A 136,007-nucleotide genomic window follows, 5' to 3' on the forward strand; every position below is an offset into this window, starting at 1 on the left:
CAAAGTCACAAGGTGGATAAATACTCAAGAGGCTCCCAACTCCTGACCCAATGCTGTCCTCAGAGCATCTCTTAAGGGCAGTCACATCTCAGCTCCAGCCCACTGTGCTGTGGCATGTGGGTTCAGTGTGGCCAGACCTTGAAAATTCTGAGGACAAACCAGAAACTGAGCTTTTTTTTAAATGAAATTTATTGTCAGATTGGTTTCCATACAATACCCAGTGCTCATCCCAACAGGTGCCATCACCCACTTTCCCCTCCCTCCCACACCCCCATCAACCCTCAGTTTGTTCTTAGTATTTAAGAGTCTCTTATGGTTTGCCTCCTGCTCTCTCTGTAACTTTTTCCCCCTCCCCCCACTCCCTGTTCTTCTGTTGAGGAAACCGAGCTTTTTATGTAAGATATCCAGGTTTTTAAAAGATCATGTGGAAACCCAAAAGCATAATGCTAACTGAAATAGCCAGACACAAATAGACAAATACTGTATAAATCCACTTACAAGAAGTACTTTGAGTAGTCAATTTCATACAGACATGGAATAGAGGATACAGGGGGTTAGAGGAAGAAGGGGAATGGAGTTATTGTTTAATAGATACCATGTTTCTGTTTTGGAAGACGAAAAAGTTCTGGAAACGGGTGCACAGCATTGTGACTATTCTCACTGCCTCTTAATTGCACACATAAACATGGTTAAAATGGTGAATTCTATGTTACGTATATTTTGCTACAGTAAAAATAAATTATATTAGAAGAGAAGAGAGAGAGGAAAAAAAATTGAGTGAAGTCAGAGCACCAGATTTGGCCAATTTGGAACGCCTGGTTGAGGTATCCCTATTTGGAAAGCTAATTCTAGCCCATTTTCCCTCCATCTGCCCAAATTCTGCTCATCCTTCAAGGACACCCCTTGGTGTCCTTTGGCCCAAAGGTCACCCCTTTTCATTCCCCAAGGGTGACGGTCCAGGAACATTGAGCCTGCTCTGCTGCATAGCTGAGCTAGCCTCTTGAGAAACACATTCTCCAAGTCGCCATAGACTCTACCCCTTTTTCTTGTCTTTTGGTCCACTTCACCCCTTTGTATTACCTCCCTGGCCATGTAGGCATCTGAGATTTCAATCAGGATCTATTTTCTCGTGTTCTTATACAATTCAGTGTTGCAGCATTATTGACTGATTCCTCCCTGCCAGACCTGCGGCCAAAGGCCAGGCTACAGAGAGGGGAGACCTGTCTACGGCCATACCATCCTGAACGCGCCCGATCTCGTCTGATCTCGGAAGCTAAGCAGGGTCGGGCCTGGTTAGTACTTGGATGGGAGAGAGGGGAGACCTAACGTGCCCATCTCCCTTCATCAAGGATGAGACTTCGTTGTTTGTTGCTTTAATCCTGGGTGTCTCAGCCTGCTCACCACTGACATTTTGACCTTTGTGGTGGAGGCTGTCCTATGGACCCCTGGCTTCCACCTGCTAGATGCCAGTAGCACTTCCCTGGTTGTAACAACCAAAAATATTTCCAGATCTTTCCAAATGTCCTCTGGGGATCAAAACAATCCCCAGTTGAGAACTGGTTTAATTCATCGATTGATTTACCCGGTAAGTGCTTCCTTAAAATGAAAATCCAAATCGGGTGGAGCGAGTAGTGGAAATCATAGGCAGGTTGAAAGCTAGATACGTTTTTTAAAAATCAACAACATACTTTGGCAATGGTTACCCAGAATTCTAAGTAGTCTTCCTCCCAGTGTCACAAATCCCAGCTCAAATCTGCAAGTCTGAGTACTCTACAGGTTTTTGAAAAGGGACGGACTTCGCTTACTGGGTGTTTGCTGCCACCTGGTGGTAATTTTGTTCATTGCAAGCTTGAGGAAGTTTCACTGTTACTAGTCGAACAACCAGCCCATCAAAAAGTTAAGACAATTCGACTTGCTTTCCTTAGATGCTAGAAAGCAGTTCTAAGTTCACAGCTAAGACAGACCAGCCCTTCGGAAAGTAGTTTGGAGATATCAGGAGCTGGTATAAGCGGCGACCTGCCGGTTTCCTAAGGTCTTAGTTTGAATTTTTGCCCCTACTTTTCCTACTACTAAAGGTCCTTTTTGGAGTGTATTTAAAATTTGTGACCAAGTGCATTTGAATTCATTTTGTGAAGATGTTTTTGAGAATTTGGTAGTACGCTTGGCGATAATTAGACATATTTAGGATGTCATAAAATGGGGGCTTCTTGTATGAAAGCAGTGTTTTCCAAACCCGTCTGAAATTAGAAACTAACTAGGCCTAAGGTAGGGCCTTACTGAATGTTAGCAGTTAACAGCGACTGTTACATTACAGCAAGCAGGTCTGGAAACCTCAGTCAGTGTTTGGGGTTTCAGAACTGTCACTATGATGCTCAGTCTCCTGTCTGACCTTGAGGATGGTGGGATACCCCTGAGATTCAGTTTGGGCAGAAGCCAAGCTCCACAACTATTAATACGGGTGATATTTAATAGCAGAAACAGCAAAGTTTCAAGAGACTCTGAGAGAATTCAAGAGAGCGAGCCTTTGGTCTGTCATCCACACAGTGGCCAGACTCATTCTGGTAGAACATGTCACTTCTCTCTCCAACACCCCCCCCCCCGCCGCAGTGATTCACTATTTTCTCTCTGAGTAAAAGCCAAAGTCCTCACATTGGCTCACAAGGCCCTAGGTGACTCTCTCCCATCAACCCATGAGCTACATTTGCTCAGTCTTGTCCTTCATGAGCATAAAGCACGTTCTGTCTTGGGGCCTTTGCACATCCTGTTCCTCCCATCCGCCCCCACCCACGCCTGGGACGCTCTCTTGGACCTGCTTCCACCCCCCATCCTTTCCAAGTCTTCACTCAGCCCCCTCCCCCTCTGAAACCCACCCCATCCCCCCTTCCCAGCTTTATTTTTGAGCAACTGTCGTCTAATCTCCCATATATTTTGACACTTTGTCTATCTCCTCATCACAGAATGCATGCTCCGTGAAAGCAGGGACTTCTTTCAATGGAAAAATTCTTGCTTACTGCAGACATTTATTGACAGGGTGTATACATAAGCAATAAGGCAGACACGGCAGCCTTCCAAATTAAAGATCTCTCTCTTTAGAAACAAGTACATTATTTGAAGGAAACCATTTATAAGCCATCATATAGTTATCGTAAAGGGTGTCTTAAAATTATGGTAAAAATGGTCAATCTTTTTCTGCTTAGTCCTTGAAGCAATATTATAAACTAGCATCTCGGTTTTATAGGCTCCGATGAGATCTGACCTGTATTTCCCCTGCTTGGTACCTTGAAGGTTTATTCTGCCAAGGAAGACATGGGAACTACGAAAGGCAGCTGTGGGGTAGCAGCCCCGGACTTGAGAATAACCCACATTGGAGAACGAGTGCCAAGAAATGAGCTGTGCTTGCTTGGGTGGTTCTAACAAAAGCGAGTTTAATCACCGATGTTTCTAGGGCCTGAGGTTCTGGGCTCAGCGTTGGATGTGGTCTCTGAAGGCCTGGTGCCGAGCTCTGTCTCTGTCACTCGTAGGCACGTCACCGTGGGCCAATCCAGTGCCCCAAATCGTGCCCAGCACGTAGTAGGTGCTCAGTGAGAAGGCAGCCGGAGATGGCAATGCACTCTTGGAGGTACTGGGGGTGAGGGGAACCAGGAGTCGCAGGTGAGGAGGAAAAGGTAAACACTGCTTTTCCTCTCTTTTGAAGGACTCTGAACAACGTGTGTTCTACCAGATGTTTGTCCATGCCCAGGGCCAGGGCCAAGGTGTGGCGTGGGAGGAGCCTGCAGGGAGGTCAGAGGCCAGCACAGAGGGCCCGCCCTGGAGAAGTTCATAGCCTAGCACAGGTGATAGACGCCTCACCATCCACCTAACATGGACCGATGTCATCTGTGCCACTGAGGGGCTCAGAGATCACCAAGGAGGGAGCAACCTGTTCTGGGAAGGAGGGGCTGGAAACCAGGAAGTCTTGATGGGGCCTGAGCGAATGAACTCGATACAACCAGGAAGAGAAGGTGGGGGGAGGGGGAAGCATATCTGGGGGCCAATAATGATGTTTTAGTTTCCTTTTTCTCCTTTCCTTCCTCCCCTCCCCCTGATTGCTGAAGTCATGTACTTCCTACTGGTAGAATATTGATAAAATATAGAACTAAGAAAATCTCACACCCAGAGATGGTCCTCGCTCACATTTTAGTGTCTATCCATGTAGTCTATTTTTGACATTGTTAATTTTTAATCATGCATAATACACGGATATATTCTTCTCGTAAAAAATTAAGACATTATAGATAGGTCTTGGGTCCCCTTAGACAGTCAGCCCCACTCCTGGTCCCTTCCCTCCAGCCCTTGCCTCCCAGATGACCACTCCATCAGGGTAATAAATATCATTTCAGACTGTTCTCTATATACCTGGAGATGTAGAGTAGAGACCTATTTTTAGTTGGAATTATATTTTATACTGCAAATTCAGCATTGTGGCTGCCTTTTTTTTTTTCACCTCACGCGTGAGTACTTTTTAAAATATATTTATACACATAACTTAAAATATATTGTTTTGTAGTTTTTAAATTTGTGTGAACTGTGTTGCTCATACTGATGTGCAACTTGTGTGACTTAATGATTTAGGGCAAAGGGTTGAGAGTGGAGGCTCTGGAAGCTGATTACATAAATTCGAATCCTGTTTCTATCACCTCCTAGCTGTGTGAGCCTGGGTGGGCTACTTAACCTCTCTGTGCGTCAACTGCCTCCTTTGTGAAAGAAAGCTGTTAGTAGTTAGTATCTCACTTTCTCAAGAGTTGTTGTGAGGGCAAATGAGATAATGCGTATCCACTATTAAAAGCAGTCCCTGCCATGAGGGGTGCTATGAACCAATGTGAGAGTTGATCAATTTGTTAATGCTTATGGGACCAACTCATTCTTAAGGGGTGAAATAGCATAGTGGCTAAGAGCATGGACTGTTCAGCGGGGCTGACTGCCAGGTGGGTTCAAACCCCAGGACCACCCCTGGGCCAATGAACTTTGGGCAAGTTTCTTAATTTTCCTGTGCCTTATCTATAAAAACTTAGAGTATGAACATTATAGGATGAGCTCATTATGCCTAAGTATTTAGAAGGTATGTGCCCTTAAGTGTCAGAGTCATTTTCTCTCTGTCTGCTACCTAATATTTCAAAGATTTATTATAGTCATTTAAAAAGCCATTTGTCTATTAATAGACACTTAGGCCATTTACCCATCTCCTTCCTTGTGCTTGTTTCTCTACCCAGGAGTGGAATTGCTTGGTCACTGGGTATGCACATTTCAATTTCTTAATATTTAAAAAATGCTGGGGCGCCTGGTTGGCTCAGTCGGTTAAGCATCCGGCTTTGGCCCAGGTCATGATCTCGGGGTTTGTGAGTTTGAGCCCCGCATTGGGCTGTCTCCCATCAGCACAGAGCCTGCTTTGGATCCTCTGTCTCCCTCTCTCTCTCTGCCCCTCCCCCACTCACGTGTGTGCCTGCTCTCTCTCTCTCTCTCGAAAATAAATAAACATTAAAAAAATTTTTTAATTAAAATAATAAAAATTGCACATATAGATTTACTCTTTTAGGTAGTTGGATTAGTAGTATCAGTTTTTCCACTTAACTATACAGCGTGAGTAATATTCGAATAATATTCAAATATCAAATATTCAAATATCCAAATGTGGATTAAACTGGAAGCATTTTCTTCATCCATCATTTTATAACCATTACGGAAAATTGCACACATCTACAAAAGTAGAGAGAATAATAAAATGAACCTCTATATACCCATCCCCCACCCCCAACTCCATTAATGTCAACACTTTGCCATGCTCTGTAGAGCACTGCAAATAATGGCTCAATATGCATCAGAAGCTTGTGCTGTAATTTATTGAACCTTTTCCCTATTGCTGGAAAATCAAGACTTTATTTTTTCATGCTGATAATAGGATTTCAATGTCTCACGTTTAGTGACAGAGTACAGGAATGTCTTGCCATTGTGTTTTAGGTATTGCCCTGCTCCCTGCTTGGCCTAGTGCGGATCCTCTTCTGCCCTTAGGTTTCTCAGATGCAGAGCTGGAGGCAAGGATTCTGTGCACGTGACTTCCTGAAGGACAGAGGGAAGCAGAACAGGGAAGGGAAGAGCTGAGCAAGGATGTGTGGCCAGGGACTCTCTAGCCTGACCTTTCCCACCAGGGTGTTCTGGAGTGAAACTCATACCACTGACTTGTCCAGGTATGGGCCGGACTGTGAGCTTTCGCTCCCTCACATCTGTTAGACCCTGGCTGCCCTGGGAATGGGACATAACCTGCCAGGCATCTTAAGGGGAGGCAGAGGCCTCAGTGTCAGGTACAAGAGAGTGACGGTGTGGAACGCCCAAACACCCACATCCTGCATCCCGAGACCTTTATTGACACTTATTGATGGGTGAGGTTTCATAAGAACTGTCTGTGAGGTTAAAGCAAATCTTCTGAGCTCTTGGATTAAACTGGAAGATTTGGGGCTGGAGAGGCGGGAGGCAGGAAATGAATCTCTCCTCTTTTCATATCTGGCTGCAAAGCCCACGAACGCCCAAGCTCAGGCTGCAGCTAGATATGGAACGAGATGAAAGATTGGGCCACATGATGGCTCAAATGGAATTTGAGACATAAACAAAAAAATCAGTCAGAGAGCTTCAGGAGGCTGCAGGGGATGGGGGGAGGGCAAAGGGGCAGGCAGAGGGAAGATGATCCTGAGCTTTGGCAGATTTATGGGCCTTTGGAAAAGGCTGGTGGGGGGTAAAGGAGGGCCTGAGGTGGGTGGAGACTGAGATTCCGGGATGGAGCTATGGTTTGTCAGGGAGATAGGTGCACACAGACAGGAGGGTGGCGCGGGACTCTCTTGGCTGCCTCGCAAAGTTCAGGTTCAATAGGCAGGTTAGGGTGGGCTCTTAAGGGATTAAATAACCTCATCCTTAGAAGGCTGAGCCCTGATTTTCTGATGGACACGGAAGTGCTGTCCACCCTGCTGCAAGAGACCCAGGTCGGAGAAGGGAGCAGACTTTGCAGCTCACACTCCTGAGTGGCATCATACACACACGTGTTTCCTTTGGCTGGGAAGTGGACTCTAAGAATCAAAATCTTTAAAAATCTGGGGCTCCAGGAGCATTGGACCACTGTTCCCGCATGGCTTCAATGGGACTGTCTCAGTAACAGTAACAGTGCCCCCTTTAAAGTGTGCATGCCGCAATCCCCACTACTCCCTAGTGCCTCACACCTGCCTGCCTCACTCATTCACCTGGCCGGCCCTGCAGGGGTTGGGGGGGGGGGTATGTGACTTCCCACTCACAAAGTCTTCGAGAAATCTAACCTCCATCATCTTTTTTCTTCTCAATCATCTTTTGAGGCTCCACTCCCCGCCTCTGGCTGTAGCAATTTGTGTGATGTCCAGGAGAGCAATGAGGAATGGAAGCAGTGGACGGGCCAGACCAGCATAGAGGGTAAAGATATGAATCCTGGAACCAGACTTTCTGGGTTCAAATCCTGGCTCCAGTACTAGCTGTGTGAGCTTGGGAAGTTGCTAAACCCCCCTCCTCCACACCGGGGTCTCAGTTTTCTTATCTATAAAATGGGAACAGTGAAATGAATAAATATGTGTAAAGCTCTTAGCAGTGACAAAATGTTCCACAAATGTTAGGTATTATTGTGATCGCTAGCCCTGGACACTGATGTCACTGTGCTTCCCGCTGTGCAAGGCCACTCCAGGGTTGTGCTTCCCCTGGCCATCTGCTACAGCGGCTCTGGCCTGGCCACCAAGATGCTCTCCCAGCCGTGCTCAGCAGTCACCACAGGCCTCCTGTGATGGGGCCCTACCCACTCCCCCAAAGTCCCAGCAGTAGGTACCAGACCCCCAGGCATTCTTGGATGCATTCTTGGATGCCAGCCTCCATCCAAGGAACCCCTTCCAGGGATCAGTGTGCAGTGGGCCCAGGCCCACCTTGTTGTCCTTTGGATCTCAGGAAGCCATTCCCTTCTGAGCCACATGACCTCCATACCTCCTCTGGTTTCCCTGAGGAAGGGAAATTATACAAATGCCAATTCCTGGGTCACAAAATGCCAACTCCCTGAATTCCATGAATCAGAATCTCTGAGGTCAGGGATGGCGAGTGACATGCACACACACACACACACAGACACACACACACACACACACACACACACACACACCCTCAGTTTTTCAGATAAAATTACGTTCATGTTGGGGCACCTGGGTGGCTCAGCCGGTTAAGCATCCGACTCCTGATTTCGGCTCAGGTCATGATCTCACGGTTCATGGGTTCAAGCCCTCCGTCGGGCTCTGTGCTGATAGCGCAGAGCCTGCTTGGGATTTTCTCTCACCTTCTCTCTCTCCCCCTCCCTCTCTCAAAGATAAATAAACTTAAAAAATTATATTTGTGTTCTGCAAAATACACAAATCTCAACTGTGCAGCTTGATGAGTTTGGGCAAATGCACACCCCCACCCCATGTATCCCACACCTCGGTCAAGGTGGAACATGGCCATCCTCCAGAACTTTCTTTCTTTGCCCTTGGGACACACTGCCCTCTCCCACCCAGCAAGCGCTGTTCTGATTTCTATCCCACATTGGTTGTGTCTGTTTATGAACTTCAAATACATGGAATCATGTACTATGCACTTCTTCTGGCTTCTTTTGCTCAGCGCTGTGTTTGAAATTCATCCATATTGTTGCATGTATCAGTAGTTTGTTCATTTATATTTCTGAGTATTATTCCACCATAGGCATGTGCCACGATTGACTTGTCTCTTCTTTGATAGACATTTGTTTCCAGTTCGGGGCTGTTATGAGGAAAGCTGCTATGAGCATTCTTGTATAAGACGTTGTGTGGACATATGCTCGCCTCTCTCCTGGGTGGAAACCCAGCAGTGGGATTGCTGGGCCTTTATTCCAGGCTGCCAAACTGTTTTCCAAAGCGGTTGTAGCATTTTGCACCCTTACCAGCCAAATAGGAGAGCTCCAGTTCCTTCACGTTCTTGTCAGCACTGGGTGTTGTCAGGCTTTGAAACTGTAGCCATTCTAGGGGTGCCTGGGTGGCTCCGTTGGTTAAGTGGCAGACTGCAGCTCAGGTCATGATCTCACAGTGCATGGGCTCCAGCCCCGTGTCGGGCTCTGTGCTGACAGCTCAGAGCCTGGAGCCTGCTTCGGATTCTGTATCCCCCCCCCCCCCCCTCTTTCTGCTCCTCCCCCCTTCCCCTGTTCCAGAGGCTCTGTCTCTGTCTCTCAAAAATGAATAAACATTAAAAAAATGAAAGTGTGTTTATTAGTATTTCATAAAGTGCCTATTTAAGTCTTTTGACCATTAAAAAATTAGCTTAGCTTTTTATGATTAACTCTCAGAAGTCCTTTATGTATTCTGGATACATATCCTTTGCCATACACATGTATTAGGAAAATTTCCTTTCAGTCTGTGGCTTGGCTTTTCATTTTCTTAATGGTATCTTTTGATGATCAGAATTGTTAATTGTTGATGAAAAGCAGTTGGCTGTCTTTGTTCCTTTTGATTAGGGCTAGTTTTCTAAGAATCTTTGCCTATTAGCCATATCTTTACCAGATAATGGTGAATTATTGCGTATATTCCCCCACTGGCCACATTCTTCTTAACACATGTGAACACACACACACACACACACACACACACACACGCGCGCGCGCGCGTCACATGGAACAAGGAACCCAGAACTTAAGAATCCATGACATGAGGGGTTAGAGACAATGGGTTTTCACCAAATCTCCATACCACCTCCTCCCCTTTTTTGTGATAAGGACTCAATTATCTGGGACATGTACCTCCAGTTAAGACATTTCCCAACCTACCTTGCAACTGGGGGGAGCCAACGTGACTAAGTTTTGTCTAATAACTAGTGAATGGAAGTGGAAATAAAACTTTAAAAATGTATCCTTAAAAGGGATGAGGTGCTCCTTCAGGTTTCTGTCCTCCTCCCTGCTGGCTGGAACTTGGGCATAAGAGCTGGAGCTTAAGCAGCCATTTTGAGCTGTGAGGCAGGCTGCTAATGGAGCAAGAATGTAGAAGGAGCTTGAGTCCTTGATGACTTGAGAGCCACCACCTCATTTGAATGGCCTCTCTCTTCAGACTTCTCATATATGACAGAGAAAGGATGTCTTATCTTGCTCAAGCCAATAGGTGTTCGTGTTGTTATCATTATTGTTTTTGGTTTGTTTTATGCAGTTGAATCAAATACAAATTCTTGGCTGCTTTCTTGGTTAGGGAGAGGAGGAAAGTCAACTTTCCATTCTTTGGTTAATGGATGTAACCAAAAACAAAAACAAAAACATCAAACCAAACCAAAACCCAAACCAGCCAGCCCAGCTACCAAGGAATTTCTCAAGAAGTTACCCTGTCACACCTTACTTGGAAAGGAGCTTAGGAATCTGGAACTTTCCTATAGCCTTTGCATGTCTCTTTATGCGGCCTCATTGTACCCTGCCAGTTGGATCTGGATGAGCATTACTGACTCCCTCTGATGCATGATGGACTGAGATTCAGAAGGCAAATGTCTTGCCTCCTGTCCCAAACAGGCCACAGACAGAATTCAGATCCCCTGACTTTTCCCCCCAAAGTATCATGGGAATACCTGGGAACCACAACGGTACTGGAAATGAAATGGAAAGGGGATAAAGGTAAAATCCTGTTCCTCCATTCACAGTGGGGTGTGACAGAGCCAGGACTGGGGAAATGCAGGGAGATGCCACTGTTGTGTGCTGTCTCTGCACTGGCATGATGCACCCCCCTCCCGCCCCCCCCACCCTTACCTCTCTAGTCTCACCACCTGAGACCCTGCTGTAGGTTGTGTTGCTCAACTCCTCTCTAAACAGCAGAACCTCATTCCCCAAAATCAGTTCTGAAAAGAAAATGGCAAGACCCAGGGCTGCAGCCTTATACCAGCCTGGGTACAAATCCTTTTTCTTTCTTTCTTCTTCTTCTTCTTTTTTTTTTTTTTTTTTTTTTTTTTGTTCCTTAGCTATGTGACCTTGGGCAACTTCTTCCACTCAGCCTGCTTTCCTCTTCTGAAACACGGGATGCTTTGAAAGAGTTCTTGGCAGGATTAAATTAAACAGCATAAATAAAGTTTTTGGCATATGGAGTTCCTTCCCCCTAACTTTCCCTTTATTATAATAGGGTTCTCCAGTGTTCCTTGTCCCTGAGAAGTGAGAAACTGTTAATTCAATATATTCTAATTATGCACCCTTCTGGGTGTAAAGTATGGTGCTAAGATTATTCACTAGCTAGAGAGAAAGCAACCCTGATCCAGCAATCCAGGAAGGAGCAGCGCTCTGGTTGTTCAAACACCCATGCACCCGGCTTGCTGAATGGAAGGCAGGGAGCAAAGAGCCCTTTTTGCCAAAATAAATGGCAATAGATCCTCCCTAAATGTTGCTGGCTGGCGAAATGCACCAATGAGCTAAGTCAAACCCGTTCACACTCACAACACTGAAGTTATTTCTGTTCTCAGGTTTTCTTTCTTTCATTCATTTGACACATTGATTAAGTGCTTGTTCTATACAAGGCCTTGCATTGAAATGAACATATTTTAATTTTTTTTGCAGTAATATGTTTCGGGGAAAAAAAACCCAACAACCAGGACAGTTGCTTCTTGACAGGATAGATGTTACAAAAACACCAAAGAAACTGATTATTGTAAAAATCGGCAGGGTGCCTGGCTGACTCACTTGGTTAAGCTTCCGACTCTTGATCTCGGCTCAGGTCATGATTTCACAGTTCATGAGATCGAGCACCACATGGGGCTCCATGTTGATAGCATGGAGCCTGTTTGGGATTCTCTCTCTCCCTCTCTCTCCCCTCCCCTGCTCGTGCTCTCTCTCTCAAAATAAATAAACATTTAAAAAATCAGTACTATATTGGATAAAAACTCCTCCTTTCAGATTTTCCAGTTTAAGCTGAACCATGAAACTAAAGATCAGATTTCTCATACTACAAAATCAAATGCATCATAAAAATGAAAATTCTGTGAAGACGCTTAAAGATAAAAAAAGCAAACATATTTTTCCAGTAAAAAATTATCAGCCAGATGGAGAAATAAAGTTTTGTTTTCACCTGAGCGCCCTCTGTCTTGACTTTCTAAGGATGGTTTTTTCTTTCTTTCTTTTTTATTTTAAATGTTTATTTATTTTTGAGACACAGAACATGGGCAGGGACAGAGAGACACAAAATCGGAAGCAGGCTCCAGGCTCTGAGCTGTCAGCACAGAGCCTAATGAAGGGCTCGAACTCATGGAGTGCGAAATCATGACCTGGGCTGAAGTCGGATGCTCAACCGACTGAGTCACCCAGGCACCCCTAAAGTGAGACATCTAAGGTAGCCATCGGCCATGGGCTACCGCCTGGTGGATGTGTGTGAGTGGTTTTCATAAAGGTAAACTCTGGCATTTACCTGGGTGGTAAACCTGAGCTCTTACCTGCGCTCTGCCGGGTGGCCAGCATTTAGCAATCTTTTCCCTCAAGGCAAGACAAAGTCTGGCCACACCACAGTTTCAGGAAATGCCTCTGGCGTCCAGGAAATACCTGACTACCAGGACCACACATATACTAGCTGGCCCAGCAGCGCCATGCCACACACGCCACGGTCAGAGCACATTTGGGTCAAATGCTGGGGGTGCCAAGTCTATTTGAGAAATTCAGGTTCTGCTTTGGAGCATAGTCGATAATTTGGGGGGCTGGAGTCTCCATTCTGAGGTCCCCTGGCAGGTAAGGTCAAGTGGGATTTTTCTCAATTAACATTATTCACCGAGCGCCCCCTGGTGGACACAAAGCTACAAATGCCCTGCCACTGCCTTCCAGGGCTTCAAATCCGGGTGAAAAATTTTGGATAATTGCAATGTCATGCTATGCTGGGGATGGGTAGGTATGCAGCTTTCCCCTGATGGGTCAGGGAAGCCTGTATTCAATTCTAGAGTATTGTGGCAACAGGCCTCGCCAGAAATAAAAACAGTTAACACTTACTGAGCACCTACTATATGCAAGACTCTGCTCTAAGCCTTAAACGCTTATTAACTACTTTAATTAATCCTTAAAACAACACTTCCTGGTAGATTATTCTTCTCCCTGCAAGAATACCCACGATGTGAAACAGGTAATCTCCTCCCAAAGTAAACTTCGGTATTCTTGGGTATAGTTACTAAAGAAGGGAGAATGAATGGTGGAAAGCCCCAAAGCCACCCACGTCCACTATTGTTCCCCATACTTATTTGCTGATTCTTGATTTTTCCGGAGTTTGCAGCAAAGGATTAGGTCTTCTGCTTTCTAAGAGTGGTAATAGCTAGAAGTCTGCTTCGGTTTCCTACTTTCATTCTTGGAGACACACTTTTCTTTTGTGATTTAAGTCTCCCCCGCCCCCGCCCCTCCAGCTGCAAACACATTTAATAATCAACCACAACAGAGCCCCTGACAGATGGGCCTTGAAACAGATGGCTCCATTGAAAGGCAGCAATTGAAAATGGAACGTAATTTGAACCAATCAAGAAGATGGGGTCTCTTGGAGGCAAAGTTTCTACAGAAACTGAAACCGTACCCCTACAGCTCCTTTGGTATATTTCCACATCACCCCTCCCCCCCACTGCAGATGAGCCTTCCAGGGGGTGGATCCAACTTTTTTTTTTTTTTTTTTTTAAAACATCTGGAATGTTGAAAAGGAAGAGAGAGAACCCTCAGGGCCTTGTCAATCAATTTCACTTTTCTTTTGGCAAATGTAGCATCCAGTGACAAATTGCACAATTTGACATAAACAAAGTTGATAGATGTCGGCAAAGCTGTTTTAAAACAGCAGCAATGCAGAGATGTGTAGGATGGGGTTTTTTCACTCAACAGTCAGTATGTTTAATAACAAATAAAACAACCAGATGTTTAATAAATCCTACCACCTTCACAATGTCATCTGATAGTAGCTGCTATTGGTTAATGAGACTATGGTATTGGGGCCCCTGGGTGGCTCAGTCGGTTAAGCATTCAAATCTCGGTTTTGGCTCAGTCACGATCTCACAGTTTTGTGAGTTCAAGCCCTGCATCGGGCTTTGTACTGGCAGTGCGGAGCCTGCTTGGGATTCTCTCTCTTTCCCTCTCTCTGTCCCTCCCTTGCTCACGTGCTCTCTGTCTCTCTCAAAATAAATAAATAAACTTAAAAAAAAAAAAAGAATGTGGTATTTGTTCCAATCCCAATTCAGGAAGTTGGTAGTAAAGTCCATTTAAGGACTTCACTGGATAGCTCTTATTGTTATAGGAGTTTCTTTTTTCAGTTTTTAAAAAAATGTTTATTTATTTGAGAAAGAGAGAGAGAATCCCGGGCAGACTCTGTATCGTCAGCACAGAGCCCGATGCAGGGCTCAAACCCATGAACCGTGAGATCATGACCTGAACCAAAATCAAGAGCCCGAAGCTTAACCAACCAAGTCACCCAGGTGCCCCTATTGTAGGAACTTCTAAGCTCACCTCTGAGAGTTTCTTGGACTAGGAAATATTGGCCTTGACATCCTGAGACTAGAGAGTATAGTCCCTGGTGTGCCACTGTCCCTATGTAACCTTGGGTGAGTCATTTAATCCTCCTGGAGTTTAGGTTCCCCACAGAATACGTGATGATGATCAGCCCTGCCCTGCTTAACCCTGGGTTGTTGCAAAGTTCAAGCACAATATTAGATGAGAATCACTTTTTCTTTAATTTGGAGTGTATTGATTTTTTTTATTGAGAAATAATTTCATCTAGTAAAGCGCACAAATCTTGAAAACTCATCTGAAGTGCACAGGGAGAAGCTTCTCTTTTAAGCTTTTAATGACTTGTAAAGAATATTACTGATCATTCAGCCACGGTTTGAGAAGCTTTATGTAATTCGCCACCACCCACTAGGAAGCCATCTCTGGCAGTGCAGTTCAGGATAGGGGGCAATCGTGGCATTGGATTTTGTCTGTCATTTAAGAAATATTTCTTGCTTTCCTTCACAGTACCACACGCTTGGGATTGTGGGCAAGTCTAAAGACATAAAACAAGGTTCCAAACTGCAAACAGTCGGGGGAGGGGAAGTGCTATGAATTCTGGATAGCAAAACATGTAACATTCCACAGTATAGAGAATATTTCACTTATTTTTTACTTTTTTATTGTAGTGTAATGAATAATATATGTGCGGTAAAGTGCACAAATCTTAAATATGCAGCTCGATGAATTTTTAAAAAGTGAATACATCCATGCACTCAGCACCCAGATTAAGAAACAGAACATTAACAGACCTCAGAAGCTTCTCTCATTTCCCTTCCCAGTCAACAGCCCTTCCGCCCTTCAAAATCACCACTATTCTGATATCTGTCACCATAGGTTAGTTTTGCCTGATTTGAACTTTAAAGAAATGGAGTCCTACTTTTGGGTCTGGTTCTTTTTTACCATTATGCCTGTGAGATTCATTCATGTTCACTCTCTTAGTTACTGCAGTATTTTGTTATGTATCTGCGCCATAATTTATTTATCCATTCTTCTGTTAATGGACATTTTGGCTGTTTCCACTTTTGGGTTAGGGTGCTATCAACTTTGTTGTGTATGGCGTTTGGTAAAAATATGTACACATTTATGCTGGAAATAGAAAGATGGATCCCACGAACATACATATATACACATGTAAAATTGTTGGGTCCTGGAGGACGTGTGTATTTAGCTTTCATATATTTGGTGAGTTTTCCAAAGTGGTTGTCCCTGTTTCCAACCCTTCAGTAATATATGATGGTCCCAGGTGCTCCACAGCCTTTCAAAAATTTTTATTCTCGTGTTAAAGACGCGTAACATAAAAAATATACTGTCTTAACCATTTTCAAGTGTACAGTTGAGGGATATTAAATATTTTCATAATGTGCAACCGTCACTACCATCCATCTCCATAACTCTTCACTTTGTAAAACTGAAACTGTACTCATGAAACAAGAACCCACTATTTTCCTCCCCTTCCATCCAGTGCCTGGCAACCACCCTATCCTTCCTTCTCTCTATAATTTTGGCTACTCTAAGTACTATAAGTATAAATAGAATCATAGCATTACTCTTTTTGCAATTGGCTTGTATCAATTAGTGTGTCCTCAAATTTTATCTATGTTGTAGAATATGTCAGAATTTTCATCCTTTTTAAGGCTGAATAATATTTCATTGTATGTATATACCTCATTTGATTATTCATCTGTCGCTGGACACTTGAGTTGCTTCCATGTTTTTGTTTGTTGTAAATAATGCTGGCTGCTATGAATACGGGTGTACATATACCTCTTTGAGACCTTCAGTTCTTTTGGGAATGTACCCAAAGGTGGACCTGATGGATTCTATGGAAATTCTATTTTTAATTTTTTAGGAACTTCCATACTCTTTTTCCAAAGGGGCTGTACCATTTTACATTCCTATTCTTCACACATCAAGCTTGTTCACCCATGGAGCTTTCACTCTTGTTCGTCTGCTTGGAGTGCTCTGCAGCCAAGACTTTGCAAGACTAGCCCTTCCTCGTCATTGTGTTTCAGCTCGGACAGCACCTCTTCAGAGAGGCCTTGGGACGGAACAGGCATTCTCATTCTCATTACCCTGCTTTTTTTTGGTCATAGCCCTCCTTACAAACTGGCAGGTATTTATTGTACTTTTGTTTCTCCCACCAGCTCGACAACTCCATTAGAGCAAGGATCTTGTCTGTCGTGGTCACCACTGTGCTCCCAGCGCCACTGTGCCCCCAGTACCTGGCACTAGGATGGTGCTCAATAAACGGTTAGAAACCCGCGCTAGAGATTGTGCATTCGCTCTCAGCCAACTCTAACCAGGAGGGAAGACTGAGGGCCAAGGCCACGGGCTAGGGGGGCGTGGCAGCTCAGCCGGAGGCCCCGGCCACAGCCCCGCCCGTGTCCTTGTTCTCCTCCGCGGGTCTCCATAAAGTTTATTTGGCGGCGCGCCGCGCGAGGGCTTCTGGGAGGGCCGACTTCGGCCAATCAGGTAGCGCGGGCGAGCGGCGCGAGAAGCGGCGGCCGCGTTTTCCAGCCGGGACCTGAGCTGCTGAGACTGCTGCAGTGTCAGGTAAGGGTGTCGGTGTCTATGTCCTTCCCACTCGGGGCTTGTCCTTGAACCAACCCGGGGCCCCGAAGCTGGGCGGAGTCCGGTCCGCACGCTCGGAGCCACGTTGCTCTCACTTCCCGTTCGCCGTCTGGCAGCCGAGCACGCTTGACGCCGGCGACTCATCTCCCTGTCGAACCGTCCCCATTATAGTGTCTGGCAGCGCCCTGGGAGTGCCTTCTATCCGCTCTCTTTTTGAACACGGAGCTTTGGCCTCCTGACTCCCCTCCTCCCTTACTGCGGCGCTCTGCCGCGGCGCGTCACGCCCACACCCGCACCCCCACCCCCACCCTGTGCACAGCGAACCCACTCTGGGTTGGGGCGGCGCCCCTCTCCGCCACAGCACTCCGCCTGCGTGCTCGCCCCTGGGGATGTACCCTGTCCTCCCTCCAAGGGCGGGGTGTCGACCCTGTTAGCCTTTCCCCACCCTTGGCCTGTCTGCTGTACCCGCATCCAGGGGAATGCTGCTCCGCACGTAGGGACACGCAAGAGATTAGAACCTGGAGATGGCCTGCACTTTCTTGGCCCTCACTGCAATGCCTGAGTTTACTGGGTTTCTTTAAAAAATTGCGGGACGGACCCCAGGGATCTTCGGTCAGAGTTTGGACCACCCTTTCACAGATCCGATGGTTTGCCCTTGTCAAGTGAGAAGGAGATTTGGGTTTTTTGTTGTTGTTTGTTTTGGCCAAATTGCTTTTCAGCATGAGCAAGGATCACCTTTTGTATTCTGTCTGCGGAACCTCAGAGGGTGTCCTTGGGCATCATAGCTTTTCTTTCTTTCAGCTGTTCTTCGTGCATTTGTATTTGGGACATTTGAGTTTCCATTCATGATGAATTTCTGTTCAAGGCTCATAGTTTTAAATACTTATGTTTTAGGCTAACAGATCCTCTGTTTGTATCTCCAATGGGGGCTTCTCCCTCGACATCTACCCAGCTACCTATTTTCTATCCCTACCGAGATGGATGTTAGGGAACTCAGACTGAACCTGTCAAGAGAGGCCTAGCAAGCTTCCCATCATCTCCCCTCCCAAACTGCTCTTCTTTTTGTTTTTGTTTTTGTTTTTGTTTTCTATCTCGGTAATATAAAAGATCTAGACAATAACCTTTGAGTCACCCTTGACTGCTCTTTTTCTTTCTCATTCCACATCCAGTGCTTACCACCCTGGGCCAAGTCACCACCACCTCTCACCTGGATTATTGAAATAGTCTCCCAGCTGGTCTCCCTGCTTCTGCCCTTGCATTCATGCCCTATTTTTCAGCACAGCAGCTAGAAGGATCCTTTTGAAACGCAGGTCAGATCATATCACTCCTTTACACAAAAACCCTCCAGTGAGTTTCCGTCTTATTTAAAGACAAATGCCTCCTAGTGAGCCATAAGGCTTTACATAATCTGACCCACTGTTACTTTCCCACTCTCACTTTCTGCTGTTCTCCCTTTCCAGATGTCAGACATGCTTTGACCTCAGGACCTTTCTGCTAGGGGTTCAATATCCATGTGGTTTGCTCCCTCACTTTTTTCAGGTTTTTATTCAGGGATCATGTAGTGAGGCTTTCCCCAGTTTCTGTCTTCATTTCTGCTTCACTTGTTCTTCTTAGCAATTATATTTTAGTTATTTACCTTGTGTATTGTCTTTCCCTTCCAGAATGTGAAGGGCAGAGTGTTTTTATCTGTTTTGTTCCCTGATAATCTTCAGCACCTAGATCTGGCACGCAGTAGGTGCTCAATAAATGCCAAATAAACGAATGTTCCTGACGCCTTTAGAGACTTGGAAATACAGTGATGAATTAAACAGTCCTGCCCTCGTTGGAGTGATGTTCCTGTAGAGGATACCGCCAGCAATAAACAAACAAATATAGAGAGTAGTATCAGACTATTTTTAAAAGGAGGACAAGGATTTCTGAACAGAGTGAAATGAGAGAGCAAGTGATGGGAATATCTGGGGTGAGAGCATTCCTGGAAGGGGAATACCAAGTTGCCAAGACCCTGAGGTGGGAACAGTTGCAGAAGTGGTGAGCTTGAGTGTCTGAATCTGTTTCTTGATGGACTGAAGTAGAAAATAAGGTAGAAATACAGATGTTCCAAAGAGGGGGAGAGGTCAGCAGAGACCCAGAGGTGAGGGTCCAAGGGGGTATTCAGGGAACAAGCCACTTTAATTCATCAAACATGTATTTGGTACCTATTTAATGCTAAACTTGGTTGCTGAGGGTTCAGAGTTGAGCAGTCTGCCTTACAGGAATTTGCCATGTAGAGGAGACAAACATGGGAAGAAATAATTACAACTATTTCACCAGAGAAGAACAGTAACAGAAGGTTCAGAATATTGTGGGAGGGGTGTGGGATGGGGAGGACTGCCCTAGCTGACTTTGCAGGATACATAGGAGTTCCCCATGTGACAGTGTAGGCTTGGGATGTGTTATAGCAGAATATGCAGCTGCATATGCAGGAGTACGAAGGGAGGAAACCGCGAGAATCGCCCCCAAGAGTAGAGACTTATTAGGGTATCTTTGGGGGAAGGGGAGTGAGAGATGTGGATGGTAAAAGTGACAGTGTCAGAATGCATGCATTTCCTCCTGGAGAGGACGGAAGGTGTCCCTGGTGAGATTAAGGCAGGGGAGCACTTCAGAAAGACTTCTTGCTAAGGGGAGGGTGAGTTAGAGGAACGAGGTAGTCAGGAGAAAAGCTTGAGGGTCAGACCGGGGGCGAGAGAGATGAGGATTGCCTTTCGCAAAAGGTTTGAGAGGTAGACCTGGATATTGGCTGGATGTTCAGGAGCAGAGGAAGGCGACCCTCATGTGATTCCCAGGTGGTTTCTGGCTGACTTGCTGGATGCTAATAGTTTTACCGAGAGACTGGGAGCCCAGGAGGAGAAATTGGTGGTGTTGGTAGCTAAGAGGAGAGAGAAGTGATGAGTTTGGTTTGGGACATGTGTAGTTTGAGGCACCCATGGGTCATCCAGGTGCAGATGTCGGGTGGACAGTTGGAGGTACTAGTTCAGGGGAGAGAGCTGGCCTGGACGTAGAATAATTTCTACCAAACCCTTGTTTTGATAAATTAGGGTTCTTATCTGGGCCCAGATAGTCCTCAGGGGTCTTTGGGTGACCTTTTGGAGGAGGGGTCCTATGAGCCTCCTGCCATTGTATCTTCAAGAGTGTGTGCGTGGTTCTGTTATGTGCACATGTGTACATGAACATTAGACTCACAGATGTCTGTGGCCATTCGAAATATTAATAATCACTGGTAGGGGTTCTAGTTGAAGCCATGGCCAAAGGTGGATCTTATCCAGAGAAATACACAGTGTGGGAAGAGGAGGTCCAAGGATAGAAGCTTGGCATTTAAGGGATGGATAGATGTAGAAGCCACAGCAGAGGAGGCTGAGGGAGGGAAAAGCTGGGAGAGCAGGAGGCGAACCAGGGAAAGGTGGCATCTTCAAGTCAAGGGAGGAGAGTGTTTCAGGAAGAAAGGAATGGTCAGGGTGTCAGAGGCTGAGAGGAAGGGTTGAAAGTCCATTGGACTTAGCAGTTAGGTCAGTGGTGGCTGCAGAGAAATGGGGAAAATAGTGAGGCAAGCAGAAGTTAGGTTGCAGCGGGTGATGTGTGGATGAGGCATGACAGAGGATGGCCATCTTTTTTTGAAGAGAGAGTGAGAGCTGGAGGAACGTGTGGGATTGAGGATTTGTTTGTTGCTATGTTTGTTTATTTTTTGAGAGAGAGAGCAAGAGCGCTTGTGCACACGCATGAGCAGGGGAGGGGCAGAGAGAGAGAGAGGGAGACACAGAATCCGAAGCAGGCTCTAGGCCCTGAGCTGTCAGCACAGAGCCCAGTGCAGGGCTCGAACACATGGACCACAAGATCATGACCTGAGCTGAAGTCGGATGCTTAACTGACTGAGTCACGCAGGCACCCCAAGGAATTGTTTTTAATCTTTTAATTTTAGAATAATTTTAGATTTACAGAAAATATGTAAGATCAGTACAGAGTTCTCTGTACTCCTCACCCAGTTTCCCCTACTGCTGAGGAATTATCTTAGGAGAGGAGACACCTGAACTCTAGGAGAAGCCGCCAAAGACAGCCATCATTTCCTGAGCTCTGGCTGTGTGCAAGTCCCCGCCACGGGCTTTGCCTGCATAATCTAACGTCATCCTCACAACAGCTCTCTGATGTCTAAATCTGTTCCCTTCCTGGTCTTTCTCATTTCAGTAAGTGGCACATTCATGCTCCCGAGTTACTTACTTAGGCCTAAAACCTCGGCATCGTGTTCGACTTCTTTTCTCTCACGCTCTACATAAGTGATTCATATTTACGCGAAATCTATTCTTAAAATGTATACGTGAGTCAGTCTCTTCCGCCACTACCATCCTGGTCCATACCACTCTCCTGTAGCACATCTGGGTAGTAAGAGCAGCCTCCTGACTGGTCTCCCTGTTTTTACTTTGTGCCCTTCCTCCCTGCAGTCTGTTCTCCGTGCAGAAGTGGGAATGAGCCTTTGAAAAGGCTTAACCCTTTGGTAGTTCCCATCACACACAGACGAAAATCAGACGTTCTTATTACCATGTGCTGTGAAACCTACACCACGTAGCCCCTGCCGTAACCCCTCTCCCACCACTTTTCCCTGTCATGTTGCGCTTCAGTCATGTGGCCTCCTGTTCTTCTTCACATACGCTAAATTTGCTTTTGCCTTGGAGCTTTTGCAATCGCCGTTTCCTTTGCAAGAACATTCTTTCAGATATCAGTATAGCTCACTCCTTTATTTCATTTAGGTCTTTGTTCAAGTCCTTTTTTTGTAAATGTTTATTTATTTACTTTGAGAGAGAGAGAGAGAGAGGAGAGTGCAGGTGAGGGAGGGAGGGGCAGAGAGGATGAGAGAGATTCCCAAGCAGGCTCAGCAGCTGTCTGCGCAGAGCCCAATACGAGGCTCGAACTCACGAACCATGAGATCATGACCTGAGCCAAAACCAAGAGTCGGACGCTTAACCGACTGATTGACCTAGGCCCCCACGAAGGTTTCCTTTTTAAAGAAGCTTTGCAGAACACCCCAGCTAAAGCAGTCCCACTGTTCATTCTGCCACATTTCCCTGTTTTATCTCCTTGTGAGCACTTATCAATACCTGGCATCATTTGTCTATTTGTTTATTTTAATTGTCTGTCTCCTAACAGACACAAGTGTTTTGAGTCCCAGAACCTTGTCTAGTTTTTCCACAGCTCTGTCCCCAGTGCCTTGAACAGATAGTACCTAGTGCATGGGAGATGCTTAATAAATATTTGTTAAATGAAGGAAGATGGGGCTGTGACTTTGGTGGACCCAACAGGGTCAGCATAGGAATTTAAACAATAGGAGTCAGGCTGGCTGGGTCCAGGGACCCAGAGGAGGTCCCACAGGACCAGCCAAGAGGATTCTTGTCTTTCCATCAGATAGAAATCAAACATGAGCCGAGAGGAAGTGAGAGCAGAGTTTCCTGAAGACGCAGAGTGCAGATACAAACGGAGCATCTGGGAGACTCAGAAAGGAAAGACGAGGGAGTGTCATCTATGCTGGGGGGCTGGGGTTCTTACTGAGGATTGTGATCTGTTCGTTGTAAGTGCTTCTTTAGGCATCTGGGAACTGGTTAAAATGGACAAGTATTTAGGTGTCCTCTATAAGCCGCTTATGCCCTGGGGCCAAGGGTCTTGGTAAGTCAGTGGTCTGGAAAACATACATAACAGCCTCGCTGGTCACTCCTTAGATGGTGTCTCTTGTGCTGGAAGACTCCAAAGAAATCATTAACTCAAGAATCATTAAATCAAGAAATCATTCACAAGGAGGACGTGCACTGTCTGTACTATAAGACGTGTGTAAGGCGGGGGGGGCTCAGGCCTTAGCAAGAATGAAGGCAGCAAAAAAGCAGTCTTTCATGGGGTCCCTTCTGTTTCCCTAATCTCAGTTAGATATTCTTGGCAAAGTTTGTGGAAGTTTATTCTGGCAGTCAGTGACTGTGTTGGGGAATCTAGCTGCTGTTCAAGGACATTGTCGGAGTTAAGAAAAGTAAAGCTACAGAATGCTTTAAACTTTAGGCTTTTTGGAAGACATGGAGAGTCTTGATATAAATAGACAATAATATAAAACAAATGAAGGAGAGTGATATTAGCACAATGGCAAGCTAAGAGGTCCTGATGCCTGTCTCTACATAAAAACAACAGAACAACTAACAAAAACCACATATGGACAAAAATAGGTCTGTGAGAGCTCCACAGTGACACAAGGCAGCTGCAGACACCCTGTGGAGCACCAAAACTGAGGATTGGCTACATGGAAATCTGTAAGGCAGATAAATGAACAGAATTTAGGTGAGAGGAGATGTTTGTGGGATGGATGTTTAGGAAAACCATTTGGTAGGTAGGACTTGAATTTGTGGTAAAAATAATAGCTGAGGATTATTGCGTGGTTATTATGTGGCCTGTGAAGAAGATATAGCTCTTTTTCCATTTCACAGATGGGGCCTAGCAAGAGTAATTAACTTGCCCAAAGGCGCCTCACCGGAGAGTGGAGGGGCTGGCTGGAGCTCAGGGGTACAGTGGAAGGTGGGGAAAATGGCATGAGCAGGGCGTACGTAAGGATGGTTAGGAGCAGAGTAAATCGGGTAACTGGTACATAGGGTTTAATCAAAAGCAGTGCCTCATCTGCATCCCTGTGAGTGGAAGGCATTGAGGCTTTGAGCAGGAGCAACATAGGGAAAGTGATGGTGGAAAGATTGAGGCAGCCACAGCAAGCAGAGTGACGTGGGAGTGGAGTGGGAGGGGCTCGAAGACATCCTGGTGTCTCTCAAGAGCTTGGATTTAAAAGGATGGAAGTCCTGCCTCTTGTAATGGTGAAGAAGATAGAAGCAGCAGTTAGACTAACTTCATTGTGGTCGTCATCTCCCAATATGGGCAGAGATACGCATGTTACGTTGTAGATCTTAAACTTACCCGTTGTTCTGTATCAATTCTATCTGAATAAAGCTGGGGGAGGAAGGCAAGTACCTTTTGCTATCTAAATCTGTTAAGTAATGAGAGTTGGGATAGCACATTTGGAGAGTGAAGGCTATCTTGTCATCTGAATCTAAAGTATTTGGTTTCCTGAGTTTTTGTTAGGGAGGAACAGTGGTTTGGATAGTGAGAAATACCTGTCTGCTTTCTCTCAAAAAATATATCTGCATCTCTTTGGTTTCTGAGTCTGGAAGGCAGAGAGTACCTGTATATAAACCATCTGAAGTCATGCGCAGATGTAAAGGAGAAGGGCGAGTTAAAACCAGAGAGAGAGGGAGTGAGAGCGAGAGAGAAGCCAGGGGACAGAGTGAAGGAGATGAGGAGGGCAGGTCTTGGGCGGGGGGAGCTGGGGGGGGGGGGCGGTTACTGCATTTTGAGATGTGCCAGATGTGACAGTGAGGTGCTTGAGTGGAAATGCGTAGGCAGTGCCTGGAAACTCTGGGTTGCAGTGTGAGTGCAGGGCGCAGAGTGGGAGTGTGGATTTGATAGTCATTGCCATCGAGGATTCAGGGCCACTGGTGAGACAGACACTCCGAAGTAGGGGATGTAGAGCAGTGTAGAAATGAACAAGTTGTTGGGGCACCTGGGTGGCTCAGTGAGTTAAGCGGTTAAGTGTCTTACTTGATCTCAAGGCTCGTGGGTTCGAGCTCTGTGCCCACAGCTCAGAGCCTGGAGCCAGCTTTGGATTCTTGTCTCCCTCTCTCTCTCTCTGCCCCTCCTCCACTTACACTCTGTCTCTCTCTCTCTCTCAAAAAGAAATAAACATTAAAAATTAAAAAAAAAATTAACAAGTTGTTTGAAGTTAGACAAGGTCACATACAGCCATGGAAAAGAATTCAGACTGACAGAGGTATAAGATGGAAAATCCCAACTCTTCCCTTTGCTTTCTGGAGGTAATGCTAAGGTACGTTTCTCGCTATGTAATGTTTCTTTACTGTGAATTATCTGTGAATTATCTTAAGTGTGTAGCTCAGTGAATTTTTACATATTTATCCAATCATGTGACCACTAACCATATTGAGATATGGAACATTTACAACGTGAGCTGCCATAATAAAATACCATAAACTGGGTGGCTTAAATAGCAGAAGTTTATTTTGTCACAGTTCTGGAGGCTGGGAGTCTGAGATCAGAGTGCCAGCGTGGTTGGGTCCTGGCGAAGACCTGCTTCCTGGTTGTTAGATGGCTGCTATCTCACTGTGTGCTCACATGTTCTTTCCTGGTTGAATGTGGTGGGGGTGGGGGGGTGGGTAGGAAGCAAGCTCCCTGGTGTCCTTTAGTAAGACACCAATCCCTTCATAAGGGCCCCATCTTCATGACCTCATCTGAACCTAATTCCCTTCCAAAGGTCCCTTCTCCAAATACCATCACATTGGGTCTTTTTTTTTTTTTTTTTTTTTTTTTTTTTTAACGTTTATTTTTGAGACAGAGAGAGACAGAGCGTGAACGGGGGAGGGTCACAGAGAGAGGGAGACACAGAATCTGAAACCGGCTCCAGGCTCTGAGCTGTCAGCACAGAGCCCGATGCGGGGCTCGAACCCACGGACCGTGAGATCATGACCTGAGCCGAAGTCAGACGCTTAACCGACCGAGCCACCCAGGCGCCCCCATCACATTGGGTCTTAAGGCTTCAACATGGGAATTTTGGAGGGGCACTTTCTAGTCGATAGCACCCGGAAAGTTTTGTTCTCCTTTCTAGTCGGTTACTCCCGTGCCCCCACCCTAGAAGAACCAGTGTTCTGATTTCTACCACCATAGATTTAGTTTTTTCTGTTCTTAAAATCCATTTAAATGCAATCTTGCAGTATGTGTTTTTTCTTTAAAATAAATCTGGCTGCTTTAGTTAACCACTGTGTCGGCAAAATTTATCCATATTCCACATAGCTATAGTTCAGTCTTTCCCATTGCTGTGTGGTATACCAGGGTATGAATATGCTGCCATAAAAAATCTCAAATGCGATAATTCTGTCTATACAGTGGTGTTTTTTGTTGTTCGTTTGTTTGTTTTGTGTGTGTTTTGTTTTTTTAAAGTGACATAGCATTTATTCAACTTGATTTTATTTATTTATTTTTTTATATATAATTTATTGTCAAATTGGTTTCCATACAACACCCAGTGCTCATCCCAACAGGTGCCCTCCTCTATGTTTTCAGATTATTTGGTGGTGGTGGAGGGCTCAGACTTTTATTAGAATCTGATAAAAGCTGTAGTGCTTTTCTTATATTAAGAAAAACAGAATACATGTATTTCCAGGGGTTCCTAGTGACTTTGATGTCGGTGTCATGGCCTTCAGGACAATAAGCTTTCCTTGGTTTACAGCAGGGTTTCTCAGCCTCGGCATTATATTTGAGCCACGTAATTCTTTGTTGTGGAGGCTGTGCTAGGCATTGTGGTATGTTTAGCTCCACCCTCGACCTGTACCCTCTAGATGTCCGTGGTATGTGGCCTGTCTCCCTGAATTGTGACAACCAGAAATGTCTCTAGATATTGCCAGTGACCTCTGGGGAGGCAAAGTTGCCCTCAGTTGAGAAACATTGGTTTAGAGAAAAAAAGCCAGAGCCAAAGACCTTTTAGAGGCTGATTTGGTGATCTTCCCTGCTCATGCCAGTTTAAGATGTGGCCGGTGTCATTAATTTCCATCACCACTCAAATGAGGCTGCTCCTTCTAAGGACACATTAAGTGAGTTTAGAGACTGACTAAAGGGGCGCCTGGGTGGCTCAGTCGGTTAAGCATCTGACTTCAACTAAGGTCATGATCTCACGGTTCCTGAGTTTGAGCCCTGCATCAGGCTCTGTGGTGACAGGGTGGAGCCTGCTTGGGATCTTTTATCTCCCTCTCTCTCACTGCCTCTCCCCTGCTTGTGTGCTTTCTCTCTCTCTCAAAAATAAACATTAAAAAAAAAAAAAAAAAAAAGACTCACTTAAAATCTCTACATTTGTAGGAGCAGTCTCTTAGGAATTACCTGAGCCAACCCCATCACCTCAGTGGTGATGAGACTGCAATCCAGAGAGGGGGAAGGGTCAGCCCCAGGGCCAGAGGCTGATGTGGGGCAGAGCCAATGCGCAGTTCTTCCATTCCAGGCCCAGCTTCTACTCTGCTATTGCACTGGACAGCCCACTGGACTGCTGAGAGTTTATCAGAAACTTCCCTGGGGGATACTTGATGTTTTTATATGATGCCAGATTGCTCCTCTTTGCTCTCTGGATATGAAACAATACAAGGGGCATTTTATGTATCAGGAAAGCTGATACTGTGCCTTCTTTACTGCAAACACTGAGTCACCCAGGCCAGTGCTAGTCCCGAATCACCCAGCTCTTTCATTTCACTCTGTCTAGGGTAATTTGTTTTAGCTCTTTGTTTTCTCCAGAAGTCTACCTTCTGAGTAATGATCAGATCCAAGTCTCTTTTACTTAGTCTCATGGGACTAGAAAGAATTATCCAACAACAGATTTTTTTCATCCTTTTCCTAAAGGCATCTGAAACAATAGTATCTGTTAAGATGCAGTTTTTCTCTTTGGTTGTTGTTGTAATTGACAGCTGACAGATACAGCAAAAAATGGAATGATAACCAAGGTTTACATTTTCAAAAGAAGAGAGGAGAGCAGCACCAGTCTTAAACTTTTGATACCTCGGGTGAGGCTTTACTCATTAATCTTTGGTGCTGAATATTGAACACACTTCTCTTTCGTTTTAATCCTATTAAGCCCAATTAATAAGATGGTTTGAGGGCAAGATTTCTTCTTGAAATTAAATGCTAGATTTCTTTTGAATCACACCTTCATTGTGGAAACTTGAAGTTCTAATAAAAACCACATTTGATAGTGGGTAATATACATTTAAAAATTATAACTGTCTATCAGAAGTTCTTACTGAATGATAATGAAGTTGTGCTTAAGTAAGTTATAATTTAGTATCAAATATTTACTAGAAGATTTTTTTGAAGCAGAGATGTTTATAATTAAATGACAAAATGTTGCCAAATTGGCAACTTTGGAATAAAAGCTAAAATAACATTTTACAATGATGTAAATCAGTAGAGTTTATAAAATCCTTTCTGTGTATCATCAACCCCTTGAAGTAGTTAGGGATTATCATCCTCTTTTTATAGATGAGGAAATTGAGAGGAAAGATTTGGATTTTATCCCAGGGGTAAATCGACCTACTTTAAGCCAGTAAGTGAACGTTGTAGAGTCAAACGAGGTGCTTCAGAGTCCAGTCTTCTCCTGTCTACCCATTCTGTTTTAAATATGTATATGTATGTTTTTACTTATTTTACTGTCACGTTAAAACTTTTAAAAATAATTTTCAAAAAGGAGTAACATTGTTAATTGTATATTTTGAAGAGAAGAAAAGAGGTGGAAGTAGCACCAATTATTTCCTCTGAAGTATACAAAAAATCCTCCCCCCCGCCAAAAGCATCTGCAAACTATAGCAGGCTAAAAGTGCATTTTTTAGATTCCAAGATCTTTGTAGTTGAAAGAGATAATATTTGGGTGTGTGGTAAGATTAGAATTTCACAGTGAGTACTTAGAAGTCCTGCTTGAGTGTATTGACATTCTGCAGGGAAAATCGTTGGTGTCATTTCCCTGTGCAGTCACCGAACTGAGAGAGATTCCTTTAAGACTGAAGGAAAGACAGAGGCCCTTGCTTTATCTTTTCATCTCTTTGTTACCCCCTTCATATTCCTTGGATAACTGTTCTGTTTGGATTGTGGGTGATAAGGAAAAGGGAAAATGCACATGGGTTTGATATGTTGCCCTGTCCTTGAAAAGGGCAGGGAGTTCCCTCTAGCATTCTGTGCGTTAGGTCAGAAGAACACTTTCTGGATAGATTTCATCATTTACAAAACGGATTTCTTCCCCCAAATCTGCTGTCTAAATAAACACCTTACAGAGGGAAGGGGAATGACAACAGGCCTGTTGTGTTAATCTTTACACGGTAGTGTTTTCACTGCTAGTGAGGGAGCTGTGCCAGGGGCATATAGCCAGTAAGCGTTGAACCTGGATTTACTTACCAAGTCTAGCTCAGATTTACCTAGGCAAAATAGGGGTTGGCAAACTATAACGTGTAGGCCTGAGAAGCTAAAAAGGGTTTTTACATCTTTAAATTGTGGGGAAAAAAATCCAAAGAAGAATATTTTATGACAAGTGAAAATTATATGAAATTCATATCTGAGTGGTCATGATTAAAATTTTATCGGAGCACAGCCATGCTCATTTGTTTACCTATCATCCAGTTTCAAGCCCAGCTGTGCAGGTGCAACAGAGAATGGCCCACAAAGCCTAAAATAATTTGCTGTCTGGCCCATTACAGAAGAAGCTTGCTGACCCTTGCCCTAGCATACCGGTCTCAAAGACTAGAAACTGGAAAAGAGTTTGGTAGACAGGATGGATGGCTGTGAGGCTCTTTCACTCTTTTCTTTGTTTTCGGTCAGCTTTGAGGTACTGGAGGTGCTCGTTTATGGAAATATATCCTGTAAGTATCATGGGTTCACAGCCACCTCTGAGATGACCCAGTAGTTTTTAAACCGTGGTTCCCCAGCTTGGGAGTCCACAAAGCCCTGGGAAAGTGGGAAGGCACATTCTACTGGTGGCTGATGCTTTAGAAGAAAAGACACTAATGAACTAATAATTAATACCAGAAAACAGATGTGTAGACATTTTAATACAATAAGCATGAATACTGTAAGAAACTGAGAATCAGACCATCTGCAAAATCCTGAAGGGGCCACTCTGAGAATACTGATTTAAAATGGTCTAGAAGTGTTGAGCAGTTTGCATATTTAATTATCCATTTGGAAGGGAAAAATACCCTTCGTGTGTTTCCTTCACTGTCACACTACTCTACTTCACCACCACAGCGCTTCACTTTTGACACCCAGTGTGTGGGTTTTCCACACATCAGGCAATTTTCAGATTGCCTGCGCACCAGCTGGCTGTTACAGTTTAACTCACTTCTGGCACCGTGTACCTGGAGATAGCGGCAGATCCCACCAGTTAAGGGTCCAGTCCCACAGAACCGTGCCCACCCCCCACCCCCCTCTTTCGGAAGCCAGTCGCGAAGCCAGGTTGCTACATGTGCTTCTGACCTACCGGCTCTAGATCTGGGGTTCCCGCAACCCTCTCCTCAGGTTCGACTAATTTGCCAGAGGGGCTCACAGAGCTCAGAGAAACATTTACTTACGTGTTTACGAGTTTGTCATAAAGGATACGGATGGACACCCTGATAGATACTTAGGGTGGGGTCTGGAAGGGCCCCCGAGCACAGGAGCTTCTGTCCCTATGGAACTGGCAGGCACCACCCTCCAAGCATGTGGTCACCAACCCAGAAGCTCGGCAGATCTCATCGTTCAAGAGTTGTTGTAGAGTGGCCGGGGCTGAGAGTTCCAGCCCTCTAATCGTTTGGTCTTTCTGGTGACTGACCCCATCCCAAGGCTGTCCAAGATGCCCCATCCCCAAGTCACCTCATTAACATAAGCTCAAGTGTGTTCAGGTGGAGCTCCTTGTGAGTTGCAAAAGACTCCCCATCTCAGGATATTCCAAGGGTTTTAGGAGCTTTGTGCCAGGAACTGAGACAAAGACCAAATAAATTTTTTATTATACTACACTACTCTTTTCTGGCTTGATTAAATATTTAACATGGTTATATTGCGATTGTAAAAATCACCATATTTTTCATAATTAAGACACATCTTAGTAGCAAATAAACTGAAATTATTTGATGCATTTTTGCTCTGCCTTTTTATTTAGTTCATCTCATCCTGTAAGCAATTTGGGGATTTTTTTTTTCTCTCTTGCTAAAGGATGTGTATGTGTCCAGAAGGGGGCAGTTTTTGGGCAGCGAGCGACAGGTGAGTGCTGACTAATTTGAGGAGATGGAAGTCCACTCAGCCCTTGATTTCACCTGTAGGGAAGAGCTGTCTATAAAGCTGTGGGCTCTAATTTTTTCCTCTGCTTAATTTTCTCAGCATCCTCTAGGTGTGGTGAAGAGATCTGGATTACAGGGACTTTGCACTAAGAGCATTCTTCTAATATAGTGGGGTGCCCTACTGTGGCCTCTGAAAAACCTTGGGTTTTGTCTTTCATTTTGGGAGTAACTTTTTTATTGAAGTATGATACACAGTCTGAAAAGTACACGAATCATGAGTCCAGCTCAGTGAATTTTCTCAAAGTGAACACACTGTTAAGCAGCACTCAGCTTAAAAAAACCAGAAAATTAGCCCCTCAGAAGCCTCCCTTCTGTCATTCCCCCCCGCCCCCCCCCCCCCCCCCCCCCGCCCCAAGAGTAACCAGTCTTGCTTTCTAATAGCAGTGATAAGGTAGCCTTTCATTTTAAAGCTTTTGGTTGCCAGTGTCTGAGGAGGTCTGTGGAGGCTCAGGAAGACTTCTGCTATGTAGCATGGGAGAGGTTTGATGCTCAGGGCCCTGGTATCCTGTGATGCTTTCTGAAGCACCTGTCAGTGTTTCCAAAGTCCTCTCCTGATCAGGCTCAGTCGTTGCTGACAGAGGAGCCCTGGTGTTGCGGCTTTGTCCTTGCTGGCCGTTGCCCATCCAGCCCCAATTTTGCTGCCTTGACTGTTCGACGTTCCACTTCCGTGGGTCCTCTGTGTGGCATTTTCCTGTCTCCCTCCTCCATACCTTGCCAAGGATACAACTGGCATCCAGTCTCTGCATGTGTCTTGGCCAGATTTTCCAACATAAAGCTTAGACTTTGCCCCTTCCTACCCCCAGTTCTCTCTTGGACAAGGTTAGTAAGGTTATTTGCTTGATCATCGTTCAGTATCTTGAGTCAAAATGGATATTTGGTTGGTTTAACCCACTTATTTTATGGCTAACTTGATATTTACTTTGTGGAAGAGATAAAGTTTTTCTTATATTTATGATATTAATTGTAAATTAAAAAATTTTAATGAAATGGGATGGGATGATGACTACATCGCAGTATAGATTTGGAAGCCCTCATAACGTTTTTATCAATTAATATCCACTGGTTGAGTTATAATGCAGGATAGATCCAGTTTTTCCCAAATATGGCATTAAATATATAGGTCTTTTCTCTCAGACAGACGTGGAACAAGCTTATTTTCAACTCTGAAGTTGAATAATGATATTTTTTCTATATATTTATTCGTCTGGTTTGGAATTCTGTTCACCTGAAAACTGAGCTGTTTCTTCTAAAATTCCACTGGTTTTTGTCTGGGTATTTAGAGGGAAAGTACCAGTCTGGACCAAGTGTGATCTGAATTCCTGGCATTTATACTGTCACTGCCTTATGCTGTGCAGCCTCAGAAATGTTAAGTATCAGTTGGTAGTCGGAAGGGAATGTTTTTGCTCTGGTCTTTGCTTGCCAGTGGGTGCTGATTTGGCAGGAGAGTGCAGGAAGCCTTCAAGAAGAACAGACTCTCCACAAATGGAAGAATAAAACTATTCATTCCACAAATGAGCACCTACTGTGTGCCAGGTGCTGTTCTAGAAGCTCGAGATCCATTAGAGAACAAAACACACAGAATCCCTGTCCTTGTGCAGCTTACGTTCTAGCAGGGGTGACAGTCAGATGGGGGTGTGCTAGGGACAGTTGCAGCTTGCGCTCCTAAATATTTTGTTCCAGGTTGGCATCAAAGGCCAGGTGACAGTTGAGCTGAAACAGAGAGACAGGGAGTCAGTCAGGAGTGAATCTGGGAGAGAAGCATTCTAGATAGAGGAAACAAGGGGTAGAAAGGCTCTAGGGCAGGAATGTGCTTGACCCGTTGGGGGAGTAGCACAGGGGCCCCAGGGGGACTGGAGCCCAGGAAAGGAAAGGGGGTCAGGGCTGGAGATAAGTCTGGAAGGTAAGAGGAAAGGAGGCTGCTTCTGTAGGGCTTCACTTTGTACAAAAGGTTTAAGCAAAGGAAGGATGTGGCCTGACTTTGAAAGGATCAACTAGACTGGAGGAGGCAAGGGCTGAAGCAGGGAGGCCAGGGAAGAGGTGATAGTGACTTGAATGGGTGCAGGTGGTGGGATGAGGTAGATTCTGGGTGCATTTTGTGGGTAGACTTGAAAGGCTTTGTTGGCCTGGAGGAGTCATGGAGGCCTTCAAAGATTTTGGCCCAAGCAGCTGAGTAGTGGTGGCTCCACACAGAGAAGGCTAAGGAGCACGTTTTGTTGACAAGAGATTAGAGCTCAGCTTTAGACATATTAAGTTTAAGATGGTGTTTTTAGAGATTCAGCTTTTAGTTTATCGTGGTCAAATAATTCTATTAACTTTTAAAAGTCTTATTTTGGGGGCCATATTAAAGTAAAATGTGACTTTTATTTTGCATTTATTATTTACACTCATATCCATCATTCCACGTCTTTGTAGGGGCACGTCATTTGAGAAGTTGAGCGTTTCCTTTGCCTGAATTTGTCCGACGTGGATGCAAAATGTTAGATGTATTTTTCCCGTTTTTTTCCTTTTTTATTCGTTTCTTTAAAAATATTTATTCATTTTCTGAGAGAGAGAGAGAGAGAGAGAGAGAGAGAGAGCGAACACAAGCAGAGGAGGGAGAGAGAGAAAGAGAGGCAGACACAGAATCTGAAGCAGGCTCCAGGCTCTGGGCTGTCAGTATAGAGCCTGACTGCAAGATCATGACCTGAGCTGAAATAGGACACTTAACCAGCTGAGCCACCCAGGTACCCCTTTTCCTTCTGTTTTAAACTTAGAAAAGTTTGTTTCATTCAGTTCTTTATTAAAGGAGCTACAAGATTTTCCTTATGAAAGAAAAAAAGTATTTCCTACTCCTTGGCTCTGTTAGACGAATTATTTTTATCTTAGAGTAAAAAGGGGTGGGGGGAATTGGCGGCATATTACTTTTCTTTTCCCTTTCTGGTGAGCGACCATGTTTCTGCTAGTTAGTAGAATGTCATTGGCCCTGTTGGTTTCTGAGGAAAAACATTTCTCTATCAGACAGGAGCCGTTGTTTAAAAATACTCGTTTCAGGGGCACCTGGGTGGCTCAGTCGATTAAGTGCCTGACTCTTGATTTCAGCTCAGGTCATGATCTCAACGATTCGTGAAATTGAGCCCCAGCATAGGCTCTGTGCTGACAGTGCGGAGCCTGCTTGGGATTCTCTCTCCCTCTGTCTGCCCCTCTCTCTCTCTCTCAAAATAAATAAATATATATTTAAAAAAAAACACTCTTGTTTCTTTCTTCTGTCCCCGAGAACAGAAGAAAGTTCTGCCATCCCCTTGTTCTGCCATCCCCATTTTCCCACAGGTAGAGATGGCCAATTACAGCCTCACTTCATTGGTTCAAAACAAAACAATGGTTATCTAGAAACTTTAGGAAAAAGAGTTAGCATGTATATGACTTTTTGCCTAAAGATTAAAGAATACCGAAGTGTTTTTATGTTTACCCCAACTGAGCCATATTATTTGTTTTTACCTTGTGCCTTTGCCTATAAATTTAGTATCCTTGAATGTCCATTTAAGAAAGAAATCCTCATTTTCCTCCTGTGGATTTATGGTGATAACCATGCCTTTTTAACATTAGCCTGTGCTTCATAGCTTAGATATAATTATATATTACGTTACCGTTGTAACTACCATTCTAGACTAGTGGCATTTCAAAGGTGCAGTGAAAGCCATGGGTTTAAAACAAAGAAGAAAAGTATGATCAACAAGGGCTACTGTTTAAAGATTGAAAAAAAAATTTTTTTTAACGTTTATTCATTTTTGAGAGACAGAGACAGAGCATGAGTGGGGGAGGAGCAGAGAGAGAGGGAGACACAGAATCTGAAGCAGGCTGTAGGCTCCGAGCTATCAGTGCAGAGCCCATGTGGGGCTCAAACTCACGGACTGCGAGACCATGACCTGAGCTGAAGTTGGATGCCCAACCGACTGAGCCCCCCCAGGCGCCCCTAAAGATATTTTCTAATAAATAATTTTGTCAGTCCTTTAGCAGTGTAAGTTTTTTTTTAATGATAGTGATACTGTTTATGTTCTGTTGATACAAATAGTGGTAGGAGTTAAAAACATGCTCTTGTTCAAGAATCTTACGCAAGGGATGTACAGTATGTATAAGATTCATAAAGGTGTAATATCCATTAAATAGTAACGCTGTTCATAGGACTTTTTCTCTGTCAACTGCTGGACAAACAGGTGGTCTTGTTAATAATATTTGTGATCTCGAAGCCAGCTGCTATTTATATTAACACAATTATTAGTAACAGTGGCATTTCTAAAAGTAGTAGGTACTGTAACAATGGAGTCTAATATCCTGAATATCATCTATCACCAGCAGACATGGATCTCTGCTCTCAGTAACCTCGTAAGTGAAAGAATGTGTGAATGGACTCTTGAACATGAATTTTAAGACTGTCTTTTAGGTTAGTGGAGGAACAGGTGTGTGAGAATGACACGGGATTAGTCAGGAGACCTGTGTTCCTGTGTTCGTCCAGCCACACTGCAGCTGAGAGTGCTCGGGGCACCGAACTGAGCTCTGTGTGGACTGGCCTTGCTTCTCCTGTCTACTCAGGAGCCTCGTAGAGTTGCTGAGAACCATATGATATAAGGGCCTCATAAATTGCCCTGCCGTCTGTGGATGGTGGGGTTTTTCTAAGACAGGTGGAGGAATAGGAGGTGCCAGGGTGATTGTTCTTTAGCCTTCCCAGCGGGGGCCACCGTGGTTCCATTTCCTTGTTGGCTTTGAGTCTGTGGAAGGAGGCAGGAATTCTGTTCTGTAGCTCGGTATCTTTGCATTTGTTCTCGTGGCAGAAATCAATCTTGGGGCTGTCAATATGCACAGAAATGATCTATTTCTTCACAGTCTGACTCATTTTCTCTGTCAGGCCTGTTCTTGGGCTCTGTTCAGGAACAAATCCTGCTTGTTGATGAGCTGTCTCCTTGTCTGTTTACAAAAAGTCCTCGTGTTCCGTTTAGCTTGTAACAGACTCAGGCAGCATTCGAAGCTTGTCTTTCCCTTGATTTAGGTCTCTTTCCTCCCCCATCTAGGATCTGCATCTCCAATGGATACTGAGGGGTTTGGTGAGCTCCTTCAGCAAGCTGAACAGCTTGCCGCGGAGACTGAGGGCATCTCAGAGCTTCCCCATGTGGAACGGAACCTCCAGGAGATCCAGCAGGCGGGCGAGCGCCTGCGTTCCCGCACCCTCACACGCACGTCCCAGGAGACAGCAGATGTCAAGGCGTGAGTACTGGTGGGGAGGCAGCACAGCTACTGGGTGGCTCAGGGGCAGGATCCGATTCTTTCCTTCCTTGAATTAGGATGCAGTCTGTAAATGACAGACACAAGCCAGATTCTTGGGAATTCAAGAGGTTTTGTAAACAAGTCAGCAGCCTTGTTCTGTCTCCCTGCTCCAGGTTTTCCAGCCTGTCTGCCTGACCAAGCCATGGTCCCGTATCACAGGCAGAGATGATTAGGATGGGAAAAGGTGAAGAGTTTTATCACACAGAAACTCGTTACAGTAGTTCCTGATTGGGTTTGCTGACCACGGGGTCATATTTATGACCGGCTCCCGTAGCTGTATTAGTAAATGCCGTTACACAGATAAGTGTTCCCTTCAAAGCCAGGGAGCACTCCGAGATGAGCAGACTTTTTAAGAGCACTCGGAAGAAATTGATGGGCTGTCAGTGACAAAAAGCCATTCAAGTGAGGGGTGATTCTTTCTGGTCATTGTTGGCAACCCCAACAGCTGCTTCTGCAAGGCCTTGCACGTGCAGTGCCTGCCAGTTGCCCATAGAACAGGAAAGTAGGTGGGCCCAAGAGAGTGCAGCTGAAGAAAAGTGCTGACTGGCTGTCCAGCCAGTGGCTCCTGCTGCCACACGGCATCCGCCAGGCTGTTGATTGCACAGTGGGGGTTGGGGCACCACTAGCCAGTCCTGGGCCACTTCTGGCGCTACAGCCATGAATTACATGTGGTTCTTGCCCTCAAGGAGCTTGTAATTTTGGGAGACAGGAAAAACAAAACAAAACAAAACTTTGCTGCTTTCCATGAGAACTGTGATTTACTGATTACTTGTGTCAGAAATTTTACTTAATCCTCTCAACGAATATTAGGGCTCTTGTCCCCTCATTACAGTTGAGCAGCTAGGGCTCAGAGAGGGCAGGTAACTGTCAGTTCACAGACCTGGTGAGTGTTGAGCCAGGATTCAAATCCAGTAAGGCTGACTCCAGAGCCTTGATGGAAGGGCCATGGGGGGATGGAGGGGTGCTATTACTTGTGACCTTGCTGGGTCTGGAAAATCACTGAGATTCTGTGTGGGCGATGTGGGAAATCGTTAATCGTCTGTTCAGTCTTCATTGTTTGAACTTGAGAAAGACCCAAGTACCGATGTTTCCATGAGGATGTTATTTTGGGTTTGTAACAAATGTCACAAGAGTGAGTATAAGTGCTACATTCTTCTCCCAACTAATCTTGAAAGCTGAGTGCTTTGGCTGCTCCGCTGAGTTAGTAAGGACTTTGTGGAGATTCTGTAGGTCTCCCCAGAATTTTTATTTAAAATGCTGGTTAGTTTTGATTCCACTGGTTTTGGTAAAGGCAAGTCAGAAGAACTCTGGCAGGAATATTTTACCATCCAGCCAGGTGCTCTTCTGCATTGTTTGCCAACACCCCCGCCAGCCTTGAGACAGATCTGCTTACTTGCCCTCCTTGCAGGCTCCTTACTGTTGCTGCCGATCGCCTGCCGTTACCCTCAGTCTTGAGCACGCAGGCTCTGTGCTTGTGTGCAGGGATGCTGCGGGAGCGAAAAGACCGTGATGCCAGCTGAGTTGCTATAGTTATAATTTAATTGCATCAGCTTTACAGCCTATTAAGAGCAAAAAGGGAAAATGTTTTCTTGGTAACAATTATCAGTCATGCTCTCTTTCTTGTAAATTTCCATTCTTCCTCATCTCTTTCTACCTTAAATTCATTATTTTAGGGAGGAGGAAGTTGGAACATTGAAAGAATGGGTATAGGGTGGGGCAGGTGCTTAAAAAGAAACCAAAGGGCTGATGACTGTATTTTTCCACCTTGATAGGCAGACATAAAGTGTGATATGAATATTTTAGTACAGGGTGAAGGCAGAGAAGAGAACTGAGTAGGAAACATTTTCTTACATGAAATAAATTTTGAAAGAAAATGTGTCTTTAAGATTTTAGTTAAGATTAAATTGTAGATTTAAGATTGAATTGTTCTGTGCTGAATTCATTTGTTTAAATATACTTTGTTGGATTTTTCATTTCAGGGAACAGATTTGAAAGCTCTTTTGCATGTGTGTTTGATATTTTTAAATTGTTAAATTTCTTCACACATAAAGAATATGCATAACATACATAAAGGTGTGAATCAGGGGTTGTCAGCCTGTGACCCATGAGCCAGATCCAGCCCGCTGCCTGTTAGAGTCTTATTGGAACATGGCCACACTTATTTATGTATTGTCTGTGCTGCTTTTGTGCTACAATAGCAGAGTTGAGTGGTTATGACAGAGACCGTATGGCCTGCAGAGCCTGAAATATTTACTGTCTGCCTTTTACAGGATAAGTTTGCTGACTCCTCGTGTAAATAATAATAAAATGAATTGCACGTTGCACAGTGAAGACACAGATATCGTCAGTATCTGTGAAGCCCTCCCTGGGTACCCATTTTCAATCTCATCCCCCCTCCTTTCCCATCAGAGATGCCTCACTGGATTTTTCCAGTCAGATTCAGAAGCCAAACAACTTAGAGTTGTACAAAGAGAAAGCCAGCAGTCACTCTCTGTCCTTAACTTTATCCCCAGAGTAACCAGGGTTATTAATTTGCTTATTCTTTCACACTTCTCTCCATGTTCATGCAAAGCATAGATGCACATTTATGTGCCCACAGTTTCTCAGTAAATTATAAATTTACTTGAGGTAATACCACTAAGCAACCTTTTTGAGCACTTGCTCTTTGTCAGGCATTGTGCCAACCACTTTACATGCGTTATATAATTTCTTCTTAAAATAGCCCTGTGAAATAAGTGTTTATTATCTCTGTTTTATAATTGAGAAACGTCAGATAGCAAGGGCCAAGCCAGAATTCAAATGCAGCTTGGTCAGTACGAATCTCTCCCATTCCTGTGGCACTTCTCAGTTCCCAAAGAATTGTCATAGGCGTTCTCCTGGCTGATGGTCACGAGCCTGAGAGGTGAGAGAGGCAGAGATTTGTTTTGACATTTGACAGGAAGAAAATGAAGCTTGGAAAACTGATGTGTCTAAGATTTTCAGGCAGTAGTGACAGGTAAAACTTGAACCCAGGCCTCCTGACTTTGTTTCTATTCCCCGTGTGCTCCTAGAACACCTTTTGCCCTCCTCTTCTGGGACTAGAGTGTTTGACTCCAGCCTCTGTGGTTCTTTGCTCAGGAGAAGCTGCCTGGTTTGCGGAAATTGGGGCAGGTAGAAGACAGGGAGCCTTTGGATTTTCTAACCTTACAAGCTAGAAGTTTCTGGTACAGCCTTTATTTGTAAAGCCACCTGTTACCCTAGATTCCCTGCTCCTTTCCTCAGTTTTCAGTCTGACTCCCTTTCCCCGTCAAGGCTTCTGCCTGTGACTGGACAGTTCCTGTGGGTGCTACCCCCCCCCCCCCCCCCCCCAGATGGGACCTTTCTCTTTGGACTATTCTAATAGCTAGGTTTTCCATGTCAAGGCTGTCAACCCTTGTACACCTTAAAACTGCCTAGGCATTGGGCACATTCCCACATACCACGGGTGGAGATATGGCACTTGTGGGACAGAATTTGGCAGTCCCTCTTCCAGGGTCCCTCTTCCAGCAGTCCCCCTTCCAGGGTCCATCCCAAAGATACACTGACAAAACTGTGAAAGACGTGTGCCCAGCAATATTCATTGTGGCATTATTTGTGATAGCAAAAATTGGAAATGACTGAAGCATCCGTCCATAGGGAGCTGGTTGGATAGATGTGGTATGTCTTTGTAATGGAGTACTTTTCAGTAGTACAGAAGGATGAGAATGTACACTACTATGGAATGACTCCAGGAGATATTGTCAAGTAAAATAGAAAATCAGGTGGAGAAATATGTACAGTACTCTTCCTTATTTAAGAAAGCAGGTAAAAGACACCCAGTGTTCATGAATTGGAAGACTTAATATTATTAAGATGTTAATACTTTCAAAATTGATCTGCAGATTCAGTGCAGTCCTTATCAGAATCCCAGCTGGCTTTTTTTGCAGAAATTGACAAGTTGATCCTGTAATCCATGTGGAAATACAAGAGACCTAGAGTGGCCAGATTTTTAAAAGGCAGAAGAAAGTTGGAAGGCTTATAGTTTCAATTTTGTAACTTCAGACAAAACTACCGTAATCGACGCCATGTGGTACTGGCATTAAGGACAGACAGTTGAATAGAATTATGAATCCAGAAATAAACCCATGTGTCTATGATCAGCTGATTTTCAACAAGAGTGCCAAGAGCATCTAGTGTTTTTGTCAACAAATAATGTTGGAACAACTGAATATCTATATATAAAAGAATGAAGTTGGACACCTTAACTCTAAATGGAATACAGACCTAAATGTAAAGAGCTAAAGCTTTAAAACTCTTAGAGGGAAACATAGGTCTAAATCTTTCTGACCCTAGGTTAGGCAGAACCTTGTTAGGTAGGAAACCAAAAGCACAAGCGACAGATTAAAAAATAGGTAAATTGAACTTCATCAAAATTAAAAAATTTTGTACTTCAAAGGACACAAGAAAGAAAACCCACAGAATGGGAGAAAATATTTGCAAATTATTTATCTGACAAGGGACTTGTATCCAGAATATTGTTAAAAACTTACAACACAATAAAAACACAACCCAATTTAAACATGAACAGAAGATCTGAATAGCTGTATCTCCAGAGACGATGTACAGTCAACAAGCAAATGAAGATATGTTCAACATCACCAGCCATCAGGGAAACGCGAATCAAAACCACAACATACTGGGGCGCCTGGGTGGCTCCGTCGGTTAAGCGTCTGACTTCAGCTCAGGTCATGTTCTCGCGGTTTGTGAGTTCAAGCCCCACGTTGGGCTCTGTGCTGACAGCTTGGAGCCTGGAGCCTGCTTCGGATTCTGTGTCTCCCTCTCTCTCTGCTCTTCCCCCGCTCATGCTCTCTCTCCTTGAAAAATAAATAAACATTAAAAAAAAAAAACAACACAACATACCACTTCACACACACATTAGGATGGCTATCATTCAAAGACAGACCATAGTACGTGTTGAGCATGTGGAAAAAGTTGAAACTGCCCTATACTGTTGGTGGGATGATTAGTGGCCCAGTAGAGGTGGTGAGGTATTGACTCTGGACTCATTAGTTCACGTTTGAAATTTGCGCTCATGGTCTCTTAGAATTTGCTAACCTTGGGAGGGGCCGTCCTTCCGATGTCAGCAAGGCCCCAGTTGTGAAAGCATCAGATACAGAAAATAAAAAGGCACGATTAATACAAAAAGTAAACAAACAAAAGGTTACTTACTGGAAAGGGAGGGACTAAAGTAGAGAAAACAGGGACTTTTTTTTTTTTTTTAAATAAATTTGACTTGGGAATTGTGTAAATATTTTACATTATTATAAGACAAAATTAAATTTCAAAAAAGGAGTTCCTAAAAAAGGAAAGTAAATGCTTAATCCAGTTGGTGACATAACCACACATAAAGGAACAGTTCCAAGTGATATCATAATCTGTCTTCAGTCATCATGTCGGAGGTGTTGTTACTGCTGTTTTGGGACTGTTGTGTGTATAGTATAGGATAAAGCAAATAAGTAGGTAGGGTGGTGATGTTGAGAACTGGAACTTTTAGTGTGGGAGATGCAGATAGAAAATCTGTGAAGTTAACCCCAAACTTTGTGTTTTAAATTTTAAATTGGAAGCATCAGTATAAACTCATGATGTAATCTATCTTAAGAAAATTGAAACAGAAGTAAAAACTTCATGTCTAGCTCTGCTTATGGAAAAGGCCTAGAAAGAGTGTAGCAGTGAGCAGGCCTAGTGCCTCAATAGTGCCTCTGAAATCTATTTTTTGTTTGTTTGTTTATTTGTTTATTTTGAGAGAAACCAAGCATGAGCAGGGGAGGGCCAGAGAGACAGGAGAAGGAGAATGCCAAGCAGGCTCCACACGGTCAGTGTGCAGAGCCCGACTTGGTGCTCAAGCCCATGAAACTGTGAGATTATGATGTGAGCTGAAATCAAGAGTCGGACGGATGCTTAACTGACTGAGCCACTCAGGTGCCCGTAAAATCCATTTTTTAATAAAAGCAGCTGGGGCTCTTTGGAGAGTTAGCTGACTCCAGGTCTGGGGCAGGTCTGTGTAAGATGAACATGAGACACCTCGTCATATCAAACAGAGGGAAGTTATGAAGGGCTACTTGAGTCGTGTCAAAAGAACTCAGGAACCATCTTCAGAAGGTCTCTACCGGCTGAAGAGACAATTTGAGCATCATAAGGGTAGTAACTACAATGGATTGAAACACATTAATAAGTGTTTAATATATCCCAGTTCATATATCTATGAATGTTTAAATTTATGAGTTCATAATGACATTAAAACGAAACTCATCAGTCACTTTGAGGGTGCTGGAGAACGATCTCCTAATTCAGAGTAACCATAGTGGATGAAGAGAGTTTCTCTGAAAGGAAATATTCTAGCTGATGAAAATAGAATACCACCATTTTGCAACCCCTTGGGAATTAATGACTCTCAGCAGTGATCACCACTATCTGCCTACATTCCAAAAGAAATAACCAGACATTGCAGACTTCTTGGTCAAAATCTCAAGTAATCTAAGCAAAAAATAATGCCACCCAAATCCAATCAGACCTTTAGAGCTTATTTTCAATTTAAAGGAAACACAGAGGCTGGAGGAACATGTTAAACGGCATGTGGGGTTGCAGTCAGTAAAACCTGTTACGGGAGAAACTACGCCCTTGCTACTTGTAGTGTAGTCCCATAGGTAAACAGGATTGCGAGCTTTTTAGAAATGGAGAATCTCACGCCCCATCCCGGACCTACCAAGTCAGAGTCTACGTTTTAATGTGCTTTGCAGGTGATTCACATGTACAGTTCAAGTCTGAGTTGTACTGCTCTACAGGGCAAATAATCCAGAGTCTCCAATAAAGAAATTGTAAGGAAAAAAAATGAGATGGGGGAGCAACCCATAGATTAAAAAGGATTTAGGAGGCATATCGTCATTCACAAACAGAGACCCTTATTTGTATCCCATTCCAAAAAAGCCACAAATTTTTAAATTGTGAAATAATTGGGGGAGTATTTTAGATCTACTTCAGAATAATCTGGGTGGTGGAAAGAGGAAGGTAGGTAGGGATTCACATGAAACGGAGTAGGCTATGACATGTTAATTGTTGAAGCTGGATAATAGGTACAAGGAAGTTTACTATTTTAATTTTGTATTTAAAATTGTTTTTCTATAGGTTAAAAAAAATTTTTAACATTTATTTATTTTTGAGAGACAGAAAGTACGAGTAGTGGAGGGGAAGAGAGAGAGGGAGACTCAGAATCTGAAGCAGGCTTCAGGCTCTGAGTTGTTAGCAGAACCTGACGCAGGGCTCGAACCCACGAACTGTGAGATCATGACCTGAGCCGAAGTTGGACACTTAACCAACTAAGCCACCCAGGCGCCCCGTGTTTTTCTATAAGCGTTTAAAAAGGAGGGCCCACTAAGATGACTGTATTCAAAAAGGTAATAAATATTGGTGAGGTTGTACAAAAAATTGGAACCCTTGTACATCGCTGATGGGAATATGAAATGGTATAACTGCTTTGGAAAACCATCTGGCAGTTCTTCAGAAGGTTAAACAGAGAATTATTGTATGATCTAGCAATTCTACTTCAAGGTATATATATCCAAGAAAAATGAAAACATATATTCACACAGAAACTTGTACTTGAATGTTCATGGCAGCATTTTTCATGATAGCCCCAAATTGGAAACAGCCCAAATGTCTTCTCAACTGATGAATGGATACATACATAAATATAAAATGTGATGTATCCATATAATGGAATACTGTTCAATTATAAGAAGAAATAAAGTGCTGATACAGGTTACAACATGGATGAATCTTGAAAAAGTGTTATGCTAAATGAAAGAAGCTAGTCGCAAAAGGGATGTATTGTATGATTTCATTTATATGAAATGTCCAGAATAGGCAGATCTGTAGAGACAGAAAATAGATGAACGGTTGCCAAGTGTTGTGGGTAGTTTGGGAAGGGACATGAGGAATGACTGCTGGTGGCTAGGGTTAGGGTTAGGGTTAGGGAGGGTGATGAAAATGTTCTAAAATTGCGGTGATGGTTGTACAACTCTATGAATACACTAAAACCAATTGAATTGTATGGTATGTGAATTATATCTGAGTAAAGCTATTATAAAAGGAAGGAGGGTGTTACCCTGATAGCCATGCTCCAGGCTTCACCCAGCACTACTCAGAATCATTGGGAGGAAAGTTGCCTGGGTGATTCTAATGTGTAGCCAGGGCTGAGAACTGCTGTATTAGAAAGTTAGCTGTTACGGATTATTAGAAGAGAGCTAAGATTGCCTATCTGACATGGTAGCCTGGAGGAGAAACCTCAGAGATGGCATTCCAGTTAACCCCTCTAACATGGAAGAGACAAAAATCTACAGTGGGGAGCCCTCTGGGTGCACACCATCTATTTCTGTAGTACTTAGAAGAATAGAAATAAACACGAAGTCCTTTCTCTTCTCCAGTAAGTCTGTTAGTTCAGGACTGGAAATCTTAGGTGTCACCCCTATAAGTGTTAGGGTTATTTGTGCCGCCAAGGGGTCTAGCTTCTTCTCAGTTACTCAGAAGGGGCATCAACTTTGTCGGTGGGATTTTGGGTACCAAATCATCATCCAGGAGAAACAGTCTAAGCATCCAATTCTAAGTTTCTTTCTTCCAGAGAGTGTTCTAGATATTAGTAAGACTGTGATTTATATAAAAAAACAAACAACAAACAACTCTTCCATTGTTACATTGCCCCAGGTGAGTGGAAGTGAAACTAGCCATATTTTTCCCATCTCTCTTCAAAAGCATTTATTCAGTCACAGGCTCCTGTATTATTGGACTGGGCAACAGAGAGGGAGCTTGAAGATGTGATAGATATGACGTTTGGCATTTATTTATATAATACTTATTTTTTTTTTTTTTTTTTTTTTTTTAAATTTTTTCCCAACGTTTTTTATTTATTTTTGGGACAGAGAGAGACAGAGCATGAACGGGGGAGAGGCAGAGAGAGAGGGAGACACAGAATCGGAAACAGGCTCCAGGCTCCGAGCCATCAGCCCAGAGCCTGACGCGGGGCTCGAACTCACGGACCGCGAGATCGTGACCTGGCTGAAGTCGGACGCTTAACCGACTGCGCCACCCAGGCGCCCCTATAATACTTATTTTGAGAGAGAGTGTGTGCTCGCACCTGCACAGGAATAGGAAAGGAGCAAAGAGGGAATCCCAAGCAGGCTCCGTGCCGTCAGCACAGAACCTGATGTGGGGCTCTGTCCCACGAAGCATGAGATCACGACCTGAGCCAAAATCAAGAGTCGACTGTTCAACCGACTGAGCCTCCCAGGTGTCCCTAGTGTTTGGCTTTTAAAGAGAAGCCATGGGGAACCAGCCTTGGATTTGGGTTTGACTGCACTTTGCAAATCATTGATGGCCCCAGACTTCGTTTTCTCAGCTGATGAATAGTTTCTACTGGGTTATTCCTGAAGCTTCTAAAGTTTGTGGTTCACTATAATCTGTCTTTACAGATGCTGTGAATACAAGATGGTGGTAAGAGTTTGTGCTCTGGAGCCTGATGACCTGGCTCTGCCGTTTCCTGGCTCTGTGACTTTGGATGAGTCAGTCAACCTCTTTGCACTTTAGTTCCCCCATCTGTATGTAAAGTGGGGATTGAGAATAGCATTTACCTCATGATTTACTTTGCTGTAAAATGTTTGTAGTAGTCTAGCCTATCATTTTATTGATATTCTATCATTTTATTTAGGCAAGTTCTTCAGTGTAATTCAGGCATGATCAGAACTATCACTTATTACCAGATATAGCACCGTGTCTATTATTCCATGTGATAGATCTTTATGGAAAGGCATAAAAAAACCATATAAAAGTGTCTGGGCTGTACATAGGAGGTTCTGAATAAAAAAATTACTCTCTAATATTTTATGAAGCATATTAGATGTCCTAATCCTGCTTTTTTCTCCCTGCCCTGTATGCTCATGTAGGTCAGTTCTCCTCGGGTCTCGGGGACTTGACATATCCCACATCTCCCAGCGTTTGGAGAGTCTCAGTGCAGCCACCACCTTTGAGCCTCTTGAGCCTGTGAAGGATACAGACATTCAGGTAAGACCTGCCAGGTGCCAGGTCTGGTGCAGGTGGAACCCTAGCATGCAAACCTGGCTGAAGGCCCTGGACCTTTGTTGTCCAGAGGATGTAGGAATTCTAGATTTCTTTGTTAATTCTCTTCCCTAGAGATTAAGAGAATGGGAGACTCTGCTTTGGAGATATGGTGGGGAACATCGGTTACTTTCACAGTGCTCTGAGAGGCTGAATTTAGGAAAGCAATTCTGACCTGCGCTTTTTAGATTATTGTAATTATGAGAACAGATTTTCCTTCCTTCCTTGGGCTTAATCCAGGGCACAGAGACATTAGTTATAAGTTTCTCTTGCTTTCTGTGCTGGATCTCAAATAATTTTACTCTTTGTCTTCCACATTTCTTTTCTACATCTTACTTGTATTGGTTGGCAAAGAGCTGGGGAAAACTTAGAGTACTGTTTACTGAAATGTACTCATCGATTTCTAGGAAGTATTTGGCTGCATTAGAGGCACCAGGAAATGGTCTAATAGAGCACTCCAGTCTCATTTAACCTAACATGCCACTGGCATAATTGATTGCTGTTTTAATCTAATCAGAAACTGGTATGTGCGTGTGTGTGCACGCACACACACAGATTGTTAAGGAAAACCTTGTGATTCATTTAGTTTTGAGGAATTGGGAGGCTGCATTCACGTTAGAGTGAAGGGACAGTGAACTGTCATTTTAATCATTGATTCACATTTGAAATGAAAGGATGCGGGTTCTACAAAGGCAAACCATTGTACAGATGGGTACTAATTGTGTTATTATTTGGGCTCAGTTTGAATTAATACTCTCTACCCACTATCCTTCCCAAGAACTATTTTTATCCATCTAATGGCCACCGTTCTACTGCAGTTATTCCATTTCAGTAACTGAAAACCCTGTGTTTGTGTTGAGTTAAATAACTATAGATGTTATTTTTCCTGTTATTGATATGTTCCCATAGTCTTCAGTTTTTTTAAATCTTGTGTACTAAATCATATTTGCTTGTCACCTTATAGATGCCTGCTCATTTCCATGTAATCTTTTTAAATTTTTTAATGTTTTATTTATTTTTGAGAGAGAGAGGGAGAGAAAGTGCGTGCGCTTGAGAGTGGAGGGGGCGGGGGCGGCAGAGAGAGAGGGAGACACAATCTGAAACAGGCTCCAGGCTCCGAGCTGTCAGCACCGAGCCCTACGTGGGGCTCAAATTCACGAACTGGAAGATCATGACTGAGCTGAAGTTGGACGTTTAACCAACTGAGCCACCCAGGCGCCCCTCCATGTAATCTTAAAATGGCATGTGTGTGTAACTGTTGTTTCTGTTTTATTTTTAGCTGTACCTTTTTGTCCCTTCTCTTTTACTGCTTGATGCTCTATAAACCGATACTTACAACAAGGATGAGGTGGGCAAAAGGGATAGAGCTCAAATTAATTTGAATAATCATATATTTTGAAGAGAATCCCTAATAGTGTGGAAGAAGTGGCACTCGCTATAAGGTTGTGTGTGTGTGTTTTTAATATTTAAAATTCCAAAGAAGTTTTTTTTTTTTTTTTTAACCACCAGCTTTTAAATGTTCTTTAACATATCTGTAATACATATTTGGAGTACTCGGCACATTTAGTAATGCACTTCATGAATTCCCTCTGATGTGGTACTCCATTTTTTTGATTTGAGATATTAATGACAGGTTTATAAATGTATCGAGTCATGATGGTCTTCTAACCTTCTGTTTAATGCATGAACACTCTGCTTCAGCACCCCCATTAGATGGTTTCCCAGCAGTGGATGCTCGGTCACATCAAAGAGAGTTTCTTAATTTGGAATGAGCATGGCTAAGAGTTTTGGTCCTGCACCACTGGGAAATCTTTGAACTTTGAGAGGAAGCGTGCTTCCATTTCAGAATTTTACCTCAAGCCTTTTCCAGAATAGCTCCAAAAATGCAAAATGGTCAATCCAAGATAACTTTTGATGAATTGGGAATTGATCATCTAGACCTAAAGATTTAAGACTTACTATTTTCAAAATATTCTGTTGATTTCATCTTCTTGCCAACAAAGGCAAAGGAGAACTCAATTTAAGTTTTAAAGGGCTGAGGCCTTGGCTCTATCTGAGATGGTTCTAGTATTGATAGGGGTTAGAAGTTTTGTATTGTGGGACTCACCCCGCCTATACTTAAGCCTCCTGTGCATACAGTATCTTCTTGTTTAGTACAAGAAGTACACTTCTTGTTTAGTAGTTAGATGTAAGTGCCAAATCAGCTTTCACCCTGAACATGGAGCATTCTTTCTTTTAATCCTTCTCATTGCATTGTTGGTGTTCCAAGAAGAGTCAACTTGGTCATTTTCAGTTTTTTGCTTTTACAAAAGCCAGATGTACTTTTTGACAGACTTTTTTTCTCATTTATTTTAACAGCTTTATTTATTTTATCTTTTTAAATGTTGATTTATATTCTAGAGAGAGAGTGTGCACGGGCATGAGGGAGGGGCAGAAAGAGAGAGGGAGACGGAGAATCCAAAGCTGGGCTCTGAGCTGTCAGTGCAGAGCCCACCTTGGGGCTCAAACTCATGAAATGAGATCATGACCTAGGCTGAGGTTGGACACTTAACCGACTAAGCCACCCCGGCTCCCCTTAACATACTGAGATGCAGTCCACATACCATAAACCTAATGGACTTTTGTGTATAAATTTTTCCAACCAGTGCCGTTTTTGCGATGCGAATGCATCTTAATCCCACATGCCGAGTATCAGTCAGAGTGAATTTATTATGTCAGTTTATAAATTTGTAGAGGGAAATGCTGAAGGATCCTTTGATGGATGCTGTCCGAGACTTTGTACCACCCATTGTTTCTATTACTTAGAAGCCTGAAAAGGCATTTCCCCATGTGTAGATATACATATAGATACGTGTGTAGTCCTTTTCTGTTTGATGAACATTGATTCTGTTTCCTTCTGTTTCTCATGGAAAGCATGAAATTAATAGAGGATTTTCACTGTTGCTGTTTGGTTGTTTGTCACGACTGATGATGTTGGCATGCACTGAAAATGCAATTTTAAAAGACTGTAGTGGCCAGCAAAAGTAACCTATTAAAAAAATTTACTTAAATCTATATGTATGGCTAACGCTAGGAGAATTTTTTAAAATATGTATTGGTTTTCTTTTTTGGAAATGGTTATAAAGAACGCCTGCATGTTTGTGTAATAGAGGTGAAGAGCAATGGCTGTTAACAGAGCAGGGCACCGCGATGACTGTACTGCTCTGTCCTAAGTTACTTCGTGGTGCTTGCAAGCACAGGCCTTCTCACAGAGATCCACGTGCTCACTTCTGTCTTTGGAAGAAAAATATCAAGGGCAGGTTGCACATCTTTACTATGATCTGAACGGACCTAATGTACCACGGATGATATGTATTATATAGTAATAAGGTGCGAATTTACACAGTTTGGTTATATTGTGGGCTTTTCACTAAATTACATGTATATTTCAAGAAGGCTGTGCGGAAATTGCCTGAGTTGGCCATAAAAATGGGAGCTGCAGTTTCTCTGCATTAGGCTCTATTACTTCCAAATGGCATGGGACCAAAATATAATAATGTTATTGCTAAACTTTATTGTATTCGATTCCTAGGGCGGTCACAACAAGTTTCCACAAACTTAGTGGCCTAAAACGTTAGCAATTTGTCCTCTCACAGTTCTGGACTCTAGAACTTTGAAATCAAGGTGTTGGCAACACCATGCTCCCTCTGAAGGCTGTAGGGGAGAATCTTTCCTTTTGTAACTTTTGGTGGCACCGAGCTGTTTCTTAACTCCGGTGTCTTCCTCCATCTCCACAAGGTTTTCCTCCTCTGTGTCCAGTCTCCCTCTCCTTTCTCTCATAAAGACACCAGTCATTGGGTGTAGGGCCCATCCTATATCCAGGATGATCTCATCTTGGGATCCTTATCTTAATCACATATGCAAAGATCATATTTCCAAATAAGGTCATATGCACAGGGACTAGGAGTTAGGATTTACACATGTCTTTTTGGTGGGGGGACACAGGTCAATCCACTACACGTACAGTGCCAGAAATTTTAAGACTAAATTAACTGTAATTAATGAAACATCATCAAATCTAATTCTTTCATAGCTGTATGGAGTATTGGGCTAAGACATCTATTGCTAGTTGTTCCAGTGATTGCAGACCTCAACCAGATATCTGATCTCGCCCTCATCATTCTCTTTGGGGCCTTTGGGAAGACCCCTATCTGACTTCAGAGTTTAATAGTAGTTACTCTTTCCAAACAGACTAACGCTCCAATGTGTTTAACATCTTCCGTTTTCTTTCTTTTTTTTTTAAGTTTATTTATTTATTTTGAGAGAGAGAGAGAGAGAGTGAGTGAGTGCGCGTGAGTGGAGAAGGTCAGAGAGGGAGAGAGAGAATCCCAGGCAGGCTCCATGCTGCATGGGGCTTGATTTCATGAACTGTGAGATCATGACCTGAGCCAAAATCAAGAGTCAGATGCATAACTGACTGAGCCACCCAGGCACCCCAAGAGATATCTATAGAGACATTTTTCAAATAGAAACAGTTTACTTTTCTAAAGCATTACATACTAGTGTTTGTAGTATGTATCGGTCAGATTAACTTGTGAGACTTTACTGCAGTGTGGGGAATAAACTTAAGAATTCCCTGAGCTTGCACCAATGGGTTAACAAGGCATAAAGAATTAGACAACCATAGGATGTACACACCCAAGTTTGGGTAAACAAGATTAGATAAACGGGGCAAAGGCCCCCAGTATAGGACAAGTGGGGCAAAGGCCTCCAGTATAGGAGGTATAGGTATAGGAATAGGGAATCTCAGGATGAAAACATCCAAGATGAGGTACACAAGATTAGGTATTCAGGGTGGAAACACCCCCCAACTTAGTACAATAGCAGAAAGCTGCTTTCACTGGAAGGAAGGACCAAATTAGGTAAATGGGTAAATAGGGCTATAGACTGCTGCAGGGCGAAGTTGCCCAGAGCAGAGCTAGTTAGCAAAAGAAAGGTGCCTTGTTGACCCTGAGGTAGCATGCTCTGTCTTTCTTGTCCCCTAGACCAGTTTAGGTCAACAGAGGTGGTGCCTCACTTCTGCTGTAAGTAACCTCTCGCCTAGTGCCAGGATTTTCTTTTGTATTAACCCAAACCCTTAACACCACCTATCTTCAAAACCCCCTTTTCCCTCACACCCATGAGTTAATGTTCATGATTTCATTGTCTCTTTGTGCACGCCCATCACCACGTTTGTGTCTTCGGATCCTAACAGAACAGAGCAAGGACCCTTAACTCGGGGCTCTTGTCTCCTCTTGGATGTTAGCCTCTCTCGCATTTTTAATCCTGCATCCCGCTTTCTTACTGGACAAGAGAGAACTCCAGACCCAGAGTCTGCAGTGGTAGCCAGTGGTAGCACACTGCAGTAGAAGGAGCTGTCTTGTGTGTGTGCATGCATGCACGTGTGGGTATGTGTGTGCATGTGTATATTTGTACTTCAGCCACCTTTCTTTAGCCTAGAGTAGTGCCTCTGAAATGTCCGAGGCCTCACTTGTGAGGCTCTCCTCATGTGCGCTTCTTTCACGGCCTTCTCAGATCTCTCCCCACAGCCTACAAATACAGTGTGTCCATTTTATTGCCTAGGAAAAAACCAAAACTTTCCAAATGTTTCCCCACAAAGTAAACAGAAATTGAGCTTATGTTCGAATTAATTTAGCAGTCCATTTGGATCTTACATAAGTGATTCTTATCTATTCAGATCCTTCTACCAAAAAACAAAAAAACAAAAAAACCCCCAAAACACAAAAACCCAAAAAAACAAAAACAGAAAGAAGGATCCTGTACGGAAGTTCTTCATAATCTGTGTAAATTTCCAGATGGAAATCTGTCCTGCCCTGTATGAGTAAAGAGAGAATGAAGTCTTAAATAGTGGATAAAATAACTGTATCAAAATTGGAGCCAGAGAAACTGATTTATCAATTACAAGGCTAATGATGCAATAATAATTCACTTGTCAGACACTTGTCTTGCCTACCACATTGCATCCATAATAAAATATTCATTGTTTCCTTCCTTTTTCTGCCCTTGGCCTTGGCAATGTAGAGTATGCTCAGACCACTCTTAGCTTATGTTTTAAATAATCAGAAGAAACTAAATAGCTTTAGTAAGTATAAAAATGAATCACTGCTTGTGTAACCCATTATCACCTAAATTGTTATTTTCCCGGTTTATCTTTTAATTTTATATCTTCGGAATTAAGAGACTGCTGCTTAAATGGAGCTATATGTAACAGCTAAGCAGAAAAGTGGTTGTGTTGCTTACTAATTGTGTGTTTGTAGTACTGGCAAGTTGTTAGTGGGGAATTGGTTCCAGAAATCCTGTGGCAGTTTGTTTTGTTGGAAAGAGGGTCAGACTTGCCTAGAGTGATTAGTGTGCTAATAGCAGCTCTTCAGGAATATTACTGGCAAAATATTAATATTGAGGAAGAAGTGTGGTAAGCTTTCCCTCGCTTAAGCCAACTGCGGGAAGGTGCAGTCTGAAGGGATGAACGATATCTGATCTCTGGGATTATTTTTAAGTAGCCCTTTTCATTTGTTTCTAGAAATTGAAACTACTGAGCGTGTATACCGAGGACAGGTCTGACCAGAGCTGCTTTCGTAAATATAAGGAAGAGATGGGGTTCGTTCATTAAGAGTTGCATCTGTTTGCATGCTGATAATTTGTGTAATAGTCCTGAGAAATGTTTTAAGTGGGCAAAATATACCTAGCTCCCCTGTTGTTTCAGCTGTTAGTATGCCTGAGCAGGCTTTTCTGTGGTGGTGATCTAGCCCAAATTGGATGATTAGAAATTTTGAATTGATGGCACCCTGAAGGAATGAGATCTTGCTCTTTAATTGTTCTCACGTAACATAAAAATGTAAGAGAATCTAAGAGCGTGAAGGTTTTTAGTTAAGCATTTGTCTTTATTGACCTCCTTGCTTATATTCCTCTTGCCCCTAAAAGAGTCAGTGGGAAGTTGATGGTAACCTTTCTTTTGAGTTTTTAGAGGACTTTAATGGATATTTGAATCTTGCCCTTTTGCGGCTTTGTAACAGCTGCTTATCCTGGACTTAAATCAAACAACCTATAGCTAATGTCTTGGGTTCACACTAGCTAATGAATCCAATTCTCATGGGATCCAGAGCCCTACTAGCTGGAGAGAAACCTTTTCCTGGAACAAACACCAGGTACGTTTTAGGCCAGCATTCAGTTGCAGTGGCCAGGCTGCATATGGAAAAGACCTCCATCTCACTGTGCCTCAGCTTCTTGTTCAGGGCGGTCATGGTGCCAGGCTTTGTCTCTTGTGTGAACACTGCAGTGTCCACGTCACTCCCACTTAACAAACATATTTGCTATTCCTTGTCGCTAAATCCTGACCCAGGGTAAATCTCAGAGCTGGTAAAAACCAGTAAACATGTAAAAAAGAAAAAAATAGTGTCTTCCCAGAAGCTGGTTAATATGTCATCCTGTTTTGTGTTTGTAATTAGGTATTCTGATCCTGATTACTGGGGTAAGTACTGAAATGATTTAATTTTTCTGCCTGTCTGTGATAAGGGAAAAGGTAGGCATTGTGGTCTGGTGGAAAGTATGCAATTACATTAAAGTATCCTGTGAATGGAATTAAAAATGGTAACTTTGGAATAAAAATGGGTGTTAAAGGCGTCGTCTGTGGAAAATGTGAAAAACTGCTTTTATGTGAGCCAAGGATATAAGATTTCAGCCTTTTTACTTATCCATTCACACTTACTCCTGAATGCAGGCCTTTCAGAACAAGCAAGTAAATGGATGCTGAATGCGTTCTGAGCAAGCAGGAAATGACAGGCTTCTTTGTCTTCTCGGAGGTTTCTTATATCCTGTAGTGAGCAAGGGAATATCAATTACCAACTAAAGAAGAAAGAAGTTGGAATGGTTCTGTAAAAGTGTTTTAGAAGAAGCCCATGGCTAAAATATTTATCTAAGAATTTAATAGAGCACTTCAAATATTGGCCAGGCCCTGGTGCCTTTGAACCAGAGTTGAGTCATCCCCTCCCTCCTTCATGAGCTGTCTCTTAACCTGCCGATATCTATTGATGCCCCAGCACTGTGGAGACGGGGAGCATATATTGTCATCTTCAGTCTGGTGTCTTTAAAAGTTGCTTGGTTTCAGGAACCAGAAATGGGCATGTCTTTTCATCTGCTGACCTATTTGATACTGACTGGAGTGAGTGTAATTTAAATGGGAGTTAAAACCTCATTGAATATCGAACACATTACTGTAGACCAGTCTGTCGTTCTCAAATGGCAGCCCTTGACCCTGTGTATCACTTTGATCCGCTTGCTGTGGCACCCTGTGATCTCTTATTTCTGTTTTGGATTGTTCGATCTGAAGCTTTCCAGGCCGATAGCCTGATGTGGCTCCTTCCATTGTTATCAATTGCAAAGTGTGGTTCTTCGGTGACAAAACTCTGGGGTCCAGGTTCCTACTGTATCCACTAAAAATCCACATTCTGTGAAGGAAGTGAGAGGGAGCTCAGACAGGGGAGACCCCTGGTTTTGCTTCTTTTTGTTTGTTTGTCGGGGACCAGGAACAGAAGAAGCTGGGAGAAAGTCTGGGCAACATCCTTCACAGACAAGACCTGTATTAGAATTTCTTTTGCTGCAGAGCTCTCAGAACTAGTATGTATTGCTTTCTTTTTAAGCTTTTTCCCGTTTCACAGATGCTTGGCTTCCATCTTGTACTTCAGATATGGAGAGGTTCAGTGAGCCCCTCAAGCTCAGGTTGCTGGCAGCCGAGCCGAGACTAAGGCCCTCAGTTCTGACAGCCCCAGGTCTGCAACGCTAACGACGCCACTTTAATTATCTTGGAGGACGGAAGGGCGAGGCCTTGCCTCTCACCGTGGAGTGGCTGTGAGGCTGAGATGCCATCAGCCAAATCCTGCCTGTGCTTTTGAGAGAACCGCAGCCCTGGAAGCACTGCCCGGAGGCTGCTGCGCGGGGCTGGGCGTGACACGGCTTCCAAGAACTTGTACAGAAAGAAGCCTGGTCATATGGAACATATTGACAACCAGCACCAGGCAATTCATTTAATTTATAAAACAAAGGGGAGGATTAGGTCAGCAGAATGCAAGTGGGAGGGTGGATTTACTGACTGATTTTTATTATTACTACCTGATTTGGTCTCTTTCTTTGAGTGACATGAGCAGGATATGAGGGAGAGTTTCCTCTACTCCTCCCTTTTCTTAAAAAAAAAAAAAAAAAGTTTGTCTACTTTAAAATGCTGTCACTATCTTAGGGACAGGCAGAAATGGCCATGAAGGTTATAATGTGCTTGATTTGTTCAAGGTACCAAAATAATCTGGTGTGATATTATCTGGGAGCACTTTGTCTTCTGCCAGGTTTTCTCTTATCCACGGTGCATATCAGTCTCCCATATTGTATTAGATAGGACCAGCGCAGGACCTGGGGATCCTTGGTTTATGGGCATTCATGGTAGCACTTAGTTCTGTGACAGGGTCCCAAACTGTCCCAGAGGTCTTCACGGCGAAGAAGTATAGTGGTGGGTATTTTTCTTTTGGAAGGTGTTTACTGAATCGGTGCCTCCCAAACGAGTTTGTCTTAGGCTGAGAGATGCTCTTAGAAAAATACAGTACAAATGAATTACTAGGAGAAAAAAAATGAAATAAAAGACATGCAAAGGGTAAGCCTTAGTTTTTCTAATTAAATTCAGTAGACATAAAATTACTCCATCAGCTTGCTATAAAAGTTCTACATGCTTATTCTCTGTTTGGCACCACCTATTTGGGGACTGGTGCTCCTTCAACCACACTTTGAGTAGCGCTAGTTTAAATAGTTGTATTTCCACCCCCCCCCCCCCCCCCAACCTATCCTCTTTCTCCCTTTCCTTCCTTACTTTTCTTCCTTTCTTTAGTTTAAGTGTTTCCTGCTGGTGCAGTGAATCATGGCACTAAAGACAAGTTTTAATTCCTGTCTTCTGTTTTAGCCCAGCTAATATTGAGGAGGCAGAGCTAAGGTTTACTGAACATTTATTTTGTCAAGACACTATACTAGGGGGTGCCTGGGTGGTTCAGTCAGTTGAACGAGCGACTTGGTTCTGCTTCAGGTCACGATCTCAAGGTTCATGAGTTCAAGCCCCACATCAGGCTCTGTGCTGACAGTGCAGAGCCTGGTCGGGATTCTCTTTCTCCCTCTCTCTCTGCTCGCTCTCTCTCTCTCTCTCTCTCTCTCTCTCTCAAAATAAGCAAACTTCAAAAAAAAAAAAAAAAAAAAAGACACTGAACTAAACACTTCCTGGGTTTCCGGTAACTATTTCAGGCGTATACCATTGTCAGCTGCATTTCACTGATGGGGAAACCTAAGGCCTGCAAAGGCTAGATATGCCAGACTTGAACTCCCTTCTGTTGGTTTGAGTTCAGTACTATGGCCTTGGTCCCCTGGGTTTTAAATTTCATTTGTAGGTCAAAGCTGTTTGGTAAAGAAGTGAATTTTCAAGATATATTTGAAAGAGTGAAGTAGTTGAAGTATTTTAGTAGAAGTACTGCTCAGTGATTGCTCATTTAGAGCAAAATAAAGGCTAGAAAGCCCACAGTGAATGGATGTGGTGGGCATCACACTTATTTATATACGCTTAGTAGTCAAATCATGTTGACTGAGGGACAAAGCTGGAACATGCTTTCTAAACCTTTACACAAATCCCTGCTGGTTTGGGGGTGTTGGGGGTGGTGGGGGGAGAGAAGTTTTGCAGGAAGGCCAAACCTGCTTCATCTGTTTATCTCCAGGTGCTTGCTTTTTTGCCATAGTTTTGTGCTTGCTGAGCTGTCAGTTTAATTTACTGTCTAAAGCTCAGCCTATTATTCCTCGGGTTTGCTGCCCTACAGGTATACTGTAAAAGGTTTCTGTGAAATCCTAGAGTAGCTTTTAGTTTCGAAATGCCAGTGCTTTGTGCTTGTGAAAATAGGTTGTGTTCAGCTTCTTGCTTGATCATCTTTGTTTTGTTTTGCTTTGCTTCTGAAGCGGAGCTCGAGTTAGAAGAATGATGCTAGAAGCAATTTAAAGGGCACATCCAGTTTTTTACTGTAATCCTGAACTATTGATTGTTGACTTATTTGTAGGTTTAATGCAGACCCATTTCCTTACTTAGCGTCTGACTGGCCATTAAGCTCTGGCAGTGTGCCGGAATGTTGAAATCTTGCATCTTATAATATGATTTGGCTGTCTAAGGGTATTATGTGTGTTTGGTTTTTATGGACACACACAAGGCCCTTAACTCTGTGTGTGCTCCAGAATACAGGAAAGAATTTCTCTACAGCGAAATTACTCCTGTCTAGGAGACAACACAACAGTGAGGTGACCTGGAGTCGTGTAGATTGGTGCTCTTTGGACTACCTGGCTCTTGAAAATAAATACAGACTAACATAGCGGAATCTTGAAGAGAAGGCCAAGCAGGGAGCTGAAAAGACATGGTGGTGATCCATAGTAGGGCACAGTTAGGCACTCCCGTGTAGGTAGCCCTCAGCGTGTGCCTGGTGCCACTCTCCTTGTATGAAGTCAGAATTAGAATCTAGCCAAGGGGCTGGTAAAGTGTTCTTACGGAGGGAGCTAGGCTTAGAGAGGTCGGAGGAGAAGTAATCATTGTCTGCAAAAGACTTTTACCCTCCTCTTTCATGACCTAGACACCTCTTGACTGGAAGAGAGGGTGAAGCCCGAGGGAGTTACTGACAAGAAAACATTAAATTTGGGATTTTGAGAGTGTGAATAGGAACTGAATGGCTTTAGAGAAAATCCGGTTTTCCCCCTAATTACAAAAGTAAGACATGCTTAATTCAGAGAACTTGGAAAATGGCCCCCAAGTACACTTTCTTGACTGGCTGTATTGCCCCTCCAAGTTGTCTGAACAGCCGGCATTTGGAAGTGTTGGATTGTTTTGACCAGGTAGTTGAGATTATAGAACATCAGTTTGAAGTGACAAGGAAAATTGATTTAATGGAGAGATGATGGATTAGTCCATGAAGTATGTGTTAGAGATCGGCTATAAAAGTGACCCTCATAGTTCAGAATTGGTCAATTCTTACAAAACGACATACAGACCTTTCCTTTATTCTGTAAAAGTAAGGCTTCCTAACGTGTGAAGGGGGATCTGAGACATGGCCGGTTTTATGAATAACTATTACGTCATTTTACTACTCCCCTCAAACCATTTGAAAGAATGGTTATCTGTGACTTTGTCCTAATTTGGAAGATGTAGGGGAAAGGAACAGGCCAGGACTATTATGTGAACTTTGAGTGATACACCATAATAACTCTTCCATTTGTGTGATACTTTTCAGTGGGCTTTGTCCATCACCGTCTTCTTTCTTGTGGTGGAATGGGTTGGATGGGTGTTGGCATTCTGTTTATGTAGAAGGAGAAGATACTGAAACCAAGATGGAGAGTTTACTTACTGTGTAAAGGTAGAACTTGAACCCAGACACTTTTTTTTTTTTTAATATTTATTTATTTATTTATTTATTTAGAGAGCACAGGCGGGAGAGGAGGAGAGACAGAGGGAGACACAGATTCCGAAGCAGGCTCCAGGCTCTGAGCTGTCAGCACAGAGCCCGATGCGGGGCTCAAACCCACGAACTGTGAGATCATGACTTGAGCTGAAGTCAGATGCTTAACTGACTGAGCCACCCAGGCACCCCTGAACCCAGACACTTCTTAATGCATTGCCCTGTGTCCTTTTTTTTTTTTTCTTTAAATGTTCTACTTATCCTTGAGAGATACACACAGCATGAGTGAGGGAGGGGCAGAGTGAGAGAGGGACACAGAATCCGAGGCAGGCTCTAGGCTCTGAGCTGTCGGCACAGAGCCCGACACGGGGCTTGAACTCACAAGCCGTGAGATCATGACCTGAGCTGAAGTTGAACACTCATCCAACTGAGTCATCCAGGTGTCCCTTGTCCTGTGTCCTTATTATCATGCCTTGTTCAGGAAGGCATGGGATGAGGGTAAATTGCAGGTTTGTTTTTTTTGTTTGTTTGTTGTTTTTGCAAAGACACTAAGCTAGGTCTTTTGTCACTGGTCATTTCTTGATGTTTTGGTCTTATCTTTCCTTTCAGACCTTTCTTTAGCTGTTTCTTTGAAGTTGCATTTCTGTTTATTCCTTTCTGTGTGGAAGATTTGCGAGTTGCCTAAATCAGTTGTAGAGATGAAAATGTTAGAAGAGTAATACCATAAACTGAATGGTGGCAGACCTCACTTTTCCCGTCTGTGGTACACTTTGGAACAAAAACGATACTGATGTTTGTTGCTGCTGCTGAATAGTTTCCAAATGCCCTTTCTGTGAAGGGGCTCAGTCTCTTGAGACTTGTCATACTAGCTAGAGCCTATCAGCCTTGTTTTTACTGTCTGAGTAGGTCTTTGGTGCCAAGCAACTGCAAAGTGGCCAACTGGAACGCATGTCATATTTGAAACTTCGGGTGGATTGGACTCTCAGAATTGAGAGCCCATTAGGGGTGAGGTTTTCTGTTTTTGTTTTTGCCAGCTTTTGCTTTCTATTCTCCCTCCCTCCTGGTTTCTTTCCTCTTTAGGCTATCCTCCCTTCCATTGTTGTTGTCTGTTCTTTTTATCTTTCCTCCTGTCTTCCTTTCATTCTCACTTTGTTTCTGTCCTCTGCGTCCCACTTTCTCTGCTCCTCTCCCCCCGAACGTTTCAGACTGGCTGTCCCATCAGGAGCAGCTATTGCTAATGGGGCAGTGTACCTCCTTTTCCCCAAGCATCTATTAGCTGTGAAGTCATGGCTGTTAGGATGGTTCCTGCAGCCTTGGAGCGTGTACGGCCACAGCTGTCTTGCAGTAGAGAGCGAGCCTGGGCCAGGTGAGAGCTGGGTGCTGTGTGAGCCTGGCCTTGCTGGCTGCCTCTACCTCACATCTCTCATTACTTCTGTTTTCAATTGCATTTGCAAACCCCCAAGGAAACGGAATTTAGTTTTATCCATCTACTTAACTTGCTTATATTTTGCTCTTTTAACAGAGCAAGGCTGATGTTCAAGTGCATTTCCTTATATTTGGCCCTTTCCTATAGCCTCTGCTGATACTCTGCTTTTGTTTGTTTTATTTTTCGTGCCTGACTCAGTTTGATATTGAGGATATGTAAGAATTTTCTCTACGTAGCAAACTAAGGTTTTGGGTGAGGGTGTTACAACCTTTCATTCTTTTTGAGGATTGGTTTTACATTAAAGCCAGGTCCTAAGAAGAGGGAGTTATGGGGAAGAAAATGACCAAAGGAAGGAGAATATTTGAAATTCTTTCTCATGTTTCGGGAATTAAGTTATAAATTAATCTAGCTCCCAGTTTCATATGTGTTCTTCACCATTTGTTAACTATTCATCCAACTAGCTCGTTTCTTGGTGGGGGAGGAGGAGTGTTAGGGAATGGGGTTTATTTTGGAGCAGCAGACATATTGCAGAGCCCTTCAAGGCATCTAAGTTTTTCACTGGGGGTTAGGAAGGGAAAGGAGCTGCAAATCTCATCTCTGTTTTTGTATTAGCTTTCTGCCTCAGGTTGGTTTTAATTTCCTACTCCATTCCTCTCATGCCCTGAATGCCTTTGGCAAACAGAAAGCCTTTGTTGGTTATTCTAAAGGGTGGTGCCCAGACTAGCAGCATCAGCATCACCACAAATTAATTAGAAATGCAGATTCTCAAGCCCCACCCCAGACCTACTAAATCCAGATTTCTGGAGGTGAGGCCCAGAATCTGTTCAGTAAACCCTCCAGTTTGAGATGGACCAAATTAAATGACAGAAGTCTAGTGTAGGTATATCCTGCTTCCCTGGCCATCTCTGCCAACTTTTAAACTTCATCCACCTGTGGACCAACCCTGAACTTGGAGCCTGCAAAGCAGTGTGTTTATCTTTTCAGTGTTTGAGTCCATCAAGAATTTGTAACCACCCCTGTTTGTATCTTTGTTTCATGAAGGACACAATGATCAATAAAATATATCTGAAAACCATATGTATATATATTAAAAACTTATGACTTCTAATTGGTCATTGATTACTTTTTCACTATGGAGGTATCGACTCTGAGACTGAGGCTGTAGCTCAAAATACACTGCCTAAAAAGCAGTCAGAGCCCAGAGGGGAATGAAGAAGAGAGGGAGACAGGAAAGGGAAGTGGAGGGATTAATAATCCCATCTTTGTTAATCATCATTATCCTCTCTGATCGCTGTGAGCGGATGTGCTGTTGCTTCTGCAGATGTTAATAATTCATGGATGGACTATGCCAAAGGGAGGCCTTAAATCTGGTCTCTCAGCAGATTAAATACACCGTCTGCCATCAGTAGGAGCCAGGAGAGATGAAAGATGGACTTGTTGTTTTTATTCATTAACCTGATTTTCTCTGCCTTTCTCTTCAGCTCCTCTCATCCTCATTTTGTTTACCTTTTCATTTGCTTCTCTATGTGCCCTCCTCCTGCATTAAGTGAGTCCTGGGGATCTTGGTTGGGTCTATTGTTAATGACATTAGATTTTACTTTTCCTTCCCTGCTAGTAACAACAGATGCCGTGAGAGAAAGCAGAGAGGCAGAATAAGTATTTCCTTGGAAATGTCTAAATCAGTCTGCATATTTGAAAAATGTATTAAAATGTGCAGCCTGTGTCTTAGAAATCATTTGAAATGGCTCCTCTTTGTTTTGAAGAGTAATTCTATTATATAGGCAGTTGAAGATACACATGACATTCTTACTCCACGTAGGTCTGGTGTCATTTCCCCATGTTATAGATGAGGAGACTGAGACACGAAGTGAATGACTTGTGTAGGGCTGCCTAGAAGCCAGTTCTTAACTCCGAGACCAGTATGCTTTCCACTAGACTTAATTACCTCTTCCTTTTAGAAATCATATGTAGACAGCCTTGAGAGACATTTTATCAATATTTCACCATATTCATTTCGTTAGTGAGGCTTAAACAGAAATTAATCAGATTAAGTTCGAATAATACATAGGTAGCCAGCTTCATAAGGAACACTTCCGATGAAACTCTAAATGTACATTTGCCAAGAAGCACCACAGTCAGAGAAGGTTGATGACAGTCTGCACTTGTGTAAACATCTCTGGAGCTTCTGATTAACGACCCTCAGCAATTTATAGGTTAATCAATAAATATATGATAAGCACTCAACCCTGTGCATGAAGCTTTGTTAAGCACCCTAAGTGGATATGAGACAGTCCCTATTTTTAGTGGATTTTCAGTGTTTTAGGTTTGCCCGAGGGGATTTGCTTACCCGCAATGCCCCACTAGCAACTTAAGCGTGCAAGATGGCAAAGTAGTAGAACTGGAAATGTTGAAGCCACCACAGTAGTTTGCTGGAGGACTTAGTGGTAGGAAGCATGTTAATAAAACTGGACCATTGTCTTTGAAATGACTTCCACCCATGTCACTGCTGGAAGGCTGGTGGAGAGAAGAATGGTATGGGAAAAGCAGATTTTAAAATCAGGCTAATTTTCATAAAAAATTTCAGAATTGCAGGTCCTTTGTGTTCCTGTTGTAGAGGTGAGAGGCGTGCAGCACAGAGATGAAAACCTGACCGGGTGTTTTATAAGGCATCATAAGTTCCTGGGGCCGAGACAGGGCCACCTGTCTCGCTTGCCTTCTTTGTTGTCTGACCTGACCTGGAGCGGTGGGGGTGAAAGGCAGGGCTTCCTCTCCCCTCGGCCGCCCCTGTTGCCTTGCCGGCATCCTGTGGGGCACCTGCTTCACATTCATTCTGCTGCTATTCTCATAAGTTTTCCCCTGGTTATTTTTTGTTTATAATTTTCTTAAGGGTTGCATCCTTGAGTGTAATTTTATTATGTCTTAATGCTACATTTTGTTTATTGCGTTGAGGAATGCCATAGTCAACTTTTTAATAGGGTTAATGAAAAAATAGAATCCTGCCTACAATTTTCCTTCATAGAAAAATTTCAGGAACTGTATTTTGTATGGCAGTGAATTTGAAACCCTGACCAGATAATGGAATGCAGGTTTTTCCTGTTTAAGTCATTGAGGATTGAATAATTTTAGTAATCCTTTTCTTTCTCTTGAGGAGCCTTTTTTTTTTTTAATCACTTTCTGATCTTATCAGTGTTTTCCAGCTAATATTAGAAATAGAAAATATGTGCAGAAAAAAAATTACATGAAAGTTAAAGTTTTAGTGTCTCTTATTTAAAATAATAGTAACAATATGATGAACCTTGCTTTAGTAAGTAAATCCAAACTCTGAATATCTGCATTTATAAAGGAAATCCTGGGGCGATATTTAGCTTTAGAATTCCTTCAAATAACAGCTTCCCTACTGAATTAAAAATAGAATTTGTTTAAAAGAATTCTATTTACAATCAACCTGGTAAGAAATAACATCTGTTGTGTAAAGTACATTGGTAACAAGAACTAGTAAGCTAGAAGCCCTTCTTTTGTATCCACCATTATCCCCATGTAATAACTTAAGATGCCGTGGAATCTGGGACTCAAGCACATACTCGAGCAGTTTTTCTTGGTATGGTGTCTCATAGTGCTGTGCAAAGAGTTCTGTAAACAAGAAACCCACATCCTGAACCCAGGACCTAGACCGGGTCGCTGTGTGACCTTGGCCAGAATCTGAGTTTCTCTGTCCCTTATTTTCTTAATGTGTGCCACAGGAAATAAATGAATTGCCCCTGAAAATTCATGGCTATGATTCTAATGAGTCTTCATATACTTTGGGTTCATATATATATATATATATATATATATACACACACACACATATATATATGTCAAAATCACTTGCTTCCTCTAAATACTGAGGCTGATAGATGCTGTGTGTGTGTGTGTGTGTGTGTGTGTGTGTGTGTGAGAGAGAGAGAGAGAGAGAGAGAGTGTGTGTGTGTGTGTGTGTGTGTGTGTGTGTGTGTGTGTTTGTGTATGTATGGGACAAACAGACAGTCACAGACTGATAGAAAGCTCTCCTCATTCTGAGTTTCTGAAATCTGGGACTGCAGTGAATTGCCCTGGAGGAATATTTAAGGAGAGATCCTTCCTCCTTCCACTTTAGCCTATTCCCATTAATGACTACATTTACTGGGAAACTACTTCCTGAAAACGTGTTTGAAGTGGAAATCTTACTTCTGAAATTACGTTTACCCTGGTGTGTTAAGTTTGGGCCTGCTTCTACACCCTTCTCCCACCCTTTTTGGTTTATAGGCATACCAGAGGCAGAACTGTATTCTGGGGCAGCAGAAACTCTTTAGCTTCTCCGTACAGAGGGAGCTTTCTTTTCCCTGTTTTTTCTTGACCCCTGGGCAGATGAGTTTGCATATGACCATCAGAACCTTAATTTGTTTTACTGCTAAATAATGACTTGCGGAAGTCAGCTGATTTCTATTGACTGCCTAAATCTAGGCCCTCACTTAAAACAATACTCAAGGTGAAATGTCATTGATAAAATTAGCAGATTGCTTTTTCATTCTCAGCTGATTTGTCAGGACAGATCAGCTGTGAATGCCACGCCACTGACTTTGGGCCAGGACCATCTCATCTTCCCTGAACCTCCTTGGCACTAGATAGATGCAACGGAGAAGGAAGCCGACTTTGGGAATTGAATACTGTTGGTCATGATGCTTAGTCACAGAGTAGAGTTCGGTGCCTCTGCACTTTGGCCAAGAACCATCTCAGCATCCGTCTTACTACCTAAGGCTGCAGTGATCTCAGGGAGCTAAAGAGATTTGAAAGAACAAACAACAAGCAAAAGTAATATTTAGGTCCTCTTCAAGTAGTTGCCTGTATCTGCCTGGGTGGGGTCTAGTGAACACTAATACAAATCAGTGAAGTGGTTTTGTTGAGTGTCCACTATGGACAGCACTATGGTAGGCACCGATGTAATTAGAATAAACATAAATTCTGGATACTGTCCTCTGGAAGTTCATCCATCATCTTCTACCTGGAAATTCAAGACTGACCAACATTTCTATAATAGGACCAAGCTGTCCAAGGCAGTGTAAAATGACAGACAGAATTGAATGGGAATGATAAGAGGTTCTCCATGGCTTGGGACTTCAGAGGAGAAGAGTGGGTAATGATGAATGAATTCTGGGGTATTGGGGAAGACCCCCCCCCCCCCCCCCCCCGGAACAGACAGGATTTGAATGGGCCTTTGAAAGATTACATGGGCATAGCTTGCAGGAAGTGAAAGAGGATATGAGAATAATAGCCTGACCAAAGTCAGGGAGGTGAGAACAGAAGTTATGTGCTAAGAAATGAAATCTGTCAGGGAGGGGGTATCAAATGTGGAAGGAGTGACTGCCAAGTAGTGGAGTGTAGGCAGCACATGCTGTTGAAAGTTTTGGAGCAGGTAAATGTCAAGAAGAAGGGGAGGGGGGTGTGGAGACCCATGGAAGTTGGATTGGCCAGTGGAAAGGATACCTGCTGAGGCGGTGTTCAGAGACAATTGTAATAATCCAGGCATGGTGATGACACCAGGACCAGGTGGGTTGGTGAGAAAACGCAGAGGAAAAGATGTGTGAGAGATGCTTGGAATAAAACATCTGCCACACTTGGTGCCTGATGGGCTTAAGAAGGATGTTCAGAAATAACTTGAAGTTTGTAATGAGGAGAAGGATTGGTGCTGTCGGTCGAGGCAGAGAAGTTAGGAAGATTAACTGGTTGAGTGTTGAGATTTCATTTCAGCTTTTGATGTTCTGGCAAGACATCCCATAGAAATGCCCCTGAAACATTTAGAGATAGGATAAGAAGCACTGTTCAGAAAATAACTCCAGACAGAATTTTCCAGAGCCTCTGGTCTAGAGGTAAGAATTGTGGCAGTAAAAATGAATGTATGGGAGGGGGAATGTTTAGCATGGGGCAAGGGAACAAGGTCTCAGTGAGGAGAGAGCAGCCAGGAGGAGGTTGGTGATGGAGGGGAAGGGAAGCGAGATCCAGCTATGCCTTAGAAGGCTAGGGGGTAGGGCACAGTAATTGCCCAACCTCACATGGCCTCTCATTCCTAACTCTTAAAAGCACTTACCCACCAGTGATATTACATTATCTTCCCAGCAGCCCAGTGAACCTGGCAGAAGGTAGAACAGAGCTCACCAGGGATCTGTCAAAGTCTGATTTCTGCATAAAGCCCTGCATATTGTCATGGTACTTTAGAGCTTTACAGTGGTTCACTTGAACGTGGTAATTTCACCTGGCGATTATTATTATAATTCTACCTGAACCACAGAATTTCGATGGCTTGCCTTTTCTTTTCTATAATCTTATTTATTAATGATAACAGGTAGAAAAAAAAGAAGGAATACCAATGCCACACCTTCAACAATGTCTCATCCTTGCTGGGTTTCAAGTGTAGGCCTAAGGAAATTGGCCCCCTTTTCTTCCTACTCAGAAATCTTTCAAACCATTTAACTATATGAAGGTCAGAGAGTCTTCAGCATCTGGATGCCGTTAAGTTGGATAAAGTGTTCCTACTTTTTTTCGGAAAAATCTTTGTCCTATACCTGTAGTTTGCTGAGAAGTTCTTTCATGGACTGATTGGTAGGATCTGTAGACAGATGGATATAGAAATAACAAACTTGAAGCTTTTCTATCAAAGAGTCTCATTATAATGAATTCTAAGGAACTGTGTAAAGGTGTGCTTTGTTGGATTTTGCATAGAATACTGTTTGAGAATCCAAGCCCTCACCTGAAATTCGGAGATCTTTCAAATACACAGAGACCTAAATCCACTTTGTGGCAGTAAGCTCCATCTGTCTTTACACTTTTGGGCGTGTAGATTTTTTATGTAGCGTGTATCTGGTGTACAACTAGCTGTTGTAGTTGGGAATGGTGTGGTGCACAGAGGGTTTTGAAACGTGTCGATCCCTTTGGTCGGAAGGATCCGACATGATCTCCATTTGTATAAACAAGCCCATTTTTATCCCTTATATTAATAAATGCTGAGTTCATTGGTTGTCTACCCTTTTTATTCTAGTTTTTGGTGCTTGGGTCTATATAAACCAAAACAAAAATAAATAATAGACTACCGAATAAACATTTAGGAATTGATCGCTTTATGTTCAGCTAGTGATAAAACAAGTAGAGAAGTGCCTCCTTTGTAAGGTGGCTGCTTTTCAGTGTTTTTATGATCTCTACGTACGTATTCAGGCCCCTGGGGTCTGAAGCAGGTTAGTTAACACTTCTCTGTACCCTCTGCTCCAGGGTCCTTTGCAATCAGAATATTTTGCAACTCATCTGGTTTCCTAGATTGGAGGAAGACAGAATCCGAGCTTGTTTACAATTTGTTCTAGCGTAAAGAAATATCCTGTTAATTTATTTGTTGGCCGTTCTGTCGGAGAAAAATGTCTTAATAGTGACTCAGTGAGGAGGGTTTTTTTAGTAATGAAAGTGGGTTTTCTCACTCTCCTGTGGTGAACTTCAGATGTCTCCCTTGGGAATAGGTTTTAACCATCAGTAAAATTGTTTGACTTAACCACACAGGGGTTTGGGGGTTCTTTTTTTTTCTTGCCCCTTCTGTCCCCAGGCAGAGACTCCTATTGCATACCGACTGGGCTCCAATGCAGTATTTATTTGATCAGAAACAAAAGAGTTTGCTTCTTGCAACGGTTCAGAGAGAGGTCCCCCAGGATTGTCTTTTGTTCGGTAATTGGAGCATAAGCTGAGCCTGGTTAATTTCAAAGCTACCCCCAACACACGTTCCCTTCCCCCCTCCTCCCTTCCTTGTGTGGTTTCTGAGCTGCTAGTGGTACCTTGTATTGGGTCTGGAACAACAACAACAAAAGCTTGAATTGTTCAATGTTAGCTACAACTGCTGTGATACCTGCTATGGCACCTAATAGCACTGTTGGTGCAGTTAATTTTAAGTTAGGGGAAGAAACAAAACTAGAATGCTCTTCTGCTTTACAGTGCTTGTTAACGCATGCACCTCCAAATTATGCACTTGGTGCTATCACAGTGAATAAAACAAAGGAAATCACGAGTTGATTTTTATGTTAGTAGCAGAAGTTCTTTCATCGTTATGCACTGTTCAGACCCCAGTGTGTTCCTATGTTCATTCTTTTTCGGTCATGTTTTTTATAAAGGCAGAAATGTCTGCAACATCTCAACTCGGAGCATTTAATTGGCTAAAGTTCTGATGTAAGAAATCTAAGTTAATTATATTAATTGTTTTTCTTTTAAAGCAACAAAGTCTAACTTGGTTCTGCTTCTTTAAATACCAAAATGATGACTGTAGATGAATAAGAAGCCCAGGTAGCCAAATTCTAGATGCTAAGTAGCCAAGTTAATATTTGTATAAAAATACATTACAAAATTGGCAAATACCATGTGTCATTCTGGTTCTGCAGTATAGGTGTTGGTTTTGCAATCAACAGATTGCAATTGTAGGGTTTGTGGTTTTTGGTTTTGAAGATGGAAGGGTATTTCTCTCGATTTTTTTTTTTTTTTCCTGCAATCTGCACCATGATAATGATGGTCCACTACCTGACTAGCCTGACTTTAATCATCTGATGCATGGTTCTTCGTGCAGTTTGATCTTTGCTTTTTCACAAGCTTTCTTGAAATTGCACAGTTCTTTGCTGCATTGAGTTTCTTTTAGTGACAATGAAATACTAACATATGTTAGTATTTTAATGTAGTCTTTGATTTTCAGGTTATACATTAAAACACAGAAGAAAAAAAAATCCTGTCTGAGGAGCTCTTTTAAAAACCAGTACGGTAGCATGGGAATATTCATTACTTACACATCATATATTTTTCCCTAAATGTTGTACGAAGAAGTGACAGTTGAGCCGAGCATATGTTAATAAAAGGTCTGCATTTTCCTGTGTCACTGACAGTTTCATTGGCTGTATATTCCTGAAACGCAAAATAGCCTCAGTTCTGTTCAAAGCTATAATTAATCTGAATAGTTATTTAAACAGTATTGAAATCTTTTAACTACTGAGAGGCCAAACATTTAAGATGGTGAATGTACTGTTCTGTTTGAAGGATGGTGCAGTTGATGAGGGCACGGCGATCTGAGATGCTTGTGTATGTTGGATCTACACATCCTGTAGGCTAAAATGGCAGAATCTGTCTGCTGCTGTATAAAATCTTTTAACTACCATTTATTTTAGCATCATGGCATGTGCAAATTCCTGCTGCTCAGTTAAGGGACCAGCTTCACAACTGGTGTTACAATCTGTGGCCACAGCATTGCATCACAATGCAGCAAATGCATTTTCCACATTAACCAAACATGACAGCTGAAGCGATTATTAACCATGCAAGATGTCGGAAGTCATCAAAAATTCACATCAGAGTAATTGCAGTGGCTTGGGTCGGAAAAGAAAAAGTATCATAGCATTCCTTGCCTACATGTTGTCTCTCCCCCTCTTAAATCTTAACTTGGTACAGTCCGTTAACAATAAAATACCCTTCTGTAACCTATAAACTGTTACTCCCATCAGTTTGTGCTTTCAAACTGATAGCTGACTTCTCTGAATTTGTGTGGAGCAGCACGAAAGATGACGCTGTGCCCCAGGGGCTGCAGGACACCCTTTTTAAGGGGACCCTGCAGTCTCATTGTCTAATTGGACTCTTTAATGCTTCAGTCATATCACATTTGCAGGGTGTTCTCTTTTCCTTTTTCTTCTTTCTCTCCTCTCTCCATCTCTCTCCTCTCTCCCTTCCTCTTCCTCCCCCCCCCCCCCACACCCCCTGAATTCTGGCTGTCTGGAGTGGGAAAAACTTGAGCACTGGTTCCAACGGAGCTCATCCCACATAGAAGGTATGGAAGAGCTGCAGTGACCAACAGCATCGACTGGTCTGTAACTCCTAAAATTTGAGAGCTGCAGGTAGGATTACCTATGTTTTGTAAAGAAATTAAGAGAAATGCACCCTAGTAAATAGAGTGACAGCATGTTGTTGCAGTACCTTTGAAAGACGAGATCTTGGCTTGTTTAAAATTTCAAGGTAAATTCAGAAGATTTAACTCATTTGATAGAAAAAGTACTTGATTCTCCTGAGAATTGTTCAGATTTGTGCCTTGTCATTCTAATATTTTTCTTTAAAAAATCCATTGGGTGGGGCAGAGAGGTATTTGCTTAAAGATTTAAATAGTTGGTTATTTTGGATTTTTCAGACTTCATCTTTAAGTAATAAGTAGTATGGACTTTGTAAGGTTTTTTTAAAAAGATGCATGTGAAGTGTAGAATTCTTATATGAGGTAAAATATTAAAATAGAATTTCCTTTTGATAAAACCAGATCCTTTGGGATTGTAGGTGACTGTGTGTGTGTGTGTGTGTGTGTGTGTGTGTGTGTGTATTATGCCTTAATCATTTATATTTTGTTATAGGGAGGAAGTAATATTGGAAGTATTTGGGATTATCTCACAGGAAATGCTTTAGCATAAAGCTTTAAATAAGAATTAAATAATAACATCAAAGATATGGGTTTTTAAGTATTATCAGGTAGGCGATTTAAATTAAGGTAGTTACTTTTTCTTTCTTAAATTCATCCTCAAAAGAGTACGAGTCCTTTAAGTATATTTCACATTTTTGGTGTAGAGAATGTGATTTCAGTACATGAGATGAAAACTTCCTAAGTCATGTAAGCATTATCTGGAGGGTAATAAAATTATAAATGTTGCCTATAACACTTTTAATACCTTGATTAATATCAGAGTTGAAAATGCTTTTAATCAGCGTTAAAAAGCAGCTTGCTTGTTGCCTTCCCTTACAAACAACAGAAAAAGACAGTGATGTATAGCTTTTTATCCCAAGGAATGTATTTGTATCATGGGACCTGTAGGGTCTAGACTTCTTTCTGCAGCAGGGACTTGGAAATTGCTCACCTAGTTGAGAGATTAAGCTCTCTTCAGAGGTGGGGGACTTTCTGTACTCTTAACAATAGGAAGATTTGAGGAGCTGTCAAGTGGGGAACGGAGGAGAGCTGCTCAGGGAAGGGAGAGGAACTGAGAATTTTGCTCATCTCAGCATTGGAGATCTGGATTTGCCCACGACTAAGATTCCTTTAAAACTCTGACCCAGTGCAGCATTGCAAAGAATTGATTTGTGAGATGAGACAATGAGCTGTGGTTTGCATTTTGTAAAGATGGAGGAAACCTCTAACACTGACCCTGTATGGGAGATGACTCAATTATCCGTGCCTTGGTACAATTGCAAATTATTTTCCTTTGTCTGAAGTGGGTGGATGCCAGCGCCTTCATCAGAGCTCCTTAATTTAATGTATGGAAAATGTCTCAGCCACCATTTTTAACAATTAGCTGTATCATGGTTGAGGTGAGCTGCATTCTGAAGGCAGCTGCAGGGCCATTTCATTTACATTCGGCTCTGTGGCACAAGAGCTTTGTGACTGTAAAACTCAGAAAATGAATTTGCATACCGCATAGAAGAGTTCTCTAAGAGGGTGGAGAATATTCTCAGAAAGAAAATGGAATCCTTTTGTCTACAGTAAGTATTTCTCATATACTCATATAGCGGGGAGAGATTGAAAATTTGTCTTTGGTTGAAAGGGCAAAATAGACTTTTAAATGAATGCTGCAAATATTAAAGGTGTAACAGAGGTTCTTGGGTGTATTTTTTTTATGTGTGTGTCAGAAACCAAGTGTAAGATATATATACATGTGTATATATATATATATGTTTGGAATATAGGTTCTATGAATGATTTTAACACATGTTTTCGATTCATTATTTGGTAATTTAAGTTAATGAGAGGTATGAATCTATCACTAGTCAAAAGGTGAATATGACACTTGGGATAAAAAAAAATCCAAATATGCTATATTTAAGAGTTCAGGCATCTTTTCACGGTCTTTTACAAAGAGTTTGTTTTTCAATCCTGAAGAAAATTGCTGGATTTTAATTTAGTTTTTGTTTTGTTTTGTTTTTAGAAGAAAACCCTTCCATGTTAATGATCTGTAGTAGCTGATTGAAATATATAAGAAAAAGTGTTTTAACAAAACAAGATTTTGTCCTAAAAGATCAATAGATTGAGACTTTCACTCTTTAATGGGGATAATTCTTAGTGTCTTCTGTTTAATTAATAGTTGTGACTTCAAAGCTACTTGTGGAAAACTCTTGTTTGTGATTGTAAGCTTAGAGATCTTGATTCTTAAAATTAATTGGATTTGACTGGCTTATTCCTTTGTTCCTTTATGCTGTTCCTAAGAGAAGTAAGTGGATTTTAACTTTGACTTCTGTGTTTATTTTTTTTAAGGCACTTAACCCTGAAGAATGTATAGTAAGTGTATTTTACAGTAAACTGTACCATGAAGAATTTGCTCAAAATGCTTTAGTAGCTGTTTCAGGAGTTGAATCTTCACAGAACTGAGTATCCGAGAATCCTTTTAACTTGATACCAAATTTATAAAGCCAGCTGTTCCTGCAAGTCCTACTGCTCTAGCTGTTATTCATCCTACTCACTGAATGCTGGTTTTCTCTAATTGATAGATGTTTTTGAAACTAAGGGAGAGCAGGATTTCCACATCAGTCTTTTCATTGAAATAGGAAGGCTCACTTTCCTGAGCCCTGTTCAGAATCCTACAAAGATTCCATAAATCTTATATAAATCTCAGGGTTGCAGCAGAAGAGCCTAGATCTCTGTATAATTTTTGTAACCCTGGGAAGGACATTTAATATATTAATTGTTTAGATGTGTGGTAGAATGCAAAGGGATTCCTTCCCCTTGATTTTCACAAGGCTTGCACTTAGAAATAAAAGAGTTCTGGGGCAGCAAACTAGAACTCCCATTTTAACTGCAGCTTTGCTTGCATAAAATGGTTGGTTGGATGGCTTGACGGGTGTCACAAAGCCTTCCATTGAAATTTTTAAAGTAAAACTTGGTTGAAGATTCTGATCTTATTTTCTTTCTCTGGCTTTATGTAAATCACATACAAGATACTCTGGGGAGATAGCAGAGACCCAGTTGCTTTCCGGTGCTTTGCCTCTACCATGGTCTACTCAAGTTTGGCTCCTGGGAAGAGGCTCTCCTTTCTCATACTTATGGGGGGTTCCCGAGTCTCTTCAATCTAGAAGCTCTTCGGTTTTCTCATGCAGTTTTAGCCTAGCTGCTAATAAAGAGTCAGGGGCTCGCTCTTTTTGCTACAAAAAAAAATGTTCATATCAAACCTTTGAATGCTCTGGCAGTGCCATAATGTAGATAAGCAAGCATGTCGGCCAGCCCGCTAGAAACATTCCGTGGCACTAAGATGGCAGTGAGGAAGGAGTAAAATGGCGTCACCACGAACACTGTGATAAGAGGTGGAGCGCATGAGTTATTTTTCTTTAATCAAGTTTGAGGACACCTCTAGTAGCACTGCTTTGCCAATTTACAGTTGTTTTTTTATCCTGTTTGAAGATGGAAATTTTGAGATTTTCCTGAAGTAAAAGACTTAATTAGCATTTATATCTCAATAGCTTCCGATTGTTCCTTTTAAGAAATTGGTGACAGATATGGATAAAATACATTTTTTAATATTTCATATTAGTGCTTTTGAAACTCCTTGCTTTGTGTTTTCTTCTTTCTTTAAAAAAAAAACGTAGAAACATAACTTCTTCCAGTAGAGGATGGATTTTAGAAAACAGGACAGTACGAGTCTCCTTTATGACAAGATGAAGCCAGCATTCCTATGAAAAGATGTTATTTGTTTTTGAGTCTGTTTTCATTCTAGCTCTGTGTGGGCTTTGGTTATTTTATATTTAAAATATATGTTGCCACCTTCAAAACCCAAGTTCATTTCTTTGTGGTTCAAGGTATGGATTATTTTGGAAGTGAACTGTAGTCATGGTAGTAGGACAATGCTAATTTCTTACCTGTTCCCATGTCTCATGGAGTTGGAATTTTGGGAGCCGGCCTCAGAGTTTATGAAGTATTATCAGCTCATCTTGCAGTTAGATACAGTACGGTTTACAGTAGTTAAATAACTTTCTCAAGGTCATCCATCTGGAAAGCAGTTGATTTGCCCTAACTTCAGGCCACCTGACTCCTTATCTTTGCTGTGCTCTGTATGCTACTGTCTACATCTGATTGCCTGTCTTTCTCTTTGTGGGCTCACTGGTGACTGGTGGCCCTAATGGATTGAGCTTTCGGCAAAACCTATATTTACTTCAGCCGCTTAACTCATGGAGATGTTCCTACTCGTCTTGCCAGAAATGACTTAATTGAACTGTGCCTGGAGTCTTCCCAGGCCTGTGTTGATAGGCATTTATAAATTTGTCATTTATAAACGAACATTGAAAAATAAGGCATTCTGCAAGTTGAGCTTTTAGGTCCATTATGTTGTCTCAGCTCAGAGGAGGAAGTGCTCATCTCCTGGGATAGTCATGAGCGTCACGTCCGTCTGCCCTGAGCTTCGATGGAGCCGGGCATTCTGACGTCCCCTCCCAGCAGATCATTCCTCCAGCTGTAAGGTATGAGGGATCCTGTAGTGCAAGCTTGTCCCTTTTCCTAGTAAGGATGGGCTGGGTGAAAAGTCAGTTTCAGGCTGTTTGTATTCGTAAAGTGGTCTTGCTCTCTCTCCCGTTGTTTGTATTTGCCACTCCAGCTAAGCAGTGTTTTCTGTTTCCTGTACCCATGGTGATTAATGGTGAATGGTGTATCCTGTGGTATTCCCTCAACACTGACAGGGTGAAGTCAAAACGTTTCCAAGCTTGAGGTTTTAGAGAGTGCAATCCCAACGACTGTTATCAGGGCAGAAGCGTACCGTGGCAAATTCCACGCAAGACAACGGAAGTTAGAAAAGTCTCTGGCTCGTTTTAGTGGACTCCAGACAAATGTCTGAAAAAGAATTTCTGAATAAGAAGAAACTGCAGCAAAACCAAAGCTCCCTTTTCTGTGACGGCCATGATGATCCGTCCCGTAGGCATAGGCAGTGCTGCATAGTGGGAGGGGCTGTGATTTCCGACTGCAGTGTGAGTGACTGACACCGTGTGCCAGTAGGGAGTTAATATGACACGTGGTTCTCAAACATGGCCTTCCCCAGCGGCGCGCCTTTTGCTTGCTAAGTAGAACTGGATCTTGAGCGCTGTGGAGACGGCCTGGCATGGCCTGGCCAAACCCACTAGGTTCCCACCTCACTGGCTTGGAGACACACCCTCCGCTGTCGACTCTCACAACCCCCCAGATCTTGCTTTTGTTTCCTGTTTCCAAAGGGAAAAGACACTAGATAGCAAAGCAGGGGATCTGTGGCTTGTTTTTTTAATACAATATGAGGTTGTTTTACTGAGTTCTTTTAGAGTGGGTTTGGGGGATGGTGGGGGCAGTGGTGGCCACGATAAAGGCCATTATTGGAGCATTCCCATTTTATACCGCAGTGCGTTTTGAGTACCCAAGGTTCTTTGAATGTGGACCGATCCATCTCCGAGATGGAAATCAGTTCCTCAAAGACCTATTAAAACATTTTTATCATCCCTTAATGCGTATCCTCCTTTTCTTACCTTCCTGTCACTTCAGGTGGCTATGGGATTAATATTTTTTTGATCTGTTCATACCCTTGAGTGAGGAGAGGGTTCTGGTGCTGGTTTTTAAAGCCAGACATACTTTGCCACACTGTTACATACCATTTGCAAAACTACATTGAAGTTTTCTTTTCAGAATCCCCCCTGTTCTTATGTCCCCAAAGGTTAGCCTGAGCAAGTGCACTAGTTTTTTTTGGTGATGGCAGGGAGGGGGGTGCGCAGGGAGATAAAATGTTCAGAGTTGCTGACCTTGCTTTCTCCCATGGGGCCACCTCAACAGTCTGAGAACAGTTGGCCGGCTGCCCTCCCTCCATCTCTGTCTTGGCTTCTAGTGTTCCTGTTCTTCCCTGCCCCACTTCTAGTAGTGGAGAGAGAAGAGGATGGCCAGCAGAGGCCCAAGCCACTGCAGCGTGGCACATCCTGCCGCATCATGGCCTCTTTCACTAGGACACAGGCTCTGGCTTGTTTTTCATGAAGTGGTAAGGTTATCAGCACTGAGCAAGCCACATCATCTCCCCAGACCTCTTGTGACCAGCAGGGGAAACTCATTTATGCAACCCTGAAAGGTTACTGCAGGGCTTTGCTGGATTTGGGAGGCGGGGAGGGGTGTTCTGCCGAAAACATTTTTTCCTCCCTAGTGCCTAAATCGCCCTCGTTTATGATCCTACTCGTCTATATTGTGCCCTTACTACTTGATCCCCCTCTGCACGTGGCCCCCAATGACTGAGCTGAACAGATTGCTTTCCTTTCCTGGATGGCCAGAGGTAGGTAACATAACAGGACTGCCCTGGGCTCCCTGCAAGGGCACAGCTGGGTTTGCAGCGGTAGCACAAGCGATTTAAATGGCCCTCACAGGGGGGACAGCCCTTACTTAACCTCAGCCTTACTTTGCAAGGACAGTAACTCAAAGTGCTGATAAGCAGCCCTTGCTTCATGACTTGGTGTAGAAATAGGAAGAGGCATCTAGTAGTTATGTGCCTACATTGTGTTGACAAGGGAGGTGTGCTGTGCCCTCCTGCACCCCTCACTACCGCACACGGGACTGGCATGTCCCCGTTCTCAAAAACCTTCCCTTCTGGGTCATGGTGAGTCCCGCCTCTTACATTGTCTTTCTTTACTCAGTACTGAAAATCTTGGAAGTTGGGTTTTTGTTCTATGGTAATTACTTTCCCTTCTCTTTCTCTTCTTCATTCTTCTGTGGGTTGGAGAAGATAATAGGAAGGGGTCCACAAAAGGCAGTAGGTGGACTCGTGTGAATGGCTCTCTCAAAGGCCTGTGGCTTTTCCAGACGGCACAGACAGGTGAGGTGGAATTTCATCACGCCTGGATTGGCATGCCCTTGAAGAGACCAGGCATGCCAGCCCCTTTAAGTCAGTGCTGCCCAGAAGGCCCTAGGCAGATCCAGAAGGAGGCACTACTCAGAGCTGTGTGTTCTTAGGTTTAGAATCTCCTTGGACACATTGAGGTAGATTTAACTTGTGAGAATTTGTAGACCATTCTTTAAACCAATTTGAATTATGGGAGCAACTGATTTGTTTTGCCTTAATGGACCCAGATCTGTCACCTGATTGCGTGGTCCTTTGTTTAGCCCAGGAGTAGAAACCATGTACAAAATGGGACCCTGAAGCCTGACAGTGACAGATGGCCTGGTGCCCATGCGGCGCCATGTTACAGCGACAGGGTTTGCCACCTGTGGCTCCAGAGCTGCCTGCAGGCCTATGGATCTGCTGAGCTGGCAAATGGTGGGACTCACAGCCACTCTTGCAGGGTCTGCTGCCACCTGCTGAATGAGAGTGGCTAGACTTTTGCATAAAAGCACAGTGAAAGATCCTACAACAGCATTAAAAACATGGTACAGTTGGTGATGTCAGCTGCCAGCTTAGCACTGCTTTTTGCAGGGGGATTTTTTTTTTAACACTTATTTTTGAGCAAGACAGAGCGTGAGTGGGGAAGGGGCGGAGGGGGTGGGGCGGACACAGAATCCGAAGCAGGCTCCGGGCTCCGAGCTGTCAGCACAGAGCCCGACGCGGGGCTCGAACTCACAGACTGCGAGATCATGACCTGAACCAAAGTCGGACACCCAACCGACTGAGCCACCCAGGTGCCCTGCAGGGGGATTTTTTTTTTTTTTTTTTATGTTTTTATTTTTTTATTTTTTAATATATGAAATTTATTGTCACATTGGTTTCCATACAACACCCAGTGCTCATCCCAAAAGGTGCCCTCCTCAATACCCATCACCCACCCTCCCCTCCCTCCCACCCCCCATCAACCCTCAGTTTGTTCTCAGTTTTTAACAGTCTCTTATGCTTTGGCTCTCTCCCACTCTAACCTCTTTTTCTTTTTTTTTTCTTTTTTCCTTCCCCTCCAGGGGGATTTTTTAAAGACCTCTATCTGTGCATCTGCTTTTCAAAATATGATGCGGTCTGTGAAGAACAGTTTAAAGTATTAAACTTTTGTAGAAAACAAGCTATGGGATTGACTCTAAATACCTGAGTTGCAGGATAAAGCCTGGATTTGCTATTCATATCGTATTCCTTGCAAAAGAAGATTTCACCGTCTCTTAGGCGTTTTAGGCTGACATTTTATGTATTCTTACTGTATTGCGTTAAATATTTCTCTGATGAAATTACCAAACATGCTATAAGACCATATGAAATCCCCCCAGATTTTAAAAATGTTTAAATTTAAAAATTTCTCTGTTCATCTTTTAGGCTTTATCAGTAATGAACATCTCTTTGCACCTGCAAATTCCTCGAGGCGTTCTCCGTGGGCACCACAAGGGAGCTAATGAAAAGCGTGTCCACGCCATCTGATAGGCCCAGCGGCTCTGAGCACTGGCAGGGTTTCCGTTGTGCCCATCTGAAAACAGCATCTTGCTTTGTCCTTCCTCACTTTCTCCTCCAGTAGCAGTTTTACTTTTGTAAAAAATTCACCCAGGAGAAGGTTTCAGAAGAGGTCATTTGTTCAGAAATTGGGAAGATGGGAAATTTAGGAGAGGTTAAGGGAATAGGCATTTTACTCAGAATGAGCAGAAGCAGGATAATGGGTATAACTCACACTCCTGTCTTTTTAGAAATCAGACACTTCTCCGTTTCACTATCTAAAGGTAATGGCTACTTGCCGTGCTTATTGGAATTCTGGTTTCCATCTTGGAACAGACCCTCTTGAGGATTCCGTCTGTTAAGCTTATTTTTTGATCTGCTTAGTTTTCTTTTCCTTGTTTCATTACCTTCTTAGCTGTTGCTTGTATCTTGGCAATGTTTTTTTAATCCACAGTGACCATTTTCTCCTGTCACTGCTTGCTTGTGTTATTATTTTGGTTTGGAATATTGGTTACAGATCTATTAATTTGTACATTGTATGAAATGAGAGAAGATACAAGGCTTTTACAGCACTCACTATGTGTTTTTGTCAGATACCTTCTCGTAGGCAGTCTGGCCTGCTGTGGGGGCTTCACTTTGAATTTTTGACAGAGTAGATTGCCGTTGACAGTTGATCTTTTGAAGGGGAAGAGACACGGAATGGTCTTTTGTGTTTTGAAGGGGAAGGAGCATGTAAAATACGGCTTTTGCCATATCATTGTATCTTTTTTGTTTAATTTTTTAACGGCCAGGAAATCTGTGTTCAGAGTCTTCATTTCAAACTGTTTACGTAACTGTCCGGCAGAGCACTTCTTCCTCGTAGATGGGAAGCACTTTTCGCCATCTTACTTTCCTAGCTAAAATGGACACCAGAATTCTTCTCCCAGAGACCCTTATTTCTCACAGTTCTCACTTTTGGGAAGCAAATAAGCTAAGAGAATTTGGCCATTTGACAAAAACATCCCTGTGCCCACTCCCGTCTTCTGCAGTAGGAGTTAGCTGCCACTTGTATTGTGAGACCCAGTCTGCCTGGTGACTAAAAATAAGGCCATTTCATGCCTGTCTTTCCCAACGTGCGCCATTTCAAAGCTCGTTCGGCTGTCAGGTACCTGAGATGTAACCACACGTTTTTTAGGAGAGTTGGCTTAGCTTGCGGTTATGTTCTGGGTGGTTCTTGGTTAGTACAGGTGTCCTTTGCTTTTCAAAAGTTTGTGTTATGCCACTTTGCTTTTATAAAAGACCTACATTAGTACCTGTGTGCTAACCAAAAGAAATTCAAAGAGGACTTTTGTTTTTATGAAAAAGGTGAAAAGCAAAAATAGCCTTCAGCATCTGTTTTGTAGCAAGCAGTTAGAGAGGCAGCGTGCACTGGGCAGTGGCGGCGAAAGCAGCATCACCAGACTCCTTCCCTGGGAGCCACACCGGCATCGCGGCCTCGGCCTCAGCCGCCAGAGCTCTTTGAACTGTGTCTGTGAGCATCTGTGCTTTCTCTTGATTTATTTTGTGCATCCATTAACAAGATGTGCCTCAAGGTATCAGAAAAGCCTAAGAGAGTTTATTTTTGGGGTCTGGGAAAACTCGGAATTTTTTGCACAGGTGTTAATGGTAATTGCTTCTTCACTTTATTTCTTTTTAACTTACGAAAGGGTTCAAAGGTATGTTCTACTTTCAATAGCAGGAGAAACCTTTATACATTACAGGGCAGCCCACTTCCTCTGTTAAAGATGGAACACGTGGCTGGAGATCTTGGACAGCTGTACAGTGTGTATTGTTCCACAGCAATAAACAGTAATAAGAGTTTGAGACGCCATAGAGTTGACATCTAGAGCAATGATTTCCAGCTTTTTGTCTGTGATCCTTAGAAGCATTATATTTTACACCATGACCCACTTCATACATATAAATGCTTTCAACTATATAATTGAAAGGAAACTTTCACAAAACAGTGTTTACGTATACCACATATCTCTGTTGCATTTTATTTCATTAAAAAAAATGCTAATCGATTTCATGACCCATTTACCGGTTCTGACCCACATTTTGAAAAACACCATTCTCAAGGAATGCCACAAACTTGATATTTATCTATTGTCTCATTCTTCCCCTCACTGTGTGACATAAGGGGAAGAAATGAATAAATATTCAGTCATAAAATATGTTTATTCTACCTTGATTTGCTGTGATAGAGACAGTATGGTAGGATGGAAAAAGGTAGAAAAGGGGTCAGAAAATTTGGTTTCTAAGTCCAGGCTTTGCTACTAACGAACTAGGTGATCTAAATAATATGGAACCACAACATTGTAGGGTTGATAGAAGCTCTAGAAACCGTCTCGTTTGGCCCTTTCAACGTTTAAACCTATATTAATTAAGGACCTGCATTAAAGTATGATCCAGTTAGGCAGCCCCGAGAGATAGCTTAGTATTGGGTTAAAAGCAAGGACTAGACCCAGATATGTGTAATGCACACGTAGCATGGCGTCATCCCCATAGCCATGAAAGGGTTCACCTTTACTTGTACTGGTATAACAGAATTCTCTGAGCCTTCAACTCATCATTTGTAAAGGGGAATAATAGGGGACAAAGAAAACAAACTAAAGATACTTTGCTTCCCTCTTGGACTCCCACCTGTTTAGAAAGAAAAGGAAGTTTTTCTTTATTTTCTTGATTTAGAAGAAAATAAAATATAGAATAAATAGAAGTACTATTCCCTAAGTGTCTTGGTAACATTTGGTCTCGACAACTGTGTTTAAATTTTGCCTCTTCCTTATCCTTGTTGGGGTACCGTGGTCCAGTTAGTTAAATGCTCAGATTCTGTTTCTTACCTGTAAAATGGGGAAGGGGTGGATGGGGGCGGGGGGAGTGATCATGCCTGTTTTTTCATATTGTTAAAAGATTAGCCATAATGTCTTTGCATTGCTTAGAGCAGCGTCTGGCCCTTAGTTGCTTGCTGAATGGGAGCTGTTATATGTTATAGAAAGCTTGAAACCAAAACGCATTCAAGGAGCCAGTTAGAAGAGGGTCAGTTTCCAGGACTCTGGCAGTGAGGAGCAGTATACAGATGGGGAAGTCAGGAGTAGTTATCTTACTTAGCAGGCCGGTAGATGTTTGTGGAGTGTTCTTTTACTGAGTGGGCTGGCAATAGACCGGTTAGATGGGAGACTCTGAGCAATTAAAAAGTGCTTGTTGGCAAGAAGAGGGGGCGTTAGGGATGTGGTGCTGTGAGGGTCACAGCTAAATGACTGGCATCTTAGTGGGAGGTGACCAGGGTCTTCTCTGTAACAGGGAGCCCCACCCGATGAGAAAAGGCACCTTCAGTTCACCCTTCACGCCCTCAGTCCTACGGAAAGCCCATTCTCTGATGAGCTCTAAAGGCATGTCTCTGGGATGCTAGGTGTTAGAGGTGCCTCACAGAAGGAATTGGAAGGAAAGGAAACATGTGGAAAAGGGAAGTCAGGGGAGAGATCTGTGCGAAACTTGGGCTGAGGCAGGTATTTTTCTGCCCGACTAGTTCTTTAATTTGTTATTTTCCCTTGAGGTGTGTGTTCTTTAAAGGAAAGTAACTGCCACTAGATGGCACACGGATCCCGGCACTATTCCCACTGCATAAATTATTATTCTTTTAAAGATTCTTTTCAAAAGATAGGTCACCAGTGTGTTGTTTTTGAAAATAAAATATGATATGTAGCCTTTTTTTAGTGTTTAATTTTAGAGAGGAATAAAGGATTAAAAATTGAAATTCAAAATCTACGTATCTTGGGGGTCTAGTTTGCACTATAGAAGAAAGCTCAGTTGTTGAGGTATGTAATGGCTCATGGTCTTTGTTCATAGGAAGATGATGTCTAAAATGTGATGCTCATGCACAAGTGGTTGATTTACTTATTAGTGAGACTTTTGGAATGTAGGTTTATAGTGAATATTTTCAAGAGGAGTATAATCTGCCCCTAAAGCACCATCTGTTTTTCTTTCATTCATTACTACTTGACATTTCGTCTCTTAGAAAATTTGGAATTGTGTTTCTTACAGAAAATTATGTTGCTTTTAAACAAATGTATCTGATTATTGCTTTGCATCTGTGTTTTAAGAGTGTGTGTGTGTGTGTGTGTGTGTGTGTGTGTGTACACGTACCTGGGTTAAATGTGGACGTGGCTACATTAAAGGAATTGGATGGATGGGCTGGTCACTGGAAAGAGCAGAGGAAGTCCAGAGGGAGCACGGGGTGCTGGGCACAGCCCCTCCCACCCCAACTAAAAAGAAAAAAAAATGACACCAGGCCTGGTTAGGCAGTGGTTGTCACCCCCCTACCCCAGAGGTGGCTTGTGTAGACAGTCCACCTCCCAGAGCAGCAGCCGGGAAGAGGTGCAGCAAAGCACAGTCTATGCCTACTCTTTGTTTGTGAGCAGCATTCAGTGACAATTCCATAGCTTTGTTTATAAACTGTGATACTAAAACCTTTAACTTTAGCCAGTAAAGACTGCTTGTGAAAGGGAAATTACAGTAAAGGTTTGTTGAATTGATTCATTTGCTGGGAAGGGTATAAGGATCTGTTAAAATCCTCCCCATCATCTTGTGTCTGGTTTCCCATCATCTCACATCTGGCCAAAGGCAGGGATGTGGTGATAAGCTGCCTCCTTCTGAATGCACCACACAGGGTCCTAACTTTATGTGCTCTGGTTTAGTGAGGCCACTGCATTAGCAAACAAGTGACGATGCCTTTCCCCACCCCACCCCACCCCACCCCACCCTACCCCACCCCACCCCACCCCACCACCAAATAGCAGCGTAGGTATTTGGAGCAGCCTTCATGTTGTGCCCTCAGCTGCCACAGGGACTGCCCAGAGCAGCCTATGAGAGGAGCATTTCCTGGGCTCCTGGCCATTACCCTTGTTCATTCCAATGTATTGCCAGGTTGGGGTGTGACAGGTGTGGGAGAATCATGGGCGACTACGTAAGAGATCAGGGAAACCTAGAATATTAGTAATATTTTATTTAAATTTATATGCCCAACTATAGTACCTCTCCCCCCCCCCCCCCAGCCCGCACTGTTTCCACCCCCCCCCCCCCATAAGAATCAGCAACTTCATATCTGGGACTGCTTGAATAACATATATTAAAATGTTATAGTTGTTAAAATATAATAGGTGACCAAAAATTAACCATGGGGAGCTTGGGTGGCTCAGTAGGTTAAGCGTCTGACTCTTGATTTTGGCACATGATTTCGTGGTTCGTGAGTTCGAGCTCTGCATTGGGCTCCATGCTGACAGTGCAGGGCCTGCTTGGGATTCTCTCTCCTTCTCTCTCTGCCCCTCCCAAGCTTGTGTCCGCTTGCTCTCTCTCAAAATAAATAAATAAATAAACTTAAAAAAAATTAACCATACAGTAAATTTTTTAAATTTAGCATATCTTAAATAATGGTTTTTTTAATTTAGCATATCTTAAAATCTTTAGCTTAACTCTACTCTGTATTATGTTCCCTCAGAGAGTTCATATTTTTGGGCATTTCTCTCTTTGATGTCACCAACAAATCTAAATCTAATTGATTCCAATAATAGAGCTACATGTATTAAACCTTGAGTCAAGCACTTGATTGCATTATCTCATTTAATATTCATTTTACATATGAGTAATAGAGAGTTTGGGTGACTTTGCACAATACATGCCATCAGTAAATGGAGGCACCATGATTTGAAACTAGGTCTGCATTGTGTTACTGTGTGGTTGTGTTTTGTAGGCATTTAGCCCCGTGCATATTTAACCAGACTTGTGGACTGTCTTCTGTTCCTCCCACCCATATTAAACAAGCAGCTGATATCATCGGACCTGAGATAGGGAGTACACATGGCAAAACCCCAGAAGAAATGTGTAGATTTTGGGGGGAGGGTATCCCAGCCATTGACAAGTGGAAAACACCTGGATGAATGAATGGTGATGCTTCTACTGCAGTAGGAAGAAACTGGAGAATGAATTGAAAGCAATAGAGAAATCTAGACCAAAAAGCACTGTGAGCGGCCGCATAGGTAAAGCTATATCTGTAATGTGGGCCGGTCGGAAATACTGAAGAGCAGTCTTGACTGTTCATTCACATTTGATATGTTTACAGGACGTGGGACTCATGCTACTGTTCCATGGGGACTTTACTTTCTAACGGCCATCATGTGCTTCCCAGAATGAAAGGAACTAGGAAACATCTGGAAAAACCATCTGTTCTGATGGTTTTGAGTTAAGAAATTTCTGTCAGGGTGAAGGTGGACAGGATAGTACATATCCTTATAGTTATTTTTTCCCCCTACAGTATACTTTTTTGATTACTTGAAGGTTAATTTTAACCTCAGTTGTGTCATTTTCCCCCCCTTTCCTAGGGTTTCCTGAAGAATGAGAAGGACAATGCCCTGCTGTCTGCCATTGAAGAGTCTCGGAAGAGGGTAAGAAACGGCCCTAGCTGAACTGTGAGGGCATAGTGTATACCCGCAGTACAGGTTCTGGAAGCTGCAGCTTGTGTCCTAGACCCAGCTCTCCTACTTAGTTAATTCACCAGAGGGAGTTCTAGGGAGTTGGAGGAAGATACGATGCTTGTATCTGTGTGTGTATTTAGTAACTGAAATGCATCTGAAACATAGATTCGCCAGTTAATTATTAAATTAATCCTGAAGTGGAAGGGTCAGACAATTCATTTATTGCAGTATAAGTGGTATTTTGATTTCTACTGAATCAGCAGTTCAGAAAAGCAGGTATGACCATCAATAATTTTCCTTTGTTTCTTTTCCTTTTTTTTTATCATACAGTTTGACTTTCTGTGTTACCTTTTATATTAACAATTTCCCCAAGCTCTTAAAAAAAAAGGCTTGGAGCTTGGTGCTCCAAAGGATGATAACTAAGTCGGTGAGAGCAGCAATACTTTTCATCAGGCATTCCCTCAAGATACTCCAAGATTGTTTACTAACATGTGTTATCTCCATTTTTTTCTGACAAGAATTAAAAGAACAAAATCTCTCCAAAACATCCCATTATGGAGTGAGAGATTTTTTAGGCCACTGGAGTCCTTTACGGAGGGAGGAGGAAGGTTAGCAGTCATGTGAACTTGGTTCTAAAAATGCAGCTCTTCCCCGGAAGGAGGCTGGAAGGGTTCATGCCAGTCTGCCAACGGTGGCTGTCTTGGCAAAAGTGAATAGGGGTGAAGGGAAAACCTCCGTTTTGCTGTTTACTTTATAACTCTTATCAAGTAAAATATGTTTATGTATTATTTATGTCGTTTAAAAAAATAATAAAGAAAACATACGCTTCTCAGTGTGCTTCATTAAAATGTTCTTTGCAGGTGGAAATGTCTCAGGAGGGCTGACGTGAGTGAGATAGGGCAGCAGGGGAGCTTGCCAGCTCTAATTTATAAGAAGATGTTCCGAAGTCATTTCTTTAAATGACCGAAAATTTTAATTATCAGAGTAAAAAATCCCTAAAATTTTATTAAGTATATTTTTGGCAATAGTATTTATCCCTGGAAATAGAGGAATTCACTTGATTCAGATTTGAAAAAAAAAATTTTTTTTAATGCTTTTTCTTGTTCACACTTCAGTGAGTTACTCACCAACATTGATTCTCCTGCTGTAGAGAACCAATGAAATTAAATTAGGATTGTCAAATGCCACTGAGCCTTATTAATCCATTTACCCTGCGGAATGTGTTTCTGGAATTGGCAGCCTCTGAACGTTGTGCCATACTGAGACTAAATGTGCAGCCAGCCAAAACATTTAAGTGACATACCACAGTGCAAAATGTGTGCATATGTATTTGTGAGGGAGATGTTCCGGTGTTGGGGGCCGGCATGGGGGGAGACCTTTCACCTCTCTGGACACCAAGAGGCTAACCACTGAGCAAGAATTATTTTCAAACAAAAGGTGAGCAGCTTCCTGGCATTTTGGTGGTAATTTCATGTTTGAATAACTTGCCAATGTCCTGCTGAAATGCCAAGAAAACAAGCTACAAATCCACAAATGTGTCCTATCTTTTTCCATTTGGTGCATCCCAGCAAAAACAGAACAACATTATCAGAACATATGTAGAGTTTCTAAAAGCCAGCAACAGCTCAATAATAAACGGGTGTGAAGTCAAAGCATATTGCCCTCTTCCCTTTATGAAATTGGGGTTCGAGTGCTCCCCACCTGTTTTTAATTCAGTTGCCCAGTTCTCTTCCTGCCTTCCTTTCTTAACTGTGTGCAAAGAGATTTACACACGTAATGTGAAAGATTCCAATTTAATTTATAATTTCTCCACTGCTCTGTCATTTTCTGTGGTTTGTCTTTCCTTCCTTTTAATTTTTACACATCCGCACAGCCTTTGAGGTTATTCCTTTTCTCTTCCCTTGGATTTCTTTCCTTCTTGTCCCTACTGTTCCCTACCTTTCACTTTGTCTCAGACCCTCACTGTCCTTCTCTTAGTTGTCAGTTAGTAGCTCTGTCGATCCTCTCTCACTAGCTCTTCTGGTTGACACTCTTCTTTGTACCTAATCCAGTGGTTCAGATGTGGGTCTAAAGGGAATAGGCTGGAATAGGGCAGATGGGTGGCTGATCATTCCTGATTAGCCCACAAATTCAATGTTCATTAGCTCTAATGTAATTAAGATAAGCTGGAGGTTGCATGGTCAAAGGAAGAGAATTTTAATGTTGGGCCATTTATTTTTATTGGAAGCTCCTTATCACACTAATGATGAATGGAACCACAGTGCTGTTCATTCAAGTTGTGGTGCTGTTTCTGAATGAGTAGCCTGGCACACTGCTCAGATGTATCTGAGGATTTGAGCCCAGAAAACTGCCAGTTTTCAAAGGACTTCCCTGTGTTCTTGAAACAGGAGTTCTTGGCACGTAGGTGGGCAGCCTGATGAATAGGTATTGCTTAATTCCCACCCTTAATTCCCATTAAGGGTCACTCTGACCCTTAAATGGTGCTGGAAGTGTGTCCCCACCGTCCTTATCAACAGGGTCTCTGGGTAGTATATTGTCTGTTTTCTTCAGCTGCTTTTACTATTCTGCCTTTCTTTATCAGCCAGAGGGCTTATCCTTAAGAAGAACTCTTGCATCAGTCTGGTGTCCTGGGTCAATACCACAGCTTAGTGCCTCACCTGTTGCAAGCTCAGAAAGCTGTACGGTCCGTCAGCCTTCCCCCACCTCCTTATTTCTGCCTGCCCTGGTCCTCGTGCCACATCACCCTTCATTTTCCGTTGCTGGGAGAGGCTCACCGCTGAGGGAGTTGTTGGTTTGACCACTAAGTGGGAAGAGTTGAGAAGAAATTGCAGTTCACTTGTGCATGATTTCTGGTTATCCTCTAGGGAAATCACCCCTTCTCTTACCCTGCCACCGCCTTTCTGTTCCAGCGTACTTCTCTCTCTTCAAAATGTGGAGCTCTCATATTTCAGTTCACTAATGTAACGAGAGAAAGTGATTTTTTCCTTGGATATTTTTTCACTCTAGGCTGACTGGAATGGTTCCTTCTGCCTGACTGCAGCAAGAAGCAAGCCAGGTGGAAGACTGTAAAGTTTATGATTATAATTTCTCCTGTGTCTTTAGAATACATATTAGAGAAGAGTTTCATTGATAAATGGACCAAAATCAGACTTGCAGGATATGCCAGCCTTCTTCCTAATCATTTGTGTGTGTGTGTGTGTGTGTGTGTGGTATCTACCTCTTTCACATTTTGATAAATATTGGTCCATACTCAAACATCCCATTGGTAGGAAGAGTGTATGTGATTTTTCTAGCAGTTTCCCAGAGCTCATGTATATGGGTATTATCAGTATAAATTATGTGTTGCCAAAAATAAAATAGGCATCGCTAATACTCATTCCCTTGGTGCTGCCTAATTAGATGCCAATCTGATAGCAAATGAAATGGCTTTTTGAAAAGTGGGCTTAAGCTGATGGGAGCCATGGTCTGCCAATTAAAGAATAATAGACTAAGAACTTAGGTCATGATTTAGTGTGTCTAGAAGTTGCTTTTACTGATCTCTTCAAAAGGTTTTGTTTTGTCTTCTTCCTTCCCTCCCTCCCTTCTTTTTTGTCTTTCTTTCTTTCTCTTTTCTTTCTTTCTTTCTTTCTTTCTTTCTTTCTTTCTTTTCTTTTCTTTTCTTTTCTTTTCTTTTCTTTCTTTCTTTCTTTCTCCTTTTCTTTCTGAGCACCTTTGTTTTGGCAACAACCTGCTGTATCACCACTAGACAGGAGTGAGGTTTGCCAGACATTTCAGTAGTGACTTTGAGCACAGTGGTAGGAAACCTGATTGTAGAAGGCTCTGTTTTTGTTTTACTGATTTGCCTCCTTCTATGAAAATATTACTGTCTCTAAAAAAAATAAAGACACTGGGAGAATCTTTAGTTTTTGTCTTTTCTTAGATGCTTATTAAAAACCATGGATTTATATAATCCAATTAAAAATACTTCAGCTTAAACTGTGACAATTGTAATATGTAGCCTTATTTCAAAGGTTTAAAATATATATTTATCTTAATGAGCGAATGAAAAGATGTTCAACATTGCTAGTCATTAGGGAAATGTAAATCAAAACCATGAGATAACAACTCACACCCATTAGGATGGCTACGGTCAAAAAAAAAAAAAAAAAAAAAAAGTCCAGAAAATAGTAAGCGTTGGCAAAGAGGCAAGGGTGTAGAGAAACTGGAGCCTTTGTGCATTGTTGGTGGGAATATAAAATGATGCATCCTCTGGATACGTGGAGGTCCATCAAAAAAGTAAACATAGAATTACCATGTGATCCAGCAATTCCACCTCTGGGTATATACCCCAAAGAACTGAAAGCAGGAGCTTGAAGAGAGATCTGTACATCCATGTTTATAGCAACATTACTCACAGTAACCAAAAGGTGGAAGCAGCTCAAGTGTGCATGGACAGCTGGATGAACAAAATATGGCATGCACATACAATGGAATATTACTCAGCCTTAAAAAGGAAGGAAATTCTGCATACGCTGTATAGCACGGATGACCCTTGAGGACATTATACTGAAGGGAGTAAGCCAATCACAGAAAGGCAAACATTGTATGATTCCACTTAAATGAGGTACCGAGAAGTAGTTGAAGTCCTAGAGATGGAAAGTGGTGGTTCCCAGGGGCTGGGGGGAAGAGAAAATGGAGAGTTAGTGTTGAATTGGGGACAGGATTTCAGTTTTGCAAGATGAAAGGAGTTGTGGAGTTTTACGGTGGTAGTGACTACACGACAGTCCGAACGTACTAATATCCTGAACCGTACACTCAACAATGGTTAAGAGGTAAATTTGTGCGTGTATTTTACCACGATTAAAACAATCTCTTTAACGTGTTAGACGCTAAGGATAATTTTTTTAAAGTAGATTGCTTTTTTTGCTCTACTTATGGAAAGATGAGAATCTGAGGGACTTTTGAGTTTCTGTTGAACTTTAAAGGAAACTGTGTTGTTTTCCTGTTGGGGTCATCTCCCTCTGTTCCTCTCTGACAGACCTTTGGCATGGCCGAGGAGTACCATCGGGAGTCCATGCTGGTTGAGTGGGAGCAAGTGAAACAGCGAATCCTCCACACGCTGCTGGCGTCAGGAGAAGATGCGCTGGACTTTACTCAAGAAAGTGAGGTAGGTTGAGCCCAAAGGCTAAGCCACTGCCGGGGCGCCTGGGTGGCTCGGTCGGTGGAACGTCCCACTTCGGCTCAGGTCACGATCTTGCAGTTCGTGGGTTCGAGCCGCACGTTGGGCTCTGTGCTGACAGCTCGGAGCCTGGAGCCTGCTTGGGATTCTGTGTCTCCCTCTCTCTCTTCCCCTTCTGTTCTCATTCTCTCTCTCTCTCTTTCTCTCTCCTCTCAAAACATGAATAAACGTTAAAAAATTAAAAAAAAAAAAAGATAAACCACCACTAATAAAAATGTGACGTCGAGGAGTGCTTATCTGCTAGACTACTGGCAGTCTTGGCGCAGGTGATCACTATCTTCCCCCTGGAGACACTGTCTTCACTTGGCCTCCAGGATGCCCACATTTGCTGGCATTTCCTTCAGCATGTCTGGCTGTTTCTGCTCAGTGTCCTTTGCTGAATTTTTCTGACCCCTTGACCTGTAGATGTTTGGAGTGTCTGGGACTCAATCCCTGACCTGCTCTTTCTCCCTCAGTCACTGCCCTGTTGATCTCACCTGGGCATGTAGCTTTAAATACCATTTCTATGCCGAAGACTCAGATTTACCTTGCAGCCGCCAACCCCGGACTCATTTATCTGGTGGCCTCTTGGTTCTGCTAGCATGTTTCATGGCCATCTCAAGCTAAACGTGTCCGTACCCGAGTCATGATAGCAACTGCCCGCCACCTCCCTTTCCGTGCCGGCCTTCTCTCCCCACAGAGTTTATCCTCTCTACAAATGGCAATTCCATTTTTTCACTCGCTCAGATCAAAAACTTCAGATTCAGTTGTGTAATAATGTGAGCAACTGACCCATAATGGCCATTCCTTACTATTGTTATAAAAAGAAGTAGTTTCAGATGACTTAGAGGTGCAGATTCAAAAGTATAATGTAAAAATTACCATGTAAGACATTTCAAGTAATGTTACCAATGCTTCCTGGTAAATCTTTTTCCTACAGTTTGTTTCACGGCTAGCTAGCATTCATTTCTCACAAGAGAGAGGACACCTGAGGGTCAGAGAGACATGTAATATACTGGTTAGGCTCAGGAGTATTGGCTCCACACCATCATTCTGTTCAAGTCTGAGTTTAAGGTGAGTGGCTTGGCAGTTTATCATGCCTACAGGGTAATGACTGTATACATCCCATATCTACACATCTGTTCCTGACTTAAAAACCAGTTTTTTCCATAAAGTTAGCCCCCAAATAAATGCTAAAGACCTTTGTGTTAGGAAATTACTCATTAAGGACCCTGTTCCACATTTCTTGCACTCAAAGACTTCAAAGACTAAGATCAGAGTCTTCGGGAAAGAATTAATGTGTAAAACCCTTGGTCAGCCTAATGTTTCATTCTCTATTTCTTGTGAGTCTGAATAGATAAGTAGAACAGCTCATGGTTTTATAAACTTCAATTTTTAAAATGGTGTTAATAGGTTGTGGTCTGTATTGGGATTTGGAAGTAATTATAAGCTGCTAATGAGATGTTCTTTTTTGATTGCTCTTTTCTTGAAAATAGGTTAGTCTATTTAGAAGAATTCTCTTCCTTGACCTCCAGTCCCCTTGGAAGAAAGTTATCGATACTTTTGCTGTTCTCTATTGTGACACCTAGCAGAATGGATAGCTTTGCTGTGAAAGCTGGCAAGGGATGCAGATGGTTCTCTCTTCAGATTACCTAGGGAATTGCCATTTTCTGGAACCTTCTAGGTTTTATTTGTTGCTGTTCTTTTGAACTTCTTTCCTGAAGTATAATATATATACAGAAAAGTGTGCACATTATAAGTATGCAGTTTGGTGAATTATCACAAATGGCACAGACCCAGATGAAGAAACAGATGACTACCAGCACCCCAACAGCCCTCCTTGTGTGCCTTTCCAGTCACTGCCTCTCAGCACCACCAACGGAACCACTGTCCTGACTTCTAACATCATAGTTTAATTTTGCTTGTTTTTTTGAGCTTTATGTAAATGAAGTCATACAGCATATGCTCTTGTTCCTGGCCTCTTTTGCTTGACATTCTGTATATTGTTGCATGTAGTTGTGGGCCGTTCATTCTCATGGCTGAGTAGTATAACTACAATCTATTTATCTGTTCTTGGGTTGATGGACATTTGGATAGTTTCTGGTTCTTTGCCTTTATGAATAGTGCTATTGTGAACGATCTTGGAGGTTTCTTTTGGTGAACGTATGTTTGCATCTCTGTTGGGTACAGCTAAGAGGGGAATTGCTGGGTCAGAGGATATTCAGCTTTGGTAGGTCCTGCCAGACGGTTTTCCATAATGGTTGTATTGATGTACCCTCCCACCAGCAGTATGTGAGAATTCCATTTGTCCCATACCCTTGCCACACTTTTTTGGGGGGGAGGGGGGGTGTTTTTAAAATTTAACCATTTCTACAGGCTTCTCCCTTGCAATTTGCTTCAAGATGATAGAAAGGTGATGTACGTCTCCATTTGGGCAGACATTTTCCTCTATCCTATTTATAGAGTCTTCATGGTATGAAGGCCAGAGATAGGCTTTGGAATTCCTGGGCCTGGGGGTCCTTATTATAGATGGCCTCTCAGGAAGAAGTGTCCTAAGGAATGTAGAGCATGTGCACAGTACGGTGCCTCGCCCGGAATGGCAGAGAATGTGCACGCAGCACATCCCAGCAGTCTTTATAGTGGGTGTTAGTGTTTGGTAAGCTGCACATTAAGTTTATTTTAATCATTTCAATATGGATTTTTCCCTTTTTAGGGATTTCCCTTGGTTTATAAAGTATCTCCAGGAATGTGGGGTGCCTGGGTGGCTCAGTTGGTTAAGCGTCTGACTCTTGATTTCAGCTCAGGTCGTGATCTCATGGTTTGTGAGATCGAGCCTGGCGTGGGGTTCTGTGCTGGCAGCACAGAGCCTGCTTGGGATTCTCTCTCTTCCTTTCTGTCTCTCTTGTCTCTCAAAATAAATAAACATTACAAAAAAAAAAAAAAAAGAGAGAACACATGTGCTTTGAAGCAAGGAAGAGGCTTTTGGAATCCCTGTGCTATACTTGCATGTGGTTAGTGGGAGGAAGAACACCCCCAGTGCTACACTGCTTGCATGACAGCACATGGGGTTTGAGCAGTGTTGGGAATCCTTGATGTATCTTAGCCAACTTTTAAAACAGTATTTAAAAGTCAACTTTTATCTAACTTCTGTACAGTCTAGTGCCTGTGTTGGTTTTAGACATAGTCAGTAGATGGGTCTGTAATGTATTGTCTGGGAAATGACTGAGCCTAGCAAGCAACAGGCTCCATTGAGAAGCTAAGTTGTAGCTTAACTGCAGATAGTGAAGGTAACATTTCACACCGTGATGTGCGAACACTGTGTGTTGAATATAATGTCTCGTTTTGATAACGGACTTAATACCAAATTTGTTCAATTCCCGGTCACAGAACTCTTCTACATTTTAACGTCTCTGAAATCAGGGTGTGTCTTAAATCCAGTGTCATAATTTAGTTGACAACATTTTTTCTTTCCTGGTGGTGCATAAATAACATGTCTTAATAATAGATGATATATTAAGATTCAATGCAGTACAGTAAAGTAGAGACCAACAGAGTTTAATTGGAAAACTCCAGACTGCATGATTTCAAACTGTGTTTTATGACTCCCTGGTAGTTTCCTGGGGCCGGGAGGTGGGGGAGGGATTTGTTTCACATATCAGAATTTGAATAGGATTTCAAGTATAGAAAGCGCTCTGCGGTTCTTTCAAAAAGAAGTTTAAAAAATCCAAACGGGCCCTGGGGCACCTGGGTGGTTCTGTTGGTTAAGTGTCTGACTTCAGCTCGGGTCATGATCTCGCAGTTCATGGGTTCCAGCCGTGTGTCAGGCTGTGCACTGACAGCTCAGAGCCTGGAGCCTTCTTTGGATTCTGTGTCTCCCTCTGTCTCTCTCTGCCCCTCCCCCACTTGTGCTTGCTCTCTCTCAAAAATAAATAAACATTAAAAACATTCAAAGAGACCTTTCATTTTAACATCATGCTGTATCATACCTGAGCACCTCCTTGCACAGTATGCTAGTGGTAGAAGTGTATGGATACACTTTTGAGAACTCTGCCACCCCCTCCCTCCTCCCGCGTAAATGTAACCTCCGACAGCGGTGCATGTGCTGTCCCTGCCAGTTCCCTCTCACGCATCCATGTGCACATTGGTCCATGTACGTTCATCTGATCAGTATCAGTGTATTCCATAAATGACACAATTTTATATATTAAAGTCTACAACTTATCATTATGTTTTGATTTTTTTAAACTTATTTTGGAGGCTTTTCTAGGTTAGTACATGTAGGTGTCTGCCATTTTTTAGTGGCTCGACAGGTTTCATTATTTATTTATTTATTTATTTATTTATTTATTTTTTAAATTTTTTTCAACGTTTTTTATTTATTTTTGGGACAGAGAGAGACAGAGCATGAATGGGGGAGGGGCAGAGAGAGAGGGAGACAGAATCGGAAACAGGCTCCAGGCTCCGAGCCATCAGCCCAGAGCCTGACGCGGGGCTCGAACTCACGGACCGCGAGATCGTGACCTGGCTGAAGAGATCGTGACCTGGCTGAAGTTGGACGCTTAACCGACTGCGCCACCCAGGCGCCCCACAGGTTTCATTATTTAAATGGCCCAAGTATTCTTCCCACTTTGTCCGTGAAGAATGAGGCTCCAAAGAAGTTAGATGTCATTACCAAAGGTCAGGCAGTTAGATTGCATTTAGAACCTGGGTCCTCTGGTCCCCAGTTGGTATTTTTCTTCCTAGTAGTACTAGGCTTCTGTGTACAGATTTTATAGCCAGCTATTGTGAATTAATCACTTTAGTTCCATTTTGCTTACGTAAAACCAGACATTCCACTTGGCAATTTTATGTGTGTGTGTGTGTGTGTGTGTGTGTGTGTGTGTGTGTGTGTATGTGTTTTAACTCCATACTTCTTTTGCTAGGAATGCTAGTTACATTCCTTCCTCCCTAACTAGAATGTGCCCTTCTTGGGAAAAGAGTTTATTTATATCTGGAGAGTCTTTGTACAAAAGTAGTTGCTTAATAAAAGCTTGTGATTCCCTCCTGCCACCCTCCAGCTACTTCCTACCTGATCTGGAATGCTCTCTTACTGTTTTGGGAATATCGTCTACTCTGAGAAGACTCTTCTCATGTCTGTGCTCCCAGAGGCTGCTGTTTCTTCACATATCGTGTCTCTAGACTCCTGGATGAGTCCCTCTCTGGCCCTGCCCTCTCATCTTCTCTGCCTTTCTGGTCTCTGATTCCCTGCTCCTGTCGTCCTCACTTGGTGCCATCAGGCCCCAGTGCAGAGAAACCCAAATGTCCAAGGGGTTCAGAATGTTACTCCCACACAGCATACTGGTGGCTGCTTGCCCAGCCCTCAAGCAGCTCCTGGGTTTGAAATTCCAGTGAATGTTTGCTGGTTCCTCAGCTCAGGAATGTGCGTGTACACATCCAGTTTCTGGGATAATTGACTTTATGTGCGGTGAGATGGAGACTTGGCCAAGGGCAAATGAAGGAAGGCTACCCTTGAAAACAAGAGCATTAGGCAAAATTAATTTAAATGGAAATTTGAAGGCTGAAAACCCAACTACTTTTTAAATGGATAATTTTAAAAATTAGGTTTTAGTACTGGAAAATATTTCTCAAGGCTGTTTATGTATATGTAGCTGAAACAACTGTGTCCTTGCAGAAATGTTGTTCCCGTTTTTATCCTCTTAGTCATTCCCCTTGATTAGGCTACTGGAATTAACAAGTTTAGTGCCCTGTGTTTTTAAAAAGACTTTGGGATCATCAACATTCAGGCGGTTAGTTCTGTTCTGGAAGGGTGGCTGGCTGTCGAATAGAACAGTCCTCAACTATGTGTTACTGGGAACCCTCAGAGTTAGCAGAGAAAATGAGCTGCTGGGAGTTCTGTTCATGCAAGGATTGTGTTTATTTTAGAAAAATGACATGAGAATTTCCAACCAGCACAGACTGAAATATTTTAGGTTATGTTTCTGTAGTGTCCATATCTATCCATTGGTGTTCACTATAGGATTTATTCCTACGCTCATTATGGTTGTTTATTTTGTGTTTAAAAAGTGGTAATAGCTAGTGTTTATTGGCCAAGTATTTGGCCCTGTGCTGAGTTCTTTCTACTTATTTCTCACAACAATGCTGTGCGGTAAATACTATTTTTCTCCTTGTTTAATCTTTACCACAAACCCAAGGTGGATACCATGACCTCCCCTGTTTCATAGCTAAAGAAACCGAGGCTCAAAAGAAGCAGTATATGCAATCAAGATCACATGGCTAGTGAGTAGTGGAGCCAGGATTTCTAACCACTGCTCTCTGGTTCTTTGATGGCTGTCCTTGGAAAGTTGCCCTGGGCTGCCCTGGCAGACATTGCGGGGCCAGAATGTGCACTCAAACCGTGGCTGCACTGCCTCCTATTGGAGTGACCTCGGACAGGCTGCTTTCTGTGTGCTTTGGTGTCTTCATCTATAAAATTGATAGAATAACAGTATATCATCTTACAGGGTCGTGAGACTTAAGACAGTGCTTAGCATATAGTAGTGCTCAGTAAGTGTAGCTGTTATTATTATAACCTGGTGGTTTTCACCAGTTCTGTGTTTCAGATAGGAATGCTTTCAACTGTGAGTAACAGAAAATCCGTTTCGGCGGCTTGCCTAAGGATTTCTTTTTCTCACCTAACAAGAAGTCCGTGGGTGTGGAGAGTGTGGGCCTCCATTCAGTTGTTCTGCGGTGCCGTCAGACACGCAGCACCTCTCTTTGTTCAACACCGTCCTCGGCACATCCCTTGAGGCACCTCCCTTGAGGCTCACAGGATGGTTGCTGCAGCTCTGCACACCCCATTTACATTGGGAGAAGGCGGGGGCGTTGATCGGCCATGCGAGGCTCTTCGTGCTCCCTTTACCAGAAAGAGCAGAAGCTGTCCCCAGAATGTACTCCAGACTTGTGCTTCATCTCATGGACTAGAACTAGGGTTCTCGGCCACTCCTAGCTGCAGTGGAGGCTGGGGAAGGGCATATTCGGTAGCTTGTAGAGGTCAGCTCATGGGGGCCTGTTGTTAAATTTTCAGAAATTTTGCTGTCTATCTGATACTCCTTGGGATAGCTTGAAATCGGTCATGGCGGGAGTACTTATATCATGGAAAGCGGCCAACACTATAGATCAGGCCCCTTCCCCAAGCTGGTTGTTAAATATTTACCAGCACACTGTTAGGTATCTTTAACTCCATATGCCAGACAGGGAATGGAGGTGAGAAGTAAGGATTTGAAATGGTCGTTGGGTCATCAAGCCAGCAGCATCTGCCAAAGTCAGTAGACTGTTTAATGTTTTTAATAGCAGTGACTGCAGAAAATCAGAATTGAGGAGGACCTTCTGAGGTTGTCTAGGGCATCCCCTTCATTCAACTGATGGGAACCTGAGGCTCCAAGAGAATGTGCTCTGCCCCAGACCCCAGAACCAGGGAGTCCAGTGGCCCTCCTGGAACCCAGGTGTCCCAGTTCATTCCTGAGAACTTGAGGGCTTACATCTCACCTTTCTGCCTCCTGCCCTCTCTCCTCCCTATGCTACTCTCTGTCCTTACCCACACAAATATTCCTTTTACCAGCTTTGGTAGTGCCAGGATGTTTTGCTGCTGTCTTGTCAGTTTTCCAGAAAACCTATTTTAAACTCTCCCACCTTTTTTTTTTTTTTTTTTTAAGATTTTAGAGAATACAGCATTGAATTTTTTTTAATGTTTATTTATTTATCGTGTGTGTGGGGGGGGGGAGGGGTGCAGAGAGAAGAAGAGAGAGAATCCCCCAAGCAGGCCCCACGCTGTCAGCACAGAGCCCAACATGGGCCTTTATCTTAGAATCATGAAATCATGACCTGAGCTGAAAGCAAGAGTCAGCTGCTTAACCGACTGAGCCACCCAGGCGCCCCAGCACTGAATTTTTTTTTTAATGAGAGAAACTTAAAGAGTTTGCTATAGCACAGTATAAACTATAATGTAGTGGAAATTTCAGAATATACCTAATGGGAGATACCTGATTTTGACCCATACTTGATTACAGTAGGGAATGGAGCTTAGCTGAAGATTGATTTTAGTCTTTCTTCAAAAAAAAAAAAATGTAATCAACTTTTCCCTATGTTTGTGTCTAATTGTCCCCATAGACGGTGGACTCTCTGGGGACAGGCTCCATACCCATGGCCTATTGTCATCCCTGTGGCCGTGGCACTTGCACTCAGCTATACGGGAGACAGACACTTCGCAGACATTTACTGAAGCAATGAATGAATGAGTGCCCAATGTAGACTAGCTTCATATCTTCAGATGTAGAAAGTTAATCAGCAGCTGTTCTCTTAGTGTGGATTCTGGATTGGAAATGCCTGAATCTTCATATTGTAACCCTTTAAGCCCCAGCCCCTTCACTGTCTGATGTGACTGATGGAAGGAAACAGGAGGCCCACAAATAACAACAGCTTCGCTGGTGGGAACACCTAGAGGGAGAGGATGGGGTGGAGATGGGGCTTGGGATTGAACCGATTGTTGGAAAGATATGCATTTCCAGGAACAGTCATTGACGTCTCCTTACAGTTTATTTAGCCTCCTGCTACTTTTGAGTTGGGTTTCATGCCTGCTCCCTTCTTGTGTATTCATAGGAAGGGAGTATTGTCTTATTGAAACCCCTAAAATCATCATTTTGAGGAAGTCTGACTAGGCAAGAGACTTCTCACAGCTTAAAGATAAACATATGTTTATAAGATTTTTTTCTTTACATGACGAAATGCTGTTCTTAATGCTGCCTGTGTATTTACCTACAGCCAAGTTACATCAGCGATGGGGGACCCCCTGGTCGAAGCTCTCTGGATAGCATTGAGATGGCCTATGCCCGGCAGGTGAGCATTCTCTCAGAGAAGATCAAAACCAGGAAAATTCTATGTGAGTGCTCAGGGGAGTAAAAGAGAACCAAGACTTCATGTGAAAGTCAGACCCTGAAATCAAGTTGGGGTTTTGTTCAGAGGACTGGTTAATATTTTGCCACCTCGGTCCCTGGAGAATTCCATCAAATTGGGTAATAGAATGACTCACATTTGACTTAGGGAAATGGAAGTCTGCCCTCTCCCCTGACCCAAGGCGTCTCATTTTGTATTTGGCAGTAGCCCATGTACAGTACAGCCTTGAGTAATTGCACTGCTTAGCAAATGGAGTTCTCTATTAACCTGAATTACCTAGTAGGCTGATGGTATAATCAGAAATCTTTCTTCACCCCTTGTGGTTGAGAGAAGTTTTCTAAATGCTTTTCTGCCTTGGTAGGCATAGTGTATTTACCACTCTCTAATATTGTTGTCCTGGAGAAGCTCATGATATTTTAGGGGCTGTGGCTCTGGCTGTATGTGATGGTCACACAGTGGCATGGGGTTGGATTGGGATGCTTTGTGGCGAGCACAGGGACTGTTGGACTGAAGCTGCCCTAAGGAGACAGTACAGACCTGGAATTGACTTTTTGAATAAAACAGCGCTGGCTGCCTGTGTGTTTTATTCTGATTTGCTGCTTTCCTACACAAAATAGTATCAAGAAGGAGAAACCATCTTGTTTCTTGAATTGAGGATGGTGAGCTTGCACCCCTTTGTTACGAACAGTTTTCTAAGTCTCTCTCCTTGGGCGTACCATTGCCAGTCCCTCTCCTTCCAACTCCCTTGTGTTTTATTAGTAGGCCTTCATTTATTTTCTGCTCCATGTTTTAGATTGCTCTCTTTCTCCCTGCCACACCTCCATCCTTTAAATTTCACCTCCCTCTGTGGCTGACTCCTCCCACTGCCGCGGCCACCACCAGAGTTCAGGCCTCATGAAGTTATAAGCTTGTGAGCAGAGAAGCTGTGCCTCTTTGTCTGTGAAAGTAAGACTCCATGAAACTAACATTTTCCAGACTCGGAGCACCATGTCCCGTTTATGTGGCTATCCCACCAGAGGAGAGTGAATCTTTATATCCTATGTTGAACAAAAAACCTTGCAGAGGGGAGGCCCTTAATAAATGCACAGTGAGTGAATAAACTCCACCTTATCGTGTAAAAACCATTTTATTTCATCCTTATAATGCCCCTGGAAGCTACACGATACCGTCCCTCATACAGAGTAGGGGGCATTGAGGTTCAGTGGGAGTTCTGATCTGTCGTCTGACCTCACTACTGTGTTCAGTCCTTGGTAGGGCAAGGACTTCACAGGCAAAGAGGAGAACCTACGAGTTCTTAATGTCATTATTTTAGTTCTTTTAAAATAAAATTCAAAGTAATAGTGGTTTTCCCGTACCTTAAACACCACATAGTTCCCTTTTCTTGAGAAAATTTTCCTAAGGAGCAAGGATTCTTTCCTGGAGAAGTGGGTACTCCAGACACACGGCGACTGCTGTTCTAACCCATGTGGAGGATTGCAGCCTGACACTCTTTACTCAGTCTACCAGCCTTGGCCTAGAGCCATTCAGTCCTTTTGCCAGCAAAGATTACCAAACTTTGCCCCAGGTTCTTAGGAAAGCAGCAGCCGAAGTCTTCCCATCGTCCTGTCTTCCCCTTTGGTCCTTGCTTGCTGGAACTGGGGATCTGCTGGGTGGAGAGGTGCAAAAGTGCCTGTGGTCTCCTCCACCGGGACCACCCTCCTTCCATTCTTCAGCTCTTAGGAGGGCTGGGGTAGCAGTTAGTTTGGGTGTGTTGATGCTGCCTTCCAAAGTTAAAGGCACATCTGGGAAGCTGGCCAGAGGCCTTGACCTCCAGGCAGTATGGATAGCTCAGCCACACTGAGGAAGGAAAGGTTGGCTGAAGCTTCTGGTGCTGACTGTTGGGCAGAAAGCTGGCTTCGGAAGTGCCTTAAGAGGTTTTAAAAAGAAGAGGAGAAAATAGAAATTGTGCCATTTACTTTGCTTTTCATTTCAGATTTATATCTATAACGAGAAGATTGTAAATGGGCACCTGCAGCCTAACCTCGTGGACCTCTGTGCTTCCGTTGCAGAGCTGGACGATAAGGTAGCGCCCGGAGCTAACCCAAGGGGAGACGCGGTGTCCGGTGTTCAGATGGGATTAGCAGCTTGCTGACTGGGCAGAAACGTGCTCAAGAGACACCCTGCTCTGTGGAATAAAATGTTAACTGTCCTTCAGAGTTTCATTTTAAATAGCTTTGGGGTGGTTTTTTGATGATGATGCTATGAACGTGTATTTTTAATGCATCTTCAGAAGACCCAGCCGGGATCAGTTAATGGGCACAAGAGGTCTCCTTAAGATGTATTGCTTTGAAGTCCTGTCAGGCTTCAATTCTTCCCTCACCAGTTTCCTTCCTTAGACTAACGGACTCTTTTACAAGAGCTGAATTGTAAAGGTGATGTGGTTTTTACACCCGGGAGCCCATTAAACCTGACTCAGATGTGATCTTTAGGTGCGTTCTTTGTATGCCGCTGGCTCCCACCCTCTCTGACTCCCCATCTTTATTCCTGTCCCTCAATTCTTATCCCTGGCCAGTTTTCTCACCCTGGGTGGAAAAAAGCAGATAGGTGGATTGTTAGGTGGCCAGGAGGAATGGGAGAAGGAGGGAAGAATATAATGGAAGCAAACACAATCTTACACAGATTATAAGTATTATTATTATTTTGGTCCTTAAAAATGCATCCAGCTTTTTTTTTTTTTTTTTTCTTAATAATAAAATACAAGGCAACGCAAGCAAATCTAAGGAAGAAAGTCAAGAATCCACCTACCATCTCACCACCAAGAGTCACATTTGGGTGGATTTTCTACAGTTTTAGTTTCTGAGAACATGAAAACAGGATTTTGTCTCTTTTTGTGGGAGAAGTGTAAACCTGCTTTTCTCATCAGTGCTCTCTTCTAAGGATTCTTAACTTTAGAATATTGCAGAGCATTCAGGGAATCCATTTTTAAGGAGAGATTTACAGACAGGAGGATTCTTGGGAGAGGGAGTCCCATATGTGTGGTGGTAACACAAAGGAGAGAATGCCCATTCCTTTCCTGGGAGGCTCTCATGGAGGCGTCTTTTGAAGGGAGTGAGTGGGAAGGAAAATGGGAGGCTGTGACACTCACAAAATGGGGTAAGAGCAGCGGCCCCTGGAGAGTCTCTGGGAGGACAAAACCTATATATTATTTAGGTTAAACTCTTTATTTTAAGCCTTAAGAAACTCAAATGACCTTGTAAGGACTCAAATGCAGCTACTTGAGTTTAAACTCCTGGAGCTTTGGACAATTATAAATGTATTCACTCTCTTGTAAGGAATAACCCACTGAGATTCAGTGTTCCTTTTACTGTTGTGTGGTCTCAATTATGTGGGTGGTTATGTCAGACCTGGAATAGAAACTGATCTGAAAACCAGCTCGGGACAGGAAGGTGCTCCTTGGAAGATGGAGTCTAGCAGCTGGCAGGGCACAGGCGCGTCTTCTGTACTGAGCTTCAAGCCTGAGGGCCTCAGACGGAGGACATTAACCTCTTCCCCCTCCTTACCTTCTCTGCCTTTGAGGTCAGAGCCTCGAAGAGCCAGACCGTTTCTCCAGCCCTGCAGCGTTGTCACGTGCGGTTTCATTTGTGCGCAGAACATCTCTGACATGTGGAACATGGTGAAACAAATGACAGATGTGTTGTTGGTGCCGGCGACCGATGCTCTGAAGAGCCGCAACAGCGTGGAAGTGCGCATGGATTTTGTCCGGCAGGCCTTGGCTTACCTCGAGCAGAGGTAAGGCAGCCCTGGCCTAGCGGGGCTGGCTTCAGAACCCCCCAGAAGTCAGCCTTGTCTCGTGTCTAGTAGTCCTTGGGCTGAGTGCCCTCTCTCTGGTATAATTTAAGCAAGGTTGAGCGAGGCTGAGAGATACAATCCTGCTTTCACAAACACACTTCTTTACCGGGCCTGTTTCTGCAGCAGTATAAAGTCATGGTGAATGGGAGTGCTGTTAGACTTTTCATTTTCTCTTTCTCCACTCTCTGGCCCTCGGTATGGAGACATCATGATTATTAGGCCATGATGCCTTAGGTCAGGATCCTGTTCCCTAATGTGGTTCAGCCGTTACTTCTTAAGCTCTTTTGTTCTCTGAGCATTTTAATTTTTACAGCTGGCAATATTATCACCTTCGAGCCTTAGGAAGAGTCCTTGAACCTTTATTTTCTTTCTGGCTCTATTCTGTTAATCCCTATGCATCTGGATCCTTCCCAGCTGCTAATGCCTGTGATTTGTGCCTGGGTTTCTTTGCCACCTCCTCACTAAGTGGAGTCGGTCACTGAGGGGGTTGTGGCTATGCCCTTGTGCCCTGTCATCCCCTTCATTGGTAGGACCTATGCCATTCATCCCTCCCTGTGGACCCTCCTTTCAGCTCTGAATTTGCCAGCAGGGGTTGTCATGAGTGTGCAACGCACCCTCTTTATTTCACAGCCACGGTGCTGGGCCTCTGCTAGCTCGAGAAGAGAAAGCCAAGTTGAATACACTTGCTAAATTGCAGTTCTTTGCCAGTGAGCTGTGCAGCTGCCGGTCCCCTTATAGTGTGGTTGCCCTTTATCAACAAAATAATACTTCATTAGGAAGTCCTAAGATTTCCTTGTGCATTAACTGAGGTGATTCAGACTTGGTATAGCAGAGAATAGGTTTTTATCAAATACTTTAATAATTATACAATAGTCACATGAGATGAATGCCATCAGACAAAAACTTCCCTTGTTAAGAAAAATTTGGAACTCCAAATGTTTTTTATTCTTTTTTACGTAGGCACAAAAGAGCTTATAGAGTATTATAATAGGCTTTTGCTAAATTTTTTAATGTAAGTTTTGGGTATATTGATATGGAGCCATAAAGATCCTAATGTATATGGTAATATTGCTACAAGCAGCAGAGTAAGAGTCAAAATTTCTGACAGTATATAAAAACCTTTAGGACTGAGTTTTTTATAATGTTTGATTTTGAGAGAGAGAGAGAAAGAGACCGAGTGCAAATGGGGGAGGGGCAGAGAGAGAGGGAGACCCAGAATCTGAAGCCGTCTCCAGACTCCAAGCTGTGAGCACAGAGCCTGACATGGGTCTCAAACCCTCAGACCGTGAGATCATGACCTAAGCCAAAGTGGGACGCTTAACCGACCGAGCCACCCAGGCGCCCCTAGGATTTTGTTTTTTTAATGGGTATATGACTGCTCGTGACTGCTTTTTCTTTAGTAAACCCACTCTTCAACATTGGTGCTTGACTTCACCAATGGTACAAGGCTTTTCTTGATTTTATATCTGGTAAGCCATCCCATTTAATTTATTCTCTTCATTTTGCTTATTTAATTTTACATATTTATTTGTCTTAAAAATTCTTTTTCTTTCCCCTTAATTCCTTTGGCAGCACTTGGGAGCTACTTGGAAGTTTGCTGTCCACAATTACTGTCACCCTATTGCCCTTCTTTTCTAGGGGCGTCACTCCCCACCGGTATCCTTTTCAAGGATTTGTTGTCATTTCTTGATAAAGGGACTATTTCATGATAATTATACTCACTTTTTAAAGTAGTTTTGCTGGTGCGAATCGTGATGGCGTGGCAAAGTAGACCCAGCCCCAAATGGTTTTTTGCAGATAAGGCTGAAAATGTTGAGAAAATGTAGGACTGGTACAGAAAAATGCCAGAGGCTCTTGTACCTTTTCACATTTCCTCCCCCCCCCCACCACTTTTTGATATGGGAATATTTTGTTTGATTTTGTTTTTTGTAGTTATGATCCAAATGTGTACAGTATGTGGTTTTATGTAGTTTGCTTTTTAAAATCTTTATCAGTATCATTTTGCATAACTGCATCGAATTCCATTGAGGTGTTTTTTTTTTTTTTTTTTTTTTGTAATTGACATTTAGATGTTTTTCTGTGTCTCTCTCACACTCTCATTCTGTTATTTTACTTAATCTGGTGTTGAATATCTGTGCATATGGAGCACCTGACTTTTTGAGTTAGTCTGTTTTGTTTTGGACAAGAAACATATTTAGAAAGTTCTTTATTCTGTTAACCCCATATCTGAATATCTGTAACTAGAACCAGTTAATCTTAGTATGGAAGCACCTTAAAAACACTACAGGTTTTAAGGAATTGCACGATTTTAAGAATACTAGCAAATAAATGAAAAAGAAATGATACAAAATCCTTTGCAACCATCGGTGTGGTAATTGGTTCAGCAAGGACATCAGTGGAAACTGAAACCATTCAGTAGAAGATTGTTGGTGAACAGAATATTCACATGGCTTCCAAGTATTACCCCACAGGGTACTTATCAATTTCAGAGGGAAAGGTACTTTTACAAAAGGTGGTGAAATCTGGTGAGTGACACTTTTAAGCAGGTGATCAAACCAAATATTACCTGGGGCTCAGTGGGCAGTACCAGCATCAGCTGTGTGGGATTCTTGGCAACAAAGTTGAATCTTAATTAAATCATGAGGAAATGGTCTAGGTTGTGGGACATTCTACCCAACAGCTGGCCTGGATTCTTTTTAAAAGGTCAGTGTCATGGAAAATGGTGGTAGAATTACCCTAGAGTACAGGAAATGGAAATGGCATGAGAACCAAGTGCCATGCATTCCCTTGACTGGATCCTAGACTTGGGGGGAGAAACACAAACCATAAAGGGTATTATTAGGAAATTTGAACGTGGCTTATATTTTAGATAATAGCAGTGTGTTGATATTCAGTTTCTTGCTGTCATAATGGTATCGAGGTTAGGTAGGAGAATGCCCTAGTTCTTCCAAGGAACATAGTGAAGTATTTACAGATGAAGTAGCCCCTGCTTTCTGTATTTGTATACATTTTCAAATGGTTCAAAAAACAAGTGGGTGTGTATATGTACACGTGTGTGTACGTGTATATATATATATATATATATGTATGTATCAACATAGAGAGAAACGTGCACAAAGGCTAATAACAATTGATGAATCTCGGTAAAGGTTATATGAGTATTCATTGGGCTATTTTTTTAAATTTTTCATAGGTTTGAAACTTTCCAAAATAAAAAGTTTAAAAAGAATGCACCAAAGCATTCGGTTGTGAGCTGAAGCAACCTGTACATTAGGCCTTAATGCATTGGAAGTCTGCTGTTCTGTTCCTCGAGGGGTGCTTTTGAGCATCCACAGTGATGAAAGATCTGTACGGTGGTCTACTCCTCACTGAATCAGTAACATAGTTTGCTTTATGAAGCATGCACTGTTTCCTCCTCTGCGTTAGGTTTGAAGTCCAGGCCCTGCCCTGTAGAGTTCACAGTCTAATGTCAGGGATGTGGATACAGATACCTGTATGTGTTCTCAACCTTTTTTTTGTTTTCCTTTTCAATTTTTCCAGTTATAAGAATTACACCCTTGTGACTGTCTTTGGAAACTTGCATCAGGCCCAGCTAGGCGGGGTGCCTGGGACTTACCAGTTGGTTCGAAGTTTCTTGAACATTAAACTTCCGGCTCCCTTGCCTGGACTTCAGGTACTGGCATCTTTCTCTGTGTGATGAGTTACACGCCTGGAGTCGTCTCTCTGAGATAGGCATTGGCAGCGAAGATGAGGCTATGTGTGGAAACTGCTGTATGGAAAAGAGACCAGAGTGGGGCTAGGAGAAAGGCTGGGGGGACCTTGCAGGAATCCAGGTGATGAGCAGATGGTGGCTGCTCAGCTCAGTGGAGGAGGGCTCAGGGGGAGGATGTCATTGGATTCTTGACGTGTTCTGAAAGTAGGCCCAGTAGGACTTGTTGAAGACATGGATGTGGGAGTGACAGGCAGAGTCAGGGATGACTCTTGGGATTGTTGCTTCAAACATCTGGAAGAATGGAGTTAGATACAGTTCCTAGAATGTGACACTTTTCAGCTCATACATAGTCCAGTTGGGGGAATTATTTTATAGATTTAATACCCTGTGCAAAGCAGCACTAAGCTGGAGCTTTGTGCCAAGGTGGTGGGATACAGAGGAAGCTGTCTTGATAAAGGAGGTGAGGTTCACACTACGCTTGAAAACTAGGGGCTCACCTGCCACAGGTCTTAGAAAAGGGTGTTTAAGGTGGAGGGAACAACATGAACAGATGCGTGGAGGCAGGAAAGAGTATCTAGCATAGCATATCGGGTGTGAGGTAGGGCTTGGCAAACGTGGGACTGGCAGGTGAAAGCCTTGAGTGCCAGGGTAAAGCACTTTGTTTTTTTTTGAGACAGAGAGAGAGACAGAGCATGAATGGGGGAGGGTGAGAGAGAGAGGGAGAAACAGAATCTGAAACAGGCTCCAGGCTCTGAGCCATCAGCCCAGAGCCCGACGCGGGGCTTGAACTCACAAACCGCAAGATCATGACCTGAGCTGAAGTCGGACGCTGAACCGACTGAGCCACTCAGGCGCCCCAGCACTTTGGATGTAAATACCTCAAAGGGGTTCAAGTGGAGAAGTGATAATGGTCAGATCTGGTTTTAGAAAGAGTCCTGTGGGGGGAAGGGTTGAGGGACCAAGAAAGGAAGTCTGAGGCCCACCCCTCTGGAGGAGCTGGAGAGAAGCGGAGAGAAAAGCTTCCCAGGCTTCCGTACAGATGATGAGAGAAGCATTTGGAGGATAGACCAGCTCCGGTACTGGGACAGTGGGAGTGGAGCTGCCTTCTCAGATCCCCAGTGTCGAAAACAAAGATAGTCAGTGAATGAACAGCCGACAAATGAATGAAAGTGCCAGTGTCCGTTTGACTAATCATTTGTAGTTAACACTTTATAAACTCAAGTATAGTAATGGTAGTCTCTTACTGGTCGGTAAACTTTAGCCCTTGCTTTGCGGGGGTTGCAAGAGCGCACGTCTGTGAATTATCACAGAGCATGTTACCCAGTTACTGGCTACTGGGATTCCAAGGTGAATCCACAGGCTGGCTTTTAGTCAGGTGGAGCACATGGTGTTCTCAAGGAAAAGCTCTAGGGCCAGGCTGCATTCACCAGCTTGGACAAGGTACTTAATGTCCCAGTGCCTCAGTTTCCTTGTTTATAAAACAGGGAGGTCCCTACCTAACGGGGTGGTTGTGAAGCTGAAGTGACTTAGTATGAGAAGAGGGGAGTGTATCAGAAAGCCATCAGTTAGCTTTGTTTGCCTGCTTATTTGAGCATCTTTCCTCTTTTAGGATGGAGAAGTGGAAGGCCATCCTGTGTGGGCATTAATTTATTACTGCATGCGCTGTGGGGACCTGCTTGCTGCTTCGCAGGTGGTTAACCGAGCCCAGCACCAGCTGGGAGAATTTAAAACCTGGTTCCAGGAGTACATGAACAGCAAGGACAGAAGGTATGGTGAACGAGATGGTGCATCCAGAAGACGCCACGTGCCATCAACAGGGATTTGCTCCACCGGCATTTGCTCTTTTTGCCCCGTGCATGGCTCAGAATAAGTTTCTGCTTGGGAAAAAAATGAAGTCTAGAAAGCAAGTAGAACTTGCCTGAGAGTATCAGTTGAGAACATTAAAAGAGCCCCATTCTGATACTGAAGCGTTTGTGTTTGGGGATTTTTCTGTTCCTGTGTGGGAGGGAGGCACTGTGGTTAGGAGCACGATTTTACATATCCTGTAAATCCCGGGCATATCCAGGATGCTTTATTTAAAAACTCTGCTGCATTACACTTCATTTAACACTCAGTGCTTTTGTGGTTGGCCCAATATGAAAATGTGTTGTCACACACTTCGTAGCTCAAAGGCTACAACGAGAAGTTAGTCATTTTGAAGTGCAGTCATTGAAACTGGGTTTTTTGTTTGTTTGTTTTGTTTTCAGTTCTTTTCCATTAAGGAACTGCTAAGGATTAATTTTTCTCTGGGTTTTAATGTACTTGGGCTAAGTTCATATTCACTGAAACCCAGTTTAAATATATGTATTTGTATTTGAGACGAATAACGGTGGTTACTCTATTTTCTCCTGTGGAATACTAGCGATACTTTTCAAGGCAGGTTTTTAGACAGTGTTCATGATGCCACGTCCAGAGATTGTCGTAAACCATAAGCCTCTCTCTTTGCTCGCATTAGTGAGTTTAAAGTAGGGTTAATGGTGAAGAGACCCCGAAGCAAGGATCTGAGTGCAAGTAGTTTATTTTGGAGGTAATCTTACATGTATAAGGGAGCAAGGAGGTCAGAGTGGGGGCCAAGACACTTAAGGGAAGGACTCACTTTTGTCCATCACGGCTTGAGGGTTGCTGGGGAGTGCGGTGGAGTATTAATTCCCCAGCATTTCTGACGTGCCCCTGAAGGCCTCTGCCAGAGGAAGCCGGCAGGCGGGGGAGACGAAGGTGTTGGTGGCCGCACGTTGGATGAAAATGGTGGTAGCGGGGGATGTGGCTGGGGTGGTGTCTGTGAAGGAAGGCTGCGTAACTCTGCTATGTGGTTGGGACCCGGGGTGCTTGCAGGTACCCCTGAGGGTCTTCAGCATGTGTATCTATGCTGTCTGTTCCCTTGTGTCTTTAGATTGTCACCAGCCACAGAGAACAAGCTCCGACTGCATTACCGCAGGGCCCTCAGGAACAACACGGACCCCTACAAGCGGGCCGTGTACTGTATCATTGGCAGATGCGACATCACCGACAACCAGAGCGAAGTAGCTGACAAAACCGAGGACTACCTGTGGCTGAAGGCAGGCACCGCTTCCCTTGCCTGAGCAGGGCGTTAGCCCCTTCCCTCTGCTTGTGTTCCGCACACACATTTTACCTGCTTAATGTGTGATGCCAGTAGGGTGATAGGGCTAGTGGATTTCCTGCCTCTTGACCCCGTTTTTTGTTGTATAGTTCTCAACCAGTAACCACAGCCATTAGCACAGCCTCGAGCTGCTGAGCAGCGACAGGTCTGCATGCCTGGCTCGGGACGTAGTTTGTACCAATGCATGTGTTTCTCTTGGGGGTTTAGTTGAACCAAGTGTGTTTTGATGACGACGGCACCAGCTCCCCACAAGACAGGCTCACTCTTTCACAGTTCCAGAAACAGTTGTTGGAAGACTATGGTAAGATACCCTGAACGGAACTACTTTCTCTGTCTTGTCCACCTAAGGTCACAACTTAGCTTTCCTCTAGGAACGTCCTTCGTCTCTGAGCTCCGGATCTTCAGAACACAACACAACACATCAGTGATTTCAAATTCAAGTAGAGGCCATGTGAGCTCAAGCAGTGTGTGTGACTTACATGGTCATACACAGTAAAAGCTATTTTACTCCAGTTCTTTGAACTGCTCTGGTAGACGTTTGCTCAGGGAGAGACAGAGGCAGGACTTGGCTATTGCTTCCTTGGGGATCTCGCAATGACTGTATCTGAGCGTAAATGAGGGGGACATAGCTCTCCCTCCTCACTGTTTCTGTTTAAGAATTCTGGGAGCAAAAGAAGGTCCCAACTAGTGGCCAGCATTTATTGAATTCACATACCTGTGAATCTGAGTGAACTGAAGTATCTTTGAAATCTTCATTCCTCTCCTTATCGAGTGACTCTTCGCAGGGCAAAGGAGATAAACAGCCTCTTTTATGTGTCGTCCTAAGGTCCTGAACTCTGTTTCTCTCCCACTTATGCAAGCGGTTTGGGTTTTACAGCACGACCCCACTCGCCAGTTGTGTTGTGAGGTCTGGAGAAGGTTGTGGAACCAGGTCATGGTTCCTGTGGCAGTCCACCGTGCCCGGGGCCCCCTTCATCCCGTCAGCAGGTCCTCTGAGCACACGGGGCTTCTGCCTGGGGTCGGGGCTGCTGAGAGCCTGGCTCCTGAGTCAGCTTCGCCTCCTCCTCCCCCAGGCGAGTCCCACTTCACGGTGAACCAGCAGCCCTTCCTGTACTTCCAAGTACTCTTCCTGACGGCACAGTTCGAGGCTGCCATCGCTTTTCTCTTCCGCATGGAGCGGCTGCGCTGCCATGCAGTCCACGTGGCGCTGGTCCTCTTTGAGCTGAAGCTGCTTTTAAAATCCTCGGGACAGAGTGCTCAGCTCCGTGAGTATTTGTTGGCACTGGCGTCCCCATCACTCACCCCCTCCCCCATCGGGCAGCAGCACACATGCACCTGCCACCACCGAGGCTTTGGGCACATGGTGCAAGTCGTGTCAGGGCAGTGGAGGTAGCACTGTGTGAAGGGCTAGCTCTGTGGCCAGTCGGTCGGACCGCCCGGAGAATGAGCGGGAAGCAGTCCCTGGAGTCCTGAGTCACATTCCGTTAGGGCCCTAAGCGGAAACCCCAGCCGCCACTCTCTGTGCCCACCTGCCCAGGGCGGGAGAGTCTGAAGAGGGGCAGAAGACAAATGTGGATGAATGCCTACAGACTCCTTAGCAGTGCAGCCCGGTCTCCTCAGAGTGCGAGCCGTAACGGCCAGCGGTCTCCACCTTCCAGTGTGAGAGCAGCGCGCTAGTAACGGACTCCAGAATGCCGTTTCCCCCTCTGCTTGGAAAGCAGCTGAGGACAGGGTAGTGCAGCTTACATTGGCAAACGTTGGCCAGGCTGCAGGGTCTTTGGATTCAGCTCCCATAATTCCCGGTTGCCTGGGTCAGAGGGGCAGGGTGGTCGTGACCGGTTCTGTCCCCCGCGGTGCAGTCAGCCACGAGCCTGGCGACCCTCCCTGCATGCGGCGGCTGAACTTTGTGCGGCTACTCATGCTCTACACCCGCAAGTTTGAGTCCACAGACCCGAGGGAGGCACTCCAGTACTTCTACTTCCTCAGGTAACACCCACTTTTGACCATTGACTTCGGCTGGCTTTCATCTCTGTCATCCTGAGAACGATTAGAGACCTCAGGTCCACGCCAGAAACCGTGTTGCTTTTGTCCCCTTCCAGGGATGAGAAAGATAGTCAAGGAGAAAACATGTTTTTGCGCTGCGTGAGTGAGCTTGTGATAGAAAGTCGAGAGGTACGTCGGTCCCTCCTTTCTCCCACCCACGATTTGCAGTGCACACACCCGTGCTGACGTGATGCTGTGTGGTCACGCTAGCATGGCTGTGGCGGATGAGGCCCGGGGCGGGGTTAGCGGGGGGTTCGGTTGTCTTTGCTTTCTTGGTTCCTGATCGCGAAAATACCGATTCAGTCTCACTGTTTTCTGATTCATGTAAAACTTCTCCTGCCTCCGCTGTTTTCTTCCTCTCTTTTGTGTCCAGAGAATTGTGGATTGTGTGTATATCGTTGTCCAGTAAATTGAGTACACTTTTTTTTGTCTCCACAGTTCGATATGATTCTTGGGAAACTAGAGAATGATGGAAGTAGAAAGGTGGGTTAAATGTGCCTCTAGAGATGTGTTAGTTTGCAGTTGGGGATGTACAGTTGTCAAAAGAATATAGTTAAATCTTAGGATTCAAAGTAATAAAGATGCAGATCTTAACGAAATTGTAGTTTAAGCAGCAAAGAATGGCCACAAATGATGCCCTTGATCTTAACACACATCTGTTTCTCTAAACTATGTAAATGTATAGCAAGATAGCTTTTTTGTTCTTAGTAATCTCTACATCCAGTAGGGGGCTTGAACCCACAACCCCAGGATCAAGAGTCAACAGGCTCTACTGACTGAGCCAGCCAGGCACCCCGATCAGATAGCTTTTTTATTATGTGCAGAGGACTCATCTGTTCGTGCCTGCTGATTTTTGAGCTAAGAAGACTGCATTTCTGTCATTCTTGGCTCAGAAAATATGCAAGAAAAGGAATTATTTACTGCACCTACTCTCCCCAGATAAAAAAGTTAGAAATATGCTTGACCTCTCTCAGAAGGTAGTTTCTAAGGGCTGAGAACTTCACTCTGACCCTGGAGATACAGCTGTGCCTGTGACCTTAGTGATTCCCTGAGACCTGTCGTGTGCAGTGGGAGCCATAGCTAAAGGTGCAGAGGCCCTGGTGCCAAAAACCAGTCTGACCCCACACAGGCATTCTCCTGGTGGCTTTGGGAAAGTCACCTGCGTCTCTCAGGAACTCCCTTTCCTCACTTGTAAAGATGGGTGGTTTGGACCCAGCAATCTCAAGATGAGCTCGCAATGTGCACACCTTCCAGCTCAGAAGAACGGACAGTGACGGTACTGGTGACAATGGCCATGCTTATTGAGCAGTGACATTTGCCAAGCACTGTGCTGAATGCTTTATAGGTATTTTTTAACTGATCACCACAATAATGATCCAACAAGGTGGTTTTCAAATGAGGAAAAGAAAACAAGAGCAGTTCATTATTTCCCGCAGGATCACACAGCTAGTAAGAAGGGGAGGTGGAATTTGAATCCAGTCCTTCGTGACTCCAGAGCCCATGCTCTTCACTTGTCTCCTGTGCCGCCTCCAGGGTGGCAGGAGCAGGTCACCCCGACTTGGTCTAGCGCTGATGGAAAATCAGAATAGCCTGTCAGATGTCACTCTGTCCACACTAGCTCTTCTGTGGTTCCTAAGGCCTCTCGTGCTCTCCTGACCATTTGGTTGCTGTTGAATGTTAATGGTGATTTTTAAAAAAAAAATCCTGATGCCATTTGCCATATATTTTTTCAGCACCGAATTTCTTTTACCATCTGTCTTAGAAAACAAATCCAGAATCTTTCAGGTATTTTCTCTGAGCCTCCTGGTTTTTCCTCCTAGTGCCTACGCATCAGCAAATTTAAAATCATTGACTCTTTCACCTACCCTCTGGATCATGTTGGACAATCAGGCAGCACAGACGTCTTATTGCTGACTCCTCTGTGCTGCCCGTGAGTCTGCTTCTTCATCTGTAGTTTCCTTGGTCCCTTTCATATGTTTAATAGGACCTTACATCTTCCAGAATGCCAGAGTCTAGCAGATGAAATATATGCATTGCCTAGGGCAGGCATTTTCAGTTAAAGTCGTTTTCAGATCCCAACTGCTTCTGTGTGTTTAAATTAACAGTTCTGCGTACCCATCTCTCTCCTCCTCCCCTCTGTAATTTGTCTTGTCAGCCTGGAGTCATAGATAAGTTTACTAGTGACACAAAGCCTATTATCAACAAAGTTGCTTCCGTGGCAGAAAATAAAGGACTGTTTGAAGAAGCAGCAAAGCTCTATGACCTTGCCAAGGTAAGACATGCCCTTTTCCTTCTTCTGTACTTAATAGATCCGTCGGCCTTTTGGCATTAAATGCACAAACAGTTTGACAATGCCACTGTTGCACCGCTGTCCTGATGAGGCATTTTCTCCTAGTGCTTGGCAGTTAATGGTCCGGTCAGGGTGAAATTCCCATTTTACAGAGTTACCTCTGCCCATAAAGTATTTCTGGCCAAATAAGAACAACATATTGCCTGGACATCCTGTAGGCCTTGAGCTCTCCTCTCACTTGGCAGCAGAATAGGCGTCCATCACATTTCGATGGTGAAGCTTTGGGACAAAATGCCTTCGTGCTTACCCTTCTGGTCGCCACAGACACGCTCGTGAGGCCTGTGTGTTAGGGAAGGCGGTGACAGCTGAGGTGCTTCGAGAGAACTAGAATAAGTACTTCGACATGAGGACATATGGTGACTGCTGATCATTACGTGGCCTAAAAAAGATTATGCTCTTTCTTTTATAAACTGAGAAAAGTGGGCCAAAAGAAGGTTTATAATTCATTTTTTGTTAATTCAAAGATGTTTTGAATGAGTTCTAATTAAGATGTGGAAAAATGCGCGGACATTAAGGGTCCAGCTTAATGAGCTTTCCATAGGTGTATATCTGTAACCATCATCCAGATCAAGGTACAGAATGTTTTAATCCATCACCCCAGAACGTTCCCTCTTTTGGTTATTTTGTTTTTCCTTTTCTCTTTTACTGATTATTTATAATCGATTCCTTCCTTAATTTTAAAAAATGGAACAGAATGCTGACAAGGTGCTAGAGCTGATGAACAAACTGCTCAGCCCTGTTGTCCCCCAGATCAGCGCACCACAGTCCAACAAAGAGAGGCTGAAGAACATGGCGCTCTCCATCGCGGAACGGTAAGACCGAGAGCTGGCGCCGAGGGGGCACGGCGCCAGTGCCAGGCTGCCCGTGCCCACCACATGCGTCTTCAGCTTTACTAGTCACATCAGGTGGCCTTCCAGAGTCTCCCCATCCCCCCAGCACTGCTTGAGAGTTCTTTTTGCCCCACATCATAACCAGTACTTGTCGCTATCAGACTTTAAAGTTTTGCTAGAAAGAAGGGTATGAAAGCGTATGTCAACATTCTAATCTTGCTCATTAAGTTTAACTCTGGGCATTGTACTCCTCTATACACAGTTATAAGCCATCTTAAAGACATTCTGGAGCGAAGCTAGTGATAGGTGGATGGGGGAATTCTTAGAGATGGTAGTGGCCAGTGTTTAAGAGCCACCTTCTTCCTTCTTTGGTGAGATAACGGAGTTATCAGACTTTATTTGGTGGAGCTCCCAGGCTGAGGCCACAGTCATTACCTTTTGTGCTCTTCTACAGATACTCCTAGTAAAGTGACTTAGAGAAAACTGGGTTCGAGATGCTTTCCTGGGGTAGCACAGAAGAAGACTCCTGATCAAATAATCCATTTAGCAAACACTCTACAGTGGTAGCCACTGGACTTTTGACCCATCAGAACCTTTTTATCCTTCCTGGAGATTTGGATGCTTAATGGTGGCCGAGGCCGAGGTGGCACGAGCCATGCTTCGTGCAGAATATTTACAGATGGATTCGTATCAAATCCACCATCAACTTCTTGGCCATTGGAAAAGAAACGCTATTTTCCACTCCTTAATTCACCTCACCTAGAGATTTCAGGAGGTTTTGAGATTTTTCAAATGCTATCCTAAAGTGACAGATTGCATAGAAATTCATAATTATCCCTGTCCCCTCTTCCCTCTTTTTTGTCTTTCAGGTATAGGGCTCAGGGAATCAGTGCAAATAAATTTGTGGATTCCACGTTCTATCTTCTGTTGGACTTGATCACCTTTTTTGACGAGTATCACAGTGGTCATATTGACAGAGCCTTTGATGTAAGTTTTAAGAGGGCTATTTGAAGTGCAGGTTGATGTATGTCCTTGGAAATCCAAAACACTATATGGGATGCATCTAAAACAAAGGAAATGTTACCAACGTGCCTGTTAAGCAAAGAAGACAAGTATGACCCTGGGACTTGAAAGGGGATTTCTGTGTTGCTCTTTTTTCTCTCTGCTCCCCATTCCTTTCCTCATTAGTCTGAAAATGGAGAGATTTCTTGGAGTAACTTGCAGTCTCTGAATTTTAGAATTGCCTCAGAAAATGTGGTTGGGAATTTAGTCAGAAAATTAGAAAGACCAAAGCCTTTGTGTGTTTGAGGGAAGGTAGTATTTTGTATTAAAGAGCCCTTTGTAACATGTGAGATGCTTGCTGTCTGTCTAAGGAGACAAGATGACTGATGGTTATTTCATATGCAGCCGGTCGGGTTTTGTTTTAAACAGATCATTGATCGTTTGAAGCTGGTGCCCCTGAATCAGGAAAGTGTGGAAGAGAGAGTGGCTGCCTTCAGAAATTTCAGTGATGAAGTGAGTCCTTTTCTTCCTGCATTATAGAATTTTTTCCCCACTTCTGCTGAAAGCTTTTGTTTTAGTATAGCTGATGATGTTAAGAGTCCCAGTACACTAACCATGTAGACTGAGTTTAATAAGGCGAGTCCAATTTCAGATATTCCTAGGTTGGTTTTCTGTGAGTACACATATCCCCATCAGGTCATTGTCCAAATTCCTGACTCAGAAAACACAGTCTCTTTAGTGATTAGACATGTTCTTGGGGGCACAGATTCCTGGTTGATCCTGTGTGGTCTGGTTTAAATCTGTATTATCCACTTGTTCTAGAGGGAATCTTAGTGCTTAACTCTGATCTTCCTTAAGTAGTTCCATTGGGTGTATGAAACATGCACCATGATGCACCTCCTTCTTTCGCTTCTCTGAACTGTTTGTCTTGAGAAGCAGAACAGTGACCATGGACTCAGTTGCCAGCCCATGAGCCCCAGAGCCGCTGTCTCTCTGCAGAGTTTCTGGCACATTGCCACCGTCTAGCCCAAGGGTGCGCAGTTGAGCTGCCCACTGGAATTTCTAAGAGGCTGTAAAAAATCTTCATACCCAAGGCCTACCCCAGAAATTCTGGCTTCTCTGATCTGGACTGGCCTAAGACTTCTCTGGTTGTTCCCACATGTAAAAAACTTTTCTCTAGAACCACAGACACAGGGCCAGCTGCCTGGCCCTGGGATGTCACTAGCTGTTTCCATTTAAAACCATTACACAGTAAGCAAATACCTCTTACGAAGACATGTTTCTGTTTTAGAGGAAGAGGGAAGGCCAGCTTCCGCACGTGGGGGGCTGTTGCCTGCTGTGGTACTCAGTTTAGAAGGTCTTGCCCCTTGCCGACCTGCCTTTCTTACCTGCTGTCATTTCTACCCCAGCCACTTCCCCTGTTGTTGTTTCTTGCCTTTCCCGGGATATACTGTTCACTGCGTTACGGAATGAAGTGGTGCACCAGGGTCTGCCCTTGAAGACGCTCCCAACGACTCTGCTAGGGCTGGGCAGGTTCAGTGGAGACAGTCTGGCAGGTCTAAGATAGTGGGGAGTGGCGGGGCCTGGAGAACCAGTGTGCACATCCCTACCTACTGACATTGAAATCCAGACTTCTTACGGTAATCACTTTGCTGGCCAGTCCAAGCCTACATAGTGGCCAGATACGGTCAGCATGCTTTTGGCTCGCTGCCCCTCTTTATGCCTAGGAGGAATGGCATACAGAAAGGAGAAGAATAATCTGTCTCACCTGATCAGCATTGCCTGTGCTTTCCTCTCATGCTTGACATGGCAGTGCCATTGGCTGCTTTTTGGTGACCCTGTAGTTCTCTTCCTGGCAGCTGTGGGACGTGATGTGCCTGGACATACACTGGTTGTCGGCCCCAGGGCTCGGTGCTTTTTCCTTACTTCATGTGTTTTTCTCTGGGCAGATCAGGCACAACCTCTCAGAAGTGCTTCTCGCCACCATGAACATCTTGTTCACACAGTTTAAGAGGCTCAAAGGGACAAGTCCGTCCTCGGCATCCAGGCCCCAGCGAGTCGTCGAGGACCGTGACTCTGTAAGATCCCAGCGTTGGCCAGAACCATCGCTGAGAACCACCTTTCTGGTCTGCTGTCCTCAGCACCTCATGAGACCCCTGCTCCTGACCCCAAATGCTCTTTCCTCACTGCCTAGCTGCTGAGTAAACCTTGTGTCAGGCTCTCAGAAGAAATTGAACATTAACGGGATCACCGCTGCTTTCAAGTTTTAAAAAAAAGTGAAGTCTGCAGATACTACCTTTTAAAAAATCAAACAGAATACTAATTTGTGGTGATTCCATAGGAATTTCATACACATTTTGAAATCGGAAGGTTATTTTGTGAGTCTCAGCTCAGCACTTTCATCAGAATCATAAGTACTTCTGGTCAACAATGAATTTGATTCAATGAATTTGATTCTGCCCTCATCTGAACCTCTCAGTGACCCCAGAGAGGTACCTTGAGGCAGTGATTGTTATCCCCACTTTATAGCTGAGGGAACTGAGGCCCTGGGTCAGGAAGCAGTTTGCTTTTGCAGGCCCCTCAGGTGATGGTGAAGGAGCCGTGTCTGGAAGCTGAGCCGTCTGACATGCGGCCGGGGCTCCTTCCGCTGCCTTTGGGGCCTCCAGCATCGTGTGGCTCAAGCCAGGTCCAGGTGGATGGTAGCCTGGGGCTTGCACGGCATATGTTGTCCGGTTGATTTGACAAAAGGGCGTAGGTGCTTGACCCCATGAAAACTACCTTTCCCTTAACTTCCCCACTTAATGTTTGAAATCCTGTCTTCTGCCTCCAAGGGTGTGTGTGGGGGCTCTCTCAGCTGTGACCCTACAGGCACTGTCGTGACAGAATTGCTGTCTAGTGAGTGATGGTGGAAATTTTCACCGTCAGCAGCGTAGGTGGCAGTGCTCGGGATGGTCCACTGAGTGGTAGGCCCATCCCCGGGTGCCCCAGAGGCAGCTGCTGGTCTGCCATCCACCCTTTGGGCAGGCTAGAACCTGGACCACATAAAAGATACACGTCAGGAGACGTGCCAGCAGTGGCTCATTGTGCCTGGGCCTTGGCAGACAAGTGTTGAGGTGGTGGACATTTCCGGTGCTCTGTGGGCTCCTCATAGGGCGGGGGGGCGGGTGGCTGCCCCCACAGAGAGTGCCGCTATGGCCTTGCAGGGCTTTTCCCACATGTGAAGGAATAGTTTCAGGACCAGCTGAACTCACGTTCTGTGTGTCTCAAGCTTTCTTTTTTTAGACCCTTGGTTTTCACATACCACGAATAAAGCCATTCTCCTGTCTGCCTGTCACCCACTACACCTTTTCTCTGAAAGCTAGGGGTGCAGGGTCACAGAGAGACTTCTGTGTAAAAGCTCCCTGCCCGAGAAGTGGCTTCGTGCTGTAAAGTGCGGAGCTGCCCGTTGAGGGGGTGAGTCCCTCTGCCTGAACACTCCTAAAGTTCACTTACGGTAGCTTCAGATGACGCATGAGAGCCCATGCACTTTTGAAGAAAATCTAATGGGTACTCTCATCATAAAGTAAAAATTTCTTTCGGTTTGGACATTAACTAGGATATATGCTTGCCAGTTTATTTCATCTATCAGGTAAAAAGCCCATGGCTTTCAGATTTCTTCTTGAATGGTCCTTAGGAAGCCTAGTAAGTGACCCCTGAGTTATCCTTAAAAGTCTTGTTACTGGTCTAAAAGAGGTTTGTAGACTCTCCCTTTGTACTCCAGATCTAGTTTCCTTTCTTGCTCCTATAAGCATCCAGCACATCTCAACACGGGGCAACCCGAAGCTGTTCTTCTAAGTTTCTTTATTCTGTATTTAGTAATTTATCCCCTGGAAATCAGGGTGAAGATTGTCTTTTTTTTTTTTTTTCCCCCTGTTACTGGAATTACCTAAATTTAAATCTTCTTCCCTCCTGGAACAATCTAGGAACCTCATAAATATTATTACCAAGGAATGGAGGGCCCAGCGTTTATGTCAGGAAAGAAGAAATGGGAGGCGTGGGAGGAAAGAAAAGGGAAGAAGCAGGAGAGGAAAAGAGCCAGAATGTGACTGGACCCACTTTGTGGGGAGGTCTGAGAAGCTCAGACCCCTGCAGAGGCAGGTGGTCAGAAACCAGCCAGGAGAGAGCGGGAGGCTCGGAGAAGGAGAGCAGGCCGTCTGAAGCATGGGGCTGTGTCAGAAGCTGGTCCCGTGTGTCAGGCGAGGCAGTTTGTCTGGCAACCCCGTCTGTCTTTTGCTTAGTAGAAGGGTTTTGGAAGTGGGGCCTCAGTGGACCAGCTTTGCTTAAGTCTGCACCTTATGGGTAACATGACAGTTGAGGGTGAGACTCTCATCCACTCACCAGAAAGCTGCCCCCTGACACGAGGGGGTAGAAAATGGAAGAACATGGTGGTTGTTCCCAGTATTGTACCCAGACGCAAAAGCTCACTGGTTTTCTTCTCTTCTTTCCCTTTTTCTCAGCAACTCCGAAGCCAAGCCCGAGCCCTGATTACCTTTGCTGGGATGATCCCCTACCGGACGTCTGGGGACACCAATGCAAGGCTGGTGCAGATGGAGGTCCTCATGAATTAAGTGCAATGCTTTGCGGGGCTTCTGGGACTGCGCGCTGTCAGTACCTCAGGCGCGTGGGCCCGCTGGGGTGGGGTTTCTGGTTTTGTTTCTGTTGTGTTGTGTTTTGTTTTGTTTTTTGTATTATGTATTTTTGTCAGCACCCAATAAATTTCTTTGATTTGTATTTCTTTTCACATTCTTTTATTTTCATTTTTTTTTCCTTTGAAATTTTGTTTCAATTTTTATTTGTGTGGGAGGAAATGTCTTCACTAGTGCTTGGGCCAGAGAATGCTAGGCTTATATAGGCATCTGTGATTTGGTTAAAGTTGACCTTAAATGATTAAAAAAAACACCCAAAATGAGCAAGGAAATGAAGCCTTTGGGAGTTGCTTTTGTTAGATACAGTATCCCTATGGCAGGGTCACTGTCCATGTTTTACATTTTCATTTGTGAAAGCCACCCTCAGCCGTGAGCGACTTAGGATCTGTGTGTGAACTAGCAAGTGCTCCGTGGCCCCTCTTCTCCCAGATGTGCCCTGGGGTCTGGGTGATCCAAGACCATCCCCCAAATCATCTGCTCTGATTCCAAGGTTAATTAGTTTGCTGTTCAGTTGGAATCCCACTGGAAATGAAAACAGCCCTAGAAAAACATAGCTTTAAAAGGGAACGTTGTAGGTTTCTCGGCTGGAGCTTGAGGAAGGGCAGACCTCAACAGCTTCTCCCTCTGTAGCTGCCCCGCCGAGGCGCCCGTGTGGGCCTGTGCACTCCCCTCTTCCGTAGGACTTCTAGGCTCTCTTTTCCCTTCTCTGGTGGTCGGTTCCTCTACTTGGACAGCCCACCTTTCCCTCTCCCCCACTCACGGAGCCCACTGGCCGGGCAAGCTCACGGGTTGCGTTCTGACTGCTGAGGTATGGAATGCAGACACCATTGGGCATCAGCACTGAGGGTGTGCGGTCCCTGAGCAGAGGTTGACCCCCATCGTTGACTCTGTTTCTCCCACCGCCAGTCCCAAAGCTCTGTACAAAACCAGAGAGGACACGAGAAGTCCAGGCGGGCTGCAGGACGCCAGGCAGCAGTCAGGCCTGCTGGTTTTACCAACTGCTCCTAGGGCCGGCTCTCCCAGAGGGAGGTTAGCGGATCCCGGAGTCTCCACAGGTGCTTTTCCTCCTAAACAGAAGTCTCTCTCATCACACGGCATGGTTATCCCTGCTATCCTGTGGTGGTTAAAATAGTTATTAACTTTCCTTTGGGGAAAGCACTAGTCTTTCCCAGAATAATAACGGGGCCATCTGCTGTTCATCAGTTGGATTCCACTATCCATCAAGGACGTAGCGCGAGGGTTGGCAGGGGTTGCGGCTGCCTTCCTCCTGTCTCACCTGTTCACCCTGGAGCACTGGTCTTCAGTTGAGTGTCACTAGGAAAGTGTTAAAAGATGAGCCCCGCAGGGGACTTGACTTAGTAAGTTGTACCCTGTTGATAGGTGCTGATTTATATTTTTTAAAACAAGTCGCCCAGCGCTTTAACTGCTTTTTACAAAAAGAGTACTCAGTGGACTTTGCATAAAGTGTGACTTAGTGTTCTGCTTGTAAATATTGGATCTTCCTTGCAGACATGAGGAGCCTAAGGTTAAATGCGTGTTTGTTCCCTGGTTCACCGCTTGTTCGTCCTTCCCACCACGGGAATTACCTGCGAATTTGCTGTTCCTTGCATCATGCAGCCCTGCTAGCTCCAAATAGAACTGCCTGTGAGCCCTGCATGGGGGGGGGCGGGGGGGGGCTCCACCCTTCAGAGGAAAGCAGTCCCTGTTTGGCACTGAGGACTTGCCCAGAGAGCCTTCTGTAGGAGAGATAAGATAACTGGAATCACACCAGAAGGATCAGACTCCCGGAGCAAATCCCAGGGCCTGTCCTGTCGGCCGGTTCTGTGGTGATGCACGGCCTGCTCCGTGTAGAGACGTGAGAGATGGGAGCCTGAGTCTGCAAGGCATAGAACAGGTTCCCGTGTACTCATGGTTACAGCTTGTGCCCAAAAATCCTATCCTGTAACAGGTCGTTAGTAAAAGTCATCCTCGGATCATCCATTCAGGGAACTAAATCCTCTCCCTCGGTGGTGGTCTGTGATTTTACCACTTGTGCAGAGAAGCAAAGAAAGTGGAACTGGGAACCTTGCATCTTCTAGAGATGTGATTCCAATCTTTGTAACAAAATCAAGGGCACTTGGAGACTGACAGAGTTAGTGCTTGCCTTAGAGTGGCTCACCGTCTTACTCAGACACAGAGGGAAGTACAGACTTAATCAGGGTCCTTTTCAGAGACCTTGAGATTTGATTTCAAGGATTCTGTTCCTTTTATTCATTTGTTTGTTTTAAAGTCAAACAACCCCGGCTGCCTAACTTCAAAGGGGGAAACGAGAGGAGCTGGTGAGCTCTCTGAGAACGGATCCTTTGGTTTTGTCGCTGGTGTGCTGGACGGGCTCCTCAAAGAGCAGGCAGTGCCCGTTCACACTGGGGCCAGGATGTAAGCCCTGCTCCTGCCTCTCTAGAACTTATGGTTTAATTAGAGACTTTTAATGGTAGTATAGCAGCCATTGTTGTTATTCTTTTGATGCACCTACACACAGTATTATAGACTTTACCCCCACAGTATCCAGCACTGATGATTTACGAAAAAAAAACAAAAAAAAAAAACAAATGGAGGACTATTCACTCTGGATTATCACCCCTGCCTGCTCTGAGTAACCTCTCCGGGCCAAACTCTTAATACTAAATTTAGCAGTTACATGTGGATGTGCCCGTGTCCTACTACCATAGACTGGGTCTCCGCAATCCTTGTTTCTCCGTTAGGCATCAGAATTTTGTCCAGCTCATTAGGGAACTCCTATCACTGCCAAGCTTGCACCACTCAGGGGGCGACTCCAGCATGCCAGACCCCTGACTAAAACCCTAGGCTGGTGGGTTGCTCCAGGCCTGCCAAGGTGCTGGCGAGCCCCACACTGACTAGACTCTCACTTAGCATCAGTCAGCCACAGAGATCGGGCCCTGCGTCCAGCAAATTGGGAGAAAATGTGCGTTTTATGGCATTATTCAAAGTGCTCACTTTATATCCGTAAAATTAGGTTCTTGCACCTGTGTTTTGGATATGTCACGAAGAAGTCAGCAACTTATTAAAACAGGAATTGTGTGGCCCTCAAGAAAAATGAAGCTTTTGGGAGGGGTGGTCCCCCATTTCTTCATTCTTCCAGGCTGAATTCAGAAGTCACCTGCGTCCAGCCCATCTTCGGACAGTTTCATAGTAAATTAGTACCCCTCACAGGGCAGGGAGAGGAGGGAAGTAAATCTGTCCTCCTGCCAGTTGTTTCTAACTGCAAAGGTTGGTGGAAAAAAACTTAAAGCCACTAACTAAAATGTCTTGAAAACTAAACACAAATGATTTATTTGTGCCTTTCCTCACCTTGTTAGGCAACTGATGTGGCTGGCTAGAATCCAGGGCCTGGTTGAACAAGCCCAAGGTATCTGCCAGCCCAAGTTCAGCTCAGCAGTTACAAAGCCCCTGCGTGTACTGGGCCAGGCTCGGTCACTGGGGATAAGCCAGAGTGCTCAAGTCGCCCTCCCAGAGTGTGCAACAAGTCTAAGAATGTGGGCTTTTTTCTTTCTAGTCCTCTTTTTGCCACCATCACCTAAGTGGAAATATCGGTGGTTTGAAGTTGCTAACCCAGGAAAGGAGGAAAATTTTTGTCCTAACCTTGATTGTTGAAATAGCTTCTGTGTGCCTTCTGGGTATACAGCCCACGATGGATTGCTCAGCAAATGTTTGAACAGATTCTTTGCTTTGGCTTCCTGTGCCAGCCCCCTCCCCACATCCTCTCGCCAGCTCCATATGCCTGGATTCAGACTCCCTGTTTCCTACTAAAGGCATTCAATCTGAAAGAAGGTGGAGAGGAGTGTCTCTTGGGGTCAGATGAAACACAGCTGATCTTTGCAAGACAGAAGGGTACAGAGCTGCGCGGTATGTAGGGAAAGTTTGAGAGGAAGGAGGTGGAAATGTGATTTCCTGTTAACAGTAAAGGCCAGATAGAAAAAGGGGATAGGGAGGGCCGGCCGAAACCCAACATTGCATTGGCATATTCTCCTCCTTGTTGCCTTTACCCTTGGGATTTTTGAGAATCTGTTTTGGGGGGATGAGAGGGTAAAACAGTGTCTCAGACCGTGGCTTCTATTTGAGCAGAAAGTGGGGAGCCAGTGATCCCAGAGAGGACTTCTAGCAGGGAAATAGGCATACCCATAGCCCCTTTGATGGCCTCAGCCTAGCTGGCCTACACAGGCTCTCAGGTGGCATCCAAGGCTGCATGACCTACAGCTGAGGTCCCTTCATCTGGGCCAGATGTAGCAAATAAAAATACAGGACATAGAGTTAAATTTAAATTTCTGATAAACAGTAAGTTCTTGGTTGTAAGTATGTGCCAATTTTCTTTGGCTGCCCTATCCAGGCGCTTGCCTCTGCTGGCTTTTGCTGCCTAGAGGCTTCCAGGTTTGGCCGGGGCTCCAGGAGCTCTCCAGCTAAATTGGATTACCCTGATTTGTTGCACTGTTTGTGCTTCTGTGGGCAGCGGAAATGACAGTGAGATATGAAGTCACTTGAGAGAGGGCAGTGACTGGAATTCAGTTTCGATGAGCCAGGCAGGCTGGCTGCGTGGGAGATTGCGGGCACCGGTTGACCCCAGCTGCTATCATCTACTGGGTAAATTTCCATCGGGACTTTCAAATGTGTATCTTATAAAGAAAAGAGGGAGGGAAAGCACAGCCTTTTCTCACTTGGTCAGTAACTTTTATTAGAATCACAGTGGGGAGAATTCTTTGCTTTATTCAGTTATTTCCTTTTGTCTTTGCTTTTCTGATATTGTCGCTGTGTGGTGTTTGTGGGGAGAAGGGCAGGTGGGAGAGTCAGTGTATGTGTTCTGCATGTTCCTTTCTCGTACAGTAACTTCTGCATTTACTTTGTTTAGGATGGTTCTTTCACCACTGCCCCTGTCTATAGCCAGTAAATTTCTGGAATGTTCTCCCCAAATGCCATGTGCTCCCTTTGTTCCATCCTTCAGTGGAGCTGAAACCGCTCTTGGGCCTTCTTTCCTGGGAATGTTCTTAGCTGAGGCACAGCCTGGGGCTCCTCACAAGGCAGCAGAAGTGCCTCTTCCCAGCCTTTGGGGATGACTGAGCCGGGCCCCTTCTCCACTCCTTGCAAGGAAGGCTACGGCCTACCCGGTCCCTGGGTCTGCGAAGTCCCCGCAGGTCTGTGTAAGTACAGGACTCCCATACCAGCTCTGAAGTCTTGCTCTCCCCTACTGGCCTCAGAGCTCAGACCCCTGGCCAGGGGTCAGAGTCTGGCTGGAGGAGTGGTGGGGTGATGATAAGAGCATCTGGTGATCAACCCAGCATGTGGCATGCGTTCTGGAACTTGGAACTGCTAAAAGTCTGTGACTTTTTTTTTTCGCACTCTCAGTGGAAAGCATTTTAAATGGGAGTTGAGAGCCAGTTATTGGCCTTGGGGAAGGGGATACAGGACTTGGGGGATGGGGCGCTATGTTTTGATCAGATGGTGGGAGAGACTGGGGCCTGGTCACAGGACAGATGTCTCTTGCTCTCTTGGACAGTATCTGCCTGTATTTCTGACCAGGAGGGGCGCTTTCAGGGTCTGGGTGTGGGATTTGGCTTGGGAATATGCAAATGGCTGAGGAGGTAGGAGGTGTCCATCTCCGTCCACCGCGGGGACCTTGTCCTGCTCCAGCTGCATGGAGGCTTAGGGGTCCTGTCCCAGAGGGGCTTCATGGGAGAGTTTCAGCCCATTCCCTTTGCATGGGGTCCCTCAGCTTGTTCTGGCCCCCGGGGCTTATGGGAAATCATTTCCTGATGAGTCACCTGGGAATTTGGGCCTCATACAGGTGCCCCACACCCCATTGTTGGGTTTAATGGTCTCTCCCAGGACCCTGTAGCACCTCCTGGAATGGCTCACCTGAGCCTGTGGTTGGCGAGGGAAACTGTGGAGGGGGTTGGAGGCAGATGGAGAGGTGGCCCCGTAGCAGAATGTGGCCCTGTTTTCTAGGTCTCGGAGTTAGAGGTTCTACAGCAGAGCCCTCTGTTTAAACCTTGTAAAATGCCACCCGAGTGGCAAGGAAAGATGACAGGGCCACTGGTCACCCCACATGAAGACCCATTGTGGGTCTGTGAGTGAGCTTTCATGCCGATCAGCCTGACAGATAAACTGGCATGTATTTTCAGGAAAGTTAAACCAAACCATAAAGGGCACCTGGGTTCCTCAAATACAGATGTTTGCCCGTGGCCCTCTGGTGGCCAGCGGCTGTCATTAGCACAAACTGCCAAAGGATTTCCAGACTTCCCTGACAACTCAGTCCTGCAAGGAAAGAGCTCAGCAACAGTGGGGGTGGGGAGAGGGCAGGGTGAGGAAGATTGGGAAAACAGCCCCAAAACTGAAGGCTTTCAGCGCACAGAGACCTGAACGGAACGAGCCGGCAGCAGCTCCACCAGGCCTCAGGTCCCGGAATGTTCCAGAGACAACCACAAACTTTGGAGCAAGACTGAAAGTTAGGCTAAAGCCCCTTCTTCATCTTTCGGTGATCTAATGACGGAGGGAAAGTCATCTGACCGCTCTGAGCCAGTTTGCTCAGGTAGAAGGCAGGGACATCAGTTCCTGTTCTGCCAGCCTATTAGGAAGATTTAGGCAGTTTATAGAAGTCACCTACCTATTGCTTATCACAGCGTGGGCCCTCAATAAAAGTTAATGTTGGCCACCCTGCTCCCAGTCTCGTTTAGACGGGTCTCTAGGGTTTTAGGCATGTCCTCTACCATTTGGCTTCTGTCCTTCACAACAGGTTTTTCATATGGGTGCAGGGTAGATCAACTACCCCCACGCTAGGGATGGCTTTTTTTTTTTTTTTTTCCCCCCCCGCAAGAAACAAAATTAGGTCCAAATTGGTGGGCTAAAACTTTGCTCTTAGGTGACAGACATTGCCATGTCAAGTTCAGCTTGTGATTCCTGTTGATTCAGTGACTGCTAAATGGAGAATGTGGGAGCATCTATCCCGTGCCCTGGGCACACAGTGATGAAATGAACCCAGGTCCCTTCCCTCAAGGAGTTTACATTTTACTGGAGTGAGACCCACAGCAAAGATCCTCTCCCTACAACCTCTTGCAACCACTCACCACCCAACAGAGCTGTGGGGCAATTTCTGGACTGAGGCACGGTCCCTGCTTTCTTAAGCCCACAGTGTGGTTGGGGAAAAGAGATAAGCAGGTGTGTGTACTTGTGCCCACAGACCCACCATAATAAAATAGGAAGCCCTAAGAAATGCCGCAAGAAAAAGCCAGGTCAAGAAGATCCAAGGCAGGATTTCCTGTGGCTGGGGGATGTGGGAGCCATCTGCAAGTGACCAGGATTCAGACCCACAGACATGGGGGGTGTGGTGTGGGTGTGGCTGACGTGCTTGCCCCAGGACACAGAGAACAGCAGCTCGTCTCTTAGCCGCATACCAGTGGTGTCACGCAACTGTTAATCTCTCCTACGACCTTGAAGCAGAAGCGACGCAGGACTCAGGTGAGTTGAGGGGCCCTGGAGCCAGGTGGAGACCTGCCAGGGGCTGTAGGCCTCATGTTCAGCCCATCCTGGCCAAGCACCTTGTTCAAGAGGTGAGTATGTGGGACCAGGGCGGGGTGGGTGGGGAGAAGGGGGCTCTGGGGGAGGTATGGTCCCTAAGGCAGAGAGATGGGGGGTGGTCTGATTTGGGAGCACACACTTGTCTTACAAATCAATAATTTAAAGGCTACTTGCTGGCCTTGGGCAATGAATTCAGCACAAAGGGCTGGTGGCCTGCTTATGTATCCACAAGTCTATCCAGGAGAAAAAGCTTTCTAGAAACATTTTACAACATGGAAGATAGTTTTTAAGAAACTCTAAATCAGCATTACCTTTACTGAAGAAGACCCAGACTCTGGGCTGCACACAGGCTCAGTCAACACATCTTTTCTCTAGCTCACAGCTCGGGCTGTGCCGGCCTCAGCCCTGGCTACATATGCGGATCACCCTGGGAGCTCTTAAAACTGCTGTCCACACCCCTGCCCCGTGAGCTTCTGCCTTAGTTGGACTGGGGAGGGGCCTGGGCAGTAATTCAGGTTTTTTTTAAAAAGCTCCCCAGATTATTTTCCCTGGGTCAAGAACCCTTGTTCTGACTGAACACAGGGAGTAGAGAAGTAGGCCTCCAGGTCTAAGTGTGGAAGCCCCTCCCCCACTTTTCACACAGGTTTTCGATAAATCCTAGAATGTCTGAGATGCACTAAATAGGAAGATAAAAATTATAACTGGTTAGGGAAACTATGCATCGTACCTAAGCTCACTAGGTTAGATTGCCCATTGTGTACCCACCAAGGTCAATGGCAGTTGTCCAGCCTGGTCTTCGATGCCAGGTGGTTAACCAAGAAAAATGGCCTCCATTAAAGAGCGTCACTGGGTGTGTGCGATGGGGGTGGTGCACACTTCGCAGGAAATCACAAGCGAATGACCATCTGACGACTCTGATTGAATCTCTGGTAGTGTCCACCTGCCCCCGCCTTCCTGCGCTCACCATCAGCAGGCACGTGCCTTGACTGGGGCTTGCCCGAGCCTCTCTAGTGCACGTGCTCAGTGGTGCTGCTAACTGAGCTCTCCAGGGGTAGAGACTCAACTTCCCTTCCACATGCAGCCCCTCAAACTTCCTGCTGGGGGGCTCCATACCCTGCGGGACCCCCACTCTGCCATAGTGACCCAATCTGGAGGGGAGATTCCCCTAGGATCAAACCCCTGCCCCACTTTAGCACAAATGCAGCCTGAGTGGCAAGTGCCATTTTGCAACCTGACCCCCGGGATGCTGGGTGACTTCGGCAGAAGATCCTTTGGGATTCTGCCTTGGGATACTAAGGTGGCCAGCAGCTTACTTCAAGTATCCGGGAAAGAGGCAACCATTGAGGGAGAAGGCTGCCTCACTCTGAGTTTCTAGGATCCTCTGAACATGTCCTGCCTTTTTACACGCAACTTCTGTCAAACAAATCCTGAGCTCTGATGACTGCAAAAGACCAAAACCAACTCTCTGGGTTTCTGCTTCCTAATGCTGAGTGACTCCTCCCATCACTTCTCCCATGCCCCAACTTTTTTTTGTTGTTTCATAAACTTTAGCAGCTGCCCTTACCGGAAAATACTGCCTTAAACAGTCGAGATGGGTTGGTTTTCTCCTCCCTTTCTTTCCTGGTAGCTAAGGAGCTGAGATAAAATTATATACATATCATTTACATTGCAGAGTGGTATTAATATCCTCTGAAATGCTTCTTTTACTCCCTCTCTTGATCATCAAAAAACCCCACTGACTGAGAGGTATTCTCCATTTGATGATGAAGCTAAGGCACGCAGGGACAGGCCTGAGGCCCTGAGGTAGGGGCTACAGAGCCAGACCCAGGCCTGTCTTGGCTCACATCCGTCCCACTACCTCCCTGTGTGGGCTTGGGGGACCGGGTGGAGGATCTGAGCTTCTGAAGGCAGCTCTGTGATTCTAGACCCCTTGATCCCCGCTATGGGAGCTCCCGGGCTCCATTAAAGAGGCCATTAAAGAGTATTCTGATTAGAAATACACGTGGAATTCAAAATCGAGCAGAATACCCATGTTTCCTATTGCTTTCAGGAAAGGCAAAAAGGGTTACAGTCAAGTTGGAAAAGCTAAAGGTGTATTTAAAATGAAAGGCTAGTCTCTATAGTTCAGGGGTTAGAACGCTGATCTTATAACGTTGAGAGGCTGGAGGCAGGAGAGATGATGGGTTTCTTGGTCTCTTGGAGAGCACGTTGACAGAACCTGCAAAACAGAAGGACGTGTGGTCATATCTGTTACTACAGGACTGAATTTGTGTTAGAATTCTAGCTTCAGTTTGTGTTGGTGTGGCTGGACTGAGCTTGGGCCACCCTTGCATTGGCGATCCTCTCGGCTAAGCCTGGATGGAGGGGTAAAGAGTTGATGGAGATTTCTTTTCCTCATGAGAAAAGGAAGATGGGGGAAAACTGAAATCTCACTCTTTCATCAGATAGTGACTACTGATCATAATTGTGCTTTTTGCCTTGCCTGCCAGGAAGCTCCAAGCTAACATATGACACTCTCCCTCCTTAAACGACTGCTTATTCCTTTTTACCTTTGTTCTAATTGTGCTATTTTGTATATCCCATGGCCCCAGCCAGAGGCAGCCGTCCCTTCTCTGAACCCAGGTAGCATTTTATCCAGGGATTTATGCTGTTATGCCTTAGGTTATGGTTACTGTTGGCTTTGCCTCTTTTGATGAACTATATGTCTCTTAAAGACAGTGATCATGCCTTGTCCTGTGCATCCTCCAAACTCATCAGACTGTGTCTAATACATTATTAATATCTACAATTACTTGTAGAATGAATGTGGGCTCAATAAGTAAAAAAAAAAAAAAAAAAAAAAAAAAAAGCAAGCCTGACCATGAAGAAAACGAACAGGAGTCCTTCCTTTAACAACGAAAATATCTTACCAAGCATGTTTCCCTTTCTGCTTTAGCTGCCAGCAGCTTCGTGACACTTCAGTGTCCAGCTGCTATAACACTGGTAAAAGGACCAGGACTGCAACAGGCACGCTTACGTGGTCCGTAAGGCCCGTGAGAAATCTCAGTTTCTTGGGCCTGGTTGCTGGAGAGGTTGCAGGTTGCCAGTGCCTGGTTCCCCCGTAGCTGTTCTGTCCCCTGCACTGTATGGGCCTTTGAGCGTGCCCTCCTCTTCCCTGCTGCCATCCAGTCTGTGAGCCCCCCGCGGGCAGGGACCCTGCCTCCATCCGTCACCGCCCTGGCACCGCACTGGCCCCGGGCGGCCGTCGGTCGGGGAGGATGCTTGCATGGGGCTCGTTGCCATCCCAGAGCCGCGGAACCACGTGCAGAGGAGGAAGCCGGCGGAGTTCTGGTATCGTTGCTGCAGCTGGTGTTGTGAATCAGGCCGACGAGCAGCGCATCCTCTTACCCGGCTATTTCACGACACCAGGGTTGCATCATACCCATCCTCTCCAGGCGAGCCTCGTGGGACCGGGCGGCCACGGACGTGGGGATGGGGTGAGGTGGGAGCGGGGAGTCTGTGTGTGGAAGATTATGGTCTTTAACTCCCCGGATCTCAGCACGCTCCTCGGGATCCCCCGGGGAGATGCCGGCCCCAAGCCCATAGACTCTCCAGGCTGGGGTCACAGAGTCAGCGTCTGTTAGGGGTTCCGGTGTGATGCCCGAGACCGCGTGCAGTCAGGGGACGGCCCGGGGGCTCCTAAGCCAGGCTGCCGTCTGTTCCTGCCTGGCTGTGCGGTAACCCCTCCCGACCCTCCCCGGCCCTGTTCTTTCTGCCTTGCCCTGCTTGCCAGCGGCTTCCCAGAGAGAGGTGACATCTCGCAGTCCAGGCCCCTTACCCTGGCACTGCCAGGCTTCCCTGCTCAGCAGCGATGCTGCCGTTGGCCCCATAGGGTCCTTCCTGGGCCCTTCCCTCCAACCGCTGCTCTACGTGAATGCATGCGCTGGGCCTGTCAGCTCTGCCTTCACAACACACCTCAGGTCCCAACAGTCCTCACCCCCCTGCCACCCACAGCCGCTGCCCTGGCCCGGCCGCCACCACGGCGCACCTGTGGTAGTCCCCGACTAGCCTTGCCGCACCTTGCCTCCCTCAGTCCATCGTCCATCCAACAGCCAGAGTGATTTCTGGTAAATGGAAATCTGACCGTCACATGATGGAATATAAACCTTCTGACCCTGGCTTACGAGGCCCAGTGATCCCTGCGTGTCTCAGACCCCAGCTCCTCAGTCCCTCTGCTCAACAACACCAGCCTTCTTGCTGTCTACACTCCTATCCTAGGGCCTTTGCACATGCTCTCTCCTCCTTCTGGAAGCCCTGAACTCATTCCTGCTGGCATATGGGCGGCTCCTTCTCATTGCTGGAGCCTACCTTGAATTTCTCATTCTCAGGCCTAAATGCCCCTCCTAAAAAAATTTCTTTTAAAGCTTTGTTTTCTTAATAGCACCTACCACTAAATGTATCATAATGATTGTTTGTTTACTTACTGTCTGTCTCCCCACTAGAATGTAAGCTCCCAGAGGGCAGGGTCCTTGTCTTTTTCTCCATGGTGCTTCCTTTGCCTACCACAGGGCCTGGTATGCAGTAGGCACTCAATAAATGTGTGTAACTGAAGAAACACCTCACATTCCCCCCTTTCTTCCCTCCTCCCCTTACCCCCATGGCATTGTGTGCTCCAGCCCCGGCCACCTCTTCCTTGCGCTGACCCCAGGCCCCAGAATCCCTGCCCTCTCTGGGGCAGCCGCCCCCTCTCCTAGACAGTTGCTGGTTTGCCTGCCAGGCTAGGTTGTGAGTTCCAGTGCCTGGTATGCAGGAGGAGCCTAATAAATGCTTGAGTGGCTCTGTGGCCTCGAAGCCAGGAGGCTCTGAGATGCAGAGGTTGCCTCAGGCCCTCCTGTCCTCCCCATATCAGCCCTGTGGCTAGAGTTGTCGCTCCTAGGGAGTTTCTCGACCACTGAGTCACTTCCTTTCCCCCTTCTGTTCTCCATCCCCCTCGGGAGACGCAAGGAGCCCGAAGTCTCTCTGCTGGGGGTTGACGCTGGACAGGTGAGCCACCAATGACCCAGGGCAGGTGGCTTTCCCATTTTGCTGCTGAGGCAGCTGAGGCTCACCGCAGTCAGGTGACGTGCTCAAAGTCACGTGGAAACTGAGGCCTGGGGTGTGAGCCTGAGACTCACATCACAGGGCTTGGTTCAGGGTACATCCGACTTTGAGTCCTGGGTCCCAGACCTGCAGGACTCTGGGGCCCACATGGAAGCTGGTGTCCCGCAAGGCAGGTGTTGTGTCTGACTCAGCACTGTGTCCCCCACCTGGAAAGTGTCTCCAGTTGGGTCACTTTCCATCCACGTATAAGAATCCGCTTTCCTGGGGGTCTGTGCTTTGGGACCAGGTGTTCTGACAGTCCCTTCAACGTGGTCTTTTGATAAGCCCTTCAAGGGGTCCTGTTTAACTCTCACCTCACCCAGAGAGATGCAGAGGGGCAGGAGTGGCTTCTTGAAGCAGCTGTGGGGCTAGCAGGGACCTTGGGGCTCCCCTAGGCCTAGGTGTCATGGAGGGATGAAGAAGTGACTTGCCCAAGATCACCCAGCAATTCTGTGGCCCCTCTCTCTGCCTGTGGCCCCTCTGCTGCTGGAAACCAGTCCTGGCCCCTCCTGGCCTCTTCCCCTCCTGAGATGGGAATCAGGAAATTTCCACAGCTGCTCCAGGGTGGAGTGTGTTGGATGGGTGGAAGGGGGTGTTAGGCAGCTGTGACTTTCAGTTTAAAAGTGAGAGGGTGATAAGATCTGCCCCCAAGGCCCCATGGTACGGAATGAGTAACCTGCCGGCCTCTCCCTGCCCAGACCTGCAGGGAAGGTGGAAAACTGACCTGGAGACCTCACCTCCTAGCTTTCGGCCCCACTGGGTGGAGGTTGGAGACACACTTCTCCAGAAGCCTCTCTGAGGGGCAGCTAGAAATCCTGGGAAGGGGGTAGGCAAGCCGGGGGCTCGTTAAGAGGAGCCCCGAGGAGAGTCTCTTTAAAAAAATGAACACATATGATGAATATATAAACTTTGCAAACAGATACACAGTGATCATAACCTTTCGGGTTTGTCATCGGGGGCCTGTCATCCTCGGCTCACCCCCATGTCTGGCTCGGCTGGGAGAGTGCCAGGAGCTGCCCCTTACACCCCTGACTCAGGCTAAGACTGCCAGCCGGGGGTTTCTATGGCAGCCGCTCTTTGCCCTCTTGGCTTCTGGCTCCCCCTTCATTACCCGTCCAGCAAGCATTTATGGAGTATTTACAGCTCTTCTAGCTGCTTGGGATTATCTGTGAACGACATAGGCCCAGATCCCTGCCCCCGTGGGCTTAGCTTCTAGCAGCAAAAGGTATGTCCCCCTTCCCGGAATAATGCACTTAGGTATGAAAACTTGTCCACAACTTTGTGGGGCTCCCGGACCCCAGTCCAAGTACCCTTATCTTGGAGGGTGACTCCTTAACCCAGTTTACTATCTAACACAGTCTAAGCATTTCTACCTGCCCCCTTCTAGGAGGGAGGGAGAGAAATGTGTCCCTCTTTGTCCCTCCCAAGGATGGCTGGCCCCTGAGCAGAAGCCCAGCTCAGAAGCCTGGAGCTGGTGGTGGCCTCGGGGTCTCCGTCCATCCCCTGCCTCCAGAGAAACAACTCGTCCTCCAATGCTCTGGTCAGGGGTCTGTTGAGTCCCTGCTGTCCCCACCCTGACCCTCCTGCGGGGGAATCTCTCCCACTGCTACCCTCACTACACAGCCAGGCCAGTCCGTTTCCATGTCCCTTTTCCCCACTAACTTAACAGCACCTTGAGCGCAGGCACCCCTTCCCTCTGGTGGCACATCTGGGCGCCCACCACACTAACTCATCTCTCCTAACCCTCTTCTGATTTCAGCCCCCACCCCTGCAATGGCTCAGGTGCCTCTGGTGACTGGAGGGCAGCCCGCCCCCACCCCATGCAATCAAGGCATGGCCTCAGGGCAGCTGACCTGGGCCAGCGATGAAATGGGGCCTCTGCTCGCTGCTGTCCGCCTTGGGAATGGGGGGCTCTTTGTCTGGGCTGGGCCAGAGGAGGCGCTGCCCCCTTGGGCTCTATAACTCAGGCTCTGCGGTGCATGTGCAGGCTGGGTACCCAGTCACCCCGCAGGCCCCTGCCAGCCACAAGTCAGCCCCAGGGGCCCTTCAGGCCCCAGGTGGCTACAGATCACACCTATCGCATGCTGAATTCTGGTCTGGGGGTGCTTGCATGTAATGGCTTTTACACTCTGAGATGTCTTTGGAAGGACGGGCACAACTAGGAGTCAGAGGTCCAAGAGAGAGAGAGACTAACCTTTTATATACACGTGTGCATCTTTTTAAACATCATACCATTCATCTATTCACAGATACTAGGTAAATAAAAACTAAAACTAAATACTAGGTAAAATGAGAGGTTTTTGAACCTG

The 136,007-nt window shown here is 44.4% G+C and overlaps 1 protein-coding gene across 4 annotated transcripts; it reads left to right on the plus strand.

Moving 5' to 3' along the window:
• The first annotated feature begins 16,990 nt into the window (after positions 1-16,990).
• NUP93 (nucleoporin 93) lies at positions 16,991-121,102 on the plus strand. Of its 4 annotated transcripts, XM_060650746.2 has the most exons (22): positions 16,991-17,098; positions 36,108-36,300; positions 46,350-46,467; positions 85,193-85,255; positions 90,303-90,431; positions 99,279-99,353; positions 101,383-101,472; positions 103,039-103,178; positions 106,779-106,911; positions 108,560-108,717; positions 109,880-110,045; positions 110,315-110,408; positions 111,181-111,372; positions 111,967-112,093; positions 112,207-112,279; positions 112,589-112,633; positions 114,306-114,422; positions 115,194-115,312; positions 116,200-116,317; positions 116,762-116,845; positions 118,282-118,410; positions 120,829-121,102. In XM_060650746.2, the coding sequence occupies exons 2-22, from the start codon at positions 36,122-36,124 to the stop codon at positions 120,937-120,939; spliced, it is 2,460 nt and encodes an 819-aa protein (XP_060506729.1). In that variant the 5' UTR covers positions 16,991-17,098; positions 36,108-36,121; the 3' UTR covers positions 120,940-121,102. The 4 variants fall into 4 exon arrangements, with proteins under 4 accessions (XP_060506729.1, XP_060506732.1, XP_078294859.1 ...); XM_060650749.3 differs by lacking the exons at positions 16,991-17,098; positions 36,108-36,300; positions 46,350-46,467 and adding an exon at positions 69,973-70,346; XM_078438733.2 differs by lacking the exons at positions 16,991-17,098; positions 36,108-36,300; positions 46,350-46,467 and adding an exon at positions 71,944-71,964.
• The last annotated feature ends 14,905 nt before the right edge of the window (positions 121,103-136,007 follow it).

Source organism: Panthera onca, chromosome E2 (assembly GCF_046562875.1).
Source record: "Panthera onca isolate mPanOnc1 chromosome E2, mPanOnc1 haplotype 2, whole genome shotgun sequence".
Classification (NCBI taxonomy): domain Eukaryota; kingdom Metazoa; phylum Chordata; class Mammalia; order Carnivora; family Felidae; genus Panthera; species Panthera onca.

Excerpts from the sequence above, each read along its gene's own strand:
- NUP93 (XM_060650746.2), top strand. The coding sequence starts at position 36,122 with ATGGATACTGAGGGGTTTGGTGAGCTCCTTCAGCAAGCTGAACAGCTT. Across the intron at positions 110,409-111,180 it reads ACAGTTGTTGGAAGACTATG|GCGAGTCCCACTTCACGGTG; the intron begins GTAAGATACCCT and ends CTCCTCCCCCAG. Across the intron at positions 116,318-116,761 it reads ATATTGACAGAGCCTTTGAT|ATCATTGATCGTTTGAAGCT; the intron begins GTAAGTTTTAAG and ends TGTTTTAAACAG.